Source organism: Xenopus laevis, chromosome 4L, assembly GCF_017654675.1.
Source record: "Xenopus laevis strain J_2021 chromosome 4L, Xenopus_laevis_v10.1, whole genome shotgun sequence".
Taxonomy (NCBI): Eukaryota; Metazoa; Chordata; class Amphibia; order Anura; family Pipidae; genus Xenopus; species Xenopus laevis.
In genome coordinates, this window is record NC_054377.1 from 26,523,043 (window position 1) to 26,667,221 (window position 144,179).

Sequence of the window (144,179 nt, forward strand, 5' to 3'; positions counted from 1 at the left end):
AAATCAAAGGAAACTGAGTGGACTATCAGGGATAGTCAAGCTATAACTTTTTTGGTGGTTTTTAGAGTTTTAGCAACTGCTAGGAGACATTTTGAACTTGGGGTATATTTTGCCTTTTATTATATAACTGCTGTAGCATGGTATTATTTACTTTGTTTAGGTCAGGGTCACTTTTCTGTTCTCCTGGACGGGAAGGTATAAGAATACAAAGTATGTTTGCAAACATTATTAGTCTTTTATAGCCATGTGTTTTATAATACAGGTATAAAGTCTGTTATCCCGAAACCTCCAGAAACTTACGAATTACGGAAAGGCCGTCTCCCATAGACTCCATTTTATCCAAGTAATCAAAAATTATTTTCTCTGTAATAATGACAGTGCTTTGTACTTTATCCAAACTAAGATATAATTACTCCTTATTGGCAGCAAAAACAGTCTATTGGGGTTATTCAATGTTTACATGATATGGAGATCCAAATTACTTAAAGATCCATTATCCAGAAAACCCCAGGTATCATACTTGTAGTAAGTGCTACCTGTTCATTGCCTTGGTTACCTAAACTGGTGCCACTTTGCATTGCTTCCTTCGTACTCTAGATGAGAATCTCATCCGGCGTAGCTGCTTCCAGATCTAATGCAGCATCTACCCATGTGCAGGGGCGTAACTACAGAAGAAGCAGACCCTGCTGCTGCAGGGGGCCCAGGAGGTATAGGGGCTCCATGAGGCACTAATTCATATCCAATTTCAATAAATATTGGTAAAACAGGTCAACATCTAGATATTTTGGGGGCCTTAAAAATAATTTGTGAAGAGGTGAATTTGTAGAACTGGTGAACTTGTTGTATTGTATAAGTGGGGACGATGGGATTTTTGCAGGCTCTGCAGGTGATGGTAAGCAACCTGCTGATCTGCTACATATGCTGGAGCCCGGATTCCAGCTGTGTCGCTGTGAGGGTGGGGTACATTGTGATTGGATAGCAGCTGGATTTGGATAATGTTACATTATATGGAATGGCTATGTTTTTACATAAGTTAAAATACAGTGTTATTGTAACACTTGTTATTACATTTCCTACTGCTTTCCCCTGCCCTTCTCATGTCATCACTTCTTGTGTCTAGAGGATGCCTTTTCTCCAACCACAGGGAGCTTTTAAGTCTCCAGGATGGATTCTGCCTCCTGTTGATATCTGTTTTCATTAGCAATACAGACGTGTTTTTTTGTATTCTGATTTTATGGCTTCTGTAATAAAATAATGGATAGCAGGGAAAGTAGTGGTTTATTAAAGTGAAATTGTCTTTCTTTCTTTCTTTCTTTCTTTCTTTCTTTCTTTCTTTCTTTCTTTCTTTCTTTCTTTCTTTCTTTCTTTCTTTCTTTCTTTCTTATTAGTAGTCTGCAGTAGTGAAGATTTGTTGCTGGCAGACTAATATCCATGTCAGCCACCACCCTAAGGGCAGGGGCACACTGGCAGATTCGGGGAGATTTAGTCGCCTGGCGACTAATCGCCTCTTCTGCGGGGGGGGCAATCTCCCCAAACTGCCTTCCCCCGGGTGTAATGAGAAAACGCCAGCGCCAATGCACTCACGGCGCTTCGATTTCCGAAGGGCAGTGGCTTACAGGGAGATTTGTCACCCACAAATTTTTAATCCCATTTTTCGCCCGTTTTGTCACCCGTAGGCGCTCATAAAAAATCTGGGGCGACAAATCTCCTCGTCGGCCTCTGCCCTAACAGAGTGCAGCACCTAGAAGACTATGGGGGTCATTTATTTAACCAAAGTGTGAAGTGCCAAAAAGGATTTCAGTTGTACATGGACACCATATACCTATTTTTTAGGATTCAGAATGGTTCATCTTGATCCCCTGAAATCCCGACCCAAACATCACTAGTATGCAAACTCACCAACATACCCACACATTAACCTGAGCTGGACCATTACGTCTCGCAAAAACACATAGTAGGGACATGGAAAGCAGCGAGGGCTGCCAGTACTAGAAAACAAAATAAAAATGAGAAGATAAAAATCAATTTGTTGAAAAGGCTAAAAATAATGAACTGTGAATGTCCAAAAGGTGGAGATAGCGACACTTGAGGGCCAATTAACATCATCAGTTCCCAGCATTCGCATCTGTAAAATGCAGTTGCCCATATCAAAGGTAACCTATCGCCTTAAGTTGCAAAGTTTTTTTTCTTTCTTACCAAAACATGCCTGATTAGTCAGAATCAATGTTGTCATTATGCTGAATAATGTGCATGCCAGTTCCAAACTGTATCTTTTGAAATGGGATGAAAGAGAGGGGAGAAAAGACTTGGAAAAGTTCATCGCGAATCCTCGTTATTTCTCCGTACTAATTACAAGCTGCATAAATAAAAGCAATTTGTTGTTGGCTTTGTAGTAGGGAAACACGGCTGTCTGGAACTCAAAATGGGGCTCTTGCATCAAAAGAATTCAAAGAAAAATCTGTCTCATTCTCCAAGAATCCCAGACATGTTGGAAGTTAAAGGGGTTCTAAACCCAAACAATGTATTGCTTTAAACTTACTCTGAGTGATTCTCTCTGCACATTTACATTCATTTTCTATTTATTGTGGTTCCTTCTAATACCAGGTTTTTGGCTCAACAGCTCCCTCATAAGTGAGCATGAGAACCCTATGGGTAACTGACTTTGCAGGTAGAGCAGAATCTATTAAACTAGTGGACATGGCACACAGGACATGGTTATAGGCTTTTCTTCACATGTGTTCACAAGCTAGCACCTTGCCTGTCCGTGCGCTTGTAAGAAGGAGCATATGGGAGTGCATTGGCTTTTCTCCACCTGCGTTTTCTACTCTGGTGACGGAAAGCAGATGAACCGCTTGAGTGCCACTAGCCTTAGGGTCACTAGCACTCCAACTTACTAAGAAAGCCGTTGAGCCTACAGCCTGCTATTAGCAGTCTAAAACTGCAGATATCTTAGAAACTGCCTAAAATAGAAAATAAATGTACATTGCAAAAGGGCTCACATTATTTATTTCTTGGGTTTAAATGCCCATTAATGATAAAGTCTTGCTTGAGCTGACGTATTTCTATGTTAATACATGTTGACTGGACACGCGACCCATATAAAAAGGAGAACACTATGTCCCTGCTTCTCTCAGTTAACAAACCAGAGAACAAACAGGTGCACATACTGCTGGTTCCAAGCCAGCTTGCTGAAACCAGTTAGATTCTCTTCACATTCTGCATTGTGACAGATACATACATTCCTTGGGGTTGAGGGGCTGAGGTGTAATAGGGCAGCCTATTGTAAGGATACAATGCCAAAATAATTTTTTTTTTAGGACTGCAAAAGGTATATATGCAAAAGTTTTTTCGACTCCAACAAATAGTTTAAAGGATAAGTAAACCTTTTCTAAAATTGTACAATGGCTCAGGGTGCTTTTCTAAGCACTTTTGCCATTTCTTTTTTTTTTTTCAATTTCAGAGCAATTTAAGTTTATATTAACTCCCAATATAATGAGTTCTTTAACAACAGTTAAACCTTCTGGCCAGTTCCAGTAACCAAAAAGTCAAAGAGATACATGCCTACAGATGGAAAACAGAGACGTTTTCTGATGTTGCTTTGCTACGGAAAGAGATCAGAAGCCTCAGATGCCCTTTCCCATCTATAGAGTAGAACAACACAGAACACTTCTCTGTTTTCCTTCAGAAGGTGTATTTCTTTGACTGTACAGTTACAGGAACTGACCAGCAGATGATGCTTTTGTTACACAATGCATTATATTGGCAGTTAATAAAAAGTTTAATAGAGCTAAAATTGAAAATATAATTAATGAATATTGCAAAAATGTATCAGTTTTTTTTAAAGGTTTACTTATCCTTTAATTATAAGTTGATGGTATCTTGCTGACAAGTAACTGGTTGAAGTACAGAGGCACCTGACCAGGATGTCCATAATTCCCATTTTTGTTTTTGACACACAAGCACTAATACAGTACTATAGATTTAAATATTATCCCATAGTAGCTGCTACACAAAACATACCATTTTTCTGTGTGACATGATATGAAGACTGGGGCTATATTGATAAAGGTGATGTAAAATGCAGAACAGATATATAACATTTCCAGAAATTGTGAACTGCTGCCATAACCTTGCATAAAAAGATGCATAAAAATTGACATAGCTCGTACATTTTATCACAAGATTTACGTTCACATGCAAAACCATTTTATAATGTTCCCCAAGCTAACAAGCTGAACCCTTGTAAAATGATACAATGTAAAGCAAGGATGTTACTCAGCAGCTGGAGTGCCGCAGGCTAGACATTCCAGGTGTAATTAGGTAACAGTGTTATAATAATAACTTCCTGTTTTGGTGCTGCACATCCTGCCAGCTGCTCTCATTGTACCCCTATTGCTCTCAGCTAGCCAAGGACTTAAAGGAAAACTAAACCCCCAAAATGAATACTTGAGCAACAGATAGTGTATATCATATTAAGGGGCATATTAAAGAATCTTACCAAACTAGAACATATACAGTATTTAAGTAAATATTGCCCTTTTACATCTCTTGCCTTGAACCCCCATTTCATGATGGTCTGTGTGCTGCCTCAGAGATCACCTGACAAGAAATACTGCAGCTCTAACTGTAACAGGAAGAAGTGTGGAAACAAAAGACACAACTCTGTCTGTTAAATGGCTCATGTGACCTAAGAAGTATAGTTTGTTTGTGTGCACAGTGAATTGTACGATTCCAGAGGGCAGCCCTTATTTTTTAAAATGGCAATTTTCTATTTCGTATTACCCAATGGCACATACTACTAGAAAAGTATATTATTATGAAAATGGTTTATTTACATGAAGCAGGGATTTACATATGAGCTGTTTTATGCAATAACTTTTTATAGAGACCTACATTGTTTGGGGGGGGTATAGTTTTCCTTTAATGGGAATTTTTTTAAGTAAGGCACAAGTGCAATTGACAAAAATCAACCAATCAGCAATTAGTTTTGATCAGTCTACTACCAGTTAGAACAGCGATCCCCAACCAGTGGCTCGTGAGTAACATGTTGCTCACCAATCCCTAGGATAGTGATCCCCAACCAGTGGCTCGTGAGTAACATGTAGCTCACCAATCCCTAGGATAGTGATCCCCAACCAGTAGCTCGTGAGTAACATGTTGCTCACCAATCCCTAGGATAGTGATCCCCAACCAGTAGCTCGTGAACAACATATTGCTCTCCAACCCCTTGGATGTTGCTCTCAGTGGCATAAAAGTAGGTGCTTATTTTTGAATTCCAGGCTTGGAGGCAAGTTTTGGTTGTATAAAAACCAGATGTACTGCCAAACAGAGCCTCCCGTAGTCCACATAGGGGCTACCAATAGCCAATTACAGCCCTTATTTGGCACCACCCAGGAACATTTTCCGTGCTTGTGTTGCTCCCTAACTATTTTTAAATCTGAATGTTGCTCACTGGTGAAAAGGGTTGGGGACCCCTGCCCTAGGATGTTGCTCTCAATGGCCTCAAAGCAGGTGCTTATTTTTGCGTTCCTGGCTTGGAGGCAAGTTTTGGTTGTATAACAACCAGGTGAACTGTCAGATAGAGCCACTTGTAGGCTACCAGTCCAAAAAGGGGCTACAAAATAGCCAATCACAGCCCTTATTTGGCACCCTCAGGAATTGCTTGTGTTGCTCCTCAACTCTTTTTACATTTGTTCACAGGTAAAAAAAAAAATTGTGGACCCCTGGCCCTGAGTTAGAGGATGAAAGCAAATGTCTGGTTACACTGGTGCAATTTAGCAATCATCTTGGTAAATCAGCCACAGTGTTTGTAAGGGTAATGCCACACAGGTATGAAACTTGTCCTGTTGAAAAACTTAGGACGGGAATTGGGCCCTACGCTGCAATCAGCCCCTTACCTTGTCCCCAGCTGAATTACATAATTGCATAAAAATGTGACAGGCAGTTTTAATGTGTAATTTCATGATTCAGCTAGCTTGGTGATTGCAATGCTTTTCATACAAAGGATTTTCAAAGTATTTTGTTGTCTGTGCATAGAAGTGATTTATGGTTGGATGACAAAATGCCTTGTGTGCCATTACCCTTAATTTCGTGTAACGTGGGCAGGTTGCTTATACAGGCAAAAACATGGCGCCCATAAAACTTAATGTAAAACACTGAAACTGCATTTCTATCAGTGTTATCAGTGGATAGTAGCATGGAATAATGTAGTTCCATGTTTTTCGACTACTGTTGTCTGACAAGCGCTAACACAGGTACTGTATATGTCAGGGGATTTACAGGTAAACCTTTGGCATCTTGTTTGGGTGCTTTGATGCTGTGTTTTGGGTTACGAAAAACACAGAGTGTAAAGTATGCAAAATAGTACCATATATCAGGACTAAAGGGCCACAGCACGGCTATAGTAGAGAGAGATAGTTTTCAAATGGATTTGGCACTTTTAACATGATAAGACTTTGAGGCTCTGCTCCTACTTTGAGTTATTTCATTTGATTTTTAAATTTTAAAGCTTTATAAAGGGCTGGACATGAAGGCCAAACCATTGCTTGTGGTTTGGGACTTATCAACATTCACAATTCAGTGTGCAACTGTCTCACTTTTATATAGTTATTTAGTAACCTTGGGCACTGGGGATTACAGTGTGCCCCCGAAACTACAATTAATATATATTTTGACTATGTAGCACCCTCCCAGCTATGTAGTTCATGCATAATATTGAGCTTGCAGAGGCGGAAGTTGTGAACAAAAAAAAGCCATGACAAGCCACCTTTAAGTAATTCTTACGTTTTAAGAGCAGCTAGATTTTGGACATTTAGGTGTGGGGAATGATTAGAGGAAAACAGAGGTTTAGCACTAGTTAATTTTCCTTTAGAATTAAGATTAAAAAAGCAGTGTTGGGCTGGGATGCCAGGTACCCACCAGAAAACCTTAGACCGTGGGCCCACTTTCCAAACTATTATTCCTCCTCTCCTCACTCAACCTCTTTATTCTCCTAGTCTTTTATATTTTCTTAATCTATTTTTCCATTATTACGCTTTTTTTCCCATAAAGAAATAAGGAATGACCACAAAATTGGCCACATAGTTAGAAGCAAAAGGGCCCACCGGAGTTTTCCTGGTTCCCGGTGGGCCAGTCCGACACTGAAAAAAAAGCATTTCCTATACTAATGATGAAACCTCCATTCTCCTAGTCCCAGTGGATGTCCTCATCACCTGTCTGATGGAAGAAAAGGCCATTGAACAAGTTATAATAACCTTATTTATATTACAGAACAAGGAAAGCTAAAATCACTGTTGCCAAGTTCCTCAGAGATTGTTTACTGACCCCAGCTGGCACTTCTCTTTAAGAAATGCACCAGCCTGGGGTACTGTTTGCAGAGTACTGAGTTATCATTTTTGGGGGTGATTCCAAGGTCTCCCCTACACCAATGCTAATATAGCGCACTGCCCTCTGCAAACCACATGTGACTGCTGTTACTGATGCTGTGCACTAAAATTTATGCCATTTGTACACAAATGCAATAAGAATTTCTTAAAGTGCACGTGATATACACAAAAGTCTGCACTCGTAAACTTGCACAACACGTGGTGTATACAGCTTATTGCTCATCCAAACTAATGCTGGAATTCTGGGGGGGGATGCTGCATTGTCACAAAACTTTGTATCCAAATTTTGCACATTGCACTTGCGATGTAAATGCAAACAATACATCATCTGCGATTTTTCTTCCCACTCCACCACGGTCAGACTCTAATTCCAGAACTGTAAATTTGTAAATTTGTATGGGGATGGCTATTTTGTACCTATACCGGTATTAGGTTTGGATCCTTTGTCCTCTTTGTGCTCGTATTTAACATGACCCTTCTCTGAACCACATAAAATTGTCTCCACTTTTCCCACCATAAATCCTACTCTGCAAAGCTTAAGTGAGAGTGCAGCCTGCAGATGCTGAATCATCACGTCCCTGCTGTGCAACTGGCCATTTTGGGCTGACGCCACCCTATAGAATTATTGTGAAAATGATAAAATGGAAAAAGGAAGTGGGATGTATCCAGCAACAAAGTCCATGTTGTTTTTCTTCCCAGTCAGATGATAATAGGAAGCAAATACTTCTCGCTGGCTCTTCAGTGGTGCCTGTCACTCAGCAGAACATAAGTGAGCAAGTTATGGACCTGGGGCCGGATGCACTGGCTTGGACAGTTTTGACTTGCTCCCTGGGGCTCTGTGCATAATATTTTTATTACTGTTTACTATGTAATATAGAATACTGAACACTTAAAGGAGAACTAAATAATAAAAATGAATATGGCTAATAATGCCATATTTTATATACGGAATTTATTGCACCAGCCTAAAGTTTCAGCATCTCAATAGCAGCAATGATCCAGGATTTCAAACTTGTCACAGGGGGTCACCATCTTGCAAAGTGTCTGCGACACTCACATGCTCAGTGGGCTCTGAGCAGTTGTTGAGAAGCTAAGCTTTGGGGTCGTCGCAAATTATCCAGCAGAAAATGAGGTTGGCCTGTAATATAAGCTGATGCTACAAGGATGGTTATTAAATTCTGATGCTAGTTGCACTGGTTTCTGTGCTGCCATGTAGTAATTATCTGTATTAATTGCTAATCAGCCTTATATTGTGACATTTATATTCTATCTGTATTGTAAGTGGGTCCCTAAGCTCAGTAAGTGACAGCAGCACAGAGCATGTGTAGTAAATCAGTAGAAAAGAAGATGGGGAGCTACTAGGGCATCTTTGGAGACACAGATCTCCCCTGCTAAAGGGCTGTGGTTGACTTGGGCTGGTACAGAAGCCCAAAACATAATATAGAACATTTCTAGCTACTTCTATAGTTTAGCTTTAGTTCTCCTTTAACATTACAGGCTGATAATAATTGTTGGAGTGTGTGACCCACAATGACAATGAAATTGTTGAAGTGGCCCCCAATTTCAAATGTAATTACAACAAATGGGGTAAGATGCAAGTGCAAAATGTGGACACAAAGACTCGTGTTTTTTCCACCTTGCCCCAACTAGATTTTTAATTCCTGAAATAGAACTTGGAGAGAAAAGAGTTGCACCTCATTCTGTATGCATGGCTGCCTGCCTTAATGAGCATCCCCAACAGGAAGGTAAAGAGATAGAGAACACATGGGGATCCATCGTAATGCCCCTTGATTTTGCATCAGTCATAGAGCACAAACTAAGGAGCAGCATACTGTATGACTCAAGACAATATGGAGATTGATTTTGCCTGCTTTAAAAACAGTAACACCAGAAAAGAAAACTGTTGGAAAGTAATAAAAATATAATGTACTTTTGCTGTGCATCGGTAAGAGTTATTGTTTGCTTTAGAAAGCCTACAATAGTTTATATAAACAAGCTGCTGTGTAGCCATGGGGCAGCCATTTCTAAGGAGAAAAGGCACAGGATACTCAGCAGATAACAGATAAGCACTGTAATATAATACAATGGTATTCTACAGTGAGTATGTGTTATCTACTATGTAACCTGACACTAGCAGGGTGAACAGCAGGTTTGGGCTGGCGGGGCCCACCAAGTTTTCTCCGGATGCCAATCCAGTCCGATGCTGCATGAATGGATTACTGCACCGTCTTGCACTTAAGCCAATATGGTGTCGGAGTGCATGAATGAAGACCTGTTGCAAGAGTAGAGTGATATCGCTATGTAGAGAAACTAAGGGTGCCCCAAATCCACTATTTGGGATTTGACTGAATCCCTGAATCCTTCATGAAAGATTTGGCCAAATACAGAATGAATCCTAATTTGCATATTAGGGACAGGAAGGGAACAAATGTAAAAACATTATTACTTTTTTCTGTGACAAAAAGTTACACGATCTCCCTTCCTGTCCCTGATTTGCATAATTAGGATTCTGATTCTGTTTGGCCTGGCACGAGGATTCGGCCAAATCAGAATCCTGCTGAAAAAGCAGAATTATTAACCGAATCCTGGATTCGGTGCATCCCTAAGAGAAACCAGCACTCCAGAGCCCTCTAACCCGATTTTTTTTGTGTGCTTCTGCCTACTTAATCATTGGTATTCACACTATGAACTCAAGTCTGTCAATCCACCAGCCTTATCAAGTCAAGTGTACAGTTTTCATAGTGGTATGACACATCCCATGAGAGCATAAACTGGGTTTGAGCATTCACCCCAATATCAGCAATTGACTATGAATACATCGATGCCATCATGAATTGGGTATGGGTTGGACTCCCAAATGTTCTGGTTAAACTGTTCTCTTCTTTCTTTTTTTTAACTGCTGTGTCCTGGTATCCAGAGAGTTTCCTATAGCAACTCGAAATTTGGCTTGTGTCATAATTTTTTAATCAGTCACGAGGTAAAACCACAAATTCTACATTTTATATTATATGGAACTATCGGTAAGGTGATTAAATATATGTGAAATATACATGTCTCATAAGATCCTTGATACTTCTGCAGACTAACATAAATTAGTTCAATATGACATGGAATTTCCCTCATCATAAATAAATATAAAGTAACCATTAAATATAATGTGGCTTGATACACAGCATTGTACAGTGTCAGCTCATTTATTTTAAATTTAGTTTATTTAGGCCATAAAATGACAGACAAAATTACAGACGCTTAGCTGTAATAAGTGGACACCCAGTTAACATAAGCGGTGGATTTAAAAGTTTGCATTAAGAATGACTTATTTCAGCGCCAGAAATAATGTAATCAAATGTCCTGTTGTCATCTGTGTCTTTCCTTTTTGTAAGCATTAAAATTTGTGTGTCTTGGCAGGAAAGCAATATATAATTTTTCAGTTATAGGAATGCCTGCCAAAAAAATATACAGTATTTATAGAGGAACAACTGTATATGTTATGGTATGCATTTAACTCATCAGGGATTCCTTTAACAAAAAGTTGTGTTACTGCAATGTAAACTATTAAGTTACTTCTTATACAGTGCTATTCGTTTTTTTGCATTGTAGTGCATTAATAATTCAGATAACGACGAACCCTCCTTCACCCACATATATATAGTCTAAATTGTTTGTATGATGCTGAGAGGTTCAGTGATTCAGGAATGAAAGAAGGACTCTATGGGGCCTATTTACTCACATTCGAATTTCTATTTTTGTCAGGAATCAAATTTTTTCTCTAACAATCTGTGTTTTTTTTTTTCTTTTCCTAAAAGTTCGACATTTATGATGTATAAAAACCATGAAAAACTTTAAAGGTGGCCATACACGGGCAGATAAAGCTGCCGAAAGCGGTCCTTTAGACCAATTCGGCAATTTATCAGCCTATTTATGGTGGCTTCCGACGGGTCTTCCTGATCGATATCTGGCCACGATATCAATCAGGAAGGTGTCATTTTTCCACCGACCGACCGACTTGACGGAAGCCCATTGCTCCTTGTTGTAATCCGGATATGTTCGGATTACCCCGATATAGCCCTACCGTTGGTGTGTATATCGGGGAAAGAGCTGCTCGTTTGGTGATGTCGCCAGACGAGCGGATCTCTTCATGTATGGCCAGCTTTATACAAAACTTTGACAAGTAAAAGCAGTTGAGGTCCTATAGAAGCCAATGAGGGCTACACTTATCCTATTGAATTTTTTTTAGCGCATCATTCAGAGTTTTTCTTTTCCTTCGTGCTTTTTATATTCAGATATTTTATTAAATAACATGGCATTCGTGGTTGTACAGAACATTAGTTTATTCATGGTTCCAAAAGCTTCTAAAACAAAAATGAGACTGTTAATTGGCCTCTATGAGTAACGTCATTCATAAAGCCATGAATTGCCACTGGGTGGATAGAAATTGGAAGCACTGGAATTCACTTGAGATCACTGTATGAAACAGACCAGTGAAAGTTTTTGGAGGTCTCCCAATGTTGCTTCCCATTGCTTTAGAGATTTGTCTATGGGCCTGTCTTTATTGATATTAAAAATAATAATAATTGGTTTCCATGGGCTATCATTTTGATGGTTGGCTCGTGGCCAGTAAGGTGGATAGACTGCTATGATGTCCAAATTCACAAGCCAGCTTGTATTTAAGCTGTAAGAAGTTATATGAATTTGGAACACATTCCTGAATTGGTAAAACTGTGTACCTACAGGCATTTCTATACTTGTTTGTGTTTTGTTTGTTCCAGAATTGCATATCGATATAGGGAGTATTATGAGGAAAGCTCATAAGAGTGTCACAGCTTATCATAGTGCTATGGTTTACATAGCAGGGCTGCCCTAGTTGAATTAGTTCTATTACATTCTAGTCCAGTTGACCTATTTACCTATTACCTGCCTGTTTAACTGAGAATTACAACTGACCAATCCTACATTTTCTTCCCTTGTAGGTGTATAACATGCCATATCGATGATGCTAAGCAGGCGTATTTGCAAGGGAGGGACAAGGCTCTGCACAGTAAGTGCTCAGCGCTATGCTGGGACGCAAAGCAGGTAAGAACATTCCATTTTTTTAACCATCTTTGTTTAAATTGAGTTTTGTACTGGAGCATAATTATGTTATCTGTTTATTCATGTAGAAATAAATGTTCAAAGTTTGTTGATATTTGATTTTCATGTACCGATAAAATTATACATAGGATTTCCATTGTGAGTATGGTGGCCTGACGATTCAGAATGACATCTGTGTATTACGCAGGTTTGAAATTCTTATCTGCTTGGCAATTCTTATCTGATGCACTGGCAGATGAGGAAGCTCCTATTCCCTTCCTGATGTTCCAGTCATTGTGGTTAATAGAAAGCTGGACATACTAGATATGGCCCCTCGTATGGTATCTGTCCATTACAGCCCATGGGCTGATCTGCTGGATACTGTATAACAATATCCAACATATGGCTAGCTTTACTCACTGTACTGTTAGAATTAAAGTACATGCCTCTGTACCTTATTAGCCACTTTGCTTTCTTTCTGTTTTTAACTGTTATTATCTGTTACCTATATCTATTACCTATATCCTTTTATTTATAAAGCTCCAAAAAACTCTACACTGCTTGGAAGGGGGTGATACACCTTTAAGTTTACTTTTTGTATGTTATAGAATGGCTAAGTAACTTTTTAATTGGTCTTCATTATTTATTTTTTATAGTTTTTGAATGATTCCCCTTCTTTTTCTGACTCTTTCAAGCTTTCAAATGGGGGTCACTGACCCCATCTAAAATCAAAAGCTCTGCATAGCAACAAATTTATTGTTATTGCTACTTTCTCATCTTTCTATTACTACTTACTCATCTTTCTACTCAGGTCCTCTCCTGGCAGCCGGATTGATGAAATTGCTCGAGACTGGAGAACTGCTGAATAAAAAACTAAATAACCCCAAAAACACAAATAATAAAAAATGAAAACCAATTGCAAACTGTGTCAGAATAACACTCTCTACATCAGTGATCCCCAACCATTAGCTTGTGAGCAACATGTTGCGCTTCAACAAAATTCCTTTATTACTACAACATGTTTCTGATCATCATGGATCCTTTTTCAAGTGAAAAATACAATGGCAAAAAGACCAACTTTTAACACTACACCCACATTGTTACTCCTCCCTCTGTGACATCACATATTATTCAATCAGTCCATAATCATTTCTGTTAATCCATGGTAAAAGTGCTGTTCCCATCCTCAACCTAAAATCGTGTTTGTCCACCAGAGGAAATGTGCACTTTGTAACACACTGCAACATTAAAACAATGTAACCATTAAAATTTAACCTTAATAAATAAATGCAACAATTTTTACAATAAGTAAAACTGATACAACTTCCTGTTAACTCATAACAAATTACTTGAAAAATAGGCACTACTCTTTTAAGAGTCTACCTACCATATGTATCCAAAACTGTGTCACTATTTTAGAAGCACTTTGGTTTAAACTGTCTATTAGACAGTGTTAATTATTTCTTCATAAATTACTTTTTTAAGACTTAAGCAAGTACATTTAGGATCGATAAATAAATATTTCTTACCGTACCTACACATAAATATATATGGGAGTCGGGATCAATTTGTTGATTCTTTCCTCCAACCGATAGTGACTAATATTACCAATTGTTTGATTGATACTAAAGACCTATTAAATAAACTAGCAGCCCTGCCGACTCTCCCTAATAATATAATACTATAAAGTATAGATATACAAAGTCTCTACACTTCTATACCTCAGGAAGAGGGGATTAAGTGTGTAGAAGAGGCCCTTTTGGATACAAATATAGAACACCAATTATTGTATTTTTTAATAGACTGTCTAACAGTAGCATTACAGAAAAATTATTTTATGTTCGAATCTGAGTTTTTTTGGCAGAAACAGGGGACCTCAATGGGGGCATCAGTCGCTCCATCTTTTGCGAACATTTTTGTCCACAAATTGGAATGTGAACTGTTTGAAACATAGATATTGTGAACATATTGTTCTTTATTTGAGATATGTGGATGATATTCTACTGCTATGGAATGGTACCCAAGACATGTTGTTAGAAATGATACAGGAAGCTAATCTGAGTCATAAAACAGTTAAATTTACTGTAGAGATGTCAGAAAAGGAACTAAATTTTCTAGATGTGAATTTGGCCATTGATAAAGGGAAAATTATTACGAACCTGTATAGGAAAGAAACAGAGAGAAATAGTCTACTACATGCCCAGAGTTTCCATAGTCCAAATACGATCAGAGCAATCCCTAAAGGACAATTTTTACGTACCAAACGCATTACCACTCTAGACACTGACTATGAGAAATCTAGTCAGATTGTCTTTAATCGATTTGTGGAAAGGGGTTATTCTCCAATAAAATTGGCACATACGATGAGTGAGGTGGCCACTATAAAAAGAGAGAATCTGTTAGCCACAAATAAAAACAGAAAGGTAAAGAATACTAATAATCGGATTCCCTTTATTTCCAAATATGTCAAACATAACAAAGAAATAGAGAAAGTGCTAAGAAAATATTGGACTATTTTACAAGGTGATAGTCAGTTTGGGAAATTGTTTGCAGAACCTATTTTATTTTGTTTAAAAAAGGTAAAAGTATTTGGGATGTTTTATGTCCACCAGCTCCAGTAAATGAAAATAAAAATAAACAGAGATTTCTAGGGACACCCAAGAAAGGTACATTCCCGTGTTTAAACTGTATTTGCTGTGCATCAATCATAAAAGGTGATAATATTGATCACCTGACACAAGGCACAAAGATTAAACTCAATGACTATGCGACCTGTGATTCTAAAGGGGTTATCTATATGTTGAAATGCCCATGGGGGTTAGTATATGTAGGCCAAACGATAAGAAACATCAAAACTAGAATAAAGGAACATAAAAATGATATACGTAACTTTAAATATTATACACAGACTGATACTGTGGTGGCTCGTCATTTTAACTCGGCTAAACATACACATGGACAACTGAAATGGGTTGTTTTAGAAATAGTAAAACCATTGAATAGAGGGGGTCATTTCAAACAAAATATGCTCCAAAGAGAAGCTAATTGGATCTTGAGGTTAAATGCACTGGCCCCTAAAGGGTTAAATGAAGCGTGGAGTGTAAAATGCTTCCTATGAATTGTATTAACTTGAATTATGGATTTTCTTTTTCTAGACTTCTTTGATCCCGACCCCCATATATATTTATGTGTAGGTACGGTAAGAAATATTTATTTATCGATTCTAAATCTACTTGCTTGTATCTTAAAAAAGTAATTTATGAAGAAATAATTAACAATGTCTAATAGACAGTTTAAACTAAAGTGCTTCTAAAATAGTGACACAGTTTTGGATACATATGGTAGGTAGACTCTTAAAAGAGTAGTGCCTATTATTCAAGTAATTTGTTATGAGTTAACAGGAAGTTGTATCAGTTTTACTTATTGTAACAATTGTTGCATTTATTTATTAAGGTTAAATTTTAATGGTTACATTGTTTTAATGTTGCAGTGTGTTACAAAGTGCACATTTCCTCTGGTGGACAAACACGATTTTAGGTTGAGGATGGGAACTGCACTTTTACCATGGATTAACAGAAATGATTATGGACTGATTGAATAATATGTGATGTCACAGAGGGAGGAGTAACAATGTGGGTGTAGTGTTAAAAGTTGGTCTTTTTGCCATTGTATTTTTCACTTGAAAAAGGATCCAAAACATGTTGTGGTAATAAAGGAATTTTGCAGCAAAGTTTGCGGATCGTCAGCTCCTTCCTATCCTACACTATTGCATGAGTATAAGTTTGGCCTGGCTGGTGTGGCCTTAATAGGAGAGTGAGCATCAATACGGGTGGAGATCGTTTGAACAAAACTCCATTTTTGCATGTTGCACTTCAACCCCTTGGATGTTACTCTCATTGTCCTCAAAGCAGGGGCTTATTTTTGAATTACAGGCTAGGAGGCAAGTTTTAATTGCATAAAAACTAAGTATAGTGCCAAGTAGAGTCTCCTGTAGACTGCCAGTCCACATAGGGGCTACCAAATAGCCAATCACAGTCCTTATTTGGCACCCTAAGGGACTATTTCATGATTGTGTTGCTCCTCAACTGTTTTTTACATTTGAATGTGGCTCACAGGTAAAAAAAAGGTTGGGGACCCCTTCTCTACATCATGCTAAAAGTAAATTTAAAGGTGAACAACCCCTTTAAACTATTCACATCAGTCCCTGCACCATCGGAGCTTACATTCCAAGACTCCTATAAAAGACACAAACACACACTAACAATAGAATCAGTATCATCAAGAGGCTGTTTACCTGCAGATAATGACCTGGAAATAATTGGACCCCCTTTCAGGAAGAACATGGTGCTTATTTGTGTTCTAGCTTTATTCCTCATAAAATTACTGTAGTTTAGTTCTTCTTGTGTAAGTAATTACGGGCTGTAAACACTCCAGTAAATGTAATACCAGAGCTACTCAAGGTGGCCAGAATATTCCCTTACCTGCATATCACCCATCTAGCTAGCTGAAGCATGTCTTCTTACCAATATACGTTTTGGTAAATATCACTTCTCTTATTAATCATAAAACACATACTGTGTTTTACTAGGGTCTTCTAAATACTGTAACATTTAGTGGCTGATTTAAGAGCTATGGAACACTTGATGTTGCCTATATCAATATCAGAAAACACAAGCCTTCCTTGAATTTTCTGCCATCAATTAATTTCCCTCCACAATTGTTTTTTTTTTAATTATATGTAATTATTTAGCTTTTAAGGGGTGGTTCACCTTAAAGTTGACTTTTAGTATGTTATAGCATGGCTTATTCTCCGCAACTTTCCAGTTGGCCTTCTGACACTTTCCAGCTTTCTAATGGGGGTCACTGATCCCATCTAAAAATGAATGTTCTGTAAAGCTACTAATCTATTGTTACTGCTACTTTGTATTACTCATGTTTTTATTCATCTTCTCCTATTCATATTCCAGTCTCTTATTCAAATCAATGAATGGTTGCTAGGGTAATTTGAACCGTGGTAACTTGACTGCTGGAGAGCTGCTGAATAAAAGCTAAACAACTCACAAATAATAAAAATAATTTGAAATTGCAAATAGTCTCAGAATATCACTCTCTATATCTTACGTAAAGTTCATTTAAAGGTGAACATGTTATTAGAAACAGCAGGAATATTAAGAAGATGAAGGCAGATTAAAATGTGCTAATGTGCATGCAGGGAGACTTGTCAGTTAGTAGTAGATGCTGGAGATTCAAGCCAAGGATTTAATATTTTCTCAAATTTGTGCAGACAGCCTATGGCTAAATAAGTTAATTTGTATAGTTTTAGCTAGGAGTTTATCGACTTAATCCATCCTGAGATTGATGGTAGGAAGGGACCCATCCAATGTAGGGCCACCGTTTTTTTCCGCATTGAATAGGAGTGTTCTCTAGTTGCGGTTCTGGGTACCTGGGAGTCCGCTTGTCCTAGCAGGCAGGTAGTTAGGTTGAGGTTTGGTGGGAAAGTATTATGCCACAGGAGGCCTTACAATCGGGGTTTTAAAACAAGTTTGCCAGGTTCTAGGTGGCAAGATTTTTTATTATTTTAAAAAGACTGATCGGAGACTGTTTGTAAAAGTCTGATCATGGGAGAAAAAGTCCTGCACAAAGCAAAATCAACCAATACAACTTGAGTTTTCTGACAACAATATGGCTGAATCTAATGTTCAATAGTTCTTAAATCAGGCCTTTAGATTATTTTAGATTGTCCAGTGACAGCTGTTGGGTGCGGTAACATCCAGCTCTGGCTATAGACAGTTATAGACTATTAGCAATCAGTGTTCCCTAAGAGCCAAGCAAGTGTTGTTTGAGAACTGACCTTCCCAAGCCAGTTGAAACTCAGCTATCTGAATGCAGCCACAGGTGGGCACTGCAAAGCACGTCTACAGATTCTCTTGTGAGCTAAGTGCAAAAATGGCTGCATTTGCCCTGGGCTAAACTGTACTAGGCAGTGATAAATAGCTCAAGTGCTAAGATAGCTAGAATTTCAGTCATAAAATGGGTCAGGACTGCTGAGTTTTAGGAACGGATACAGGCGCAGCACACAATTATTATTATTATGACTACTTGTTCAAAATGTAAGTTTATTTTTGTCTTCTGCTTTGTTAAACACTACACATTGTTTTCAGACACACACTCAAAATGATTATCTGTTCATAATTTTATCCCACAAAGAAATAAAAATAGGATGTATTTATTTGTCTGGTTTTCAGGTTCGACTCCCGGGATCATTACCAGCTGTTGGGCGTTGAAAGAAAGGCTACGAGTGAGGAAATTAAGAATGCTTTTTTCACAATGTCAAAGAAGGTAATGCTCTGATACACATTTTTATTGATTTTGGCTGTTTATGAACAAGGCTGGGTGTTAAAATCCTTTCCTTCAGAGATCAGATTTTTTAAAGGAGAACCAAACCCTGGAAATCAATACATCTAGAAATGTTTTATATACTGAGCTTAAAGGAGAAGGAAAGGTTAAAACTAAGTAAGCCTTATCAGAAAGGTCCATCTAAATATACCAGTAAACCCCCAACGTAATGTTGCTCTGAGTCCCCTGTCAAAAAGAAACACAGCATTTCTTTCCTTCTATTGTGTACACATGGGCTTCTGTATCAGACTTCCTGCCTTCAGCTTAAACCTCATTGCCCTGGGCAAGAGCATGCTCCGTTTGCTCCTCTTCCCCCCCCTCCCTTCTCTACTGTAATCTGAGCCCAGAGCAGGGAGAGACTCAGGCAGGAAGTGATATCACACCACATTAATACTGCAGCTCCTATCCTAAACAAACAGAGAGTTTCTAGAGCTTTTTACTCAGGTATGATAAAACATTCTACAGAATAAATATCGCATTCTAGCTTGCACTATTGCAGCTAATCTATTGGCAATAAAATGCCTCCGTAGCTTTCCTTCTCCTTTAATGCACCAGGTTGAGCTCCTCTATAACAGTAATGATCCAGGCTTACAATGTTGCGCAGCAGCGCAGGTGTTCACCATGTCGGTCAGAGACACTGCACATGCTCAGTGTGCTCTGGGCAGCTGATGGGAATCTAAGTTTTGAGGTTGTTTGTACCCAAAAAATATTTTTGGCTACTAAAAGAAAACATAAATCTAAGCAACTTTGCAATATACATACATTGGAATATTTTCTATTGTTTTTAATTTATTTGTATATGTTATGTTATTAAAAGCAGTGTATACCTGTCCCTATATATTCTCTGCATTGATGGCTCGGTCTGTTGATTCAATTTAAGACAAGGCAGCTGATTAACAGACCTGTCTTTGCTGGGGAACTAAAGTTAGCCATTGACGTTCAGATTTTTAGACCAATTTTCGTGCGATCCGTCAAATTATCTTAAGGATAGTGGGCACCATACCATCGTGCATCTAAGTATTTTCGTCCGATAATGATCAGAAAATCGGTCAGCTTTTAAAATTATCATCGATCACAGTCAAAATTTTTCCATTGTCCAATTGTTTGCGTGGTCAAGCAGGCAGCTACCCACAGTTTTCTAGATTCATCTAGACAATATCGATTGAAATGGTCGTTTTTGTTGATGGACATTTCATGCATTTAAACAATCATTTTAGGTCCTATGATAACGAACAAAATAAATCCATGGCCTCCTTTAGACTTACAAAACTAACAACCAGGAGTTAAGCAAGTGCTGCTTTCAGTAGCAATTGTTTTTACAAATAACTGTAAAAGCACTGTTTTTTTTAACAAATATATATTGGAAAGTTGCTTAGAATTAGGTTTTCTTTCATTAGGCACATTTTTATTTTGGGGTTGACTTGCCCTTTAAGCAGAAAATGAGGGTTGGCATTTCTGATGCAAATTGCACTGGTTTTGGAGCTGCCATGTAATGTGAACCTGAATTAATGACTTATCAGTCTTATATCATGACTTTCATATTCTATGTATATCGTATATTGTTGGTCCCTAAGTAAGTCCACAGCATGTTATGGGAATCAGCAGAAAAGAAGATGGGGAGCTATCGGAGTATTTTCTGAGGCACAGATCTTCCCTGCTAAAAGACTGAGGTTGCCTTGGACTGGTACACAAGCCCAAAACACAGTGTGCACCATTTAAAGGCTACTACTTTGTTAAACTTTTTTCCTTTAAAGGAGAACTAAAGCTTGACTAAAGAAGTAGAGTAGAAAATCTTTACATTATGTTTTGGACTTCTGTACCAGCCCAAGGCAACCACAGTCCTTTAGCAGGGAAGATCTGTGCAGGGCCGGAACTAGGGGAAGGCAGAAGAGGCAGGTACAAAAGTGGAGGGGTGCCAGGCACTGTACCTCTACTGCTGCCTTCCCCCTAGTTCAGACCCTTGTTTCCCTATCTGCTGCAGCAATCCCTGCTTTTGGACCCATGCACTTTTCTGTGCATGCGCACGCACGAGGGTTCGGCCTGTGCGATTGTCCACGCGCGTGCACTCACGCCTATGTGTGCGTGTGCATCAGGAGGGGGCGATGTGTTGCCTTGAGTTGACTTGGCCCGGCACTGGATCTGTGTCTCTGAAGCTGTCCCCAGTAGCTCCCCATCTTCTTTTCTGGTGATTCACTGCACATGCTCTGTGCTGCTGACACTTACTGAGCTTAGGGACCCACTCACAATATACAGTACACATAGAATATAAATGTCACAATATAAGGCCGATTACTAATTAATACAGATAATTACTACATGGCAGCACAGAAACCAGTGCAATTAGTATCAGAATTTAATAGTCAGCCCTGTAGCATCAGCTTATATTACAGGCCAACCTCATTTTCTGCTGGATAATTTGCAATGACCCCTAAGCTTAGCTTCTTAACAGCTGCTTAGAGCCCACTGAGCATGTGAGTGTCGCAGACACTTTCCAAGATGGTGACCCCCCTGGGACAAGTTTGAAGTCCTGGATCATTGCTGCTATTGACAAGCTGAAACTTTAGGCTGATGCAAAAAGTTCAGTATATAAAATATGGCATTTTTAGCCATATTCACTTAGGGTTTAGTTCTCCTTTAAATGTATCTTGTGAGTAGTTTTGGGAATAACAGTTAGCTACAAGAGTGTATGTGTGTGCGAAGGGGGGTGGTGTCACTGAAGGCTTCTGGGAGTAACTCGGCCATTTATATTTGTTCCTTCAAAAACAACGGGCATACGTTTGTAAACCTGCATATTGCTTTTGTAATGATGCATTCAACTTACTTGCTCGAAACCACTATTAGCACATCAGCAGTGGAGCAAACATTACCAGACAAATAAATAGTGACTAAAGTAGCCCCTCTTGTAAAATATAAGGATATTATAAGTTACCGAGGAGTTTCATGACCATATAAAAACACGAGGCTGAAGGGCGAGTGTTTTTATACAGGTCATGGAACTCCGAGGTAACTTCTAATATCCTCATATTTTGCAAATGGGGGTACTTTATTTATTAAAATACACAAGTTTCAGTGAGTCGTGACAGAAATGACATCAGAACTCACCGTTTATAACTGATGACATCAGAACTCACTGCTTATAAGGATATAATTTACAAGATATTCATAGCTTTTGTGTATTATATGTACATATTGATTATACTGGGCAGAGCTCTGTAGAATCACTCGCATGTTTAGCCCATAAATTCTGAGTGAAACACAGCATTTCTGTTTCAGCAAACAAGTCCAGGTCCCAGTCTACCCACGTCATTTCCCACTGTCTGTCATTAGAAAGCCACCTATGGGGATCCTGTGTTTGATCACTACTGTTCTAAAATGCCTTGTAGGCAAAGCTTTAATTGCGGCTTCTCTGTATTTTGTAACATCTGTAAGGCAGAAGGACTGTTGTGTTTGTAGTCAAACGTGCCTGCATCTCCCATGGTTAAGAGATGTGATCAGATTGGGGGCGGTGCTGATGCTTTGTTGTGCTCTTGGCTCCTTCATACCTTCCTGTGGGTAACATACATTTAAACAATATGTTTCCTATTGGGAGAAGCCATAGGATGTTTACTGTTAACCCACCTGCGTGTTTCAGGCAGAAAACAAGGCAGGAAGTAAATTCAGTTCAATTAAATTGATTGCATTCTGCCTCTGTCAAACACTCCAACGTCTATATTCCACTTGTGTTGTACAGTCTTGTGCATTAAAGGAGAAGGAAAGGCACCCTGCACATGGGGATGCCAAATGTTAGGCACGCGTTTTCCTACCCTACCCCTAATTTACATATGCAAATTAGGAATCGGGTTCGGCCGGGCAGAAGGATTCGGCCAAATCCGAATCCTGCTGAAAAAGGCAGAATTCTGGCCCAATTTCCAAACTGAATCCTGGATTAGGAACATCCTTAGTATTGACTTACCTGAAACCCCGGGCCAGTGCTCCTATCAGCAGAAAACTGCACCGGCCCGGGATAATACCAGTGGGCACAGGTCCAGACTGAGAATTAAAATAGGCCCTGGCATTTCAGATACATAGAGGCCCAATCAGCCCACATAGAGACCCAAACAGCCCACTCAATACTGACTTTTTATGGGACCTTATAGCAGCCCCTCTGGCATTTGCCAGAACCCACAGATTCCAATTTCCGGCTTCTTCTTGCTTCAAATTTCCTGTGGCAAACGCATGCGCAGTTGAACAAAACAGCCAACTTTTTAGTTTAAGTTCGGCTTTTCGTTCTACTGTGCATGCGCAGCTGCACAAAGAAAGAGTAAGACGGAAGAGGATCGCTCTGTGGTGCTCACTGGTATAATCCTGGGGTTTCAGGTAAGTAAATACAATCACTTGGGGGTGCCTAACATTTGGCAACCCAAGTGCAGGATGCTTTTCCTTCTCCTTTAAAGAGGTTATTCACATTAAAATTAACTGTTAGTATGCCATATAACAGAAAGAGCCATTGCCCAGGTCCCATAACAGATCCCATACCTGTAACGCAAAAGCATACAAAATAAATAATAATGACCAAATGCAAAGGTGCTTAGATTAGGTTAAGATACTAAAAGATGCTTCCTTTAATTTCCTTGCCCTAACATTAACTGTTATTCTCTAAGTTGCACCCTGACAGTGACCCAACAAATCCTCTCCTGCACTCTCAATTTGTACGCCTGAGTGAGGCCTACAAGATACTTAGCAGGGACACGTCCCGCAGGGAATATGATCGACTGTTGGATGCTGTACAGAGGGACCGTTTGACCTATGGGGCTCGGAGTTCTTATTACAGTCAAACCTCATCCAGGTAATAAAATAAAGGTCATAACTAGGGATGGGCGAATTTGACCTGTTTCGTTTCGGCAAAAATTCGCCGACGCCCATTAAAGTCTATGGCCGTCAAAAAATTTTTGTCGCACGGTGAAATGTTTTGACGCACGTCTTTTTATTTTGACGCAGAACGCCATACAAGTCTATGGGCATAATTTTTTCGGCGAAACAAGGCAAAAAAATTTGCCCATCCCTAGTCATAACTTGTTAAGCTCTGTATACCTTTCCTAATATACCAATATACAGAATATACATTTTCAATTGTCGTATCTTGTCCTAATTCTTTAATCTTTCTGAATTTTCTTATATTAAATATACTTTTCTACCTTCCACTTCTTCTTCCCCCCAACCCCCTCATTATACGGTCTATTTTTTTTCTTTATTTTTCTATGTCCTCCCCTCCCAACGTCTTGGTGTTTAGTATCAGGAAATTCCTCTTCTTATTGATAGACATCATAAGGGCAGAGGGAGGAATGTAATCTTTCTCATAAAAGGCCACAAGCATGTCTTAAAGGAACACATGGTTCAAATACAAACTGAACTTATGTGAGAAGTCAAGTGGTCCTCTTCCAGGAAAGTACATCAAAGGTTACAAATTTTTGTTAAATGTACATGCAGCAAAATCTATTTTCCTTCTCATGTCTTACTAAGTAGCTTGTAGCTAGTCCTCATAGAATAACATGTTCTGGCTAATAATCTGTTTTACATCTCTATCAGTTATTCGGCTGTTGTCATTTCTTTGCTTCCATCCCCTCAGTGCTGCCGCAGATGATAATGCTCGCTACTGGTCCCAGTTCTCTGTTAGGAGAGAAGAGCCTACACAGCGCCGGCAAGGCCGCAATGGGCGTTTTGTTTTGTACTGCGTTCTGATAATGGCTGGAAGTCTCACAATGCATTATGTGGGCTTTAAGTAAGTAGAGTTTTCTTACTTTGTTACACAGCATATAGCTAGGATGTCACTGAAACTCCTTCGCTCCGAAATATATACTGCAGTCACCAGTGTAGTTGCTCCCTGCAAATTTATTTCAGTAATTCTTTAGTTAGAGCAGCTATCCAGGAGAGGCTACATTTTTACTAGGGATGCACCGAATCTGTTTTCAGCAGGATTTGGATTCGGTCAAATCCTTCTGCTCGGCCAAACCGAATCCTAATTTGCATATGCAAATTAGGGGCAGGGAGGGAAATCGCATGACCTTTTGTCACAAAACAACGAAGTTATAAAAAATTTCCCCCCTTCCCACCCCTAATTTGCATATGCAAATTAGGATTTGCTTCGGTATTCGGCCTAATCTTTCGCGAAGGATTCGGGGGTTCGGCCGAATCCAAAATAGTGGATTCTCTGCATCCCTAATTTTTACACAAGTGAAATGCTGATAAGCCTTGTGTGTAGTATGAATTTATGTCCTAGTGTGGGGAAGCAAAATCTGTAATTTTACTACATTAGATGATGAAGTCAGGATTTGGGGAAAAAAATAGAAGAAAGAGATATAGGAGCAGTTGGAGTTAGGGTTGCCACCCGGCCGGTATTTTACCGGCCTAGCTGGTAAAATACCTGCCAAGGCCGGGGCAAGTTTTACAAATTTACCGGCAATGTAGCTGCTGATAAATTTGTAATACGCTTAAAAAGACTCCTCGGCCTCCCTCCAATCCCCTGGAATTTAACTTTTCTTTTGCTTCTTGAAGTGTCCGCGGCACGGCCCTGCCCATTTTGACATCACAGCCCGCCCCTTTGTGTTCCAGCCCCTTTGTGTTCCCGCCCCACACCAGCCGGTAAATAATTGTAGAAAAGGTGGCAACCATAGTTGGAGTATATTTGCATGGAACTAAGCCAGGGATTTCTGTTTTACATAAATTGTAGCTGCATTCATCAGAAATCTTTGGGCCTCATGCAACCTAGGGGCACATTTAGTATGCTGTGTAAAACGGATTTCACCAAAAAAAACAGTGTAAAAATCTGTGTAAAATAAATGGCGAATTTATCAAGGTGTGTTTTATTTTACACCATTTGAACAATAGATATGCAGCTGTTATTTTACACTGATTCAGAGTTTTGTAAATAAGTTCTGGTGGAAGCCTGGGGATGTGTGATGAAATATCCTGCAATTTTTTACACCATAAAATAAATCTGCCCCTAAGTGTAGGATGCTTTGTAAGAATCACTGGGACCCACCCAAATATGATCTTGACTGTTTGGGAGTGGATGGGTGTGAGAGGCCCTTGCTGCCATGCGAAAGGGATCTAGCCAGAACCAACATGGGGCTGGGAAATATAACCCAGATATTGCTGCAGAGAAAAAGGAAAACAGTTGATGTTGAACAATTGATTAAAGCCCTACAGAAACTGTACCCCTTTGATTGCAGCCTTGGATTTATTTAGCTGCTTAGAAAATTCCTGTGTGGTACCTGGAATTCCTCGCCATACATAGCTGCAACATACTGCTCAGTTATTTGTGGTCTGGTTCAAGGGGAGACATACAGATAACTATAGCTAACATTCCCTGTATAAAGTGGTGAAACCTTTGTTGCTGGAGCCCTCTCTGTGTCTAGACAAAGCTTCTGTGATATCTGATACACTCTTGGGCTCTAATGTCTGCTTCAGGATAACCTTGGCTAGATGCAAAGGGATGATTGTTTTTCAGCTGCTAAAGCTGTGGCTTCAGTTGCTTGTATCTCTGTAAACATTCTTAGCTCTCTAGTTTTGAGAAATGGTTTCTGTTCACAATATTGTAATTAATCGGTGCAATTGAAGGGCCAGTATACCCTGTGCTCAAAATCAGCTCAATAAATCGGGTTTCACCTACTGTATTGTTCTAATTCTGAAAAATCCATGGCATTTCTTATTTTTGCTAGCTAAACAGGGAAATTGAAGCTACTCCATGGCCAGTGCACAAATAAGCGGCATGCAAATGTGATTGTTTATTCCAGGTGGATATTTGAGAACCCAGCACATGACTTCCTTTTACCTTGCAAAAGAGTTATATTATGTTTAATCAGGCTTTTAGAATGAAGAGAATACTGCAACAATATATTGCATTAGCTTTGTCTTATCTTGAAATCAAGGAATGCCGCTTAACTAAAGCAGTATATACTGTCTCACTGTAGGAAGACAAACTATTCAGAAAAAACTGATTCAGAAATGGACAGAGCATGTGGTTATAAAAGCAACCAACATAAAGCATACAAAACATGGTGAAAGAATGTGATGGTTTTTTTGTCTTCATTCTAGAACTTTACGGGAAATCCATAATGAATTTATGGAGAAGCAACACCAGCGAATCCTAAAGATATATAATGAGGCCAAAGAAAGAGCCAGGTGAGATGAAACCTTTCATAGTTGCCATAACTTAGAAAAAGTATTTTGTATGCAAATGCAGAATCATGTTTCCAAATGGAAAGCTTGTTGGTAATGATAGCGAAGCAAAGGGTGGCTGCCCTAGTTATTAATCATGAAAAAAGTCCATTGTCCAAATATCTTATGATAGCTATCGATACAGCAATTCAGGATGTCTGTAGTTGGTGCAGCCTCCTCTGATAGTAGGTTAGACATTATCAATCAATGAAAAAAGGGGCAGCTCCCATAGTGTAAAATCCCAATAGAACATGTATTACATACACATATTAGATTTACAATTGTTGAATTAAAATCAACTTATCAATTAAAAGTCCAGTAGGATCAGCTCCATCATCAAGCCCAAGCAATTTGTCATCATGTGGAACTTCCTAAGGGGAACTTAAGAGTTTGCAGAATGAAGTAAGCAGGGTCCACCCACGAAAACAAATGCAAATTCGCAATTCACTCATTATTTTGCTTACATCATGGGTCACCCCCAACCCCGCTTATTGCCTCCCTGCTCCCACATGGAGTATATGACCTCTATAGCTACACCACTGGAAGTAAGGCCTCATTTCCTAAAGATCACCATGTTCAGCAACTTGGGACGGTACTCTCAAGGAAAAAAGGCCATATACAGACAAAAGTAACCACAGTTAGTTCAGGAAACAGCCAAACGTGTTTTGCGCCCATGGGCACTTTATCATAGGCTGAGACACACCATCTACTAATACTGATGTCTGGTATTGACACTCAGGCCCATTGGTGGGCCCCATACAGAGACCCACTGAGGGGCCCTGTGTATGGCCATTTTAAGAATATCACTCTCTATATCATAGTAAATGTACATTTTAGGGTGAACTATCTCTATAAAGTATGTATGTTTTCTTTGTGCCTTAAACTAGTGTTATATGTATTTGTCTTCCAAGATGCCAGAAATAAAAGGCTTAAAACAATCAGAATATTGGCATGGCTAACAAGCCTCAATCCAAAAACAGGGCTGTGGAGTCGGTAAATAAATCCTTAAACTGGTGTGTTTGCTTCAGAAAGACTACTATAGTTAATATAAACAAGCTGCTGTGTAGCCATGGGGGCAGCCATTCAAGCTGGAAAAAGGGCACAGGTCACAGATAACAGATAAAACACCACTGTATTGGACAGAGCTTATCTGGTATGAGCTATGTAACCTGTGCCTTTTCTCCTTTTTTTCCAACTTGAATGGCTGCCCCCATGGCTGCACAGCAGCTTGTTTATATAAACTATAGTAGTCTTTCTGAAGCAAACACACACCAGTTCATGCTAAAAGTATATTATGTGTTGTTGATGACTTTGTTAACGACTTTAAAATGCTTTTTATTTTTGTTGCTACTGTTCCTTTAATATACTAATGCATTTTCCAGGTTGATTGAAAGAAGTTAAGTGCACAACATACAAGGCATTTTATCACTGCCAAAGCTCAAAAATAGAAACCGCATCCTTTGGTAATTCTAAACCAAAATCAAAGTTATACTGCAAAAACCAATGGAAAACACAAAACCACTTATAAATTCATTGAATTTACCATATAGCTGTAGAATAGCTGTTCTTAGAAGTATTGTTCTTAGAAACAGAATTGCTTCTGTCATATACTCCTTCTAGAAGTTTTTAAATCTGATTTGATTATTTTCAATACTTGTATTTAAAGTTATCAGGAGTCGTAGCTGGTGTATTTTTGTCGACTCCGACTCCAGATACCTAAAAATGATTACAACTCCACCGACACCACAGCTCTGTCCAAAAAGAAAGATTAATTGAGGTATGAGTGGTCATGCCTTGGTATTTATTTACGCTCCATGTGGATTTTAAGATGAATATATATGATTCACTAGACTTCTTACAAGTGTATATGAAACAAGTTGCACATGGCTAAATATTTACAGATGGCTCACAAGTTTAGAGATTTTTTTTACTTTTAATGAAAGAAAAGCATATGGGTCAGATTCTCCATACACATCTACAGAATTCAGTTCCATCCAGGACACCATCTGCAAGGAGTTTGGATGTTCTCCCTGTGCTGTCTGGGTACTCTATTTCTTCCCACATGCCAAAAACATGCAGGGAGATTCATTTGCTCCTGATTAAACTGACCATAGTGTGTGTGAATGTGATTGGGACCCTAGACTGTAAAACTTACCTGGGGCAGGGGATGATGTATAATCTCTGTAAAGTGCTGCAGAATATGTTGATGCTATATGAAAAAGAAGGAACAATAATCATTAATGGAAATATACAATCTAAGGCAGGGGTCCCCAACCTTTTTTACTCGTGAGCCACATTTAAATGTAAAAAGAGTTGGAGAGCAACACAAGCATGAGAAAGTCCATGGGGATGTCAAATAAGGGCTGTGATTGGCTGTTTGGTAGCCCCTATGTGAACTGGCAGCCTACAGGAGGCTCTGTTTGGCTGTATACCTGGTTTTTATTCAACCAAAACTTGCCTCCAAGCCTGGAATTCAAAAATAAGCTCCTGCTTTGAGGCCACTGGGAGCAACATCCAAGGGGTTGGAGAGCAACATGTTGCTCGCGAGCTACTGGTTGGGGACCACTGATCTAAGGTGTCAAGCAAAGGTAATCACATGCAAAAATAAGAGTGCCTCTCTGCCCTTGTAGGCCAAACTGCATGGATTTATCATGGTAGGCAATGCTCCCTCTGAGCTGTGTGCACACAAGTTATTGTAGAGGACGCACTGGGGCTCATTTATCTCGAAGCTGGCTTTTTAAAGCCAGCTTCAAGTAGAACAAAAAATGCAGCAATTTGATTGGTTGCCATGGGTTATTGCCCATGGGCAAATTTGCCCAGTGTTGATAAATGACCCCCACTATGTTTTCTTTATGCAGGTGTAAATCAATACAGGCATGAGATCTGTTATACAGAAACCCATTATGCAGAAAGCTCCTAATTATAGAAAGCCATCTCCCATAGACTCCATTTTGATCAAATAATTCAAATTTCCAAAAATGATTTCCTTTTCTGTAATAATAATAATAATACAGAACCTTGTACTTGATTCCAACTACAACTAATTCTTAGTGGAGGCAAAAGAATCCTATCGGGATTCAGTGTTTTTTTTAGTAGACTTAAGGTATGAAGATCCAAGTTACAGAAAGATCTGTTATCAGGAGATAGTCCAGAGCATTCTGGATAACATTCTGGATAACAGGTCCCATATCTGTATTTGCACAAACCTACCCACTACCCTGTGCCAAAAAGTGTGCCAGTGATACAAATTAGGATACAGCTAATGATCCTATCATATAGGGACACTCCTGATACACTGATACATTATTTTTCTTTCCCAGGGTGAATGGGTTCAGGAAACAACAGGACATACTTCGTCAGAAACATGCAGAGTTCACAGAGAAGTACCATCCGAAAACCCAGCATGAAGAATCCAAGAAATAAGATGTTGGATACAATAACAGTATCTTCATGGACCTGCAGGAAATTCCAATCTGTGATTCACCTGCTCTTGCTGATTGAACCCCACAGCATCACAGGGGTTTGTAGTTCATCAGCAACTGCAGAAACAATGGTTGGATTTCCTCTGCAACCAATTTAGTTACAAGAGCTTTTCGCCAACGCTGCAGAGTGCAGCAGGTTGAAAGATTATCTTACCTCAAATATTTTTATCTTTGGTTATTCCCTTTTAAATAAAACAAAATACATAGATGTGTCTGTTAATAACTTTATAAACCTAATGCTTATACCGGCAGGTCTATATGAACTGCAAAAAAGTGTTATAACATATCCCACCTCTAGATTCCCATGAATGTTATATGTGAAATCTTATATTTGACCCTTTACTATCAAAGACATGCCAAATGAGCAGATCTCTCCCCGATGTTGCCCACCTTGAGGTGGGCGATATTGGGCCGATCAGATCTTGGGCCCAACGATCAGATCACAACGAGAAAAATATGGACGGGCGGTTCAAGGGCTGCATCAATGAACCAAGTCGATCCTCGATCCGACAGGATTTTCAAACCCGCCCCAATCAATCGGCCAGATATTTATCTTGGAACCCCGTCGGAGGACCCCATACACTTCCAAATAAGCTGCCGACTTAATATGTCAGCTGCTTATATCTGCCCGTGTATGGGGGCCTTAGAATGGTCTAGGAGAAATAAAGTTCTGCAGGGCACAAGACTTAAACTGTAGCACTTACTATAGCAGAGCCAAATAGTACTTATTTATTAAGGTTTAAGTTGTGTTTTCCATGAAAATTCGAATTTGTTTTTTTTGGTCAAAACTCACATTTTCGGATTTAAAAAAAAAAACAAAAGCTCGCACTTTTTTGAGATTTATTATACCCCGACCGTGGAAATAGCTTGAATCCAAAAATACACCATCTAAAAGCTGTCGAGGTCATGTAGGAGTCAATGGTCGAGGTCCCTTGAACCATTTGAAGATGTTAATAGCCTTCATGATGTTCGGGGTTTTTTCTCAGGGTTTTGCCCGAAAACTTGAGCGATTCGAGTTTTCAGGTTTCGCTGAATTGAGTTTTTTCCATTCAAGTTTTTCCTTAAATAAGAAATCATTCCAATTGTGAGTTTATTTAAGTTCATTTGAGGTATAAAGAACTTTCATCCTTTGATACATAGCCCCCTTAGAATCAAGAAGGAAGCCATTAAGCTCATTTGAAGTCCTACTGTAAACGTTACTGTACAGTAAGTGGAATGGCTATTGGTATTGGTAGCCATTAAACATTGTAAACTGGTAAATCTGTTCAAGGCAATAGTCAGACAAGATGTTCAGTTTCAAAGGAGAGTTTTTTCTGCCTGTTCATTACTCCAGTGTCTTTAAACTGCAAGAGTTCACTTGAAAATCTGGTCTGAGTGGATTCTTTGTTCCCTGTAACATGGTAACATAGTAATATAGTAAGTTAGGTTGAAAAAAGACACACGTCCATCAAGTTCAACCTTTTAACTTTTTTTAACCTGCCTAACTGCCAGGAAGGCAAAAAACCCCACCTGAAGCCTCTCCAATTTGCCTCAGAGGGGGAAAAAATTCCTTCCTGACTCCAAAATGGCAATCGGACTAGTCCCTGGATTTGCTGCTACTTTTATTTTTATAGATCCTTTTTAAAGTACCATCTACTTATGCAATTGGCTTCTGGTTTAACATTTTAACTTCTTTTGTGAAAATGTCATATTATGTTTGCAGATATCTGCAGCTTTTACAGTCATATAGAAGAGGTAAGGTAATAGGTAAAAATCCCAGACATTAGAGACTGGCATATTTATTTTATTATGTAAGTCATTCAAATTAGAACTGAATTTATTATGGTAGTGTGAATGACGCAGTAAGTGTTTATACAATGTATGATTGGGTCAAGTGCAGGATGTGATTGGACCAGTCGGAAACCGTGAGAAAACTAATTGGACCTCACCGCTTCGGGCCCCCTGCCTGCTCGAGATGGGGGGGGGATTGGTTTGTGGAACAAGTTTTTACTTGCAGAGATATGTGGTGGGGTGCAGCATGGGGGCAAGAGGTTTTCAACAGCGGTGGGAAGCCTTCAAGGCTGGGGTGGGGGCCTTGAGGTGGTGGGCCAGGACACCCCAGTCTAATAATGACTGATAAATAAGTGCCATCTATGCTAGTTTATCTGTAGAGTCACTAGTCAATATCTCCCTAGTAATTCCAGTAACATCAGTGTATTATCATGGGTGGGCTGTGTGTATATGTAAACATATATATATATATATATATATATGTAGATATATATATATATATGTGTCATTTTCATTTTTTCTGCTTAGGAACATTACAATTGTTGCTCAGACCAGACCAAACCAGCACATTTAATTTCTGGATTTTGGATGCAATGTTTATAGCATGAAATCTGCTTAGTGCTGATTCATCCGCATATCTGGACCTCTGGCCCGGTTTTCATAATAATGAGGTCTTCGATTTGCTTCACTGACTGTGCTTAATTTTTATTGTCTCAGTCCTTCTCAGCATAATTGCACCGACAGAAAGTTCATGTAGTTGTATTTGCAGTAAATCTACTTTTGCAGGCCTGACCTCAGTCTAGCAGAGAGCCCTTTCCTGGTGAAAGCACGTAGCTAAGCGAGAAAAAAGACTTACAGAGCCTTAAACAAATCTGGTTTGGGATTTTAGAGAATGGTTTATCAAGTATGGCAGTGTGCTAAAATAAGCAGGCACCAGAATTACACCAGAATGCCTGATCTAAAATGCAATGGAAAGAACCAATCAAGACATGTTATTGATTCATCGATAACACAACCCAGTGTTTCCTGATCAAGTGGCTCACACAGCTTGTGGGAAAACCAGGGCATGAAAAAGAAATAAGGACAATAACCAGGGACAGGCGTAACCCAAGTGGCTGAAAGAACAAGCTTCCCTGATTAGATCTAGCTTGATGTTCTGAACAACAGGGCATTGACCCCCAGCATACAGTACAACTACATCTCCGACTAGATGGGACAGCCAAAATTGTTAGCACCAGGGCCATTCCCAAGCTTTCCTACTTTTAACTCGTCTTTGAGAAACAGGTATGAAAAATATTCATCTGGTTTCAAAGTTGCTGTGTTGGTAGAAGGTAAATTCTCTTAAATTTGAATTTTAAAATTCTTGTAGGCAGAAGTAATGAAAGTACCATTGCTTGGGATCTGTTATCCAGAATGTTGGGGACCTGGGGCTTTCCGGATAATGGATCATTCTGTAAATTGAATCTTCATACCTTAAGTCTACTAGAAAATAATGTAAACATTAAATAAAACCAATAGGCAGATATTGCTTCCATTGAGGATTAATGATATATTAGTTTGTATCAAGTACAAGATACTATTTTATTAATACAGAGAAAAAAAATCTATTTTAAAATTTTTGATTATTTGGATAAAATGGAGGCGGCCTATCCACAATTCAGATCTTTCTTGATAACGGGTTTCTAGTTAATGAATCCTATACTTGTATTAGTATTATATCAGTATCTGTTGTTCATGGTTTGACTATTTTGATTAATACTGAGTGATCTCAATAACTGAAAAACAGTTAGCTCATTACTTAATTATCCTTTATCCTATATTTTTCAACTTAGTATGATATATTCTGTAGCTACATGGTAGCTGAGGATGAAACAACTAAACACACCTGCCAAACTTTTGCACAGGCATTTTCTGCTTTGCTTCTAGTTGACAGATTCCAGATGAAAGCAAGAAAAATGCCTCCTCCCACACCCCCAAATTTATTTTTTCGCTTGTTAAAAAGCCTGGGTCCTTTTTGGAACTGCTTCTGGAAGAGAACTCCATAACTTCAAAGTTGTGAAGCTAACAGGTCAATAAAAGCTGCAGATTCAGCTCCTCTGGACCGAGTCGGCCGGTGTGTGTGTGTGATGAACGTTCGGTTATCAGCAGGTTTGAAAATTCCATTGGACAATGATTACATTGGCATGTTGATACACTCCTTGCCAGACAGGTTCCACAGTACTTCCACAGTGTTCATTGGTCCCAAGCAGAGATTTCAGGCAGATATATGTATGGCCAGCCTGACTATAAAATCCTTATCAAGCCTTAAGGTCTAACTTCCTTTCTTCAAATCTTAGGGTACACTCTCCCATCTTCTATAAGGTTATGTTGGTAAAGAGGGCGTCTCATAGATTCATAAACATTTATCAAATATTCCAACTTACCAGTCACCACTTCTTTGTAAATAATCTCCACCTTGCCAGCTTTTCTTCTTTACTGATGTCCTCCATTCTCTTTGATCAATTTGTTGCCCATATTTTGGAATTTCTGTTTTAAATTACTGTGTAAAAGGGCCCGAACTACTGCATAGTCTGCCTCAGGCCTTATCAATACTTTATGAAGAGTGAAGAATGTCCTCCCCACCTTTAAGACTCAAAATGATCGATTCCAATGAATTTTGCTTGGGTAAGAGCACAGTCACTATAATACAATATGGCAGAGGTTCACAAAGTGTAAAGCTGGTTCTGGTGAAGGGTTCCAAAACGAAACAGTGTGAAGTATAACTATTGGATACAATTTGGGGTGAATGGAAGAATTTTAAGTATTTGTTATGAATTATAGACTGCCAAAAGATGGATGAAAGACAAAATGATTAAACTGCTGAACCACTGATAAAAAGTTCAGGAATGTGTGTACTACTGACTAGTCAGTAGTAAGCAGTATAGCAGTTTTTTGAACAAGGAGATTCCTTATCTATTAAAACAATATACCTTTCATGTTTGAAATATGAGATCCAAAAGGTTTAAAGTTGGCCAATGAACTATATATATATATATATATATATATATATATATATATATATATATATATACACAAAAATTAGACCCAGGTGCAACAAAAAATAGCTGCTTTATTCAACAAATCAAAAGAATAGGTGCACATGGAATTTATAGAAATATGTAAAATCCATATGTTATTGGTTACATTAAAAAAAAACTGGCCCGATGTGGCCAGTTCTTTTTAATGTAACCAATAAAATTTGGATATTTAATATTTCTATAAATCCCAGTGTGCACCTATTCTTTTGATTTGATATATATATATGAGCCATAAATATCTTGTAAATGATATCCTTATAAACAGTGCATAGTGATGTCATCGGTTCTGTCACATAACTCACTGAAACTTGTGTTTTATAATAAATAGTTGTTGTAAAATATGAGGATATTAAGTCACCTTGGAGTTCCATAACTTGTATTAAAGCAATCGACCTTCGGCCTCCTTGGTGACTTATCATAGCCTTGTGTTTTACAATAGGGGAATATTGTTCATTAAATATATATTATGGATCTGGTTGGTGCACCCCTAGGCTCACACACACATATACACCATGCTGCTGGCACAAACCTGCCTTACAGAACAGAGACCTTAGTGGGAGATTTGTCAAAATCTATGCCCAGTTAGCAGTGAAGACACGAGCCGTGGGCTTCGTGCCACCCCTAAAATTTTGTAACCTGGCCACAGTTCTTTGTGACCTTCCCACAACCGCATGTTGTCGGGAAGGTCACTGTAAAATCAGGCAACTGACATCATTCCAGAGCATGTTCTGTGAATCGGCAGAAAAGTACATGGGAAGCTTAGGGCAGCCATCAGGGGGGGAGAGTTGTAGGGGGCCCCGAGAGTAAGGGGGGCCCGGCCACGCCACACTTACTTGATTAGCTGGGCCCCCATCTTTGCGGTGGGCGCAGCCCAGGGGGCCCAGGAAATTTTGTCGTATGGGGCCCTGCGATTTCTGATGGCGGTCCTGGGGAAGCTACTGCGGCATCCGCTAGGCGGATGATCCAAGCTTTAAATTTTTGATGCACTGGTAGTATTTTAACTAACGTTAAAAAACGTTAACGTTAAAAAAACCCTACCCTACATCGACGCTCCTCCCCCAGCCTAAGTGTTCCCCCAGGCAAATGCCCCTAACGTTTTACTTACCCATCGGTGCAGATTCAGGCATCGGAATTCATGGGCGCCATCTTCTTTTCTTCAGAAATATTTGGAATGAGACCAGTGTGGCAGCACATGCACAGTTGGAGCAATTTTCTGTTTCGCGACAACTGCGCAAGTGCCGGTCTCATTCCGAATGGGCCTTTGGCCGGGGTCACACTTAGGGGTAGATTCATCAAAGAGTGAAGTTCCGCCACTAGAGTGAAATTCCGCAGCTCTCAATTAATTTCTATGGGAAAGTTCACCCTTTGATAAATACGCCTATAAAAATCCTATAGAAATGAATGGAGAGTGTCGGAATTTCACTCTAGTGGCGGAACTTCACTATTAACTTCACTATTAACTTCACTCTTTGATATATATACCCCTTAGGCTGGGGGAGGAGTGAGGGGGGTCTATGTATGGTGGGGGGTAGGGTTTTTTAATGTTAGAGTTCAATTCTCCTTTACACTTTTCACACTTTTCCTTTTGCTCCAGGGTTTTTACATTTTTACATGAATGACTGCCTGTGGGGAACGGGCTAAATGGGTAGCACGGAAAGGAGCATTGACGAAAAGTTACTGTGCACCCTCTATTTGGTCTTCACTCATTAATTGTACTGATGTACTTATTTATGAAATCGGTTCTGTTTTTGCACAAAAATCTTATACAGTAGAACCCCCATTTTACATTTTTCAGGGGACCGGGACAAAATTGTGTAAAATCTAGGAAAATGTGAAATTGGGCATTTTATATTGATAAGACTACAAAACAACTGTTAACTGTTATGGCAGTTAGTCAATTACAAAACCACTTCTCATCCTTCTCAGTCAATGATCCCCTTTTGGGAAATATCTATAGTAATAAGTCTATCAACTTGCAACATGATCATGACAAACTGGCAATCTGGGCAGCTAAGTGGCAAATGAGATTCAATGTTGATAAATGTAAAGTCATGCACCTGGGATGTAAAAATATCCACTTATACCCTTAATGGGACTGCACTAGGCAAATCCATTATGGAAAAGGACCTTGGAGTCCTTGTAGATGATAAACTTGGCTGTAGCAAGCAATGCCAGTCAGCAGCATCAAGGGCAAATAAGGTCTTGAGCTGTATTAAAAGGGGCATAGAGTCAAGGGAGGAGGGGGTCATTCTTCCACTGTATAGAGCACTTGTAAGGCCCCATCACTCAAACAGGACATTATTATATTAGAGAGGGTACAGAGAAGGGCAACTAAGCTGGTAAAAGGTATTGAAAATCTTAGCTATGAGGAAAGACTGGCCAAATTGGGGATGTTCACGCTGGAGAAGAGGTGCTTAAGGGGTGATATGATGACTATGTATAAATATATAAGGGGATCATATAATAATCTCTCTAATGCTTTATTTACCATTAGGTCTTTCCAGCTGACACAAGGTCACCCATTCCGATTAGAAGAAAAGAGGTTCCGCCTAAATATTCGGAAGGGGTTTTTACAGTGAGAGCCGTGAAGATGTGGAATTCTCTCCCTGAATCAGTTGTACAGGCTGATACATTAGATAGCTTTAAGAAGGGGTTGGATAGCTTTTTAGCAAGTGAGGGAATACAGGGTTATGGGAAATAGCTCATAGTCCAAGTTGATCCAGGGACTAGTCCGATTGCCATTTTGGAGTCAGGAAGGAATTTTTCCCCCTCTAAGGCAAATTGGAGAGGCTTCAGATGGGTTTTTTGCCTTCCTCTGGATCAACTGGCAGATAGGTAGTTAATTTAAAAAAATAAAATAAAAAAAAAAGGTTGAACTCGATGGACATGTGTCTTTTTTCAACCTTACTTACTATGTTACTATGGACTTGCTGTATTTTTCTTTTTCCTTGAAGGCGTTCACTGGTCATCCGACTGGCGTTCTCATTTCAGAATGTCCCTCACATATTTTTGGGAAATACTTTTCATATAGGAGCAGCGTATAATTAACTCTAGTTTTTGACTTGGGTTAAGAATCCCAGTGCAGATGTTTTGCTTTCTCATGAGCGCTTTTAACACCTATGACAGTGGGCCCCTTGTGCATTGTCTGTCTCTCTATAAGCTTCGTTGCCAGTGAAGAGGTTAAAGAGACCATGAAAGGACATTTCACAGCTGTGCTTTACATGGATCACACGTGGCACATGAAACTTAATTTGACACAAACAAGCTGTACTTGGAAGTAGACAAGTGTTGAATAACACAATTGGTCCTTCTTCCTTCCTCTGTTACACAGCCAACTTCTGCCCCTTCTTCCTCCATATCCTGGCAATGTTACAGTAAAGACAAAATTCCCCTCATCACAGTTGCATGTGAGAAATCCATCAGACTGTGACGCACACAAACATAATAGTATGGGAAGTGCACCTGATGGGCTGTCGGGGAACCTGAAGGAACCCAAACATATGGTCAGTGGGTATCTGGACAATAGTGGTCTGTTATTTACAGGATCTCCATCACCCAAGGTCCCATCGGCTCCAGGAACCAAATCACAGCTGTTTTCTATTACCACTTTAATAAAAGCAAAAAATAAATAATAATAATTACTGGTCGTTTAAAAGGGACAACAGCCTGTAAATTTGTAATTGGTCTTCGTTGGCAAAACAAAAAGTAAATGGGCCTAACAGCAAAATAATTTTAGGGCCCGTCTAATTTTTGAGAATGTAATTTTCTCTAACATATATGGAAATTGTCCATCAGTCAGTGCCCCAATGGGCCCATTGTACTTCCTGGGCCCACAGTAGTCACAGGGCCTGGTTCATCTATAGTTACATCCAGGGGCGTAACTATAGAGGAAGCAGACCCTGCGGCTGCAGGGGGGCCCAGGAGGTATAGGGGCCCCATGAGGCCCTAATTCATATACAATTTCAATAAATATTGTAGAAACAAGTCAACCTCTAAACATTTTGGGGGCCTGAAAAATAATTTGCTGTGGGGCCCAGTGATTTCTAGTTACGCCACTGGTTACATCCCTGAATACAGGGCGTTTTGCAATCCTGTGTGCTTTTGTATCTGGTGAAACCACCACAAGCAGATTGGGACAGCAGAACCTTCCATTGAGTCTTATATGTCTTCACACTAATATTTAAAGGCAAAGTTTACCTAAAACACAATGCTTAGCATCTTTTAGATACAAGTAACTGAATGTAGTCTTTTGTACCGCATATAAAACAATCTTATTTGGTTCCTTGTATGAGAGACACTGTAAACTATATTTTTTGGTTGTATTGATATTTCATTATTATTATTACTGGACATTATTTATATAACACCAGCATAGGCTCTTGCTCCTTGCTAAACACAATGGCCCTAGCAATCAAAGAACAGAGCTGCAGAATCAATAGCTAAAAAATTCAGAAACCACAAAAAATGAAAATGACTTTTGGATATCACTGTTTTTAACATGCAAAAAAGTTCATCTAAGGCTAGAGCCAGTCGATGCGGAGCTCGGCCTGCTGCTGCTCTACTGCTCCATGTGCCTGCACTCGAAAACATTGCCTCAGCTGTGGTGCAGATAGGCACTGTGGATTTGAACAGAACCAAAACACAAGATTTTGCATTTCGCAACGAAATCCTCCGCCTGTGCTCGAGCTGAGGCAATGTATTAAAGGAGAAGAAAAGTCATTTAGCACTTGGGGGGTGCCAAATGTTAGGCACCCCCAAGTGATTGTATTGACTTACCTGAAACCCCGGGTCGGTGCTCCTATCACAGAAAACTGCACCGGCCTGGGGTTCTGTTAAGTGCAGGATGACTTTCCTTCTCCTTTAAGGTGGCAGCAGAACAGCAGCAAAGGAGCGGATTCTCGGAATGCATTTCTCTGCAGGCTGAGATCTGCAACGTCTGGCCCTCCCTATGGCTATGTGCACACAGGCTGAAGGCTCCGGTTGTTGTCAGTCTGCATATTTCTGCAGGCTAAGAGAAGCAGATCTGCTCAGTGTTCCTGCTCCTTTGACTTGAATCCGATCAGCCTGTGTGTGCTCACACACAGTCAGGCCCGGATTTGTGGTGAGGCCACAAAGACCCGGGCATAGGGCAGCAGAATTTCAGGGACGGCATTCTGCCTAGCCACATGCAATTACAAGCACTGGAGACTGGGTGCGGGAGATATGATCTCCCACATGTCTCCAGTGCCAGTCCACCGGACGATTTCTGCATCTGCACGCAATCGGAAGTGGGCAGGTAGGAGACGGGGAAGATGAAGCGGAAGAAAATGGGAGGAGGAGACGGGGGAACAGGGCTGGCCTTTAGGCGCCTGAATAGTAAGTCCGGCCCTGCACACAGGGGAGCTGAAGCGGAGGTCAGCTAGTGTTGCCACCTGGCCGGTATTTTACCACCTAGCCGGCCAGCCAATAGCGCGTCACGGTCCCGCCCCCTTTATCATCACGGCCCCGCCCTTTTAACACCACCCCCTCCACCTGCCGGTATAGATTATTTTAAAAGGTGGCAACCCTAAGGTCAGCCCAAATATGCAAAAGGGCTGACCTCAGCTTCAGCTCAACTCTGTGTGAGAGCACATAGACTGATCAAATTCAAATCAATGGAGCAGGGGCACTGAGCTGATCTGCTTCTCTGAGCCTGCAAAAATACACAGGCTGACAAAAGCCATAGCCTTCAGCCTGTGTGCCCATAGCCTAAACATACATACAAACATCTGTCATACAAAGTACATTTTTGTGCAGATCTTAGTTGATTAATAACCCCCACTGTGTCCTTCAAATTATACCATAGCAGTACTCTAATAATTTATTTACATAAAATAGTACCCCCTGATTTAAGCCCCCACACACTGGTCCCCCGCAGTCACAAACCAAATTTACCGGCTCCATTGAAATGCATAGAATCGCCACCTGTAGTCCTCGGATATCAATGAAAGCAACAGATCAGGGAGTATGGCAGGGAGCATTGCTTGGGGGCAACAGGCTGGAACAGGGGTGGGGCCAGGGCATGACAGGTGTGGCCATGATGCCCCCACATCACTTTCGATCCAAGCTGGCATCTCTATATATGTGCTGCTGTATATGAAACATTTTATAGAGACAATGTTCAGGAGAGTCGTTTCCATTTGTTTTTATAGGTTACTAGACCTGGTGCTAATTTTAAATCCTTTATTACTTACCCACAATACTTACCTACTATTACTTACCCACATGTCTGTTTATCTTTTAGATAAGCAGTTCTTTGTTGGATCCTCCACAAATAAACCAAATGAAAATGTCTCAGGTATATTGGAAAATTGTTTAGATGTCATTGTTTTAAATGACATTCTCAGAGCTGTGCAAAGTACAAAAAAATGGTGTAATCTGCAAATTGCCAAACTTGCAAGTCATTTGGAAGGGCAAATTAGAGAGTGGCAGGAGGCACAGGCCACAATAGGAACCTGTACTTACTGCTTGCCCTATGACAATTGGTAAGGACAGGGCTCACCTGCACTTCTTCCTTCCTTGCACCGGATTTTCTGCTCCTCATTCAGGGCACAAGTGCTTGTGAGCACCGAGGGGTGTGCTTTTGCACCCCAAAGCACTCTAGCACTTGCTTGCTGGGGATCAGTAAATGACCCCTATTATCTATCATTATGCAAAGAGAAGTTTTTGGGTGGTGGATCAATTCCCCTATAAAATATATTTGTTTATCCTATGTGATATTTGACTGTATAAAATAACTTTCTATTTCCTAGTGATTGTTTAGTCTGCATTGTGTTTTGTCAAACTTGTGTACTGGATATGGGGCCCTGGTTGTCATAAGTAGTTAGTGGATGAGTTTTTTCATGTGCAGTGTCATGCACGGTCTCTCACACAGTGTCACGCAATGCTGCTTACAATCTCAGTCAGTGCTTGCCAACAAACAAACAAAACAGCCAAAGTCTCTGTGCCAACCAGCGGGCACGTCACTGGGCATTACTAGGCCTTCCGTACTGAGCTTTGCAGCAATAACTAAAATCCCAGAGATCATGGACTCGCCTACACAAATCAGTTTTGTTGGTCAGTCTGTATTTTAATAAACTTCACGTGTTATTTTACACAGCTTTAATCCAATCTAAATAAATCAGACCCAGACATTACTTCTGATTCTCTAATATCCAGTTGTTGTTATAGGGCTTAACAATATTTCTATTTTGCAAAACCTGAATTTACTGATACAGACTACAGGAATAGGATCTATTATGCAGAATGCATGGGACCCGGGGGTTAAAAATCATTTATACATACAGGTATGGGATTTTTTTTTACCCGGAAACATGTTATGCAGAAAGCTCCAAATTCCAAAAAGGCCATCTCCCATAGACTCCATTTTATGCAAATAAATCAAATTTTTAATGATTTCCTTTTTCTATGTAATAATAAAACAGTACCTTGTACTTGGTCCCAACTAAGATATAATTAATCCTTATTGGAAGCAAAACCAGCCTATTGGGTTTATTTAATGTTTAGATGATTGTCTAGTAGACTAAAGGTAACTTAAGATCCGAAAGCCCCAGGTCCTGACCATTCTGCATAACAATAAACCCAATAAGATTGTTTTGCCACCAATATGGATTCATTTAGATTAGTTGGGATAAAGTACAAGGAATTGATTTATTATTCCAGAGGAAAAGGGAAGGTGTTAGAATGCATTTTTACATCCTCTTCCTATAAAAAAGTTTTGTCTCTGTATAATGTTTGCAGATCCAAATTAACATTTATTATGTTTAGAAAGTGTAATGTTTAAATAAATAGTTATTATATCACTTGTGCAATGAATTAGATAATAATTATTTCTTCCCCAATGATAATTATTTCTTCCCCAATGATAATTATTTCTTCCCCAATGATATTAAAGGGGTTGTTCACCTTTAAATTAACTTTTTGTATTATGTAGATAGATAGTGATATTCTGCTTCAATTTGCAATTGGATTTAATTTTTTATTATTTATGGTTTTTGAGTTATTTAGCTTTTATTCAGTAACTCGCCATATTGCAATTTCAGCAATCTGGTTGCTAGCGTCAAATTTATCATAGCAACCATGCATTGATTTGAATAATCGCCAGGGCGACTTCGGAAATCAAAGCGCCGCGAGTGCATTAGTGCAGGCGATTCTTCATTCAAGCAGGCGGAAGGAAGATGGAAGGCAGTTTGAGGAGATTGTCACTCCCGCAGAAGGGGCAATTAGTTGCCAGGCGATTAAATCTCCCCGAATCTGCCTGTCTGCCCCAACCCTAAAGCTGGCCATAGATGTTGAGATTTTTAAAAGATCAGATCCTGATCGTGAGACCACGATCTTCTCAGAACGATCGTACGATCGTACGAATCTACCATCAACTAAAAAGACCAATTTACCAGGAAAACAAAGGGGAGCTGCCTGCTTGGCCCTGCAAACATAGAGAGATTGCACTGGGACCGACAAAGATTTTTTGACCTGGCCGATCAATTTCCCGACAGATGTCGGACGAAAAATCGTAAGATGTACGATCGTTCGAATACCACTAACTGCACGATAATTTCGAAGGATCGGCAAGAAGAATCGTCGCGTCTATGGGGACCTTTAGAGTTAACTTAATGTTGAGCCACCCTTTTAACATCAAAAAATTGAAGTTTTTGGAGTTATCATCTCAGATATAATGATGCACAATTTTCTGAGATGGCCAGGTTGTAGTTTAGCCACTAAACTAAAAGAATTCTGCATCATTTTAGTGAATTAGGATCTCTGAGGTTATGAAGCTTTTAGATGCACCTTAAAAGCCTTTGTATCATTGGGGGGGGGCATGGAGGCTATCTGGGCTATATAGGCATCCTCCGGAGCTGTGTATTAATAGTGTCCACACTCCAGTTGGCCATAACTATGGGGAGGGGGTGCCTTTTACAAGCACTATGCCTCCCATACTGGAAAAGAGCTCCTGGTTTGGGTTGCCATATTTTGTGACACACATGCACAGAATGCCAGCACATTATGTACATGATGTAGGAGCGGTGGACGCACACACGCATACACACACACACACACCCCCCTGGTGTTACATCACATGCATGTGCATAATGAGCGAGCTACCTCCCAATGCAGGTGGTTTAGAGTTCACTTTGCTCAATTGTTTCAAAATGAGATTGCTTCCCCCAGTTGGAGTGCATGCCCTATTAGCCCCCATCTCCAATGAGATGCACTTCCAGCCCTTACGTTATTGAAATGAAATGGTTATATATGGTAATATCCATTCTTTTGAGAAGGTTGCCAAAAGAGCAAATCTTCACTGTTTTGAGCACCAATGTGCTGGATCAAATTGAAATTAAATTTTTCAAAATCGGGATCATAATGGAGGCGTGGGAACCCATTGGAAGAAGATTTTACCAATGCGCTGATCCAACATGATTTCCTAATCTGCCAAATTTTTGTTCAGATATTGGCCTGGCAGGACATTGGTAAGGCTCAGGTCCAGATAGGGATGCAAAATAGGCCCTGGCATTTCAAGTATTAAAAAGCCCAAATAGCCCCTACCAGCCCTGTCTATTGCATCTTACAGCAGCCCTGCTACCATCTGTCAAAACTCCAAATCAACATATTGCCAATAAGATGCCAATTTGATCTGAAGAGGGAGAGTGGGAACTTAAAGTGGCCATACACATGATTTGGGTCCTTTAGAATGATTCGGCAACTTATCTGCAGTGTATGAGGCCCTCCAACTGGCCTCCCAGATCGATATCTGGCAAAAAATCGGGTTTAATTTTCCCACCTGATCAAGGACAGCATTTGTTGGTTGATGCAGTCCTCATCCTGCCGGTTGGTATCCCCGTCGTAAATCAATCACCTAACTTTTGGTGGTCATATTGGGGAGAAGATCAACTCGACTTGCCAAATTATTTATTTATTAACATGTAGATATAGAGCGCCAACATATTGCGCAGCACTGATATTACAGTGTATGGTCAGCATCATTATCATCACACATCAGCCTGTGTATGACCACCAGGGCTGTAACTAGGGGTAGGCAGAAGAAGCACATGCCCAGGGCACAAATTTGGAGGGACACTAGGCACAGTACCTCTTCTGCCACCTTCTCCTAGGTCGGAACCCCTGCGGTAGCAATTCCTCTATTCCTGGTTGCATGCGATCCTTGCATGTGAGCGCACGCATCTTTGACGCCCGCACTCCTCTTTACATGCATACATGAGTAAAGGGCACATGGACGGCCTGGTCACCTAGGGTGCCTAACCAACTTGGCCCTGCACTGATGACAACCTTTAGTTCACACTCAAAACCTGCATTTTGCATTTGTTTGGTTTGGGCCCACACATTGGAAGAATTTAGTTGCATGTGACCAAACTAATATCTATCTTTTGACAAAAGTGCCAGAAATGTAAATTCAATGTACCTTTTCTATTAAATTGACTAGAACTAGTGCTTTATTGTGAATCAGAGGTAACTAGAGAACACATGGCCCAGAGCAGTGCACTGCTATTGATTTTAGTATGGAATTGGCTCTGTTTTGCCCACCACATCACCCGAACTGTACTGTGTGCTTTGTTAGAAAAATAGAATTATATTATCTCTATGTGTCAGGCTGATGCAGCCACACTTGCCTTAATTTCAGTTATATAGTAATGCCCGCTCTTAGTATGGTCTGTGCAACTGGTCAGATTATGTGAAAACTGGTTGCTGGGAATAAGAGATAACCTGTGGCCCTGTCAGTTTGAGTTCCCACTATTGGCTGTTTGCTTTTGTGCATAATAGCATGCCTTCCTGGCGCTGTGGGCCCATGTGATGCATGAACCTTTGTTACAAGAGAGTATTTGTCTGTTGGGAGCCATTCACCAGAAAAGCAAATAATGTCCCAGAATCACAGCAAACTTCAAATTTCTAAATCCAGTCCTGTGGCCATGACCCATATCTCTCTCTCTGCCTGCAAATGCACAGAGGGAATGGCTATTTGTGCTGCAGGGGCCAAATTCATGAATGTTTGCAGTTATGAGCAGGGTGGGCAGAATCATTCTACTGCTCATGGCAGAATTGTATGGGTGACAATAGATCTGCAGCTGATGAGTCCACCTTCAAAGAACTTATGTGCTAAAGATCTGGAAGCCCAGAATGAAAGTCAGTTAGAATGAAATTGGGGAGTATGCCTATATACATTCCTAGACACCTCTCAAAGCTCAGCTTTTGAGGTCAGTTAGGGTAACATACCAGGGTAAACAATAGTTTACTTTCCTACATATTCGTGGAGCAATGGTTTGTATAATAGTATTGGCACCCAAGGCAAAAACGTATTGGCAGCAAGCCCTACCTTCTGCCCCGCCTAGTGTTGCCACAGTTTTTGGAAAAAAATACCGGCCTTCCTATATATTTAGATTTTTTCCCTATTAATAACATAGGGGTCAAGTATCATTTTTACCGATCGGGTCTGTAAAATACTGGCCACGTGGCAACCCTAGTCCCCCACCACTTGGTGCTCACATCAAACCACCCACCACTGCCGCAGCTTGTTCTGCAAACCCCCATCCTCCTAGACTCTAGGGCCTAGAGCTTTCTTCTGTCACTTCCCTGCTCCTGTCCACTCCCTCCCTGTCCAATTGCGCCTTACTCCCACCCTTTGTGTCCAAGTCTTTGGCTTCACGTTTCTACCCCGTACTTCCACAGCAGTGTTTTCATACATCTTGTTTGTAGTTGATTGTGCCCTCCCAACTGTGTCCAAGGCATGGACCTCATCTTACTATCCCCAGTTCCTGCCCTGGCTCACATAGCAGTGTTTTATACATCTTGTTTAGAGTTGATCATCTGCCCTACCAACTGCATCTAAGGCATGGACCTCATCTTCTTACTTGTAGTTCCAGCCCTGGCTCCCATAGCAGTGTTTTCATACATATGCACCCAACCAATTGCATCCAGAGCATTGACCTCATCTTACTACCCATAGTTCAGTCCCTGGCTCACATAGCAGTGTTTTCTAGTTGATTGTGCATCCCCCCCAAATGCGTCCAAGGCATGGACCTCATCTTACTATTCCTAATTCCAGCCCTGGCTCACATAGAAGTGTTTTTATACATCTTGTTTTGAGTTAAGGGCAATGACAGTTGGACCTTAATGGAGAACTGAAAAACTCTGAAAACCACTGCAACCACTATGAATTAGGCCATAACCAACAGACAGAGCCGGATTTGCATAGTGGACGTCCCTAGACCCCCTGGCGTTCATCGCCCCCATCCCTTTCCCATGTGCACATGCACAAATTTTCATCATCTGGTCCAGAACACTGGGCATTGGCGCACGGAAAATTTTGAAAACATTTTGCATCGCTTGCGCATCCCCAGTGCTTCCGAACCAACCAATGTGGTTACCGCCCCCTAAAATCCTTATGCCCTAGGCCCGGGCCTTTGTGGCCTTTCCACAAATCTGGGCTTGCCGACAAAAATGTTACACAAGCTTCTTGGAACAAGTTAACCATTTGCAGATGCCAACCCAATCTAAACGGAACCAGATGACTCCCAAAAATTTGGGGTGAGTTGACATGTCTTCATTTGTCTCCCTCAATGTGACATCAGAGGAGAGATTTTCATGAGAGAACCTCATATCACCACTAATTATAAGTATTACCAACAAGTCATATTTTTGTGAATGAGGCAGGTAGGCAGCCTAATGGCAGTACTAGTGTACAGTATGGCCACAGGCCCTAGTGAATGTATATCAGAGTAATGTAAACAAAGTTGCAGTTAAGACCAGGGCACAAAAAGTGTTGGCTCTGCTGCTCACAGGCTGAGAGAAGTTCCATCAATCTATACTGAAAAGTGCAGCTTACACTTGCATGCTGGCACACACAGTGGAGTGGAGGTCGGGTTGAAAATGTGAGAGCAGGCATTTTCAGACTGACCTCCGATCAAGCAGAGGCAGAAGGTGGTTTTTCAGTGCAAATGGAGCTGGAGGACAGAGCATATCTGCTTCTCTCAGCCATAGTCCTTTTACTGACAAATTATTTCCTTCTCTATTAAATCTGAAATTTACACTTTTTAAGATGGCAATTGCTCCTGCGTCTGCCCATTAGTGAATGAGCACTCCAGCCATCCATAGTGACACATTCACGAAGCGAAGCACATCTGCTCAGTGCCTCTGTTCCATTGATTTAAATTCAATCAGCCTGCATGCGGTCACACACAGGCTGCGGTAAGCCCAAATACTGTCCTCAGCTTAACCGCACACAGGCTTCAATTTAATGGAGCAGAGGCACTGAGCAGATCTGCTTCTCTCAGCTTGCAGAAATACATAGACTGACAACAGCCACTGACAACAGCCTGTGTGCCCATAGCCAGAGCCTTATACACAGACACATAATACAAACTAATATGTCTATCTCTCATGAAGCACACGTCTCCTTTATGACAATTGCTGCAAGGTGTAAAGTGCCAAAAAGGGCACAGCGCTGCATACAGAGAGGGTGACATTTGGGTGTACCCTGGAACACCCCTAGCTAGCACCTCCTTAAAATACTCAAACTAGGCAGTACAGGGGGATTCAAGGACCATTGAACTTTATAGTTGCCTTTTGCTAATGGAAGATGTGAAGTGCTGTCCTCCCTTGTGCTCCACAGTGCTGCTTTCTGCATCTACTGTGTTATGTGGGTAGTGAATGGCAATCTCATACATGTAGTCTCATAGATGGATAGATGATAGATAGATAGATAGATAGATAGATAGATAGATAGATAGATAGATAGATAGATAGATAGATAGATGCAGGGGCTTAACTACAGACGGAGCAGACCCTTCGGCTGCAGGGGGACCCAGGAGGTGTAGGGGGCCCCATGAGGTACAAATTAATGAGCAATCATAACATATTTTGGTAAAACAAGACAACTTCTGTATATGTTGGGGGCCCTAAAATTAATTTGCTGTAGGGTCCAGTAACATCTAGTTACGTCACTGGATAGATGATAGAGATAAATAGATAGATAGATAGATAGATAGACAGACAGACAGACAGACAGACAGACAGACAGACAGACAGACAGACAGATAGATAGATAGATAGATAGATTATAGATAGATGGAGAGAGGGAGGAGATAGAAATATCTAGATGAGAGAGAAACCTATAGAGAGAGAGAGAGAGAGAGAGAGAGAGAGAGAGAGAGAGAGAGAGAGAGACTAGGCACAGACAATACACCATTTCCTTCATGCAGAGGCAAAACTAAAATTCTCCTACGTGTAGTGTGTCACACTTACTCCATGTGTATGTGAATGTGACTCAGTGATTGAAAGTGCAGTGCGGTGAGTTCAGAGCACGGATTGCACATCTATCCAGCTTTCTTCTTTACTTTTATTAGTGTTCAGCTTTCTGTCAGTTCCCTCCCACCAGCAGCCCCTGCTTGCTCCCTATCTCCCCTACCTAGTAGTGCCGGGTCTCTGTCAGTGGAAGCTGAGCAGCAGTCAGAGAGTGCAGACATAGGGGGCGACTGTCAGACTGTCGGACTGTGGCACATTGCTGCCTTTGCGATCTCTCGGGCACAATCCTGTTTAATGAGCGCAGTGCTGACTGGAAGCTACACACTGGAAGCTACACTGGAAGCTACACTGGAAGCTATCTGTGTTGCGATCTCATGCACATGCACGTCCGTCTCTCTCGGATCTGAGCGCACACAGTGTGTGAGTGAGTCTTGGATGGTAGCCTTATAGGATATATAGGTTTGGCATCAGGGGACCATTGTTCGGAGCGGAGCCATTCTCCAGCAGCAGCAGCATGTCGATGGGCACAATGGGCAGAAAGCTGGCTTGCACCCTTGTGTTGCTGGCATTCTTGTTGCACTGCACCTTCCCTCAGGTAAGTCGTGCACTTAAACTTAGCACTCATCTGCCCTATAAAACTAGAAAGCTGTTAAACAGAGAAGGCATAGGGCAGTACAGGTGGAAGCCTTATATCTATTTACAATCATCCCCCAAGTTTGGGAGTTGTAGTTGAACAGCAGCCGACAGCAGTTAATCCCTGGCTAAGATTCTACTCTACACGTGCCCCTTTCCAGCTGTTGCTAAACTACAATTTAACAGCAAAGTCAAATAGGTGATGCTGGAGACTGTAGTTCAAGTTGGGTATCCATCCACACATGTACTAACAGACAGTACAGTCATCTTTATCTTCATATTTATGCCTTTATTTCAGCTTTGTGTGTTAAAAAGACTCACAATATGTGGAGAATACAGTCAAGGCTGTAGAATGAGTTAGTATACATCATAGTTACCAGCCTTTCCACAATTCGCCAGTTATAAAGATTAATGGGAAATGATCCCAAAAATAGCTTTTTTTCCCATTTACCTAATGAAATAATGGGCCAGACTGATACTTGTTTTAAATTGTAATCATGATCTTTACAATCAGTGACAGCTTGTAATTAATATGTCACTGGAAGTTCCTTAAAATTTATTTTATTCTTTTCATTACGCAAAACTTTCTTTTTTTTAATAGCAGATGAAATAGAAAGGTATTTAATAAATTCACCCGTTGCTCATGTTAACTAGGGTAGATAGCTGTAGAGGATACATTTTATCCCATAAAGTCACAGTAGATATTTCTAGGCACTAAATGCTGGGGACTCAGCAGCAGCTGGCAATTACAGGTTAACTGTCATATAACTACATTTTAAATTAGGGCAACAGGTGAAAAAGTGATGCTTGTAAATCAGTTAGTACTATTAATTTACTGTACAACTGAGAGAAAGAATGTACTGTATGTAGCTCACAGACCTTGTATCTTATTGGGGTGGTTCGCCTTTAAGTTAACTTTTAGTATGTTATTGAATGGTCATTTCTAAGCAACTTTGCAATTGGTTTTCATTGTTTATTTTTTTATAGTTTTTTAATTATTTGCCTTTTTCTTCTGACCTTTTCCAGCTTTAAAATGAGGGTCACTGACCCCATCTAAAAACAAATACTATGTAAAGCTACAAACGTATTGTTATTGTTACATTTTGTTACTCATCTTTTATCATCACTCATCAAGCCTCTCCTATTCATATTCCAGTCTCTTATTCAAACCAGTGCATAGTTGCTAGGGTAATTTGGACCATAGAAACCAGATTGCTGAAACTACAAACTGGAGAGCTGCGAAATAAAAAACTAAATAACTCAAAAAACACAAAAATATACAATTACAACCAACCACAAATTGTCTCAGAATATCACTCGCTACATCATACTAAAAGTTAACTCATAGGTGAACAACCCCTTTAATAATGGCTAAATAGATTGTATAGTACAGCTACAGATGTACTTCTGTATACCTTGTGCAGATACATATGAACTTCTGTATACCTTGTGCAGCTACAGATGTGCTTCTGTATACCTTGTGCAGATACATATGAACTTCTGTATACCTTGTGCAGCTACAGATGTGCTTCTGTATACCTTGTGCAGATACATATGAACTTCTGTATACCTTGTGCAGCTACAGATGTGCTTCTGTATACCTTGTGCAGATACAGATGTGCTTATATATATCTTGTGCAGATACAGATGTGCTTCTGTATACCTTGTGCAGATACAGATGTGCTTCTATATACCTTGTGCAGATACATATGTACTTCTGTGTACCTTGTGCAGCTACCGATGTGCTTCTGTATACCTTGTGCCGCTACAGATGTGCTTCTGTATACCTTGTTCAGCTACCGATGTGCTTCTGTATACCTTGTGCAGATACAGATGTGCTTCTGTATACCTTGTGCAGATACAGATGTGCTTCTGTATACCTTGTGCAGATACATATGTGCTTCTGTATACCTGGTGCAGCTACAGATGTACTTCTGTATACCTTGTGCAGATACATTTGTGCTTCTGTATACATTGTGCAGATACATATGTACTTCTGTATACCTTGTGCAGATACATATGTACTTCTGTATACCTTGTGCAGATACAGATGTTCTTCTGTATACCTTGTGCAGATACAGATGAGCTTCGGTATACCTTGTGCAGATACAGATGTGCTTCTGTATACCTTGTGCAGATACAGATGTGCTTATATATACCTTGTACAGATACATATGTACTTCTGTATACCTTGTGCAGATACATATGTACTTCTGTATACCTTGTGCAGATACAGATGTACTTCTGTATACCTTGTGCAGATACAGATGCGCTTCGGTATACCATGTGCAGCTACAGATGTGCTTCTGTATACCTTGTGCAGATACAGATGTGCTTCTGTATACCTTGTGCAGCTACAGATGTGCTTCTGTATACCTTGTGCAGATACAGATGTGCTTCTGTATACCTTGTGCAGCTACAGATGTGCACATCTCTAATTGCTTTGCCCTACTGAGTCGAATGTGCAATGCAGTTGTGCACCTCTGTAACCAGGGATATAATTTTGGGGACTTGGGACCCCCTTGTGAAAATAATTTCTGGGCTCCCTCAGCACAAAATCACAGGTGACTGGAACAGGAACAAAATTTCTGGTCACCTGTGACCCCCCCCGCATATAAAATTGCCAGTGACTACCAAGGAAGCGACCCCCCTGCAGCAAGGGGATCTGCTACTTCTGTAGTTATGCCACTGTCTGTAACTCTAGCACTCTGTGGAATTTACATTGCAGCTGGGACATTGTACTACTGAAACAACTGGTATGCCTTGTCTAGTTGAATGAACAGGGTGATCTCCTAGTATCCTATATGGTACTGAGAGGAATGGGACATGTTGTAAATATACAGTTGAGCCCCACAATGCACTGATCCTTTCAGCTCCTGTGAGAAAATTATTCATCTAACCCCTTCCCCCATGGTTTATTTACAGGAGGCAAATTATAAGCAATTAGGAACCAGCAACTAGCAGATTATTAACCCAAACATTGAAGTTCTGGTTTGTGTTTCTCCTAGAATAATGACGGTATCCTCAAGAGACATAGGGCGTATGGAAAGGAGACTGCAAATTTATCAGCAAATCTCATATACACAGTATAACATTATCTATGTAACTGGTAACATATTTCTATCATTTACCCCTGCTAAGAGCGTGTTAGTTCAACCACTGCTGGGGGTCTAAAGGATTGAAATCCTCACGATAATCCAATTAATTCTAATTAAAGATAACACAGAGAAGCAAGAGGATTTAGCGTGAGAATGTATTTGGGTCGGCGCTAGTTTAGGAGAATCCAGAAGGGTGGCAGACACTGGCAGTTGTGCAAATTCTGTAGTGCCTGCTGAGCATGCTGTAGTTTTGTTGTTGTAAAGTTTCTTTTCTTACAGACAGTCTGGCTACTCTGTTCAGAAGATATCAGTAATGTGGAAAGAGCCCTGGGAAGTTAGTAGAGGAAAGGCTAGAATGAGTACACAGGGACTGGCTGTGGGAGGAGACTGGCACAGGGATAAAACAGAGAACATACATATGGTTTGGAGGTAGCAAACATCAAAAACATGGGAAATGTTGGGGGAGAGGGTGTGCTGGGAAGTACAGCTCTAATTTCTACTCATTATCTATTTCTTGTTATTCAACTATATCTCATTTCTTATTTTTACAGACATCAGGGCCACATTCTCCGGAGTCCAGGAAAGTTGGAGAAGGTATGAGGGGTGTGAAAACATAAACATCTGTCACTAACCCGGAGATATTTGTTGCTGTAACACATGACTGTCAGTCTAACTACATTAAAAAAATATCAATGTCATAGGCCAAACTCTACTACAATTTGTTGTATGTATGTAGAATGGGGTAGCAACTATTGTGAAAAGGGCCATTATAAACAGATTTTTCTGCAAAAAAGCACTTAATGCAGAGGAATACTGGTATAATGCCATGTACTTGGGCTGCTAGACCAAACCCTCTTCAGTTATTTGTATTAAGGTCTTAACACAATAAAAAGCCTATGTGGCCAGCCTGCTTGAGAGACAATGGCTGCTTAGGTATAGTCAAATGGTTGTAGGGTCAAGGTAGGTGGCAAAATAGATCAAATCCCAAGAAAGCACTGTACTCCCATGTGGGCTTGGAAAAGTTGCAAAGAGTGCTCAGCCTAAAGGATAGTTGGGGTGATAATTGGGGAGAATGACCATGATAATTGGGGAGAATGACCACTTGCTCTCCTTAATATACCTAAAATCCCAGCCTGAAGGTCAGTTGGGGTGAGATTTGGGTTAAATACACATTTGTCGCCCTAGTTATTCTTAAAACTATGGCTGAATGTAAAAAGAGGCTTGAACTTAAAAAAAAAGTTTGGCAGCCATAGTCATATAATCCAATGCTCCAGGTATCCGTTTGTTGACCCAGCTGGGTCTCCTTTATTTGGGAATTCTGACTTTCCATGCACCTGCACCAGTGTATTCATTATTTACATTCCTTTGATGTGGCCTGCACTTTTTAAGCTGCATGGATGGTTGTTGAAGTTTTATGGCAGGAAATCTATTGTCCTGGCTTACACCTTCAGTGTTACCATGAGATGCCAAAGCTAAATATTTGTTAACCCATTATAAGGCTGTAGGCTCATTCTGGAATAAAGAAAATACAGTACTACGGGGGCACAAAGCAAAATACATACCGTACATAAAAACATGAATAAAAATTAATACTAGGCAAATCCATAGGAGAAATGTAAACGTTTAGGAATAGTGGCCCTGTAAAAGGATGGTATAGATTTGCAAATATGACTGTAATTATTTTTTTTGCTGCATGTTTAATTTTTTTAGTTAACTCATTTTGAAAAGATTAAACTACTTTTTCCTGGTGCAAAAGGCAATATCTATTATTGTAACCCTTTCCCCTCATTGGACTCTATCTGTAAAGCAGAAATAAGTCCTCATCACTGGTCCTAATCTAAATTACTATTGATTACTATATCGACCATTCGATATTCGAAGACGATGGATTTTAATTCCCCAGTCGAATATCGAGGGTTAATTAACCCTTGATATTCGACCCTTGATACATTTGCCCCATAATGTGAGCTCAGCTCTTTTTCTGTAAGGGCCATGTTATACAAATCAGTTTCTCCTCTGGTTGGTGTATATATGCATTGACAAGTATGGCATTCTGAGTTATTTGGGGGCAGATGGAAGCGAATTGGCGTTTTATTCCCCCGGCTTGTGTGACATGGCTCTAAGGGCAATAGAGCACAAGTCATTTGTTACTCCCTTGCGGGCACCCAAAGAAGCATTAGTATTGCCACCAATGTGAATCGCCACTTGAAACACTGTTTCTTCATGTAATCACACCAAAATGTTCCCTTCTTCATATTTATGAATGGGAAGTGGCAAGTCACATTGGTGGCAATATCTAAATTTGTGATCTGCAGGTTTCGGACTGACCCAGAATATAGCACATAGACATATTGAACAGTGATTTTCAGTTAATGGAGAAGTGTCTGAATCCGTTGCAGGAGCCTCACCCACATCTGCACCAACAGGAAGTCAATTTCCTATAAAAGGGGTTGGTTCCCCTTTACATTAACTTTTAAGGTGTTATAGAATGGCTAATTATAAGCAAGTCTTCAATTGGCCTTCATTTTTTTTCTCTTTTATTGTTTTTGAATTATTTGCCTTCTTCTTCTTCTTCTGACTCTATCCAGCTTGTCACCGACTCCATTCAAAAACAAATGCCCTGTAATGCTACACATTATATTACTCATTTTTCTATTCAGACCCTCTCCTATTCATATTCCAGTCTGTCGTTCAAATCAATGCATGGTAGCTATGGTAATTTGGATCCTAGCAACCAGATTCCTGAAATTGCAAACAGGAGAGCCGCTGATAAAAAGATAAATCACTCAAAAATCACAAATAAAAAATGAAAACCAGTTACCAATTGTCTTGGCATATCACTCACATTTGGGCAAATTCACTAAGATGCGAAGTTGCGCCAGGCGCAACTTCGCCGCACTTCGCCAGGCGTAGTTTCGCCAGCGCTTCGCAAATTCACTAAAATCCGAAGTTGCGCTCAGGGGTAGCGTAAGGTTGCGGAGTTGCGCTAGCGTTGATTCGCTATATAAAGCGAAGTTACGCTAACGAAGGCTAATTTGCATACGGCGCGAAATTCAAATTTCAATGGAGGAACACGTATCTGCACTACAAATGCCTAGAAAACCTTCAAATCAGCAAATAAAATTTTTATTTTGCCCTACACATGTGCCCACTGTCTAGGTAAGTTGCCATGAGTCAGGAAATGTAGGGGGCAGGAAGGGGAGCCCCAAAAAATTTTCGATCTTTTTCAGTCTATCAGCCATCATGTAGAAAACACGCCAGCGTTTTTTGGGACTTAGAAAAAAAATTGACTTTTTTTTTAAACAATCCCTATCTACTCTATTGCGCTTCGCCAGGTCTGAGGTGGCGAAGGAAGTCTAGCGTAAAAGGTAGCGTTCAGTACACTGCGCAAGTTAGTGAATTTGCGTAGTTTCGGCGCTAGCGAAACTTCGCCTGGCGTAAGGTTGCGAAGTAACACTAGCGAAACTACGCCAGCGTTCGTTAGTGAATTTGCGCAGTAGCGAAAATGCCAAACGCTAGCGAATTAACGCTAGCGTTCGGCGCTTCGCGGCTTAGTGAATTTGCCCCTAAAAGTTTATTATAAGGTGAACAACCCCTCCAATTAGATACTTCCTGTTTAGGGAACCCTCCTTCCCAGTGCTGTTGGCTAACAATGCTGGACTCTGGAGAAAGGATAGAACCCAGCACTGTGTTTTGACAGCTATTGTTAACTCCAAATACTGGTACCAAACAGGTCTGGACTGGGAGTGAAAATAAGCCCTGGCATTCCAAGTACACAGAGGCCCAAACAGCTCCCACCAGCACAATAAAATAGTCTTACAGGAGCCCCTTTGCCATTTGCCAAAACCCACAGATTGTCAATACCAATGCCCTGTCAGTGATCTAAGGTACATCACATTAAAGTACTTCTCTCAGACAGTGCTCCATCACTCCAGATCTCGGCTCCGAAAACTGACAACTCTGGGGGGTAAGGGAGGGCCTCTTATTCTGGTGAGAGGGACTGTCAGCAGAGGGAACTAACTCCCAAGGTTGAAAGCCTGAGAGCACTCAAAGAGGCTTTTATGATATCTGAAAATGTAAATATAATGCAAAAGAGCTCAGAGGAGCGATTTAATTTAATGAGCATCAACCAGAGCAACAAATTGCACAACTGGAAGCTGAAATTCGCTTCTTTTGAAGCCGGAGGCAATGTCTCCTTATAAAATAGTTCGATTTTTTTTATTTGATGCATTTGGACCACAGCTGCTTCATAATGCACTAAACCTTTGATCTTTGTTTGAAAGTCAGAAAGCATACAGTCTCATGGTCAGAAATGACATTCAACTTCTCTTTCAGGCAAGTGCCAGAAATCTATATTTGAACAGTTATTATGGTAGGCAGCCTGGTTGTTTTAAATTTGACATGAACCAATAGATTGCAAGATCGTCTTTGTCTGATAGATTTAATATTTAACATTATTTTCTATTAGTATAAACCAAAATATCATTTAAGGCACTGACCCCTGTCTCTGGGTACAGATTCCAGCTGTTATCCTAACGCCCACACATACACCACTCAGTGACTGTACACTTCCTGGCAGTTTGGCACAGCTGTCATTCCAGCACACTCGCACCGCCATCCCTGTTATATTTCCTCTCAATTTGGTACAGTTGTCATTCTACCACACACAAAGCTTGATGGTCTTGTAATGCTTCCTGCCAGGTTGGTACAGCTGGCATTCAGATGCATACACAGCGTGGTGTCACTTTAACACTTTATGCCAGTTTGGTGCAGCTGTCGTAATATTTGCATTGAATTGTAAATGTATTCAGCGATGTATTGCTTTATGGGCCTGTGTCTATGGCAGCAGCTTTAAAGGGGTTGTTCACATTTGAATACATTTTTAATATGATGTACAGAGTGATATTCTGAGACAAATCTTCTTATTCTGCATACTATTTGTTATCATATTGATTTTTATGGTTTATTGTGAAAACCAAATTAAATATTTCAAATCAGATATTCTGAGACAATTTGCAATTGGTTTACATTTTTTATTTGTGATTTTTGAGTTATATAGCTTTTTATTCAGCAGTTCTCCAATTTGCAATTTTTGCAATCTCGTTGCTATGGTCCAAATTACCCTAGCAACCATGCATTGATTTGAAGAAGAGACTGGAATATGAATAGGAGAGGGCCTAAATAGAAATTTCAGTAATAAAAATTAACAATAACAATACATGTGTAGCCTTAAAGAGTATTTGTTTTTTATATGGGGCCAGTGACCCCCATTTGAAAGCTGGAAAGAGTCAGAAGAAGAAGACAAATAATTCAAAACCTATAAAAAATAATTAAGACCAATTGAAAAGTTGCTTAGTGTTGGCCATACTATAACATACTAAACATTAACTTAAAGGTGAGCTTAAAGGGATCCTGTCATCAGAAAACATGTCTATCAGCCATCATGTAGAAAACACGCCAGCGTTTTTTGGGACTTAGAAAAAAAATTGACTTTTTTTTTAAACAATCCCTATCTACTCTATTGCGCTTCGCCAGGTCTGAGGTGGCGAAGGAAGTCTAGCGTAAAAGGTAGCGTTCAGTACACTGCGCAAGTTAGTGAATTTGCGTAGTTTCGTCGCTAGCGAAACTTCGCCTGGCGTAAGGTTGCGAAGTAACACTAGCGAAACTACGCCAGCGTTCGTTAGTGAATTTGCGCAGTAGCGAAAATGCCAAACGCTAGCGAATTAACGCTAGCGTTCGGCGCTTCGCGGCTTAGTGAATTTGCCCCTAAAAGTTTATTATAAGGTGAACAACCCCTCCAATTAGATACTTCCTGTTTAGGGAACCCTCCTTCCCAGTGCTGTTGGCTAACAATGCTGGACTCTGGAGAAAGGATAGAACCCAGCACTGTGTTTTGACAGCTATTGTTAACTCCAAATACTGGTACCAAACAGGTCTGGACTGGGAGTGAAAATAAGCCCTGGCATTCCAAGTACACAGAGGCCCAAACAGCTCCCACCAGCCCAATAAAATAGTCTTACAGGAGCCCCTTTGCCATTTGCCAAAACCCACAGATTGTCAATACCAATGCCCTGTCAGTGATCTAAGGTACATCACATTAAAGTACTTCTCTCAGACAGTGCTCCATCACTCCAGATCTCGGCTCCGAAAACTGACAACTCTGGGGGGTAAGGGAGGGCCTCTTATTCTGGTGAGAGGGACTGTCAGCAGAGGGAACTAACTCCCAAGGTTGAAAGCCTGAGAATATGAATAGGAGAGGGCCTAAATAGAAATTTCAGTAATAAAAATTAACAATAACAATACATGTGTAGCCTTAAAGAGTATTTGTTTTTTATATGGGGCCAGTGACCCCCATTTGAAAGCTGGAAAGAGTCAGAAGAAGAAGACAAATAATTCAAAACCTATAAAAAATAATTAAGACCAATTGAAAAGTTGCTTAGTGTTGGCCATACTATAACATACTAAATATTAACTTAAAGGTGAGCTTAAAGGGATCCTGTCATCAGAAAACATGTTTTTTTCAAAACGCATCAGTTAATAGTGCTACTACAGCAGACATCTGCACTGAAATCCATTTCTCAAAAGAGCAAACAGATTTTTTTATATTCAATTTTGAAATCTGACATGGGGCTAGACATTTTGTCAATTTCCCAGCTGCCCCTGGTCATGTGACTTGTGCCTACACTTTAGGAGAGAAATGCTTTCTGGCAGGCTGCTGTTTTTCCTTCTCAATGTAACTGAATGTGTCTCAGTTGAACATGGGTTTTTACTATTGAGTGTTGTTCTTAGATCTACCAGGCAGCTGTTATCTTGTGTTATGGTGGCCATACACGGGTAGATAAAGCTGCCGATATTGTTCGTTTGGACCGATTTGACAGCTTATCTGCCCGTGTATGGGGGCTTCCGACAGGTCTTCCCGATCGATATCTGGCCACAATATCGATCGGGAAGGTTGGATTTTTACCTGACCGACCCGTCGGAGCCGCTTGGCGCATCGTAATTCGATCGTTCGGCCATACGGCCGAACGCTAAAATTACCCCCGATATAGCCACGCAGTTTAGTGGCATATCGGGGAAAGATCCGCTCGTTTGGCGATGTCGCCAAATGAGCGGATCTTTGAGTCTATGGACACCTTAAGGGAGCTGCTATCTGGTTACCTTCCCATTGTTCTTTTGTTTGGCTGCTGGGGGGGGAAAGGGAGGGGGTGATATCACTCCAACTTGCAGTACAGCAGTAAAGAGTGATTGAAGTTTATCAGAGCACAAGTCACATGACTTGGGGGAGCTGGGAAATTGACAATATGTCTAGCCCTATGTCAGATTTCAAAATTGAATATAAAAAAATCTGTTTGCTCTTTTGAGAAATGGATTTCAGTGCAGAATTCTACTGGAGCAGCACTATTAACTGATTCATTTTGAAAAAAAAGTTTTTTTTCCCATGACAGTATCCCTTTAAAGTGGTGGTTCACTTTTTAAGTTAACTTTTAGTATGTAATAGAATGGACAATTATTTTCAGTTGATCTTCATTATTTATTTTATTTTTCTGACTCTTTCCAGTTTTTAAATGGGGATCACTGACCCCATCTAAAAACAAATGCTCTGTAATGCTACACATTTATTGTTATTGCTCCTTTACATTGCTCTTCTTTCTATTCAGACCCTCTTCTATTCATATTCCAGTCTCTTGTTCAAATCAGTGCACGGTTGCTAGGGTAAATTAGACCCTAGCAAACATAATGCTGAAATTGCAAACTGGAGAGCTGCTGAATAAACATCGAAATAACTCAAAAACCACAAATAATAAAAGAAATGAAAACCAATTGCAACTTGTCTCAGAATATCAATCTCTACGTCAGGGATCCCCAACCTTTTGAATCCGTGAGCAACATTCAGAAGTAAAAGGAGTTGGGGAGCAACACTAGCATGGAAAATATTCTTGGGGTGCCAAATAAGTGCTGTGATTGTCCATTTGGTAGCCCCCTATGTGGATTGTCAACCTACATTAAGGCTCTGTTGGCAGTGCACCTGGTTTTTATGAAACCAAAACTTGCCTCCAAGCCTGGAGCAACTGTGTAATATAAAGCAATAATAACTTAGGCACAGTTTTTGTGAAGGGCAGAATAAAATATTGTCAATGGCCATAAACATGGGGGTCAAAGGTAGGCAAATGTAAAAAGAACATATTATATTATTGTTGGCTTGCAACTCCCAGCAACCTATTAACAGCCTCTTGGAAGGTCAACAGCATGAGGGTCATTGGTTGGATATCCCAGATTTATGTAATTATTCCCTCTCCAAAGCAGAAGGCTCCAGATTTCCTACATTAAAAGGGATCCTTTCCATTACCTCCAGCTCCAGTTGCTTGCACGGAGAGATTGCGTGAGAGAAGCTGTTCTGTGTATATGAATAAGAAAAGTATGTGTGAGGGAGAGGATCACAGGAGGAGACACGTCCTCCTATCTAGTCACTTTAATTTATAGCCTTTTACCATAAGTTGAAGAATGATAATGCAATTAGATAATTAAATGCTCTGCAGATTAACGTCAGGCTGCCCTTCATTTCCTTTCATTGCACGAAAACTGCTGAAAATCTCATCTTTCCCTGGAACACACACAGAGACCATGTCTGTCTCTTTAAACTAATACAGATTCCCTTGCAAGGACCTTTGACATCAATTGAGGACGTCCACAAAATCCAGAATATAAACATATTTAAGAGTAGGAAACATTTCTGAACAAGAGGTCAAGCTTTGAGCTGGGAGAAGGAAAGGCTCAGGGAAATCTGAGAAAGTTCTACCCAGTGGAACATGTGCTAAATTCCTGCAGTGTTGATGCTATTCATCCCATACTATACAGGTGTTATGTGTTATCTTGCACATAAGCAAAGGCCAAAGATTAATTTATTTTTCCATGTCTTGCAGGCCTGTCATGGGTGGATATCTATAACCGCAGTCAGTGTCAGCCTCGCTGGATCCTTTTGAATCTTCTGAGCGAGTTCCCTCAGTTCTCTGACTTCCTTTTTATACCACCCTGTGTGTCTGTCCTGCGCTGTGCCGGGTGCTGCCTGGATGAAGCCTTAGGCTGTGCACCCTTGCAGACAAGTAACATCACAATGCAGGTGAATATTATCAAAATATCAAATAAGAAAGATTTCCTTTATTTTTTATCTCATGTGAGTTATTTTTGATCTCATGTGAGTCAAATAAAAAAAGATAGGATTTTACCCATGTTAAAGCATCAATCTATTTATAGGGGAAGTTCACCTTTAAGTTATAGTATGTCAAAGAATAACCTCTTCTTAGCAACTTGGTCTTCTTTTTTTTAATTTATATAATTTTCAAATGATTTGCTTTCCTCCTTCCTGCTGCAATTTCAATACTATCTGGTTGTCACGGACCCTGTCGAAAAGAAAAATGAGTACAATTGTATTACAGGTATGCCAGATCTTTCCATAATTTGGATCTTCATTCCTTAATTCAACTACAAAATCATGTAAACATTAAATAAACCCAACAGGCTGGTTTTGCTTCCAATAAGTATTAATAATATCTTGGACCAAGTACAAGGTACTGTTTTATTATTACAGGGAAAATGAAATCAGCTTTAAAAATTTGGATTATTTGGATAAAATGGAGTCTATGGGAGACAGCCTTTCCGTAATTCGGAGCTTTCTGGATAATGGGTTTTCAGATACGGACCCATATCTTTACTATTATTTTTTCTACTTTTCATTCCTTTTCTTTCTCCCCAGGTCTTCCTATTTATATTCCAGCCTGTCATTTAAACCACTGCTTGCTTGTTACAGTAGTGATGTGCAGGCCGGCCTGATACCCTCAGGACCCGCGGGTGGGTTGGGTTCGGGCCGACCTCACACCCCCATTTGCGCCACCTTACACTGCTGGCTTCCGACTTCTGGCTTCCCGTTTTATAGCTGCATGCCTGTTAGCTCCTCCCTTTTTGTGACATCATCGGCGGGTTGCGTGGGTCTATAAAAGGAACCCCGAAGTCGGGTGTGGGCAGGCACGAGTGGAGGGAGGGTGAGTTTGGGTAAAGCCTGACCCGCACATCACTACAGTAAATTAGGCCTTAATAAGCTGCTGGAATTTCAAACTAAAGAGCTCCTAAACAAAGTTAAATAACCCAAAAAACACAAAAAATAAAAATGACCAACTTCAAATAGTCTCAGAAAATCACTCTCTACAAAATCATAAAGGGTGATTTTAAGATGAGCAACCCTGTTTAAAGCAGGGTGCTGTCTCTCACTTTTTTTGATCCCAGTAGGGCGTAATTATTTATAACAACTAGGGCAGAGGTATTCAAACGTTTTGGGTTTAGGTTTGGAAGACTACTCCAATCTTCTTAAATATCACAAAATTTCTCCTTAAAAGGACTTTAGGTTGGGCCCATAGATAGACAAACAATAGTGAAGATTTAGGCAGGCTAATCATCCCCAAAAATAGGCTAACTTCTATATATTCATATATAAAATAACCATCCAATGGCATTCCTTATATTGGTAGTTTTTCAAACCCTCCTCCTCCCATGGGTGCCCACCATTCTCTGCTCTGGGTTATTCATGGGGCTCATCCCACAGCTTGATATATGAAAACAATGCCCAAACCACTCCATGTGATATGGCCTGTAATTTAGGGGAAAACAGGTGGTAGCTTCCACCTAAGCTATTGCGGGCAGTAAAGACAGGGTTTCCTCGCTCTTTCTGTGTTTTGCTTTGCACCTAGCATTGAATTCACAGTCTGAATTTGATGAGAATGTATTGGTACCCAGTGCAGGGATTTGCTGAGAGGTGCAGGAGAGGTGGTTTGACAGGTAACGTGGATGGATTGTAGAAAGCATATGTGAGAGGTAGGCCAGTAAAGAGGAGGTTACAACAGCCTAGGTGGGAGATGATCAATGAGTGGACTGATATTTTGCCTAAATAGGAAAGGGGCATATTCTTGCAATATGTTTAAGATGTAGTTGACACGATTTTGTAAGGGCTAGGGTGTGATTCATGAATCCAGAATCAGATATGAATCCAAGACAGCAAAGTTGCATACTGAAATTACTGATACTGTTGTTTACAGTTACCATTAGGGTGGAGTTAGGGTGTGTGTGTGGAGTGGGAATAAGATCAGCTCTGTTTTGTCCAAGTTGAGTTTTAAAAAACAAGAGGACATCCAAGAAGATGCGTCAGAGAGGACGTTGGATACTTGAGATATGATAGATGGTTGGGACAGATCAGGACATAAGAGATGGACTTGTGAGTCATTTATTGTCAAAGATGGTACTGGAAGCCAAAGCATCTGATCATTGACCAACAGAAGAAGATTAGTAGTCTTGAGGGACCTCCAAAAAAGAGTTCAAGTGGTCAGGAGGTTTTATCTAAGAAAATATAGACATAGAAAGTGACAGAGAAGGAGCAGTTAGAGCACTCCTAGGGTTGCTTGTACCCAGGGGCAATTTTGGGCCTTCCAGATGCCGTGTCAAAGCTCAGAGTGGGACTGGATTGCAGTGCAGAAAGCACAGTTACACTCTCTGCACTCTGAGGGTAAAGCCAAGGGTGATGCTAACATGAAGCAGAGTGAGAATCTTGCGTCAGGGCCTTAAAGGAGAAGCAATGGCTTGGTGCACTTGGATGTGCCAAATGTTAAGCACCCCCAAGTGATTGTACTGACTTACCTGAAACCCCGGGAAAACTGCACCGGCCCGGGATTATACCAGTGAGCACCACTTTCCTTTGTGCAGAACGAGAGACCGGACTTTAGCTAAAAAGTTGGCTATTTAGTTCAACTGCGCATGCGTTCTCCAAGGGAAATTTGAAGAAAGAAGACAACGGAAGATGATCGCTCTGTGGTGCTCACTGGTATAACCCCGGGCTGGTGCAGTTTTCTGCTGATAGGAGCACAGGCCTGAGGTTTCAGGTAAGTCAATACAATCACTTGGGGGTGCCTAACATTTGGTACCCCCAAGTGCACCAAGCCTTTCCTTCTCCTTTAACATTACTAGGGGCAGCAAAAAGTCTAACTGGTATCTTTAAGTATGATGTAGAGAGTAATATTCTGAGACAAATTGCAATTAGTTTTCATTTTTTTTTATTTGTGGTTTTTGCATTGTTTAGCTTTTTTTCAGCTGCTTTAGCTGCCGCAATATCAGCAATCTGGTGGCTAATGTATAGAGTATATAAGAGATAGGGGTCTCCAAGTTAGTAGAATGATAACTCACCACATTTAGGAAGTGGCCCAGGTGCACCGCCCTGAGCCCTCAGCATAGGGAGCGGACAACCGAAAATACTTTGAAGCAGGCACTCAGTAAGGCAAACTTCCACAAAGCAAAGTTTTTCAAAGTGAAAAGTAGTTTATTGCATCCACAGCCTTACGCGTTTCATGTTAACAAACACTTAATCTTCTGGTGGCTAATGTCCAAATTACCCTAGCAACCATGCACTGAAGAGACTGGAATATAAATAGGAGATGACCTGAATAGAAAGATGAGTAATAAAAAGTGGCAATAACAATACATTTGTAGCCTTACAGAGCATCTGTTTTCTAGATAGGGTCAGTGACACCCATTTGAAAGCAGGAAAGGTGGAGACAAATAATTAAAAAACTATAAAAAAGAAAAAATGAAGGCCAATTGAAAAGTTGCTTAGAATTAGCCATTCTATATCATACGAAACTTTAACTTCAAGGTGAACCACCCCATTAGTTTGACATTTATGTGACATACATGTAGAATCCTTATTTTTTTTTAGATCGGTATGTTGAAATACAAATATTTTTTTTACTACATTATCTGCTCGCTAGCACCTACATAGTAATATATGTGTTTTCTCATGTTTCTTATGTTTAGGTAATCAAGACAAAGTCACTTCAGTCGGACCTAACGAATTTATCCATTACTCAGCATGTGAGCTGTCAGTGCAGGTGACGTAAGGGCCATTTAATAGGGAACATATGTGGAATGGTTTGTGTTTAGGGCACATACAAGGAAGATAGTCCAGTCTGCACAGGGTCAGAAAAAAACCCAGTGGGCCCCGGCACTAGTGGGCCCTGCCGGCCCAGAACTTGTCCCTGCTGCCACAAAATGCCTCTTTCTGCCCTGTTTGCACTTTGCAAAGTTTTGAGTGAGAGAGAGACCTTTGATCATCTAATAACTACAGTATTGTCCGTGTTTACCAGTGTTGTGCAGGCAGGGTCGGACTGGGGGGCCCGGGGCCCACCGGGACTGCTGTCCAGGGCCCCCCTCTGCCCCCCCCACCCTCCTACTGTGATGCGCCAGCTTGCCGCACATGCACAACGGTGGCGCTCGGCGTGCATGCACAATGACAGAGCTCTACTGCCGCAACGGAAAAAATATTTTTTTTGCCAAATCCAAATATCTCAAGAGGGGGTCTGGCCCGACAGGGGCCCATGAGGGTCAGGCCCACCGTGTTTGTGCAGGTATGGGACCTGAGATTTTCCAGATAAGGGATCTTTCCATAATTTGGATCTCCATACCTTACTAATAAAATATTTAAAGATTAATCAAACCCAATAGAATTGTCTTTTATCCTGTTTTAGTTGGGATCCAGTACAATGTATTGTTTTTCTCATTACAGAGAAAAACAAAATCATTTTTAAACATTTTAATAATTTGTTAATAATGGAGTCTATGGGAGATGACCTTCCCCTAATTCAGAGCCATTTTCAGTGCCATCTTTTTAATCTCAGTGATATGCACAGTGCTTTACAGTAACTTAATATTTTATAAGCTAGTAGCACTGAGATGAATCTGGTGCTAAGTTCTGGAAGGTTTCCCAGAGCAATGGAACTCTTTCTGACTATGATATTTTAATGTTTTAGACCAAAGAACAATGTTCGGTTGAAAGCTCACAGGTGAGCATAAGTCTCAGTATTTTATATTTTATACTGTATAGTGTTTACTATCTTTATTGGCTTTAAAATTTGGGATTTTCAAACACTTTTGTTTCAGTTCATTTACTTTCAAATACAGAAATAATGACCTATTCAGTTGCTTTCTGTATTTTATTTTTGATAATTTTTAAAATGGTATGTTTAAAATTTAATTTTCAAACGTCCATGTTTCCTAGGAGCGGCTCAGTAAGTGCCGTTTTGATACATAAGTTGGCACATCTTAGCAGCAGCTTCAACCCCTTACAGAGCATGCTTCCTAAGCTTTATTGTATAATAAAGCATATTGATAAATGTTTCAGTTGATATATAAGTTGCTGACATTCCTGTGATGCTGTTGACAAATGTGTGAAATAAAGCAAATTCTGAAAGTATTTGGAAGGTGAACTCCCCCATAAACTGACTATGGTTCTCTGCCTTTCTCTTTTCATCCATAGCCTCTATATAGCGGGAGAGAAAAAAGTGAAGAAACGGAGACGGAAGTTAAAGAATGGAAATGGAACCCCGCAAGCAGACGGGTCTGTGTCTATTAATAAATAATATTATTAGCCTGCCCTACAGTAGAAGTGTAGATGATAATAAGTGAACTCTCCTCTTTTTGTCCCCAGATCTCCCTGTCCCCCCTGTAATAAGCACAGGACACTGAACCCCGTTACCTGTGAGTGCATTTGCAATATCACTGAAGAGAAGTGTCTTCTACAAGGACGGCAGTTTCACAAAGAGCGATGCAGGTGAGGCATATGGGAGACTCAGACACCTCAACATCCCACCTATTTAGTAAACAAATGCTTCTTCTGGGACACTATCCTCCATTTTAAACAATGTGTCTGCTATCTGGTATTTTCAGTCATATTGTGTTGTCTAGACTGTGATGCTGATTAACAAAATATTTATTATTTCCCCTATTAATTTGCAATATTTGCAGACGATGAAGCAGGATTGTGATTTTATTTGGATAATTTCCGTGACTGTCCAGCAAAAAAACTATAGATATTACAGTTTAAACAAATATATAACAAATATATAAATATATAATTATATCCTCAGTTCTGCAGTACCAGTTTCTGTGGTCACTGCATTGTGGTGTGATTGATCCAACCCTCCCTGGGCTGGTTCAGAATTCTGCTGTTACCATACAAGGGCCTATAAAAGCTACCAACAGACGGCAGCTTATTGGGCAGTGTATGGAGCCCTCTGATGGGCTTCCCCAACCAATTTCCTCCTAAAAATTGGCCACAGGCATGTTTAAAAATCCCATTAGATCAAGGTCCACATTGATGCGGTCCTTGCATCAACCATCTGCATTCATGATGTTGTGATACAATTGCTAGGTCTTAAGGCCCATGATCAGTTCAGCCCAATATCACCCACTCATATCGCAAATTGGGGCAAGATCCACTCGTTTGGCAATGAGCAAATCTTCCAAAGTATGGTCACCTTTAGAGTCCTTTCCAAAGCAATATTGCTACCACCAGGGGTGATTTTAGAAACAGCTCAGTTGGCAGCTCCCCACTGGTTACCAGGGGAGGTAAAAATGCCACTCCTGGTAACTTTAACAGACGAATTTCCGATTTTCAAACCGGAAATTCGGCTTTTTTAGTGCAGAGAGCGTAATTGCACTTCTTTGTGCTAGCATTAGGACCCCCCAAACCAAAAAGGTAATAGTGGGGAGAGTGGAGAAGCAGCAGCAAGGGCGCACAGGGTCCAGGATCGCCACTGGCTGCCACAATGATAAAAATGGAAAATAAGGGAAGAATATTGGGCACTAAGATGAAGAAGTGATTATGAGACAAATAAGCTCCTAAACTGGTATAAAACAAATAAGTAGCTGTGGCGATTTCAGCAAATCTCTACTAAGCATTTATTCTCATTGTAGCAACCCAAACAATATCTTTGTCTGACTTTGTTGTGATTACTTGAGAAAGAATGTCGGCACTTCAGCCTTCAATAAAGGGGGGTATAGCAATGTTTGTGCGAAACATTCCTCGTCTGCATATTTACTTTACACATGAGTGGGAGCTGCCATGCAGCTTGCTATTTCTAAGCAAAGACTCCCTAAGGGTCAGAGCCAGTATCTTTAGATATCAGTTGAGATGGTGATTTATTATTTACATCTCTGGAATTTCGCTACAGTTTCAAATCAAATTGTGCCCCTCTTCATTGTGCAAATAGGCCTCATTGATTTGACAGTTCTTTAACAAACAGATCCCTGGCAGCCTGATCTGCGATAGGGATCTTGAAATGTTGGCTGATCCAGAGTCCCTTTAAGACTGTGATCCCCAACCAATTGCTCATGAGCAACATGTTGCTCACAGGGGTGCTGCTCCAACGAGCTGGCAGCACTCCTGATACGAGAAGAATTTCTGTTTTTTAAACTGGAAATTCTGCTCTTCTAGTGCAAGAGAGCGCTCTCTACAATAGCATCGTGGACCACCCCTGGACCCCACCAGAAAGGTGAGTGCGTTGCAAGAAGGGTCGGCAGCATGGAAGCCACCTCAGAATGCAGGATGATGAGAATTACCCCTGGTTGCTCATCAGCCCCTTGTATGTTTCTCCCAGTGGCCTCAAAGCAGCTGGTTATTTTTGAATTCCAGGCTTGGAGGCAAGTTTTAGTTGCATAAAAAACAGGTGTACTGCCAAACAGAGCCTCCTTTAGATTGTCAATCCATATAGGACCTACCAAATAGCCAATCCCATCCCTTATTTGGCACCCCCAGGACTTTTTTTCATGCTTGTGTTGCTCCCCAACTCTTTTTACAATTGACTGTGGTGCACGAGTAGAAAAGCTTGAGGACCTCTACTTTAAGATATTGGTGGGCTCAATAGGAATGAAGAAATAAGGAAAAGGAATAAGCTAGGTGGTTCAAGGCCAATCAGTACTCTGTATTTACACTGGATGCCAGGTGGTAATAAGGCATAGAAATGGAAAACCTATAAAGAAAGTTCTCTCTTGAAAGTGTAGTGCCACTGAAAATGTATTGTGGGCTTGTATAATGCAATGGAGCCTTCATTAATAGTAAGATCCTCTGGAGGAAGTTAGTGCTGGGTATCCCCACCATGCTTTGGAGCACACTGCAGTAGAGTAGGTGAATCAATGGTAGTAGGTGAATTCAAATGGTACCTTCAAGTCAGATAACCTAGTCAGACACTGGCCGTCTTGATCACAACTACAAATATAATGGATCCATGTGCCACAGCTCTAGTTATTTACTGGTAAGAAATAACTTTACTTGTTTGTTCTGTAGATGTTATGGCAGGTCAGGGTTTCCACCTCACTCATCTTTGATACCGAGAGTAGCCAACAAGTTTGTGCCTAAATGATTTGTATTTATTTAGTGCTGATTATTCATTGACTCTTTGTTGAATGTTGGTTATATTGGATTTTTGTGGACTTTCTTATAGTATGGTCCTTTGTAATTTGATATGGAAATATTTGTCAAAGGTCCATTAAATACGTGTAACCGTCATGATCAGTGTCCCTCAACTAGTGGCTCGCGAGCAACATGATGCTTACCGACACCTTGGCTGTTGCTCCCAGTGGCCTCAAAGCAGGTGTTTATTTTTGACTCCCAGACTTGGAGGCAAGTTTTGCATAAAATTGCATAAAAACTAGGTGTACTGTCAACCACAGCCCTTATTCTTTATGCTTCTTTTTTTACATTTGAATATGGCTACCAAGTAAAAAAGGTTGGGGATCCTGGTCTTGATAATTTAATTTTTTTCTGGCTGAGGTGTCTTGTTTTCTTTCTCAAGAAAAACACTTGGCAGGTTCTTTCGGTTTGAGGGACCTGGGAAGCCAGACTTATGGCACTAGTCCAAGCAATATTAGGTAAAATGCTAAAACAAATCCAAAGACTAATTTGCTTACCTAAAGTTGAAGATATTAAGAATGTAAAAAATTCCATCATGTGAAAAAGTATGGTTTCCTTCTGCTGTTTAGTGGAAGACACCTTAGAGCTCATTTATGACCACAAGCATGGTACTTGTATCCAATCATGCTCCTGGCAACTGGCAAGGCAATGAGTGCCATGGTGCCCGTTTAGCATGCAGTAATGAATTGCATGTAATTGCACACATGGATATTAATGAACCATGGAAGTACTGCCAGCCTAAAACTGAAGGTAATACCAGGGTTTCTCAACTAATTGACCACTTATGCCGTCAATAACATTAAATGCAGGAAATAAATCAGCTAGAACGTCTGCTGCAACTTGCATGCTGCTATATTAGAGCTCTACGCTGCAACTTGTGGTTCATATGCAGTCAGGCTGCCATCAAGGGGGAACTGGGGGGACAATTTTCCAAGGCATGATGGAATCTATATGTTCAAAGGGGCCCAGCTGTGCTGCGTTTCCTGAATTAGCTGGGCCCCCCTTGAACTGCCGAAGTAGGAGCTGAGTTGCGCCGAATAGGAATCGTGTTGCGCCGAAATAGGAGCCGAGTTGAGCCGAAGTAGGAGCCGAGTTGAGCCGAAGTAGGAGCCGAGTTGTACCAAAGAAGGAGCTGAGTTGCGCTGAAATAGGAGCCGAGCCATGCCGAACACCAATTTATTTTTTAAACCTTTGGCTACTATTTTTTTCTTTTAACTCGGGGGGGGGGCTGGCCGCTGATGTTTTTAAATAACGTGGGGGAACCCTGGCCACTCATATTTTTTTTTTAACTTGGGGGCCCTGGCAGCTGTTTTTTTTTAACTTAGGGGGCCCTGTCCACAAATGTTTTTTTAACTTCGGGGGGGGGCTGGCCACCAAAGGTTTTTTTTTTCACTTGTAGGGGGGCCCAAATTTTGTTGTATGGGCCCCCGCAAATGCTGATGGTGAGAACTGCCCACAGGGTTGGACTGGGGGGCCCACTAGGGCTTCTTACTCGGGCCCCCCGTCGGCCCAGTCCATCCCTGACTGCCCAAAAAGTTTGCTTTGTAAATGAGACCTCATTTCAGTTTAATTATAGTCCATGTTATGTGACACTAGTATAGTATACAGGTTCAGTTACTGTCTAAAATAATTGTGAATAGTGTCCACAAGCAAATAATCCCATATATTATATCTCATTAGATATACAATCACTCCATGGATTTGACTCTTTTAAGTGTGTTTGTGCCTTTTTACTAGGGATGCACTGAATCCAATATTTAAGATTCGGCCAAATACCAAACTAAATCTGATTTGCATATGCAAAGAGAGCTGAGTGCACACTGCACAGCTCAAAAAAATTTCATTTACGGCCAGACACAAGGATTCAGCCTAATCCAAATCCTGCTAAAAAAGGCCAAATTCTGTCCGAATACCAAACCAAATCCTGGATTAAGTGCTTCCCTACTTCTTACCTGCCAGCCTTACAGGGTGACGTCATAAACGCTACTGTCACAGAGAAAGTGAATCTTGACATTCCAAGTGATAACCTAGAATGCTGAGTGGTAGAAGCAGAGAAGCTCATTTGATAATGTAATGCCAAGTGTCTGTATTTGTTGTGTAAGCTCCTTGTTTGCAGGCAGGGTGATAGTGGCAGTGGCTACATAAGTCTGCAAGGCTTGTGCCAGGGGCGTGTTGCATTTGGGGAGCTCCAGGGGAATTGCCTCCCCTTAAAGTTTTAGTGCACCTCAATTGACGGATTTGGAAAACTTCTTCTTTCATGTGCATGTTACAGTTTGTCAACTCACCTTGCATACTGTATATAACCCCTAGTTTTGTATAAAGCTATACTATAGGATTTGTTGAAAAAGTAATTACTCTGGAAGTTCTTGGCCTGAAAAGAACACCAAACAAATCTCTAGTTTACTCTGTATAATATCACCAAGAAGTGCAATAGCCTTCATTCCATTATCTTATACGTCTTCTATTACGTAAGACTCCCTCCACTCCTCAGAAGTGCCAATGACCCATAATCCAGCTAAGCAAGGGCTCTTGGAATTCTCCCAGCTTTCTCAATAAGCATACAGCAAAAATATGCAGAAAATGCGAGTGTAAGTAAATATCCCTGCAAAAAAATCCATACCACAATGTGTGCTGTCCTTAAACAAAGTAACCTAGTGATGTAAGTCATTTACCCCCTTACACCAGGCACCCACACACAAATATGTATACAAATATACACATGCATATACCCAGTACATACATATGTGCATATACATAACTGAAAGTGTTTAGGACAAGTGTTGATCAGTCCTGCCATACTGTTATCACTCATTACAGGTATGGGACCTGTTATTCAGAATGCTCGAGACCTTGGGTTTCCCGGATAAGGCAGGATTTGGATCTCCATATCTTAAGTCTGCTAAAAAAACTTAATTCAACCCAATATGATTGGTTTGCTTCCAGTAAGGATTAAATATATCTTATTTGGTACAAGGTATTTTTTTTTCTGATTAAAGAGAAATAGAAAATCAGGTTTAAAATTATTTGATTAAAATGGGGTCTATTGGAGATGGCCTTCCCATAATTCTGAGCTTTATGGATAACAGATACCATAGCTGTGTTAACAAAATACATCAATTTGCATAAAACTATATTTAAATGATATTTAAATAATATCCATCATTATTTGTATTATGCTTATTGTTATAATGTCATGTCATATTTTAATAATGTGATTTCATTGATGATAAAATTGAATATATATTGCCAGATAATTAATGAATACAGTCTTAATATAGAAATAACATTGTAGCTCTAATATGGGATATGTAAAATGAATAAGGTAATTAGAATTTCTCAATCTTTTAGGGGCACATTTACTTAGCTCGAGTGAAGGATTAGAATAAAAAATACTGCGAATTTTAAAGTTTTTTTTTGGCTACTTCGACCTTCGACTACGAATCGAACGATTCTAACTAAAAATCGTTCGACTATTCGACCATTCGATAGTCTAAGTACTTTCTCTTTAAAAAAAACTTCGACCACCTACTTCGCCACCTAAAACCTACCGAGCACCAATGTTAGCCTATGGGGAAGGTCCCCATAAGCTTTCTAAGTATTTTTTTATCGAAGGAAAATCGTTCGATCGATGAATTAAAATCCTTCGAATCGTTCGATTCTAAGGATTTAATTGTTCGATCTAACGGTTTTTCCTTTGATTGTTCGATCGAACGAATTGCGGTATTTTACTTCGACGGTCGAATATCAAGGGTTAATTAACCCTCGACCAATAGTAAATGTGCCCCTTAGTGTCACCTGTGAATAATAATGGTGCTGATTTTATTAGTCCCCTCCTTATGACCTATGCGTCTTTATATGTACAGGTATGGGACCTGTTATCCAGAATGCTTAATGTTAACCTTAAGTCTACTAGAAAATCATATACGGTAAACATTAAATACACCCAATAGGCTGGTTTTGTTCCAATAAGGATTAATTATATCTTAGTTTGGATCATATACAAGGTGCTGTTTTATTATTACAGAGAAAAAAAGAAAATCATTTTTAAAAATTTGGATTATTTGGATAAAATGGAGTCTATGGGAGACAGCCTTTTCATAATTTGGAGCATTCTGGATAATGGGTTTCTGGATAACAGATCTTTCCATTATTTGGATATTCATACCTGTACTATCATGTAAACATTAAATAAACCCAATAGGCTGGTTTTGCTTCCAATGAGGATTATTAGATTTTATTTTGGATCATATACAAATTACAGTTACAAAGGATTATTTGGATAAAATGGCGTCTATTTCCATAATTCTGAGCTTTCTGGATAACAGATTTTTTATACCTGTACATTTAAGGTAAAAATTGGACTGTGTACCCGCACACACACAAGTTTGTTGTGGTTACATAATCTACATAATGCATAAGGGGGCACATGTTTTTTATTACCTATAGATGGGGGATGTGGCAGGGAGGTCAATGCTAGCACCCTAATGTTACTGACTCCAATTCCCTTGGCTAAGACGTAGGGGTTAATGGGTTAAGTGTTAACCTGTTCCATGACCTTGCCTCGGGTTGATTTTTTACAGGGTGGCAAAAAACTGCTCATGGGAGACATTATAAATGGTCCTACCGAGCAATTGTAACTCTTAGATCCAAGCTTCCTGTTCTCTTCCTATTGTAGGAGAGTGAGATTTGTTCTTTCACAAGAATAGTTGCCTCTCTCCTAGCCTAGATGGTTGAGCTCTGACCCATTAGGAGTTTGAGCAACATAATGTAAATGAGCTGAAGGAGGTCTGTACAGGAGCCATATGGTTAATGTTTGGCATTCAATTGAAAGGAGGTTCCTCAATGAACATATAGGGGCAAATTTACTAAAGGGCGAAGTGACGTCATTTTGGAACTTGCCGACTTATTAACAAGCGTAAATTCGCTAGTGAAGGAGATAGACTCTAGCAGTACTTCGCACTCTAACGCCAGGCGAATTTTCGCTCTGGCGAATGGACGTAACTACGCAAATTCACTAAGATTCGGATTTTACTGAACGTTACCTCTTGCGCCAGACATGCCTTCGCCACCTCAGACCAGGTGAAGTGCAATAGAGTAGACAAGAGTTGAAAAAGATCGTAATTTTTTTTTAGGGTACCCAGCTTCCCCTCTACATTTCCTAACATATGGCACATAAACTATACACTGGGCTCATGTGTAGGGCAATATAACAACTTTATTTTATTTTATTAAGGTTACCTGGGTTTGTGTAGTGTAATGTATTTGCTGCAACATATATTTCCATTGAAATTTAACTTCCCACCGTATGCAAATTAGCCAACGCTAGCGCAACTTCACTTTGCTTGCCGAACTAATGCTATTCGGCACCCTGGAAGAAACTTTGCATTTTAGTCAATTAGCGTTAAACTGGCGAATTTTCACCTGGCGAAGTGTGGCGATGTGAGCAAAGCCGTTGCTGGCGAATTTCCGCTGGTTAGTGAATTTGCCCCATTGTAGTTTTCTTGGTCACTATATTTTCTTAGAGAACCACATGCAGCCTCCAAGCCTTTTGGGATATATGATACAGTACAGCTATTTCTCTCTTATTTTCTTTCAGATGTGAGAGGCTTAGGCGGTAGAGTCATACAGGTAACAGCCGGACTCTCTTAGTTACAGAAGTAACATACAATACCAGGCGATGCTCCACTGATTCAATCGTTGACCCCCCCAGCCTTGGGGAAGAACTAAGATGGTGATCCTGAAACACCAGCTTTACGTGCAATATTTTGGAATTCTTCATGCAATCCCGCTGCAAAATATGCTCACCAACATTTCAAGGGCAAGAAAACCTCTTCTTCTTTTTTTTACGAGAAGCAGCAAAAAGCTACTGCAGAAATCGAGCTAATCATTGGTATGGGGCCTGTTATCCAGAATGCTCAGGACCTGGGGTTTCCCAGACCTTTCCATTCTTTAAGTTTACTAAAAAATCATTTAAACATGAAATAAACCCAATAGAATTGCTTTGCATTCAATAATCTTAGTTGGGATCAAGGTATTGTTTAATACTACAGAGAAAAAGAACAGTTTTTAAAAATGTGAATTATTGGCTTAATTCAGAGCTTTCTGGGTAACAGGTTTCTGGATAATGGATAATATACCTGTATTTGAATTCAATGTACTATACTACACCAGCATAACAGGGAAATCTGTTGATGGCGTTGTTATAAGACTGATTGTTACAGCAGGGCGTGTAGTAGAGAGAGCAATATTATCAAGTGTTGTCTTGTGTTATTTATCCATCTGTATTATTTATCTACTAGTCTGTCCATATATCTTTTGCTGCAACCTTAGAGCTATATGTATGTGTATATATCCAATAATTTGTTTTTTTTACTATTTTGAAAAATGTTGTATATACATTTTTAAATGCATATTGTGCCACTAATTTGTTTTATCATTTTATCACATTTTATCTTTTCACAAGATATAGGAAATGTAACTTTAAAGGTCATTTTAATACATGTCATGTTTAGAAATAGGGCTTATCTTCTCTGTATAAGTAAGTGGCTATAGTTTATTATATGCAGATCTCATTCCCTTTCTATGTTAGTGAGTGCTGCCAAATTACTTGCAAGACTGGAAAAATCTCCCAGAGAAGGCAAAATAATAAATGTATTACCAATAGAGGCACACACACACTAGGGGGCAGATTTATCAAGGGTCGAATTTCGTGGAAAATACTCGAAATTCGACCATCAAATAGAATCCTCCGACATTCGAATTCTGAGGATTTTATTCATCGTATGATCGTATTCCAATCGTAGTACGATCATACAATCATACTTCGAAACGTACGATTCGAACAATTTTATCGTATGATCGTACGATTTTCCTTCGAATTCCAAAAACTTACAAATACGCTCTGGCAGGTCCCCATAGCACTTCGGCAGGTTTAAGTTGGCGAAGTATTAAAGTCGAAGTCTTTTTAAAGAGACAGTACTTCGACTATCGAATGGTCGAATGATTTTTACTTCGAATCGAAGTCGAAGTAAATTCGAAGTTGTAGTATCCTATTCAATGGTCGAAGTATCCAAAAAATTACTTTGAAATTCGAACTTTTTGTACTTAGAAAATTCACTCGAACTTAGTAAATCTGCCCCTAGGTGTCTATAAATGAAGCCATTCGTTTGTATACAAATGCAAATATGCAAACTAAGCTGCCTGTATCCTCACCATACACTCTCTATCTGCCTTGTGGGTTATAGTTAGGGTTGCCACCTGGCCTGTATTTTACCGGGCCTGGCCGGTAAAAATGATGGTTGATCCCAATGTTATTAATAGGGAAAAAATATATAGGAAAGGCCGGTATTTTTCTTCCGGAAAAGGTGGCAACCCTAGTTATAGTTACTACATAAAATTGTAAGTACCTGCTAATTTCGGCCCCACGAAAAGAAAATTGGGTCACTGGTCAGCCCATTTTTCAATTTTAACTTAAAGGGATTCTGTCATAGGAAAACATGTTTTTACAAAATGCATCATTTAATAGTGCTCAGCAGAATACTGCATTGAAATCCGTTTTTCAAAAGATTGTTTTTATATTTAATTTTGAAATCTGACATGGGGCATGTTGTAGACGTTACTTTTCCAGGTGCCTTCAGTCATGTGACTTTTTACTCTTTACGGCTGTGCTGCAAGTTATTATTATTACAACCATGTATTTTTAGAACACCAACATATTGCGCAGTGCTGTCAAATAAATGCATTTATACAAAGAAATCACATGCATTACATACATAGAACATACCGAGTTACATACATAATGACCAGTAGCGGAACAAAAGGTAAGGAAGGCCCTGTGCAAAAGAGCTAACAACTAAAAGGAGAAGTTAATGAGACACAAGGTTTTGGAAGTTTGCAAGATCAGAAATAAGCAAGTGAGAGATGTTGGCTGCATGTCATTCCCATGTTTGCCTAGACAAGATCAAGTAGGTCATTGCCATTGCTTAATATTTAATGGCTAAAACCTTGCACTGATTGGTCGAATAACTGCTCCTCATCAGATTTTTGTATTTGGGCCAACTGAATTCTTTACAATATTTTCCTTATCTCCATTTAATAATTCTTGGGGCCAAGCACTAGCTGACATTGTCACCTTGGCTGGCAACAGTTGCCCGTGTGTGTTATTCACATCTCAACTGCAATTACACTGTAACTTCTGAAATATTTGAAGTATGAATATGAGCAAACAATGAATATGAGCAAACAATGACACTGCTGCCTTGTGATGGCAGTCTCCCCAGACAGACCTAACACACCAAAGAATGTACAGAATGCACAGAATTCTAAGAACAACATCATAGTCAACAACATTTTTTCCCTTTTTCATAATCAGCTGTTGTTGTTAAAAAATAAAAAAAAATAAAAAAATTTAGAGACATCTTGCTGGTACTGTTCTGTTTTTTTTAAGTACCCATAAACACAACAAACACTGTAGTGAGGATTACTAATTCATCACAATTCTTGGGTACAACTGTTCCAGGTGGCTTCCAGTGTCTGTTCCTACCCCTGTGTTTTAAGGGTTAGGCCACAGTGGGCGTTTTGGGGAGATTTGGTCGCCTGGCGACTAATCTCCTCATTTTTGCGAGAACCAATCTCCCCAAATGCCTTCCCTCACTCTGCGCCGGCTAAAATGGAAAAAACACTAATCACATGCGGCAATTCGTTTTTCCGAAGTCACCCGAAGTTTCCTCCTGAGGCAACTTCGGGCGACTATGGAAAATGATCCACCGCGTGTGATTAGTGCCAGCGTTTTTTTCATTTTAAGCCGGCGCAGAGTCAGGGAAGGCGCTTGGGGAGATTGGTCGCTGCAAAAACGAGGCGATTACTCGCCAGGTGACCAAATCTCCCCAAAACGCCCAGTGTGGACTTACCCTAATACTCATAGCACACAAGGATTTTGTGAATGAAGTGGTTTTGTTCAGGGGCATAAAAAGGGAAGCAGACCCTGCAGCTGTTGGGGGACCAGGAGCTATAAGGGGGCCAGTGGAGCACTAACTGAAAATGAGTTTCAGTATATGTTTATGAAAAATGTTCCAAAGTTTATGTGGGTCCCAATAACTTCTTGCATTTTAAAATGTCCATCTGTACTGGAATCTGACTCCCATTGACCTGAATGGGAATTACATTGTTCATGACAGACTCTAAGCTCACAAATCAGTGTTTTTTTTAAAAAAAAAATACAGTAAATACGGTACCTAACAGGTGTTCCGGGCTGACATGTTTTGCATAGAAAAGCAGGACATTCTTGGACTTGCTACAAAACCAAGACATTTTAGCATCCTAACACAAGCCTGAAATAGACTACAATCCAAGATGTACAGCTGCCCTATATGTATATGTCATACATCATTGTAATGCTGGCCAATGAAGCTGTTGTTTAAGTAAATAATAACAAGAACTTATATTTAATTTCTGACTATAAGACCACTGAAATACTGGCAGGCCCTGATTTCAGTCTAGCGCGCCGTGCCCCAAGGCCGCTTTGCGCCGCAGGGTCCTAGTGCCCGGCTTCTATGCACTGCAGGGTCCTAGTGCCAGCCAAATTCTCATGCAATCCCCTGCCCCCTAGAGTGCGGCTGGGTGGCACGCCACCCCTACAGACTTGCCACCCTAGGTCCTGGCCTTTGCGGCCTCGCCACAAATCCGGGCCTGAACACTGGTTTTTAAAAACCATGGTTTTAAAACAAATTTGCTAGGTACTAAGGGGGAATGTAGTTAAAGGCCACGTTGTTTAAAATGGTGTCTTTGCGAATGTTTAGCACTGCTCGCAATGTAAAATAAGTCACTGGCGAATATTACATTGCGCATTTTCGCTAAGCAAAGGTTTAGCATTAACACCTGCTCTGGAGATTCAGTAAATATTCTGGCGCAAAAACAATTTTGCGATTGCGAAATTTTATTACATCCACTGAGATTCAAAATAGGCCCTGGCATTTCAGATACAAAGAGGCCCAAACAGGCCACACAGCCCCCCGGCCAGCCCAAAAAATAGTGACTATCTATGGCAATTTACATCAACCCTTCTGGCATTTGCCATAACCCACAGATTGCCAGTCCAAGCCTGTTTCTAGGGCCTGAGTGAAAACCGTGGACATTTCTAGGGATTGAGAGAGAGTGAAAACCAGGGACATTTCTAGGGACAGAGAAGGAAAACCATTGAAATGTCTAGGGACTGAGAGTGAAAACCAGGGACATTTTTTAGGGACCGAGAAAGAAAATGATGTAGTCTGGACATTTCTAGGGACTGAGAATGAAAACCATGACAATCTCCATGGACATTTCTAGGGACTGAGAATGAAAACCAGGCAACATTTTTAGGGACTGAGAGAGAGTGAAAACCAGGGACATTTTTTAGGGACCGAGAAAGAAAACCAGGGATATTTCTAGGGACTGAGAATGAAAACCAGGGATATTTCTAGGGACTTAGAGAGAGAGAGTGAAAACCAGGGACATTTTTTAGGGACCAAGAAAGAAAACCGTGGACATTTCTAGAGACTGAGAATGAAAACCAGGGATATTTCTAGGGACTGATAGAGTCTGAAAACCAGGGACATTTCTAAGGATGGAGAAGGAAAACCATGGACATTTCTAGGTACTGAGAGTGAAAACCAGGGACATTTTTTAGGGACCGAGAAAGAAAACAATGGAGTCTGGACATTTCTAGGGACCGAGAATGAAAACCATGACAATCATTTCTAGGCACTGAGAGAGATTGAAAACCATGGGCATTTCTATGGACTGAGAGTGAAAACAAGGGATATTTTTTAGGGACCGAGAAAGAAAATGGTGGAGTCTGGACATTTCTAGGGAATAAAAACTAGGGACATTTCTAGGGACTGAGAGAGAGTGAAAACCAGGTACATTTCTAGGAACTGAGAGTGAAAACCAGGGACATTTTCTAGGGACCAAGAAAGAAAATGATAGAGTCTGGACATTTCTAGGGACCGAGAATGAAAACCATGACAATCTCCATGGACATTTCTAGGGACAGAGAAGGAAACCCATGGACATTTCTAGGGACTGAGAGTGAAAACCAGGGACATTTTTTAGGGACTGAGAAAGAAAACGATGGAGTCTGGAACATTACTAGGGACCGAGAATGAAAACCATCACAATCTCCATGGACATTTCTAGGGACTGACACTGAAAACCAGGGACATTTCTAGGGACTGAGAATAAAAACCATGACAATCTCTAGGGACCGAGAAAGAAAACCAGAGATATCCCATAAGTCCCTGACCATATGAATTAGAAACAGTTGGATCTCCATGAGGAATGCACAGCTTTAAGCCGGCTGGGCAAGATATGTGTACACTCCAAAACCGGCACGTTCTCCTTGTTGTCCCTCCCCCATGTGGGGCCCCTGGGAGTGATGGGACCGTGACATTGTGCTTAGCTAAGACATTCCAATGCCAGGGCACCGGCTGTCACACCGCGGCCACTGCTATGACTCCATAATATCACACACCCTCCCACTCTGTGACTCACACTTTAGCCTACAGAGCGGAAGGAGATGAACTTGAAACTCTAGAATGGAAACTACATTTCCCAGCATGCACCGCTCTGGTTACCAGGAAGAACAACAAAGATTCGAGGTAACCGGTAAAGTGCCTGGTGTTCTGAGTCAGGTTTTTTTCCTGTGGGGTTTAAAGCTTGCTGAGAATTCTGCTTTAGTTCATTAGTATCCAGATAGCTTTAACGAAATAACAGTGAAATGGAATAACAGTGGTTTAGTTGACTTGTCATTTTGAGCAATGGTCTATGGGAAAGTGCCAGATGTATTTATGGTTTCCTTACTGAAATGGGAAACCATTTTAATATTTCCATTGATACATGTGCAGGAGCTGCCATAATGTACTACTGGCTTCCCAATCCCAATAGAGAAACAGCTACACCTTTGTTTTCTTCAAGAGATTGCGCACACATGCTACCCTTTCCTTTTTAGATTAAATCTTTGACCAACTCTGTTTTTTTTTTTTTTGTTGCAAAGTTATATTCTGAGACAATTTGCAATTTCTTTTCATTTTTTATTATTTGTGGTTTTTGAGTTATTTAACTTTTTATTCGGCAGCATTCCAGTTTGCAATTTCAGCGTTCTGATTGCTAGGGTCCAAATAACCCTAGCAACCATGCATTGATTTGAATTAGACACTGGAAAATGAATAGGAGAGAGTCTGAATAGAAATAGAAATAATAAAAAGTAGCAATAACTATAAATGTGCAGCCTTACAGAGCATTTGTTTTTAGAAGGGGTCAGTGACCCTTATTTGAAAGCTGGAACAGAAGGTAAATAATTCAACAACTATAAAAAAAGAAGGTCAATTGACAAGTAGCGTATAATTCTAAAACATATAAAAGTTCTTTTAAAGGTGATCCACCCCTTTACTACAGACCAGTGAGGCCTGCCCAACTGGGTCTGTACCCACTAAAACAGACATGAATTCTGAACATAGAAAATAAACTGAATGCTGTAGTTGCACTATATGATGGGGCATTACTCAATGCAGAGGTGTCTTTGGCAGGGTGCAAACAATAGTGACTGCTCTGGCCTTTGGACATAATGAGGTCCAGCAGTGCAGCAGTTTTTAAGGACCAGTAACATCAAAAAAAATTAAAAAAAAATTCAAACTTAAAATCGCAAAGTCTTTATTAAGAGATAACTTACCGAAAATCAGACGATCCATAGTGTGGCGCTCGATTTCTCCTCCTTGCCTTCCTTATAGGAGATAGCCAGGGGGAGAAATCAAGTGCCGCACGATGGATCGACGCAGTGTTGCCTTTTCTACAGAAGAGCGGAAAGGCGGTAAGTTATTTCTTTATGAAGGCTTTACGATTTTAAAGTTTAATTTGTCTTTGTGGTTTTTTTCGATGTATACTAAAGAATTTTCAAAAAAAAATTTTTTGTTGTTACTGGTCTTTTGAAAAGGAAATGAATAGCAAAGCCCAAGAATCCAAAAGTAACATAATAACAAATGTTGCCTGACTTGCTTTATACTCACCCTGTGCTGCCATACCTTTAGGTCCAGGGCTGGTATCATTTTAATGTTGGTCAGAAAGGTAATTTGCTGCCCTCATAGGGGCATTAAGGGGGAAAGGTGCTGAGAATTTCACATATTATGTTTGTTACATTAGGGATATCCAACCTGTGGCCCTCCATCCTACTAACAGTGTTCCTACAGAGCCTGATATCAGTAACTGCAGCTGTGTTTATGTCTCTTAGTAAACTTTCAGAATGGACAGGTCAAACCCTAGCTCTAGAAGAAGAGGTGCTCGTGGGAAAAATCAGGTGAGAAATGTGACACAATGGTAAATCGTAATAATTATAAGAACTAATCATGACTATCGTGATAGTGATGGACACATTTTTGTAGGATCCAGATGTGCGTTTATCAAAGCTTCTATCATACACATTGAGACATGGCGCGGTTAATCTAGGACTTCCCATAGGATCAGGTAATTATATGTATCCATGAGCAACCTGTTGCTCTCCAACCCCTTTGACATACCTCCCAACTGTCCCGTTTTTAGAGGGACAGTCTGTCTTTTGACAGCTCAACCTGCAGTCCCTCATTTGTACTGGAAAGTCCCGTTTTTCTCTGCACTGAACAGCCAGAAAAAGAAACAATGTTTCTAACTTAATTGGCTTTTGGTAGAGAGCCCAGAACAGCCCAGAGCAGCCACCAGGTGCAAATGAGTAATTTTAACAATATAAGGTAACAGGTCCCTTGGGAAATGTTACTCACAGCAATTCACCTTCATTAGCAAAACTGTAATAACTGGGAAAAAAACCCAGAAATGTGTTCAAACTTTCATAACCTGCCAAATTTTGTAAAATGAACATGGTAATTAGAGGGTGTGGGCGTGGTCAAAAAAAATTTGCCCCGCTACGCTCTGCAACTTTTGTGTCCCTCTTTTTATTTCCAAAATGTTTGGAGGAATGCCTTTGATATTGCTCCCAGTGGCCTTAAAACAGGAGCTTAATTTTGAATTCCTGGCTTGGAGGCAAGTTTTGGTTTTATAAAAAACAGGTGTATGGCCAAACAGAGCCTCCTGCAGGCTGCCAGTCTACAGAGGGGCTATCAAATAGCCAGTTACAGCCCTTATTTGCCCCCCAGGAACCCTTTTCATGCTTGTGTTGCTCCCCAACTCTTTTTACATTTGAATGTGGCCCGCAGGTAAAAAAAGTTTGGGGACCCCAGGTGCTACAGAATGTACTTACATGCTTATGGTCAGTTTAGGCCATCCATACAGACCAGGGTCTCAGAGAGTTTGTTTAGTGAGAGGTGAGGGTCTGGCCAAATAACTTAAGTGTCAAGGAAACAAAAGGCTAGAGGACCCTACCCCATAGGGCTTACAGTCTAAATGGGAGGGTAACATACAGACACAATTCAGAGGGGAATTAAGGTGCTGCAGGTTACAGTTTGTTACACTGTTGTATAAGTGCCAGTTCCCAGTTCAGGTGTTATCCAGGTGCTCCCAGAGGTAGGTATTAGGGCACTGGTATAATTAATATTGTCAGTATGTTTTTAGTGGCTCATGTCAGCCTTTGCATTCTCAAACAATATTTATTCTGTAAGCAGAATGCTTCCTATTGACCAAACAGGGAAATGATTGACCCTTATTGAGGTTTTGTGGTAGGCCCATGTCCCATAGCGATATCCGTTTTGTGTATCTGCACACAGGTCAGCAACGTGCCTATCAGTGTAGAGATATCGGCAGAGGAGAGCACCTCAGCTTCTCTCTGGTACATACCCTCTGGAGCGTTAAACTGCATTTGACATGAGTTGGATGTCAAATACAAACAGGCTATGTTGCTGTTTGTCAGGCCAGCACTGTACTGCTAATCCCAACCCGCTCCAGTTTCTACATTAACAGGCACTATATTTGCCTATGTGAAGACACACAAACCTGGTTTCAGAGTTTTAATGCATACTTGTGTGTTTCTGTGGCAAAATTCTCTCTGTGTCACACATCCCGGCACAGTGTCTGTTAATCCAGACCAGTAAGGCGTTAGCTGCTCACTCAGTCTGTACCCTTGATAGCAGACATTAATGCTGAACATAAAAATAAACTGATGCACAAGGAATGCGTATAACTGTTTGTTTTTATATGAGTAGGAGCTGCGTTCTGACATTATTCATCCACTGTTCTTCCATCCACTGTCTCTCTCCCCTCACCTCTCTCCCTGTATATCTTTACTGCACCCTTCCTCAGATGGATTTGTCCCTGTCTCCTCCCTTCTCCTTCTCCCTCAGTTTCGTTCCTTTTCCCAGATTGACATTGAGAGGGTGGTAAGCTGCAATGATAAACAGCGCTTTACATTACGCCATTCTGATGCTGAAGGTGCCCTGGAAATTCGTGCCAATCAAGGGCACTCCTTACAGGTATTATGAACTGAAAGGCCCATCTTTCAGGGCAGTGGGTAAAATTCTGTTTATGGTTTAGGGGCAATACTATGAAATACAGAATAAAATAAATAATCTTGTTTTTGAGTTAATTACTTGCAAATCACTATATTTCCATTACAGTTCCCTGGCATTTATGATTACTTGCTGATTGTGCCAGCAAGCCCCAGTTAAAAAAAGCATGCATGGCCACATCTTCTCTGCTACACATACACATCTTGTTAAAAATGTTCTCAGCATTTGTTGATTGTGAACCACATAGTCATACAGATAGCTTAGTTTCTTGGTAAGCAAATCCTATTTATAAATATGGTGTGTTATTTCTTTAAAAATAAATTAACCACAATGCATGAGTTTACTTGCACTTTGTCTAAGGTGTGTATATATATATATATATATATATATATATATATATATATATATATATATATATATATATATATATATATATATATATATTAGCTATGTCTTGTCATGTTAGAGTTGCTTGTAGTTTTCTGTCCCATCAGCTTTTTCTCAGGAATGTTTTTTGCCACAAAATGAGAGGAATGATAGGAATTCTTGTGAATCTCTCCCATCATAGACAATGGCAGTTGCCATGGGATTAGAAACAGTTTGGTTGCTTATCCCTTGGTCGAAGGCAAGACTGTCTATATTTTTGGATGTGGCACTTCCCACTGACTGCAATATCAAGTTATTGTCAACAATATTTTGTCACAGCAGCAAAAACATGTTTGCTACACAAAGCTGTCTTACAATATATAATAATGTATAAATACAAACAGAAAATTATATCAGATTTCTTAAAATGGGAGACTCATTTGCAATACTGGTGATGGCATTATAGCAGAACGTGCTGCTTTCTGTTGTTAATTCTGTACAGAGCCTAAACTGCTCTTTCACTGCACTGCAATATTGTATAGTGGGGGTCATTTGTATTAATTTGTACTTCTTATATAAACATTGCATTCCAGTTATTATGGGTATTCATTTTTGGTGGGGTGCATGTAAGTTTTCAGATGTGCTTTACTCTGATAATAATGTGACCTTGGTGAATATGCTAATATAATTTGTTATTGTTCCTACTCTGATAATGAATTTCAGGTGGAGGTTGAACTGACACCACTAGGGGAAGAGCTTCCCAATCAAGCCATTCATGGTACTTACCTCCGTTACTGGCCTTCAATCCAGCAGCGTGGCCTTTCTCGGATGAATCGTACTCATATCCACCTTTGTACTGAGCTCCCAGGAGAAGGCCGAGAGTGTATCAGTGGTAAGTTCCTACTAACTATTAATCGGGGGCCTTTATTAGCAGTTAAAGGAAAACTATACCCCCAAAGTGAATACTTGAGCAACAGATAGTTTATATCAAATTAAGTGGCTTAATAAAGAATCTTATCAAACTGGAATATATATTTAAGTAAAAATGACCCTTTTACATCTCTTGCCTTGAACCACCATTTCCTGATGATCTCTGTGCTGCCTCAGAGATCACCTGACCATAAATACTGTAACAGAAAGAAGTGTGGAAGCAAAAGACACAACTCTGTCTGTTAATTGGCTCATGTGACCTAACAAGTAGTGTTTGTTTGGTATGTTTGTGTGCACCGTGAATCATAAGATCACAGGGGGCGGCCCTTATTTTTTAAAATGGCAGTCTTCTATTTATGATTTCCCAATGGCACTTACGACTAAAAGCATATATTATTATGAAAATGGTATATTAACATGAAGCAGGGTTTTACATATGAGCTGTTTTATGCAATACATTTTTATAGAGACCTACATTGTTTGAGGGGTATAGTTTTCCTTTAAGAGTGGAGCATCTAAAGGTGGCCATAGGCACACCGATAATATCGAACAATATTTGGTGTGTGTACAGTGGGAGACGAGCCAACATCGGCAGAAGACTTGGATATCGGCTCATCGATCAGGCTTGCTGGAAAGTTTCGATTGGGCGCCTTAAAGGCACCTGAACAGCCATTGCTAGTGCTGTATTGTCAGATACAGGTAGAAATCTATTGTTTCTACCTGTATATCGGATGATTCAGCTTTACTCGTGTGTATTGAAATGAATGAACATTCCTGGAAAGATTTTTTCCAGGAAAGATCATAATTGTGACGTCTATGGCCACCTTAAGGAGCATTTGTAAGAGCAGCCGAGCAGCAAGTGTCGTTGGCACACAATTTTCTGTGGTCCTCTCTATGAATAACTGGTTCTCTTACTATTGTCACTTGAACATGAAGTGCAACTTCACATCATCTATGAGATCCTCTTTGGCAAGAATTAAAAAATTGTTTTCTATAAGCAATAACCAGGCATATTTTCAGGCAGAAATGAAGGGTCCTAAATTACGTGTTGCACTTTCTATTCTGCCATATAGCAAGCAATTGATGGTGAGCCCCAGGTTTGCCCATTGTATGCTATAGCCCTTAGTCTTTATTATACTGCGCAATTCATTAATAATCATCCCAAAATATAGCTCTGGTGGATGGACAAACAGTAGGACAGTCACATCCCCAGTCATTTCTCTGAATATTAATGTATTTCTGGTTTGACAAATGTGCTTCCCATTTAACAGTAACTATTTTTTTCATTCTCTTTTTAAAGTTTAGTGATCTACTGTAAGCAGTAATTTTCATCTGGGTGCTGCATTTTTAATTTTATTCTTTATGTATTTATACAGGAATGCGCAGGGACTGTGAAGTGGCCATATTTATAGACCTTCCAAGAGCTTTGGAAGGTGAGATTCCCTGGGGCTAATTATTAGGCTAATTTATTATTAGATTAAAATTTGCATCAGTGGAGGTGCTATTCGCAACTAGCAGCAATTACATTTGATCAATGAAAGAAAGATCTGATTGGTTGCTATGAGCAACCGCAGTGGTGCAACTGTGCATCTATGTTAGTAAATTAGTCATTCTGCATCATAGTTCTTCCACCTCCTGCAACACACCAACATTCAAGATCTTCTATTTTCTCTGGTTAGATGGACTTCTTTTCTTTTGGTCTTCAAACCGTGTCCTCCTCACACCAGGGAATGCAGATGGTCTTCTTCTTCCTAAATATTTCCTGCAAGCCCTGCAGCTTCGACCTCAAAGTAAGTTTTTTGTCCAAAAGTTGACAACAACTAACTGGAAATACTTATTGGGGTTCCTTGTTGACATACTTCCATTTGTAACACTTTAAGATGATCTTTACTGTTTTTTCCCAAATATAAGTCCATATAATGGAATTACTTAGTGCTGCATTGGGTCTGTTCACAAAATTGGGCAGCTAACTATCAGGCAGATGAGGAGCACGACGTGTTGATTCAATCCTCTCATGCTGGCTCTCCACAGGCCCACAGTATGATCCAATAATGTTGTATGAATCCAATATGACCCTGTGTGTTGTGGCCAAATCAGTCACAGATCCACTTGTTTAGTGACTTTGCCTCACCCTTTCCCCTGTTTTTATGGGATGCGATTAAGTGTTCCTGTTATAGTATGAAACATAACAATATCCCTGCTTAGCAAGTAATGCTAAAATAAACTAGATTTTTTTTTATCTTTGTTTAACTTATATGTAAACAAATTTCATAAATAAACAAAAATAAGCAATGTGACGTCTTGTACCGGACCGTATCAACATCTTGATGTTTCATAACAGACACAAATATATAATTTCACTTATAATCAAATGTTTTTTAGCCTTATCGTCCACTAAGATAAGAGTATCATGCTTTGTATATATTCCACTCCAGAGGAAAGCCATATCCCATCTCCAGTCTGCTAGGAACGTGTATAAGGAATGCATTTTGAGCCCTAGTAAAGTATAGTAAAACTAGCTTTGAACCTTGGGCAATCTGAGAATAACCTTAAAGGAGAAGGAAAGCTACGGAGGCATTTTATTGCCAATAGATTGGCTGCAATAGTGCAAGCTAGAATGCTATATTTATTCTGTAGAATATTTTACCATACCTGAGTAAAAAGCTCTAGAAACTCTCTGTTTGTTTAGAATAGGAGCTGCAGTATTAATGTGGTGTGACATCACTTCCTGCCTGAGTCTCTCCCTGCTCTGGGCTCAGATTACAGTAGAGAAGGGAGGGGTGGGGGGAGAGGAGCAAACTGAGCATGCTCTTGCCCAGGGCAATGAGGTTTAAACTGAAGGCAGGAAGTCTGATACAGAAGCCCATGTGTACACAATAGAAGGAAAGAAATGCAGTGTTTCTTTTGACAGGGGACTCAGAGCAACATTACTTTGGGGGTTTACTGGTATATTTAGATGGACCTTTCTGATAAGGCTTACTTAGTTTTAACCTTTCCTTCTCCTTTAAAGGAGAACTACGGCTTAACTAAAGAAGCAGGCTTGAAATGTTATGAATTATGTTTTTGGCTTTTTTACCAGCCCAAGGAAACCACAGAAGACCTATAAGCTCAGTAAGTGACAGCAGCATAGAGCATGTGCAGTGGATCAGTAGAAATAAAAGATAGGGGGCTACTGGGGCATCTTTGGAGACACAGATCTTCCCTGCTAAAGAGCTGTGGCTGCCATGGGCTCTAAACACAATGTACAACATTTCTAGCTACTTCTTTAGTTAGGCTTTAGTTCTTCTTTAACAGTGAGTGTGATAACATGGGTATGGTTTAACGTTATTAGCCCTACACCATTTAGACTAGAAAAATTCCAGTCCTTGGACAGAAGATGGACAGCACTTCTTTAGATCAATTACAAACACAAATGGGCAAATAAGTATTGGCATCCAAGGCAATACTAGTTGGCCAAGCGCTCTAAAACACAACCCATCCCCTTGCCCCCTGGTCTGCATGATAACCTTTCCACACTCAATCCTCTCCTGCCTACCTCTAATTGGGACCATAACTACAGGTTAGGTAGTTTTTGCAGAAGCAAAAGTTTTAACTTGATGTATTATTTTCCACTTCAGCCACTATGTAACCATTCAACCTTACCTAAAGAAGTAAAATATATTTAGCTTTAAGAATGCCATGGTTGCTTGCATCAGTGACCATAGCAAGCATGTTTTAGTTGCCTAGACCTTAAATTTCCACTGCTGTCTGTTATTGCCAAGAATCTTATATACAGTATCTGAATTCTTTGATTCCCCCATTTCCCCTGCTTTGTGTTTGAAGGACATGCCCACCCAAAAAACATTTTTTCTCCCATAATGAAAGAAAATGTAATTCGAAGCAAGATCCCAATATGCATGAATTATAACGTTTCTGTGGTTCTCATGTTTTTTGTAAATGTAATTGCTATTGAAATCGGTATTTGCTTATCCTTGTCTGTCCTCTGGATCTGAATCTTGAAATACAGCAGAAGCCAGCTGGCTTCTGATATACTGTGTCGGAACCAGCAGAGCAGAAAAGATAAACAGCCAGACAGACTCTGATTTCAGCAGCAGTTGAATTTGCAAATCATTTTAAAACCACTGAAAATGTGTTATTTTTGTGTATGGGAAAGCTGCTTCGACTTATTAACATCATGCAAAACAGTTTTTGGATGAAGTTAGTGCAATACAAGCACTTTCCTCAACAGGTGTGAGGTTTACATTCAAGACTCAACATCTCAAGCAGGAGACAGTTCTGCATGGTTCCCAGACCAGGAATTCAGGGCAAGTGCAAACATCATAAGGTAGCGCTGTCCAATGTGACTGGGCAACTTGTGTCTTGGCCATGAATTCCGCTATCCTGCAGTTCTCTCTCCTGCTTTGGCTGAGTTTACTTTAAGTTGCTGGGAACCTTTACATGTGCTGGGGAATGTGTTTAAATTGAACATAATTATGAATTGAGCGAGGAGGTCAAAGAGCCTGGGAATTTGAAGTCTTAGGCAATAAAATAATTGATGCTTGAGTATGGTGCTGACACCAGCAACCATCAGTGCTTTAGAGAAGAACTTAAAGGGATACTGTCATGGGAAAAAACATTTTTTTCAAAATGAATCAGTTAATAGTGCTGCTCCCGCAGAATTCTGCACTGAAATACATTTCTCAAAAGAGCAAACAGATTTTTTTATATTCAATTTGGAAATCTGTCATGGGGCTAGACATATTGTCAATTTCCCATCTCCCCCAAGTCATGTGACTTGTTCTGATAAACTTCAATCACTTTTTACTGCTGTACTGCAAGTTGGAGTGATATCACCCCCCTCCCTTTTCCCCCCCAGCAGCCAAACAAAAGAACAATGGGAAGGTAACCAGATAGCAGCTCCCTAACACAAGATAACAGCTGCCTGGTAGTTCTAAGAACATCACTCAATAGTAAAAACCCATGTCCCACTGAGACACATTCAGTTACATTGAGAAGGAAAAACAGCAGCCTGCCAGAAAGCTCTCTCCTAAAGTGCAGGAACAAGTCACATGACCAGGGGCAGCTGGGAAACTGACAATTCTTAGCCCCATGTCAGATTTCAAAATTGAATATAAAAAAATCTGTTTGCTCTTTTGAGAAATGGATTTCAGTGCAGAATTCTGCTGGAGCAGCACTATTAACTGATTCATTTTGAAAAAAAAATGTTTTCCCATGACAGTATCCCTTTAAATAAACGATATTCACAAAGGTTAAAAAGGGCTCATTACTTCAAAATTAACAGAAAAGATATAAGATCTTATTTATAACTGTTAGATACAGATGAAGCTGTACGTGTCAGTAGAATAGGGGGCTGCCATTTTCCTTTGTATGGTTTCAAGTTTTCCACTTAGTTCAGTATATGCTTTGCCTCTCACTTTAGCATATCTCTGAGCACCGTGAATACATTCTCTTTATAAAGTGTTCTCCCAAGTGCAGTATAAATGACCTTCAGCCTGGGCCCACATCTACTGCTTTGAGTGGGACAGCCCCAGAGTTAGGGAACAAATGACTTAGAGAACATTTTTGACAGTTTTTTAGTTTAAGAGCATAAGATACCGTCCAAGTTAAATTAATTAAGTTCAGAGCAAAGGTCCTCTGTGTTGTCTACTTCCCCTTTAAAGTTCTGTGTAAAGAATATTTTCAACACTACACTGTTTTACTAGAAGAAGAAAATAATTTGTGTTCATGAACATTGTCTATTTGGCTCATACCTTAACCGTTATATTATTCCTACATAAATAACTGGTGGTCCCTTAAGGCCCCCCCCCCATACACGGGCCGACAGACCAAGTCGGCAGTGTGTGGGGCCCTCCAACGGCTTCCCTGATCGATATCTGCCCGAAAGTCGGGCAGATGTCGATCGGGCAGGGTAAAAAATCCCGTCGGATCGCGGCCACATCTGTTCATTGATGTGGTCCTACGATCAGACCGCCAATAATGCTTAGGGCCCACGATCGGATCAGCCCAATATCGCCCACCTCAATGTGGGCATATCGGGGAGAGAGAGACATCGCCAAATGAGCGGATCTCACTGTGGATGGCCACCTTTAGAATATTACAGCTTTGTGTTGCTATACATATCATCAGCTATGCTATACAAGAGTGACATTGTGTTTTCTCTTTCATTCTCTCACAGGACAAGTTATTCCATTGGAGTATTCAAGAAGCAAAGACTTCTAATATGGGTGTATTGGTTATGTAAAGTGGTTGTTTACCTTCCTAAACTGTTTTCAATTCAGCTGATTTTAGATAGTTCACCAGAAATAATATTTACATCACTTTCTATTTGTGATTTTTTTCCAATATTGAAGTTTAAAGTTTCATTTGTCACCTTAAATGATACATTAGTTGATATATTTTTTAACTTTGGCCCTGAGTTTCATTAAAGGCAGCTGTTATAATTGTTACAATAGTTGTTAATAGTCCACAGTTGCTGCTGAGAAATCAACTAATGTAGCAAATTGTAACACAGGGATCCCCCCAAACAGGCAACGTGTTGTTGTTTATTGTTTAATTGGCTTGGAGGCAAGTGATGGTTGCATAAAAACCAGGTGTACTGCCTGTCAGCTGACTTTCCACACATGGGCAACAGAATGGCCAATCACAGCACTTATTTTGCACCACCCAGGAACATTTTTCATGCTTGCGTCCCTCCCCAACTCTTTTTACATCTTATTATTGCTCATGGGTAAAAAAAAGTTGGGGACCTCTGTTGTAACAGTTAAGAATCTGCACCTGGATTACTGAGCTGCAAGCCAAAAAACTTTAAACTTACATTTTGGAAAAATGATAAAAAAAAAAGAAATGGAAAGCAATTGAAAAAAAGTGTTTATTTTTGGTAAATAATTTGACAGCAAATGAACTGGAAAAAGTGTTTAAAAAGGTTAACAACCCCTTTAATTATACAAGCTACCATGTGTATGTATAATATATAAATGTAATGGAATAGTCTTATTTATAGCCTTTCTGGTGTTTCCTTTGGTCTTAGAAAAGAAACATTACCATTGCACAAATGAATTGAACAAAATTATGATTTTGCATAAAGAATACAAGGAGATGTTTTTGAAGTCCTGGCCATATATGGATTTCTTCTAGTGAAACAAAGCCAAATATGATAAAGAACCGGCTCTCTATATATGCTGTTCGGTAACACAGTAAAGTAAATAGCCGTACAGTATTTTCAATTGCCAAGAATAATTCTGTGCACAGGCAGAGACATGGAAGCTGCTCCATGGCTTCAATGGGAGCATTTTCATCAACCTTAAATTCTTCCTCTGCGTCCTGCAATGTTTCTTCTGTGGTAACTCATTGGATATATGTATATATAAACACAGAAACTCACATTGTATTTTGCAATTTTTGTGCATAGATATATTTTGGTGAGAACATTAGAAGATTAAAATGATAAATGTCCTTTTGATTTGATTGATCCATGAAGATTGCATACTGTACTTATCTGTACATGATGTAAAAGCTATATATGGTATGGGATCTGTTATCCAGAATGCTCGGGACCTGGGTTTTTTACAGATAACTGATCTAAGATGGTTTTGTTTCCAATAAGGTTTAATCATATCTTAGTTTGGATGAAGTACAAGATACTGTTTTATTACTACAGAGAAAATTATTTGGATTATTTAGATAAAATGGAGTCTATGGGAGACGGTCTTTGCGTAATTCAAAGCTTTCTGGATAACGGATCCTATACTTGTATTAATCGAATTAATTTGCACAGCTTTTCCTATGAATATATATTAACTATCATTGGTAGATGTAAGTGTAATTGTGATTTAGACCTCTACTTTTTGAAGATCTCTAGATGCTGCCAGACTGTACTTCCAGAATCACAAAACAAAATGGTCCAAAATCACCAGTAGGTAGAAGATCAATGATTTGTCATAAAGAACTATTTTAGTGCTACCTGTTTGATCATGATCATCTGCAATGTATGAGGGATGTAGAGGGTTTCTGAACTTTTTTTACCGTTGAACCTATGGACAAAAATGATCCACGTCAGACACACTGCTGATATGGTCACCTACAAGTCAGACAACAGCGTGACATGGAATGATAGCTGGAACAGTGTGGTCCATAGCCTAACAGGATTACAAGACCATTTTATCTTCTCAGAAAAAAAAAAGTGGTATAAGAGACCGCATAAAATAATTTGTGCAGAAATTCAAAGGGCCTCATGCCCGCCAGTCAGCTTATGGAACAGCTCCTCGTTTAGAGTTTTGGACCCTCCATCCTTGCCTCGTGTTGACATGAAGATGTAGCCCCCAATATACTCATGTACGACTTTGCAAGGAGCAGAGACACAAGTAAAAGCCACATTTATGTGCTCTGTGAATTCAATGGAAACCTGGAAAGAAAGGAGTGATAAAATTGGTTTCCATATATTTATTAAAAAATCCCCTTTTTCTCTCTTCACACAATGGGCTCACTATTTCAGTTTCCCCCCTTCTATTTTACCTGCCCACTTCCTTTATTTGCCCCTAATTTAACCTGCTTCTATGCCCTTCCTTCCATCACATTGTTGTAATCTCAGTCCCACCTGTCGTATGTCCCAGTTGACGTTCCACTGTTTCATATTGCTGTACATCCAAGTTTTCACAATGTCTCCAACACTAAGATCTATGCGAATTAGGCGGTTACAGGCAATTCCAAGTATCTCATCCCTCCGAGAACCCTTAAATCTTTCAGTTGTGCAAAAAAAAAAAAAAGGAAACAAATGCTTACCAAAGTTGACAAACTTAGTAAAAGACTAAAACAGAAAAAGTGTATATAGTATATAAATAATACTGGAGGATAACCACAGAGTGCAGCATGAAACTGGGAATGAGATTGGACACTCCACAGTTAATTATAGATAAATTTAGGTGCATAATGAAGACAAACAAGAAAGTTTAGGGGGGGGCACTGACCTTACAAGAAAGTAAGAAATCCCAAAGTCAGGCAGGGACTGCCAGGCTTGAATGAAGCGCTGCTTGGCATCTATAAGAGACAGTTGTGCTATGTTCTGATATGCTTCCAAGATACGTGGCGTCAACTGTTTGAAAATAATTTCAGTTACTCAACATGACTCCAGTTTATTATTATTCATTGTGGTGCTGAATACCGCTGATTTGATTACCTGCTTGGGTTTTAATTTCTTCTGGAATCGTGGAGACACTAAGGCATGAACATTGATGGAGTCTGGTGCTGTTGTATTAGATGCGGTGGCGGTGGATTTCTGTAAGTTCAAGAAAGAGAGGACACTCTGCACCTCACCCTCATAGGACGTGTCACCCATGGAGCGCCCTTTAGCTGCTAAGCGACAACCAGACATCCAACGGGCATACTGTTGCTCCTGCAAGAAAATATAACACAATGGAGGTCCAAGCCTTCTCCTGTCTATAAGAAGCCACAGAGTATATGAGTGCATTCCATCAGCCCCAATAGAATTCAAAGGAGGCCAATAGACTTACATCATCGCAACGCAGATACACTTCATTCATTCCTTCTGGGGATGGGACTAAGAGCCTGATACAGAACTTTTGAGAAGATATGTTGACCTCTGGTATAACTTCACACCCTGCAATGCAAAACATAGTCAAACAGGTATTGAAATGTGACTGAGGAACGGATTATCTTCAAACATTACTGAATGTGCACTACCTTAGAAATTTTGCATGTGTCCTTACAAAAAACATGAATTTGCTTACATTTTTTTTTTGGTACAGAATGCAAAACTGCTTCACTACTTTTATTCAGTTTCTTTTATTTAACAAAGAAAAGTTTGTAAGAGTACTATTGGCAAAAATTCTGCCTGGAATTTCCTGGAAGGACCACCTTAACCAGACTTCAGAATGCAAGACATGACTTTAGTACCTGGAAGAACATAAGCCCAAGAGACCCTTTTAGTAATACAACTTGGTCAAGTAACTGCGCACCATTTTTTATCTGTGGTTTCACTACCCCTCAGCCTTGATGGTTCTTCAAGCTCTGCTGCTGTTTTGGCTCATATCAAGCCATGATACCATAATCACTACACCATGCTTTCAAGAAAGATCCTCCTGTGCTATATGCAGGCCTCAAAGGGATTTTGTGACCCCTAGGGTCTGGCCACACGAGCAGATTTGGGGAGATTAGTCACCCCAGCAACAAATCTCCTCTTCTTTGGCGGCAATCTCCACAAACTGCCTTCCCCCTGCCCTCCGCCGGCTAAAATGAACTTGCACCAGAGGAAGGACCTTTGAGGTCCGAAACATGTAGTGCGTCAATAAAAAACTAAATTTTTTTGCACATTTGAAGACTCTCCAGTTTTCTTCATGATATCTAAAATGAAAATCACCTGCGGTATTGCACAAGCGGCTCTTCGTTTTCCGAAGTTGCCTCACAAGGAAACTTTGGGCGTTTCTTCCTCCGAAGAAGAGGAGATTTGTCGCTGGGGTAAGTAATCTCCCCGAATCTGCTCGTGTGGCCAGACCCTGCGCTCCGCCGGCTAAAATGAAAATCGCCTGTGGCAATGCACACGCAGCGCTTCGTTTTCCGAAGTTGCCTCACGAGAAAACTTCAGGTGATTTCGGAAAACGAAGTGCCGCGTGTGCATTGCCGCAGGCGATTTTCATTTTAGCCAGCGAGGGCAGGGGGAAGGCAGTTTGGGAGATTGTCGCCCCGAAGAAGAGGAGATTTTTCGCTGGGGCGACTAATCTCCCCGAATCTGCTTGTGTAGCCAGACCCTTAAGGTGGCCATACACCTTGAGGTGGGCAATATCGGGCTGATCCAATCGTGGGCCCTAGGGCCCAACGATCGGATCCTAACGAACAGGAACGGGCGGTCGGATCGCTGGACCGCATCAACGAACAGATGCGGCTGCGATCCAATGGGATTTTTTGTCCCATCCGATCAAGATCTGGCTGACTTTCGGCCAGATCTCGATCAGGGAAGCCCGTCGGGGGGCCCCATACACGAGCCAATAAGCTGCTGTCTTGGTCTGTCGGCAGCTTTTATCTGCCCGTGTATGGCCACCTTTAGAGTCCTTAGCCGCTCCATCAACTTCTTTGTGTGACATCATAAAATTAATATAATCTGGTAATTAATGCTGAAGAAAGGAAAGGTGGAGAACTCTAATCTAAAAAATATATCAGCCAATTATAAAAGCACCGTTATCTCTCTGTATCTGATTTACCACAGCTGGATAAACAAATCCTTTTTTTAAACCCACAAGCTGCTGCAGGGGTACCAAGTTTCTTTCATCACATAATCCATAAGGTTTACAGGGATGAGCATTTAAACCAGATCTTACCTTTCAGACCAAGCATGATCAGTGGCTCCCCTCTGGCCTCTTCTTTGCTCTTATAACATGACAAATTAGTATCTTTCAGCAGCACCCAGTTCTGTTTATAACCCTTCAGTGTCATTTTCTTTGGCCTAAGGAAAGAGAGTGATGTAAAGACAACAGAAAGGAACTGGACCATATCAGAATATTTCTTGGCAAGTGGGTTACCTAAACACCCGGAGATATTCTTGAAGTCCTGGTTCTAACTGGATACCTTCCTGCAAAAGATAAACACATATTATAGAGAACCAAAACTGTTCTGTAACAAATGGTCACTCAATGGAATTGCGGCAGTCTTTTCAATTTGTGGATAGATTATGTGCATAAGCATTTGCATAGAAACTGCTCTGCTCACCAGGGCCTCACTGGGAGTATTTGCTTCCATTTTAACCTCCAGATTAGACAATGCTTCCTCAAGATCTTGCAGTGCTGCATCCTGTGGCATATCCATTGGATTAGAGGTAACTGACAATTTATTGACGTGGTACTGGGGAGAGAATACACAAACGGTAAACAGAAAAGTGAAGCCAATCATATTGCTTCCTGATTAAAATGTCCTTGTCAAAAGCATGCATAGTGTGCAAGAGTTGTACAGCAAATATTAAATAAGATATTGCAGCTACACAAGTGTTGGGATGTTGTGAGCATGTTGTCATCTGGATTGGAGATAGTCAGAGTAAATGTTAAGCTTTATTGTTATTTTTATTATTCACTTATATTCTAGGGCAGCCAGTTCACCTTTAAATTAACTTTCAGTATGTTGTCGACCATGATGTTCTGAGACAATTTGTAATTGATCTTCATTTTTTTTATGGTGTTTCATTTATTAAGCTTCTTGTTCAGCAACTCTCCATGTTGGTATTTCAGCAACTAGCTTGTTGCTAGAATCTTATTTACCCTAGCAACTAACCAGTGGTTTGGATGAGATAGATCTCATCTTATCTTTCTATTCAGGCCCTCTCCTTTTCATATTCCAGTCTCTTATTCAGATCAGTGCATGGTTGCTAGGGTAATTTGGAACCACGTTGCTGAAATTGCAAACTGGAGAGATGGTGGATAAAAAGCTAAATAATTAAAAAACACAAGTAATAAAACAGGCAAACTGATTGCAAATTGTCTAATAATATCGACTCTCTACATCATACTAAAAGTAAGCTCAAAGTTAACATTTAGTATAAAAGGTGAACCACCTCAACTGCACTTAAACTTCTAGGTTACAGTTTGTTTGCTGTCAACTACATTTCTGGAACTGTGACTAAATGACCAATGTTTTTCTACTGTATATCTGTACCGTTGATATGAAGTAGGGGGGCCCTTATAATAGTAAGGAACTTCAAGGGAGCCCAATAGCCACTGTCCTAGTGTGTCAAACATTAGCCATTGTTGCTTCTAAGTATTTTATTCTACCTGAGTTACTGAATATACAGCATCTTTGGTACCTGAAGAGCAGCAAACACCATCATCTCTTCTTCTGTGCACTCAGTCTCTTCTAGTAGCACTGCCCATCGTGCCTGCTCAAAGAGAAGATTGATCCGGACAACATCCAGCTGAAAAACACAGAAGGTCAGAACGTGCTTTTTTGGTTTATTGTATGTACATACAGGGATTTCTTATAGTGCTTCAGGCAAGATATATCAACATTTATATGTTTCTGATGCAGTCCAAACATTTCAACCTGACTGGTGTGTTGGTTGTAGCTGATGTAAAATGCTTTTTGTTCATTAAATAGCAATTTTGCCTGCAAAAGAGAGACAGATACAAAACAGCACCCTTTTTGCAAGAGATTATTGTTTTAAGTGTGCCTCTTCCCCTTTACGTAATGCCAAATAGTTTTAAAGTAGAAGGAAAGCTACCAAAGCAGTTTATTGCCAAAAGGTTATCCACAATAGTGCAAGCCATAACACTATATTTATTCCTGTGTAAACAGCTCTAGAATCTCTCTCTGTTAGTTTAGTTGCCATATTAGCTTGGTGTGACATCACTTCCTGCCTGAGCCTCTCCCTGCTCACTCATAGCTCTGGACTCAGATTACAGCAGGGAAGGAAGGAAGGAGGGAGAGAGGAGCAAACTGAGCATGCTCAAGCCCTAGCCCTGGAGGTTTAAGATGAAAACAGGAAGTCTGATACAGAAGCCCATGTGTACACAATAGAAGGAAAGAAATGCTGTGTTTCTTATGACAGAGGACTGGTGTATTTATATAGACCTTTCTGATAAAGCTTACTTATTAGTCTTGCCTTCTCCTTTAAAGCAGGTTCTCAATTGCAGCTGCACAGGCTGCAAAAATATTACGTCTGTTCCTGACTGCTGAGACAGATAATAAGCAGTTGGCCTTCATTTTCTAGGGGCAGATTTAGCGGAACATCAATGGGTCTGTATGCCTACTTTTTTAAATTTTCTATTAAATAAAAATATTGATTTTTAACTTTGAATAGAACTCTCTGGAGTATAATTTTTGAAACTCGATATTTGGGCCCTTGTGGACTGGGGGCTATATTCCAAGAGACTTTGGCCCGTGAGACTGGCTTTATAGATTGCAGCTCTTGAGTGTTATTACTATCAGATTTATTAAGGGTCGAATTTCGAATTTTAAAAAATTCAAATTCAAAAAGACCAACTGAAATTAAATCAAAGGTTTTTGCCCAAATAGGTCAGTTTTCAATTGAATAGATCCGTTTTCGATCGAATTCAAATTGTACGAATTCTAGGAGGTCACCCATAGGCTAAAACTTCAATTCGACAGGTTTTAGATGGCGAATGGTCGAAGTCGAATTTTTAAAGAGACAGGACATGATAAATTTCGATATTTGAATTTTCAAATTTTTTTAAAAAGAATTTGGACTATTCCCTAGTCGAAATACAGAAACATTAGCTCGAAATTTGAATTTCTTAAATTTGAATTTTCACTTTGACCTTTGATAAATCTGCCCCCTAGTGTTCTTTGATTTTTTTTTTTTAACTATTTTATTTTTAATTTAAACAGTAGATTGAATGTAGGGAAGTGAGCAGGAGAGGGCCCAAACAAGGTAAAACAAAGGTTAACAGAAAAGAGCTAGCTTTACAATCTGCTTCTTGGGTCCTAATGTTATTAACCATGGATAACACATAGCATGTAATAGTCTGGGCTGGAGGCACAATGAAAGGCAAATACTCTATAAAGACCACTTGCAAACTGCTTACATTACATGCATCTACAAGTTCCAAAAATTTAATCTTTTGGTTAACGTCTCTTTAAAATAAATAAGATAAATTAACACTTATTGTATATATGTGGTTATACTTTTCTTACTTTTAAATATAATTCCAGTGTTGTTTTCACAATCTATTGCAAATATGACCCCCTTTTGGCCATAATTTAGATGCATTGGTACTTGGATACACTCTAAATAGAAACAAGCAAAAGGGAATGGCCTGAGTTTCTACTATTGCCGTCTGTACTTCTATCTCACCTTTGGGTCTAAGTCATGAAAAGTGTAATATTTGAAATGCAGCCAGAGTCTGTCTCCTTCTTGAACTCCCTGTTGCAAGAGAGATTTGGAGGAGTTCAGCCATCTGCAGAAAAACATTAAGATGGGAACAAGGTGATAATAAATTAAGGTCAGACTACAAATATACTTATATTTAGTCCCTGATTTCCACATAGACCTCAGCACAGTTTGACTATGATAATTCAACAGTATGGCAATTTAAAAGTTGGCGGCCCTAAATTTAAACGGGAGGGAGGGGATTGTGTTCTTTGAATAAAAATCACAATGTTCTGTAGGGATCCCATAATCCCACCCTGTAATGCTCAGCAATATCGGAGGGAGTCTAGTCTGTTTCAGTTGCGGAAGGAGGTAATAATTAAAACCCGCTCTATCTCTTTGGGGAACAACAGTCAGTAGAATTGGGGTTCATTTGATGATTTTGCATTTCCACATACTATTATGCATTAGTAGCCAGAGTTCTTTTGTCCATTAGTTTTCTGGCTTCAGGACTGTAAACTAAATAATATAAGTCAAGGCTTAAAGGGAAACTAACCCTCCCCACTTTACTGTTAACAAGATGAAATTAGAGCAACCTAGCTGTGTCTGTAACTAAATATGCTCTGTTTCCAGCCTGGATTGGTGAGTAGGTTTATGAGTAAAGGTAAATAAGTGGTCCTGGTTGAGTACACATTATGCTGATTGGTGATATGTGTAGTCCAGGCTGGAAATTAGATGAAATCATGGTGGCAGGCAAGTCCACTGCGTTGCTTTGTGTTCAGCTAGGTAAAACATGAGCGGAATTACACTTAGGAAGGGAACCAGGGATTCTTTATACCTATAATCCCCAACCGTTGGATGTTGCTCTCACTGGCCTCAAAGCAGGAGCTTATTTTTGAATTCCAGTTTTAAATGCAAGTTTTAATTGTAAGTGTACTGCCATGTAGAGCCTCCTGTAGGCTGCCAGTCCACATAGGGGTTACCAATAGTCAATCACATCCCTTATTTGGCACCCCCAGGGACTTTTTTCAGGTTTGTGTTGCTCCCCAATTCTTTTCACGTTTAAATGTGGCTAATGGGTAAAAAAAAAAAAAGGTTGGGCACCTGTGTGTAGTTGTGACTTTGGTTGTAAAGTGCTCCATACCTGCCATGGATTGAGGCTTTGTCAGTCACTGTAATTGGTTTATATCTTTTCTGGATATCTTCTGGGGTTAATCCGGTTTGACAGACTGAAAGAGCTCGGTAACCTTCTTGTGCCTCAGGACTGGCAAGGAAATGGGCTGGGATTCCCCCCTGCAGCATCATCACTGCAGAGCCTCCTGGGGGGACGTGAGAATAATTATATAAAACCCAAAATGGTATTTATTTGTTTTTTATAATTAAAGACATATGATCCCTGGTGCAAAAGCATTTGTTGCCAACACAATCCCAACTGTATTTTTATTGTGAACTTTATAACCATGTTTATTTCTGTACCCCTGCAGATAGTTTCCTCGTCAGGCAACTTCGGAAAACAAAGTACTCCGTGTGCCATCCGGCCGGCAATTTAGATTATAGCCGGTGGGAAGGCTTTTAGGGGAGATTAGTCACCCGAAGAAGAAGCGATTAGTCACTGGGCAACTTAATCTCCCCGAATCTTCCCCTGTGTTTCTGCCCTTAGACTGCAAATCATTTGATTCAGAGGAAAGTCCTATATTGTTATGCTCATGTAGCCCTGTAATTTCCTTACAACTGCCATTGCTTTCATTTGCAACATTACCATCAGAGGGCTGTAGGGAGGTAAGGTCAAAGATCTCTTGAGTGACTGGGTCTTTCTTTTTCTTCTTTTTCTCTTTATCTTCTGGTGCCTTTAGAAAAGAAAGCTCTTCTGGGTATCTAATACCTGATGGAGAAAGATTTATTTAGATGTCTCTATTGTTGCATGCAAGTTATGTAATGCTTTGAAGGAATTGGTGGGGGAATAGATACACAGTGCTCTGTGATATACATCCAATATCCAGAGTACTAGTCCCACTTCAAGTGCTCTGGTTGCATTGTATATGGAAAAGCCCACTGCATCCCATTTGGTATATTCCAGCAGATGTATAACTTTATACTTGCAACACAACTCAATCCTAAACCCACTGTCTAAAAGAGATTGAGTTTAGTTGGTTTGGTTACTACAATCTTTCCAACATTCTTCTACGTTCACACATATGCCAATTTAAAGAAGATTGTTGGAAACGATACCCTAAATACAGGTTACACCCATTGAAATTCTATTCTTTTTTGGAGCATGGCACAGGTTTATGTATGACTGCTGGCATGTAAAGAACTATCCATGGCCTTTGCTGCCAGTGGGTAAACTGTTGAACCCACCTAGAACTTTGCAGACTTCGGCACAAGCACTGAAAGTGGTGCTAGAGAAGCAGACCCTGATGCGCAGTGAGCGCTGGTTAGGTAGAGACAGGATGACAGGCTTGTGCTGAGCAGTGAAGATGAGGTGGGCATCAGCCAGAATACCATATTTGTCAAGAGTCCAGCTGGTCTTTAGCAGCCACTGGCGCTTCTGTTGCCACCATATGGCATGGTCTGACCAGTTCCGAGATAGACCTGCAAGGAAAAATTAGACAAGAATCAAACTGTAAATAAATATAATGAGCAGAAAATATATGTGTTTAAATGGCAACCTGTATTGGCCCTTGGTGCCATTTGTTATTTAGATTATGCTACTGTATGATTGATCTGGCATCCCAGCCACAGTCCATTAATGGGTAAAGCTAAGAATGATCCTTCCTGCTGGATTAAGTGTCTCCCTAGACTGTGGAAGATTTAATTTCACGTAGTTCATTCAATTGGAGCATTAAGGCACCCTAAGAGAAAACCAGAACCACCCCCAAGTGTATGTAATGGAGTGCACTCACTTTTGGAGGAAAGTTGATATGTGTGCAAAACTAGGCTGCAAATGAAAATGAAGCAGGACGTGGATGCCCACTGAAGTAAAGGCTTATACTTGTAAACATAGATATTAAGCTTAGCAAGCGATGCAGTGTGGGTGTGTTAGAATGCTGGAGGATCAGACATTTACACTGCCAGCATATTGACTGTATGGCTGTTGAGTTGTTTTGGTTTATGTTAGGTGGGCTGGTAGCATTACAGCGTTTTACAGGGCTCCAGTCAAGTGCTGTCCACTTTAAAAAAAAAACCTAAAATCCAGAACATCCATGCTTAAAGGAGAACTAAACCCTAAAAATGAATATGGCTAAAAACGCCATATTTTATATAATGAACTTATTGCACCAGCCTAAAGTTTCAGCTTCTCAATAGCAGCAATGATCACGGACTTCAAACTTGTCACAGGGGGTCACCATCTTGGAAAGTGTCTGCGACACTCACATGCTCAGTGGGCTCTGAGCAGCTGTTGAGAAGCTAAGCTTAGGGGGTCGTCACTAATTATCAAGCAGAAAATGAGGTTGGTCTGTAATATAAGCTGATGCTACAGGGCTGATTATTAAATTCTCATGATAATTGCACTCTTTTCTCTGCTGCCATGTAATAATTATCTGTATTAATTACTAATCAGCCTCATACTGTGACATTATATTCTATGTGTACTGTATATTGTGAGTGGGTCCTTAAGCTCAGTAAGCGACAGCAGCACAGAGCATGTGCAGTGAATCAGCAGAAAAGAAGATGGGGAGCTACTGGGGCATCTTTGGAGACACATCTTCCCTGCTAAAGGGCAGTGGTTGCCTTGGGCTGGTACAGAAACCCAAAACATAATGTACGTGAGTGAGTGCCTGTATGCTGATAGATTGTGCATATCAGATGGTTGTGCAGGTTGGTGCATCTGAAAGCTGGTTACTGAGGTAGTATTATGAGAGCCACCCCCCGCAATTAGCCAGGTAATACCCTGATAACCAAGGCTGATCTGCAAAGTGGGACTATGCTACTAATTATAGAACAAAATCACACCAAAGATCCCTTTGTTTATTGTAAGGTTTTTATCCTTATGATTCAAGCAGAGGTCTGACCTCAGTCAGTACTTAGTAAAACACAATATAAGAAAAGAAAGAAAAGTACCCCGCTTAATCAATGAAACTAGAACAGTCACAATATAGTCACAATGTAGCCCTCTTCAATTGCCTATAACTTACAAATTAAAATATATACACTCAAGTGAAATCCCCTCGATTGTCCTCTAAATTTGAACAATCACAGGAAAATTAGAATAAATAGTAAAGTGCAGTGCAATAAATTAAGTTCGTCCCACTATATCAAAAATATAAGTTAACACAATTGATTGGGTTAAAAAAGCAATAAAGTGCAGTGCAATATTCATGATATTGCATTCATGATATTGCACTGCACAGCAATTGTGCACAATTGTGCTCTCTGCACTAGAAGAGTCAAATTTCCGGGTTGAAAAACACACATTCGGCTCTTATTTACCAGGAGGGGCTCTGTTTCATAACTCTCCTCATTGGCGGAGCGCCCCTGTTGTTTATTTCTTAGCAGCAACTGTGGAATATTAGCAAATTTTGTCACAATTATGCTGCCTTTAATGAAACACAGGGATTCTGCTCAAAAAGGCCAAAGTTAAGAAATATATCAACTAATGTATAATTTAGGATGTGCAACCTGCGGCCCAAGTGAATGTGGCCCAGCTTGAAGGGGAGAGAAAAGGAAGAGAAGGGAAAAAAAGAAAGAAATTAAGAAATAAATGTATAGAAATACAGAGAAAATGAGAGTGAAATAATTAGGGATGCACTGAATCCAGGATTCGGTTCAGGATTCGGACAGGATTCAGCCTTTTTCAGCAGGATTCGGCCGAATCCATCTGGCCGGTAGAACCGAATCCGAATCCTGGGGGGAGGGAAATTGCGTGACTTTTTGTCACAAAACAAGGAAGTAAAAAAGGTTTTCCCCTTCCCTTCCCTTATTTTCACATGCAAATTAGGATTCGGATTCAGTTCGGTATTCGGCCGAATCTTTCACGAAGGATTCGGCTGAATCCAAAATAGTGGATTTGGTGCATCCGTAGATATAACACTTTGTGCTCTCTAAGTCCAGACACATTAACCACCTCAGTCTGTCGTCTTGTTAGGAACAGGCTTACTATGCAAGGTTGTAACAATGTGGCGACCTATGGAGTAGGGGGACTCATGGCCCATTGGCCAGTTAGTAATAACAATATAATAATAAGTCTGTTTAATATCCAGGCGTCCTATATTCCAATGTATAGCTCCATCTGCTTATCCAACTGGTATTGTAGTTCTTTTCTGTGTATTTTCTTTAATTTTACAAATCAAAAGTGTTTTTGTATTTCATGTGTGGCCCCAGACAATTTTTCTTTTTCCGATGTGGCCCAGAGAAGCCAAAAGGTTGGACACCCCTGATTTACAGAGTCTGTGACACCCCCACCCCTGAGCTGCTTTCAGTAGCGTAACTAGATGTTGCTGGGCCCCACAGCAAATTAATTTTAGGGCCCCCAACATATCCAGTGTTTGTCCTGTTTTACCAATATATGTTCAAATTGCTCATCAATGAGAGCCTCATGGGGCCCCCTGTACCTCCTGGGCCCCCCTGCAGCCGCAGGGTCTGCTTCCTGTAGTTACGCCCCTGGCTGCTTTAGAAAGACATAAAAAGGCAGGGTTGGACTGGGAGGCCCGGGGCCCACCGGGACTGCTGTCCAGGGGCCCCCCGCCGGCCCCCGCCCCCCTACTAAAACCTGTCGGCCCAGCCGTTCGGCGCGCATGCGCAACAGCGCTGTTCAGCGCGCATGCGCAACAACGCTGTTCGGCGCATGCCGGAAATAAAAAAATATTTAGCTATTGGAAATATCGGGAGAGGGGTTCTGGCCCGGCGGGGGCCCACAAAGTTCTGTTAGTGAATCTGGGTATTGTACTAGTTTGTGACCCTTATAAACAAGGCTCCACATAATCTGCACTGTTAGGATATGGTGCTGATATTAAAGATGGTGTTGGAATGGGCTCTCAAGTGGGCATGTACTTTAAGGTTAAATGGGTTTTTTCAGTTTAGTTGGTTTTCAGATTAATTTCACCAGAAATAAAGATTTTATTTCAATTCTTTTCTATTTTCCGCATATTGCGGTTTAAATCTTTATTTTTCACCTTCTTATGTCTTTCTGTAGCAGAAAATGGATACAGGAGTTGATAAATGTCTTATCTTTGTTCCTGCTGCGTTTCATTAAAGGGGTTAACTTTTAAGGGCAAAGTTACTAAAAGGCGAAGTGACTAAAGCTGGCGAAAATTCGGGAGCGTTACGTCATTTCTGTACTTCGCCAATTTACTAACGGGCGCTGGCGCAAATTCGCTAGCAAAGGAGATAGACTATAGTGATTCTTCTCACGCTAATGCCAAGAGAATGGACGTAACTACGCAAATTCATTAAGATGTGGATTTTACTGAACGTTACCTCGTGCGCCAGAAGAAGTGCAATAGCGTAGATAGAAGTTCCTCAAAAAAAAGTTCCCAAAAAAACACTGGCAACTTTTCAGTTTTTCAGGGTTGCAAAAGAGCGTAATTTTTTTATTTTTTAGCTCCCCCCTACATTTCCTAACATAAGGCACATAAACTATACACTGGGCTCATGTGTAGGGAAATATAACAACTCTATTTTCTTTTATCAAGGTTCCCTGGGCTTGTGTAATGTAATGTATTTGCTGCAACATATACATCCATTTAAATGTAACTTCCCGCCATATGCAAATTAGCCAACGCTAGCGCAATTTTGCTTTGCTTGCCGAATTAACGCTAGTTAAAATTCGCCATCATTCGGCGCCGTGGACACAAGCATTTTAGTGAATAAGCGTTGTCCTAGCAAATTTTCGCCTGGCGAAGTGTTGCGATGTGAGCAAAGCCGTCGCTGGCACATTTTCGGAGGTTAGTGAATTTTCCCCTATGTTATAGAATGGACAATTCTAAGCAACTTTTCAATTGGTCTTCAGTATTTATTTTCTATAGTTTTTGAATTATTTTCCTTCTTCTTCTGAATTCGTCTAGCTTTCAAATGACTCACTGACCCCATCTAAAAGACAAATGATATGTAAGGCTTGTTATTGCTACTTTTTATTGTTTACCCTCTACAGCCCCTCTCCTATTCATATTCCAGTCTCAATGCATGATTACTAGGGTAATTTGGACCCTAGCAACCAGATTGATGAAATTGCAAACTGGAGATCTACTGAATAAAAAGCTAAATAACTCAAACCCCACAAATAAAAAATGAAAACCAGTTGCAAATTGTCTCTCATCATCATACTAAAATCAAAATGTAAACCACCCCTTTAAAGGCAGCTGTTACAATTGATACAATAGTAATATGTAAGATGTTAACCATGATATACCACAACAATTTAAGTACAACGTCTTTACTATGTTGGTTTTTGTCTTTCTGTAATTGATACCCTAAGTCAATAAATAAAGGAAATAATTCTAAGTAAAAAAAAAAGATCTCCAAACATCAATGAAACAGGTCTGGGGCACCATTCTCATTCTTATATATGTTTCCCTATGCAATACCATCGCTTTGATTATTAGGGGGGGAGGGGCTTAACAAGTGATACACTGCCATCTCGTGACCAAATATAGCAATTACAATAAAATGAACTTAAAGGAAAACTATACCCTCAAAATGAATACATAAGCAACAGATAGTTTATATGTCATATAAGTGACATATTAAAAAATCTGAGCAAACTGGAATATATATTTAAGTAAATATTACCCTTTTACATCTCTTGCCTTGAGCTACCATTTTGTGATGGTCTATCTAATATAGGCAGAGCCGGGCCACACCGGGCAGGTGCCCTAAGCAACCTGGGCCGACGCGGCGCAGGCTGAGTGTGCGCATGCACAAATTGACGCCAGCGCGCATGTGTAAGTTGACGCTGGGGGGCATGCGCGTATTAACGCTGGCGTGCATGCACAGAAGCGTCAATCGGCGTGCAGGAAGACGGGAGTGAGGGGGCCGGACATGGGGTAGGCGACAGTGCAGGTAAGTGTCTGGTGCCCCCCCAGCTTTGTGCCTTAGGCACGTGCCTACTCTGCCTACCCCTAGTTCCGGCCCTGAGTATAGGTAAATCTAAAAAAACAGATGGTCTGTGTGCTGCCTCAGAGATCACCTGACCAGAAATCCTACAACTCTAAGGGGCAGATTTACTAAGGGTCGAAGTGAATTCGAGGGAATTTTCGAAGTAAAAAAATTCTAAATTCTAAGTAATTTTTTGGATACCTCGACCATCGAATAGGATACTACGACTTCGAATTTACTTCGACTTCGATTCGAAGTAAAAATCGTTTGAATATTCAACCATTCGATAATCGAAGTACTGTCTCTTTAAAAAAAACTTCGACTTCAATACTTCGCCAATTTAAACCTGCGAAAGTGCAATGTTAGCCTATGGGGACCTTCTACAACATTTTTCTAAGTCTTTACACACAGTGGCGGAACTACCGGGCCAGTGCCTGCACCCCCTCATTTCCCCCCGGCAGCTGCGCACGTCACTGAAATCCCCCTGGCAGCGACATGCGCCACTGCAATTCGGGCTGTACGGAGGGGGGCGGGGGCCCGGCTGAGCGTCACACACCAGGGCCCGCCCCGCTCTAGTTACGGTACTGTTTACACATCGAATAAAAATCCTTTGATCGAACGCTAAAATCGTTCGTATCGTTCGAACGATTTTTATTCGACCGCAGGATTGCCAAATTTGTTGAAAAAACTTCAAATTCGATGTTCGAATTCAAAGTTTTTTAATTCGATGGTCGAATTTTGAAGTTTTTTTGTACTTCGAAATTCGAACCTTGATAAATCTGCCCCTATCTGTAACAGGAAGAAGTGTTGAAGCAAAAGACAGAACTCTGTATGCTAATTGGCTCATGCAACCTAAGAAGTAAAGTTTGTTTCATTTGTTTGTGTGCACAGTGAATAATACGATCCCATGGGGTGACCCTTATTTTTTTTAAATGGCAATTTTCTATTTAGGATTACCCAATGGCACATACTTCTAAAAACGTATATTTTTATGAAAATGGTTTATTTATATGAAGCAGGGTTTTACATATGAGCTGTTTTATGCAATATCTTTTTATAGAGACCTACATTGTTCGGGGGGGGGGGGGGGTAACGTTTTCCTAACAGGCTAATGTCATACAAAGCAGTCCGCCCCCTGTGTATTTCCACCATGGGAAAACGGCTGATTCATTCTGCTTTATGTGTGTGTGCATTTATAGGACTGGAATCCACATGCCACAGTGCACACAGGACGTATCAAAAATGCTTGTGAAGGCAATTTTGGTTGGAAATCCACCTCATGGGCATACTGGCAGGTAGACTACAAGTTTAAGGAGGTTATATGTAACCTATTGGCATAGTTTAGGCTTGAGTAGGTTATGTACTTGCCCCAATAAGTTTCCTGTAAGATCCCTTACGCTGTATGAGTGTAATGTGTAGCGTGTGTTCTACCTACATAACTAGGGTCGGACTAGGCCAGCGGTGGGCCCCAGCCCTCGTGGATACTGCTGGACAAGACCTGCTCCTCAATCCGCTCCATGAACTCCCCTCCTGGCCCCAATCACCTCTCGTTGTACACGCAAGGAGGTGGCTGTTGGAGGAGGGTTGCACATGGAGAATGGGGCCAGGGGGGTTTGGGGTCCCTGAGATGGCAACCCCATGGGCCCCCTGACCACTAATCCAACGTTGAACATAGCCTTGGCTGAGTTTTCCTATAACATGACTATTGCTAGGCATGTACACTTAGAATGATAATATTTGTTGCTGCTGACTTTGTGTGTGTCCTGCTTTGTGTTCCAGTGGCAGTCACTGTGTCTCCTCCTTGCCTCATGTCTCCTGGAACTGACAGAATCACCTTCCTCTTTTCTCTATCTTCTTGGTTATTTTTGACCCAAAAGCCACAGACATTGACAGGGACAGCAGGATGTGTCAAACCACAGTCAGGCCTGGAACATGCTGATTATTCACTAGTGCTGCAGAGGAATTCCAGTTTATTTCTTTTGGGTTAGTTCATTTTTTTTTACCACTTACCTATTTTTTCTACTGCCTGTAATATCACACCCCCGATATGAGTTTCGCCTGTCACTCTGAATGTTACTGGATCTGCATTTGGCCCCAAATCTTCGACATAGATTTTGAGCTCCCAGGAGGAGTCAATGTATTCTCCACTGGATGTCTTGATTCCAGCCATCCTTAGATCATCGGCACTGATGGGATAAGAGTATACAGTAAAAAGATATTAATGAAATGTTAAAGAATATTCCTCACACAGATCAATGGTTTTCTTCTTCTGACTACCCTGCTGTTGCTAGACTGTAATTCCCAACTTTGTCTATCTCCGTGGTCTTAGAAGATGCTGGGAATTGTAGTCTATAAACAACTGTAAAGTAGGCAAGATTGTTTTTAAACATGAGATACAAATTCCTTTCTCAAATGAGAATGTAAGGACAGCCACACCAAATAACATAGCTTACTCCAGAAGTTCCAAAATCGTGAGGTTGCCCCCCCCCGCGTAGGGCTCAACCTGAATTACTTTAAATTTTAAAGGAATAATTTAAAAGTGACGTTTTTTGGGGGCGATGTTTGGTCTCTACACAATTAACTGTCAAATCTCCTCTTCTTCGGGGCGACTAATCTCCCCGAACTGCCTTCCAATGGCTAGAATGTAAATCGCCGGGGGGGGTGGCAATCGGTGCGCTTTGTTTTCTGTCACCCGAAGTTGCCTCGTAACGAAGTGCTCTGAGTGCCATCCAGCCTTCGATTTACATTCTAGCAGGCGGGAGGCAGTTCTGGAAGATTTTTCCCCCCGAAGCAACAAAATCTCCCCGAATCTGAGTGTGAGTCTCTGCCCTTAAGGGGGTCCTGAACCAAAAAAGTAAGAAAACCACTGCTATAATTATTGTGTGTACATTCAGAGCTGGGTCATGTAGTATTTGAGCTTGAGACTATACTATACTGGCACACTGCTCCCACTCTCTCTATCTTCCACTCCCCGCTGGCTATAGGCTAGAACCCCCCAATTTTTAATTTGTAGTGTAAAGAACCTCCCTGCTCTTTTCCCCCTGCCACCACAGAAGCCTCACCAGAACTTGTAACCTCAGTTAAATCCCCACACACTGATTGTACGTTCCCCTTGGTCCCCCTCCTGCACCCTACTACTCGTTATCCCTGCTTCTGACCCTGGGTACACTGCAGAGTAACCAAGGAGATTTTATCTTGGCAGTTCTAGGAACACCATCTTTGGCACTCTCTCTCCATAGACTATGGAGAATCTCGTTCATCCAAGTCATGATATTCAGTAGCTAGTAGAGTTAAATCTAAATATTCTTGCAACTATTGCTGGACGATTGATGTAATGATGTACTCTTATAACTGTAGCCTTGCTATAAGCCAAGAGGTTCCATGACCACAGGATATTCATGGCTCTTGTGTATTATAAAATATATATATAGTGAATAAAGTACCCCCTCTTGTAGAATATAAGGATATTATAAGTTACCGAGGAATTTGTGTTTTTATACAGGTCATGGAACTCTGAGGTAACTTCTAATATCCCCATATTTTGCAACTGGTGGTACTTTATTTATTATAATAATTCAGTGAGTCATGTGACAGAAATGACATCAGAACTCACCGTTTATAAGGATAAAATTTACAAGATATTCATGGCTTTTGTGTATTATACTGTACATTTATTAAGGTCAGCTAAGTCTAGCTCATAAAGACTATAACTTTCCTTAAATGGGTTGTTCACCTTTAAAGGACAAGGAAAGTTAAACTAAATAAGTAGGTTAAAAATGTTGTACAAGACGTTTTGTGCTTCTGTACCAGCCCAAGGCAACCACAGTCCTTTAGCAGGAAATATCTGTGTCTCCAAAGATGCCCCAGTAGCTCCCCATCTTCTTGTCTGCTGATTCACTGCACATGCTCTGTGCTGCTGTCACTTACTGAGCTTAGGGACCCACTCACAATATACAGTACACATAGAATAGAAATGTCACAATATAAGGCTGATTAGTAATTAATACAGATAATTACTACATGGCAGCACAGAAACCAGTGCAATTAGCATCAGAATTTAATAATCAGCCCTGTAGCATCAGCTTATATTACAGACCAACCTAATCTTCTGCTTGATAATTAGTGACGACCCCTAAGCTTAGCTTCTCAACAGCTGCTCAGAGCCCACTGAGCATGTGAGTGTCACAGACACTTTCCAAGATGGTGACCCCCTGTGACAAGTTTGAAGTCCTGGATCATTGCTGCTATTGACAAGCTGAAACTTTAGGCTGGGGCAAAAAGTTCAGTATTTAAAACATGGCATGTTTAGCCCTATTCATTTAGGGTTTAGTTCTCCTTTAAGTTATCTGTATAGTATGGTGTAGAGCAGTGATCCCCAACCAGTGGCTCGTGAGCAACATGTTACTCACCAACCCCTTGGATGTTGCTCTCAGTGTCTTCAAAGTAGGTGCTTATTTTTTAATTCCAGGCTTGGAGGCAAGTTTTGGTTGAATAAAAAACAGGTGTACTGCCAAACAAAGTCTTGTGTAGGCTGCCAGTCCACATAGGAGCTACCGAATAATCACAATCCTTGTTTGGCATCCCAGGGATTTTTATGATTGTTTTGCTCCCCAACTCATTTTACATTTGAATGTGGCTCAGGGGTAAAAAAAGGTTGGGGACCCCTGATGTAGAGAGTAATATTCTGACCATTGCAGTTGGTTTTCATTTATTTATTTGTGGTTTTTGAGTTAATTGCTTTTTATTCAGCAGCTCTCCAGTTTGCAGTTTCAGCAAATTACCCTAGCAACCATGCATTGGTTTGAATAAGAGACTGGACACATTTTGGACATATCTATTCTTTCCCTTATGTTTCCAGTCATACGTCACAGTGGGATAACTCCTTGATTACATTATATAAATGGTCATGAGCTTTGATCTGGCATAAAAGAGGGTTTCAGACAGTGGGCAATGGTTTTAGTTTCTTAAGAAGGAATGTGTGAGAGCAATAGGTCAAAGCTACTTGACCTTTTTCATTTTTTTTAATTAGGGTAGACAATTTGGAACTGACCTAAGATCATTTACTTCTCCCTGGGGTACAAGTGGTCATCTGCCAAACATTTGCACCCGGGGGGGGGGGGGGAATGCTGTACTCTGCTCCTTGTACCAAATTGAAAATCCGGTTTGAGGAAGAGACCACTCCAGACTCCTGCCACTTCCTAATGGGTAGTATGTTATTTGTAAGGTCACAATAATCAGTAGAACAGAACAGTTGTGCCATTGTGTCTGATTTTGGTTCCAACACAGCCCAAGTTCTAAACAGTAAAACAACAGAAGCACTGAACTATTAACAGAAGCCCTCCAGGGAGGGAGTCACAGGGGGACACCTACATGCTTCCCCCTCCCACCCATTATTGGTAATCGTTGAGGGTGGCACACATTTTATTTTTTGCATGTTTAGCAGGTCATTTGGCTGGTTGGCTTGGCCTTTAATGGCTCAGGAAGCAGGAACAGGAGCAATTGTGAAAGAGGGGGGATGTTCTGTCATCATTTCTGTTTTTTTGCAACATACACTACACCAGAGATCCCCAACCTTTTGACCCGTGAGCAACATTCAGAAGAAAAAGGAGTTGGGAAGCAACACAAGCATGAAAAATTTTCTTGGGGTGCAACCAAAACTTGCCTCCGAGCCTGGAATCCAAATAAGCAGCTGCTTTGAGGCCACTGGGAGCAACGTCCAAGGGGTTGGAGAGCAACATGTTGCTCACGAGCTACTGGTTAGGGATCACTGCACTACACAAATCTCTTTGCCCTGATCTGGGGCAGTGTGTGATGTGACATCTTGGGGAGGGGTAGGGTTGCCACCTGGCTGGTATTTACCTGCCTGGCCGGTAAAAATGATGAGGTGCAGGCAGGAGAGGAGGCTAATGCCCATGTAGGGGCTGATCTTTAGTCTTTATTTCAGCAGGCCAATTTCAGCCCCTGTGTGGCTCTAACCTTTCTGTTTGGGGATGCTGCTGTGCTGTGACTGGGGTGGGGTGAAAAATGTTGCCGTGACTGCATGCAGGGTCAGACTGGGCTGGCGGGACACCAGGAAAAAACTTGGTGGGCCTTGACCCTTGTGGGCCCAGTCAAGATTTGCCTTGGGTGCCAGAATACCTTGGCCTGGCCCTAGGGTTGCCAACTGGCCGGTATTTTACCGGCCTGGCCGGTAAAAATGATGCTTGATGACAATGTTATTAAAAGGAAAAAATGTGTTTCTTTCTTGGTTTATAATTATAAGTACAATTGGAATCGATGATCTAGATTGGCTGCTATTATCATATTGTAATATTGTATAATATGCTTTCTGCTGGGCTGCCTTTATCTTGATTGTCTTCTATGTTATTGGCATGTGATCACTGTACTGAAAAATTTGTTGATAAAAAAGAAAAAAAAAGGAAAAAACGGCAAGAATATAGGAAGGCCGGTATTTTTTTCCAGAAAAGGTGGCAACCGTACCTGGCCCTGGTGTTGACTAAATAAATTCTCTGTGCTCTGAAATGGATTGCAGAGACTGCAGAGTGCTCCCATTTTTTTGCACTTTAAACACTGTCTGCAAAGTCATAAATTACTCCATAAGTGTCCAGATTCAATGTTGATAGAATTTTACGTAGTAGCAGCGTGAGACTGCGTTTATCAACCCTCTTTCCTTTATGAGAACAAATTGAATAAAAGACTAGATAGTAGGTAAAGAGAAAATACTAGGTTAATAAGGGAGCTGGATAAGGATAAGAGAAAAAATATACGGTAGGCTTATAGTCTGAAGGTGGCCATACACAAAACATGTAAAAAGGGCCAACTCTCGGCCAGATATCGGGGAAGCCCGTCGGAGGGCCCCACACAGGGGCCAATAAGCTGCCAACTCAGTCTGTCGGCAGCTTTTATTGATCCATGCATGGCCACCTTAAGGCAGTGATCTCCAACAAGTGGCTTGCGAGCAGCATGTTGCTCTCAGTGGCTTTAAAGCTGGTGCTTGTATATATATATATATATATATATATATATATATATATATATATATATATTGATTATTACATTGTCCCAGAACTGGACAAGCATATGAATAAAAAACATTAACCTTTTAACCCATATCTTGTACTTCTTTCCTCCCTCTCTGGATATATTTTCACCAATATGTATGCTGGTGAAAAAATGCTATCAGTTTGTTTTTAGACCTTCATACATTGATTTGGTAACTGCCTCCCAGGCTCCCTATTTCAATGCATGTACTACTTCCATCCATTTGCAATCATGTAAAAAGAGGCATCTTGGACAAATACAACTTTTTCAAATAACTTCTTACCATCACCACTATGCAGTGTCAGACTGGGTTGCACAGAACACCACAAATCCTTAGATTGGGGGTCCCCAACCAGGGTCAGACTGAGCCAGCGGGACATCGGGAGAAAATCTGGTGGGCCCCCTGTCTTGTGGGCAAAAACACAGTGTGCATGCGTACACAAGCCGCGGTGGGGGCGGAGTTGAGCCCTGAGGCAGCAGCCCCGTGGGCCCCAGGCACATCAGTCCGACCCTGTCTCCAATCTTTTTACCCGTACTCCACATTCAAATGTAAAATGAGATGGGGAGCAACACAAACACAAATAAAATTCCTGGGTTGCCAAATAAGAGCTGTGATTGGCTATTTGAAGGCCCCTATGTTGTTTGGCAGTACACCTGGTTTTTATACAACCAAAACTTGCCTCCTAGACTGTAATTCAAAAATACGGATCTCCTAGAGCAGTGCTGTTCAGTTTCTGTGGTATCAAGGGCTGGAATTGTTCTGCCCATCGTAGTGAAGGGCCAATAATGGAAGCCAGTGTTGACCACTCCCTGTTTTTAAACCACACCCATGTTACCACAACTTGTAAGACTATATTACTGGTGGTAACACACCAAAAAACCAAATGATTGGTGCTCACTGCAGGGATATCACTCATATGTGAAAAATGTTAAAAAAAAGTTATATTTAAACATACCCTTAAATCTATATGCTTCCTCCTCCCCTGTGGATAACACAGTGCCCCCAGCACACGATTAAACACTTTAGGAGCCCCTAACAATAATTTCCAAATGCTTACAAACCTCCAGAAGGGAACATAGGGCAGGCAGAGAATGGCACATACAAATTGCAGACTGGAGAGCTGCTGAATAAAAAAAGCTAAATAATAATAATAAACCACAAATAACAAAAAATTTAAAATTATTGCAAATTGTCTCCGAATATCATTCTCTACATCATACTAAAAGTTAATTTAAAGGTGCACAACTGCTTTAACAGTTTAGTTTAACTAATCTCCCCAAACTGTCTTCCCGTCGGCTAGAATGTAAATCGCCGGCGGGATGGCACTCGGAATGCTTCGTTTTCTGCAGTCGCCCAAAGTTGCCTTACGAGGAAACTTCAGGCGACTTCGGAAAGCCAAAGCGACCTGAGTGCCCTCACGCCGGCGATTTACATTCTAGCCGGCGGGAAGGCAGTTCGGGGAGATTAGTCGCCCGAAGAAGAATCGATTTATCGCTGGGTGACTAATCTCCCGAAATAGCAGGGTGTGTCTCTGCCCTAGAAAGCTGGAAAGAGTCAGAATTAGAAGGCAAGTAATTAAAAAACTATAAAAGATAAATAAAGAAGACCAATTGAAAAGTTATTTGAACTGCCCATAGTAAAAGTTTAAGAGTGAACCACCCCTTTAAATCAAAGTTCTATAGCGTTTTATACTGTAGATATACTAGTGCTTGTTTGGGAAGTATCGCCACACCCATAACGGGTGATTCCCAATAACTCACTGGGTGACAGCAACCTTTTCTAACGGTTTGCAGATCATGCAATGTGATACTGAATTTCCGGAGGAACAGGAAACGATCTCTCTCTCCCCTACACACCCTATTTAAGCTGTCAGACTATATTCATCAGCCTTAGTATGTACAGTATAGAACGTTTCAAAGAAATCTCCATTATGACATTAAATACATGAGCAGAAGTGCACACTTGCAGTTCATGTCATTTTAAAATGCCTAAATGCTAACGATCAGCGAACATTCCTTCTAAATGTGTCTATAAACAGACAAAGCAGCTGGGGTGCTCAGTGCAGAAGAATAGGTATTACCTATAGAGAAATAATGAAGTAGGTTTTAATAAGGGGCTTTTTTTTTTTTCAACTAGAGAAAAGGTACAATCTCTTCTTTGGAATTGTTTCCATCAATATAACCAATTTTATGGAGTTGTTCACCTTAAAGTTAACTTGATGATGTATGTATGTTGTAGAGAGTAATATTCTGAGACAATCTGCAATTGGTTTTCATTTTTTATTGTTTGCGGTTTTTGAGTTATTTTGCTTTTTATTCAGCTGCTCTCCAGTTTGCAATTTCAGCAATGTGGTTGCAAGAGTCCAAATTCCCCTAGCAACCATGCATTGATTTGAATAAGAGACTGGAATATGAATAGGAAAGGGCCTGAATAGAAAGATGTGTAATAAAAAGTAGCAATAATAATACAATAAAACCCCCATTTTACGTTTTTTCAGGGGACCAGAAAAAAATGGTGTAAAATCCAGGAAAATGTAAACTCAGGGAAATGTATTATGCATAATATATAGGTGGGACCAAAAAACAACAATGTAAAATGTGGGAAAACTTAAAATCGGGGGATGAAAAATTGAGGTTTCACTGTACATTTGTAGCCTTACAGAGCATTTGTTTTCAGATGGAGTCAGTGACCCTCATTTTAAAACTGGAAAGCGTCAGAAGAAAAAGGCATATAATTAAAAAAAACTATATAGAAATAAATAACTAAATAATAAATAAATAATAAGACCAATTGAAAAGTTACTTAGAATTGGCCACTCTGTAACACACTAAAAGTTAACTTAAAGGTGAATCACCCATTTAACCAATGAAAATGAGCCAACTTGGCTTTTCTTCTATACTGTATAACTCAGGTGCATGTATAAAAACACAAGACCCCAAACCCGCCCTTCCAATAACAGACGGCTACTTAGTTGGTGCAAGAGAGACTAAAGGATTCCAGTAATAGATAGTGGTATACCGTATAACAAGTGGAATAAGATAAAGCAGCAGCTAAGAGAAGCAAGAGCTAAACTTGAGCAAGGGGACCAGCCCAAATGGCGTAAATTCAGGGAAGCCATGGGGAAGTAGGATTTGCTGAAAGGTCATTGCATTTATGAAATAGTTCCCACCCAATGCAAAAGTAGTCAAATCCAAAAATAGCAAGTATTTAGGCGTATTAAATGTTAGCATGTACAGTAATGGGACTGGCCATTTAGTAAGTGTATTCTATTATTGTCCTACTGCATATAACCCAGGCTCCTAAACTGAGCTGACCACACAGCAAGCATGGGTTTTAGACATATCTCAGTTATGAACATCAGAGATATCAGCTTTTTTGCTTCTGGGAAATTCCATAGAAGGTGCATGGCTGCAGGATTGATCCGCCTAACCAATGTCAATTTTAAACTGAAAGTGGGACAAGTCTGAAGGTACTGAGGAGAAGAGAACTGAAGCTTCCCCAGGGTGTACATAGACAGTGTCACTGGGATACCAGGAAAACTCCCGGTGGGCCCAGGTGTCAGTGGGTCTCTTGCTTCTAACCATTTGGCCTATTTCTTGGTCATTCCCTATTTCTTTATGGGAACAAAGAGGCTTAATAATGGAAGAATAGAGTATAGTATGTAGTGAAAAGAGATTAGGAGAATAAAGAGGTAGACTGAGGAGAGGAGGTATAATAGCTTGGTAAGTGGGCCATCAGCCTAAGGGTTTCTGGTGGGCCCCTGGCATCCCAGTCCGACACTGTACATAGATGATTCTGTTGTGGACTTACCTCAGTCTCTTCTTTCAGTTGTTTGAGTTTTTGTTTTTTTATGTTTGAGTGTTGCTTTGCCCTCCGTGTGCTTTTCTCATGCCCTCACACCTCTGCTCTCTCTTTATTCCTTGCAGTCTCTTGCTCTCGTCCTTCTGCACAATCATGCACTCCTCTTTTGTCTTCTGAGCTTGTGGTCTTGTGTACGCCACTCCCCTATCTCTGTGGTTCATGTACATTTCCCCTTTTTGCTGGTTCTTTCACAGTATACTTCCTGGGTCCATTCAGCATGTACACTTCTCATTTTCTCTCCAACTCAGTTTAATGCCTCCCAGGCATTTTTAATGCCGTTCTCTCTTTCTCCTGTGAGATTTGTTTATTTATTTATTTATTACAATTTACAGTGTTAACATGACCCCTCCGTGTATGGTTCCTTCTTGCCGTGATTTCTTCTTTAGACTGACTAGACAGTCCCATCAGTACTCAAAGCATAATCTTGGTGCCAAGTCTGGACTGAGATTCAGAATAAGTCCTGGCATTTCAAGTACATAGAGGACCAAAATGCCCCCACCAGCCCACAAAATAGTGACTGTCTATGGCAACTTACAGCAGCCCCATTTGTCAGAATCCACAGATTGTCAGTCCGGCCCTGCTTGGTGTCCATTATTTGTGCCATGAATCAAAATGAATCACTAGGAACTAGGGATGCACCGAATCCACTATCCTTCGTGAAAGATTCGGGCAAATACCAAACCGACTCCGAACCCTAATTTGCATATACAAATTAGGGGTGGGAGGGGGATTTTTTTTTTACTTACCTTATTTTCTGACAAAAAGTCACGTTATTTCCCCCTAATTTGCATATGCAAATTAGGATTAAGATTTGGTTCGGCCTGGCAGAAGGATTTGGCCGAATCCGAAATCCTGCTGAAAAAGGCCGAATCCCAAACCGAATCATGGATTCTGTGCATCCCTACTAGGAACCCTGAATGGTGAATGATAAACCAAAGACTCAATCTGCATACTTCATTTCATATCCAGCTCTAACATGAATCTTATATCTAACAAAACCATTTATTCTTTGATGCTTGAGCTTTAGTCATCCCATGCAGGGCCAGACCTTCAAGAGTACCAGAGGGATCACCCAGGGGTCTCAGCAAGGACAGTTTTCATCAGTCATTTTTTTATTTCTGCCATCGGTTTACAGTATATTGTACCTATTACCTAGCACTGGCAACATGTAATTGTTGTGGGAGTGGGCCCTCAATGTCAGGGCATACCAGATAAACTAGGAGGCCCGGTCCTAAACAGATTCCCACAAGAGTCAACATGCACAAGGAAACTCAATAGAGCACATTTCATGACACACGGTACAAGTGAAAAGGAGTTTAAATGACACACTGGTGCAGAGGGGAAATTAAAAAAGACAATAGCTCATGCTAAGGAGGTTTATCTATACAGTGATCACCAACCAGAAGCTCAGGGCATGTTGCTCACCAACCCCTTGGATGTTGCTCCCAGTGGCCTCAAAGCAGTTGCCTATTTTGAATTGCTGGTTTGAAGGCAAGCTTTAGTTGTATAAAAACCAAGTGTACTGCCAAACAGAGCCTCCTGCAGTCTGCCAGTCCCTATGGTGCTACCGACCAGAACCCATATTTGGCACTCCCAGGACCTTTTCGAATGTTTGTGTTGATCTCTTTTTTTACATTTGAATGTGATTCATGATAAAAAAAAGATTGGGGCCCCTGATCTACACATTGATATTGGTAATGAAATGATCTACCTTGCAATATCCACACATGGAGTAGCTTCAGTTTCCCATATTTGCCCTGTTTAGCTTAGGATGTAACAAAAACCATAGGCAAACCAATAGGTCAAAAGTATGTTCAGTCCTATTCATTGTACTTATGTTGAACAAGGGGGTATACTGTCCCTTTGAACTCTGCTATTCCTGGAAAGTATTAAATACTTATGTATTGGCAAAACCCTCCTCCCAACGGCCCAGGTGACTAAAACGCTTATAATTGGGGCACTCTTGGGGGGATGAGCCCCACTAAAACAATAGTATGGGGCCCCCATGATTCATAATGGCAGTCTTGACTGTATGTGTTCATTGGAGATTCCTATAATAGATAGGGCCATGTCAGTCACAGTAGCCTAAAGAAGGATCATGTAAGGGGGTGTACAGTGAGCTAATGAAAGACTGCTATCATGATACCAAACACAGCATGATGGGAATGTGATGTTGCTCCTATTGTTGAATTGCTGTCCCCTTGCGATTTATTTGCTGTCCATGGATGTGTTTTGTTTCTAAAGTTTATCCCAGTAAGGGTATTTATCCTGGAGGAAGAGGATGAGCTTGGGCCATTCTGACTGTAGGTAGTGTGAGGAGAGCTGTGTGAGTTGCAGGTAGGACCAAGGAGACATGGTTCCAGGGGAGGAGGGTGATAGGCCTGGCTGGGTGTATATACATTGTGGCACAGTGACTGCAAGAATCCTAGAGGCAGGTCTGTCTCTTCTAGAATGTTCTATGGGACACAGTATAGAGAATTTGCACAGGTGCTGACATTAAAGAGTTACCACTTTGGAAAAGGGGAGTGGCTCCGGGGTGCTTCTGCCCAGGAAGTAGGAAGCAAGATGTTAGGTAGAGTTAAAGGGATACTGTCATCAGGTTGCTCAACAAGCACCTAATGAAGGATACCTGTATCTGAAACAGGTTGGGTGAGAAATAAAAACACACTGAATTTGCTGTGGGTCTCCAGAGTTTATGTTTAAGCTGATTTACGTAGTGGGTATATTATTCCTTCCTTGTATAGGAATTAAGGGGGTACAGATTTCCTGGCATGGTGAATTTCTACGTACAAGGGAGCCTGGCTGTACTGCACTTCACATTTCATTCATGTAATTCATAGGTGGGCAGGGCGCAATCGAAGTAGAAAAATCCGTTATGAAGAAGCCAGTAGAGGGGGTTAGAAAGAAGACCACCTGCTGAATTTTAAAGGTAAATTCCACTGAATACAAATGTCCCCGGGTTACCAATGTCTTCACTTCAGTATAGGCCCTACTACAAGTATGGGACCCTGGCCACCACTTTTTCTAACTTGTAGGGGGGCCCTGCCCTGTTTACCAATGAACCTTTGTAAGATAGGGACTCCTTGCCAACAATGTTTTTTTTTTATTTGTAGGGGGGCCCTGTCCACTAATGATCTTTAGTTAAGTAGGGGGCCCTGGACATCGATGTGTTTTTTTTTACTGTAGGGGGCCCTGTTTCATGTCCTCAAGCAATCTTTGGTTTAGTAGGGGGTCCTGTCCAAAAATGTTTTTTTTTTTGTTTTTTTTAATCTGTTAGGAATCTCTTGGTCACCAACTGTGCCACTTAATGTGGTGGCAGGCTTAATAATCCTTTGTGTTCATGGCTGTCTGGCCTTTGTACTATAGGGATGGGGACCCTAGAAAATTGTATCTTACAGGACCCAGTGATTTTTTTATGGCGGCCCTGCCTGCATTGAGGTACAACATACACAATTTCCAACTAGACTGTGTGGTCAAAGGAGATGCTTTCTTAAACTGAACTTTTCCTGTAGCTCACACTTCCAGAATGCTATAAATAGGGAAAAAATATCCACCCACAGGCTACACTGGATTCAAAGTCAAGAGTGTTAACCATCACACCATGAAAGCTTATTATGTCTGGTATGGAACCTGTTATCCAGAATGCTCAGGATCTCTTCATTTTTCTGATAAGGGATCTTTCTTAAGTTGACCTTAAAGGGATACTGACATCAGAAAATAACATTTTTATTATCAATCATAACATTGTCTTTGAATGCTATTTATAATTTTGCCATAAAAGTATTTGCCTGATGCTTTTGCATTACCTTTCTTACTACCCGTTTCCTCTATAATATGGGCTGCCATCTTTGTGCAGAAGTAGTCCATTAGCATTAGAAACTGTAACTGACAGGTTAAGAAGAGACAGTCAGGGTTGGCAAAAGTCAGGTTTAGGAATTTCAAGTGAAAATTACTTAAAATCAGTATTCAAGCGGAATAAAATTCAGTGAAAAACAATCAACATGACCTATAGGTAACTTTTAATGTAGATTAATATTTTGAAAATAATTTTTTAGTGTCAGTATCACTTTAAGTCTAATAATAAATCATCAAACAGGATTGTTTTGCCTGCAACAAGGATAAATGATATTTTAGTTGGGATCAGGTAAAGGGTACTGTTTTATTCTTGCAGAGAAAGGGGGATTTATTTTTTCATAATTTGAATTATTTAATTAAAATTGAGTCTATGGGAGATGGCCTTCCCGTAATTCCGAGCTTTTTGGGTAACAGGTTACTTTTAAAGGTGTACTATGCAAAAATATCCAAGAATAAGGAATCCCGCTCTCTCTGCGCTGTGCTGCAAATCCACTTGGGGACACGGACTACATCTTTCTTTTGCACGTTTTTGGAGCTCTAGTGGGTGTGCTAGATGGATAATAAATAAAAATAAACATATAATTAATGAAATTTGGCAGTAATACAAGAAATAGAATAATTACAGTAATATAATACATTAGATAAATCAATGGGATTTACCAAGGGAATATATTTAATAAAGAGATGTGAGAAAATACTTCATCAGTTCAGGTGATTTTAAATAGACAGATTGCAACAGTAATTGATTTTTAGCATCATTTTCACATATCTTAATATATTCTAAATTTAGATACATAGTATGCCAAATAACATCAATAATTTCACAGATTGCTATTGTTACACTATAGAATAAAGATAAAAGATTCTGAGAATTATATAACCCTTTATATTTTGAATGTATTTTTTTGTTTAATTTATTATTTGGATGGTCCCCTTTTTTCACACATATTGAATTTTAAATGGATTATAATTAATTGATTGATACATGTCCTAGAGTGTCCTAGTTTAAATTTAAATATAATGGATTATAATTGATTTAATAGACAGCTGCACAGTGGATTATGTTGTATCAATATATATATATATTTATAATTATACTAACTATGTGAGTTGTAGTTGCACAATATTAAGGGGCTGATTCACTAAGGGTCGAATATCAAGGGTTAATTAACCCTCGATATTCGACTAGGAATTAAAATCCTTCGACTTCGAATATCGAAGTCGAAGGATTTAGCGCAGATAGTTCGATCGAACGATCGAAGGATAATTCCTTCAATCGAACGATAAAATCCTTCGAATCGAACGATTCAAAGGATTTTAATCCAACGATCGAAGGAATATCCTTCGATCAAAAAAAGTTAGGCAAGCCTATGGGGACCTTCCCCATAGGCTAACATTGACTTCGGTAGCTTTTAGATGTCGAACTAGGGGGTCGAAGTTTTTTTTAAAGAGACAGTACTTCGACTATCGAATGGTCGAATACGATTTTTACTACGAATCCTTCGATTCAAAGTCATAGTCGAAGGTCGAAGTAGCCCATTCGAGGGTGTAAGTAGCCCAAAAAAACTTCGAAATTCGAAGTTTTTTACCTTTGAATCCTTCACTCGAAGTTAGTGAATCAGCCCCTAAGTGTTTAATATAGAGGGACGGACACATAGGGAAACATTGACATACACACTTGTAATGAGTAATTGACTAATGAGTGTAACACGTTATTTAAATCTTTGCACCACGTGATTTTAATTGACTCTGACGAAGTGCAGAGTGCGGCAAGAAACACGTAAGTCCCAGACACTCACCGATTTTTACATTGTACCACTTGAATGCGCGTAATAAAGCCGAAGTTTTAAAAAGAAAGATGTAGTCTGTTTTCCCAAGTGGTTTTGCAGCACAGCGCCGAGAGAGCGGGATTGCTTATTCTTGGATAGACTCACTGGCAAGGAGTTGCCGGCGTCCTGCTTGAGGCAGCGTCTGTACGGACAACACTGCTAGGTGAGCTCTGCTGCGGTTTGCATCTTTTTTTTTACGTAGAGTACTATGCAAAAACCCTGCTGTGAATACAGGCATATATTTGCATAAAAAATATATGTACAGCAGCCAATCAATAATATCTATTTGCTCAGTTTAAAAACATCAGAGCCTTATTACCGTACGCATTTCAGGTGCTGCCACCCTATTAGGCTCTCCCCATGAATGATGTATAATAATGTATTATGAAGTGATGTCAGCACCATATGAATAATGACCCAAACCACAGTGCAGGTATGGGACCAGAATGTTCGGGACTGAATAACGGATCTTCATACCTTAAGTCTACTGTAAAATCCTATGAAGATTAAATAAACCCAATAGTCTGGTTTTGCTTCCAATAAGGATTAATTATATCTTAGTTGGGATCAAGTACAAGCGACTGTTTTATTATTACAGAGAAAAAGGTAATCAGTTTTAAAAATTTGGATTATTTGTATAAAATGTAGTCTATGGGAGGTGACCATACCATAATGCGGATCTTTCTGGATAATGGATTTCCGGATAACGGATCCCATACCTGTATTAGTAAATTATTGATGTGCAGGTTGCCAAACTATTTACCTGAACCACTGTGATTTATAACTCCGTGCCTGGCATTTATGAATCAGAGTATTGGCCAGTCATCAGAAGGGGCTAGGCCGTATATAGGATTGCTGGAGTGGGTTGGGACATGGAGAACCAGACCCACAACCCTATGGAGGAATAATTTGTTGTCCCAACACCATAAGACTGTTTGGCCTAGACCAAACAACAATATACAGTAGCAAATGATATAGCAGATGCAAACCAGAGACTCCCAGTTTATGTCCCTTGCTCTGCCATACCACAGGTATAAATAAGTAACACCTGTAAAATTTGGGAGGGTTGACAGGTCTGCTATATCCAACTATTACTGCAGCAATATCAACAACCTACCCCCCCCCCCTTGGGTGATAATGAGCCTTTCTTCACTCTAAATGGTAAAATTAAGTTGTGCAGTGCAGCTCCCTCTGGTGGCACCTGGAAAAATAGGCACTAACATAACCAGAGATGGCCTCCTGTTTCATCTAGGTATGTCTATAATCCAGGGATGTATATACATGTATAATTTGCTGGGTTCAGATGGAGAATGAATACTCTTTATACTTTATATATAAATGTGCACAAATAAATAAATGAGCTCAACAAACAACCCGTCAAAAATTTCTGTAAGCAGAAAGTTTTTACATTTGTTTCTAAAATTTTGCCTCCATCAGTGTGTGCGATCTGGTTGCAAATCCTGACTGACACAAAACTGTCACACCTCTTCCCTTTGTGGAACTTTTAGCTCCAACTGTGTTAGAGAATATACAGTCTAAGGCAGTGATCCCCAACCAGTGACTCGTGAGCAACATTTTGCTCATCAACCCCTTGGATGTTGCTCCCAGTGGCCTCAGAACAGGTGATTATTTTTACATTCCTTTCTCGGAGGCAAGTTTTGGTTGTGTAAAAACCAGGTGTATTGCCAAACAGTCTCCTATAGGTTGCCAGTCCTCATAGGGGCTACCAATAGCCAATTATAGCACTTATTTTGCACCTCCTGCTTGGGTTGCTCCCCAATTCTTTTTACATTTGAATGTGACTCATGGGTAAAAAAGGTTGGGCATCTCTGGTCTAAGGCAGGGCTGGCCAACTGGCGGCCCGTGGGCTGCATGTGGCCCGCAACCCCCTTGTATGGCCCCCCATGAAAGTCTGTCTGCTGTGTCTGTTTACCATGTGTAAACTTTAAAAGGTATCACTACAGAGATTAACTGGCCGCTGCATTGTTTAAACCTCAAACACTGTAATCCCCTGTATTGTTCACACATGTAATCCCCCTGCACTCTTTACACTTGTGGCACCTCTATTGTTCACATTATAAAGCCCTGTACTGTTCACACTTTATTCAAAATGCTAATGGGGTACCAGCACTGTGTCACTGTATGTAGTACATCTTGGAGTGGTCCAGATCAGTGGAAACTGTCTCCTGCTCTGTTCTGCCCTATGCTCCCTGTGTGTGCCATAATTTTTGCCTGTCCTACTCTCCCTGTGTGTGCCATACTCTGCCTGCCCTATGCTCAGGGTCGGACTTGCCTGCTGGGGCTCCAGGTAAAAACCCGGTGGACCCCAGCCTTGAGGGGCCCCATGTTCTCTAGTAATATTGATGTGATTCTGTGACACAATTGAGTGATCAGGCAGTGGGCCCACCAGTAGATAAGTGCAGGAAGTTGTAGGTCAGCCAGCAGGTCTGACAGGCCCTGTCCAGACAGTACTTACTGAGTGAGGCAACGGACCAGGCCAGGGTGGACCTAGAATGAAACGCCTCATCTCTCATTGAAACTGACGGCTGACCTGGGAGTCTGCACCTAACGCACCTTCCCCCAGCGCATGCGGACCAATAACGCTGCGGCTGCGCATCTCTGTGGAAAGCGTGCTGGCAGCAGGATACACCACACGCAAGTTGGGGCAGCCTACTTGACTACTATCCCTCCCTCTTTGACACACATTTGAATCTAAAATGAATGATCTCCAAAGCCCCATGCTTGAAGTCTCTTTTAATAGACTAAGGTAGGCTGACTGGCCAACTCAGTGACTGGGATAGGGGGCCCCTGAGGTGGGAGCCCCGGGGGGCCCTGGACACTCCAGTCTGACACTGCCTATGCTCCCTGTGTGTGCCATATTCTGCCTGCCCTATGCTCCCTGTGTGTGCCTTACTCTGCCTGCCCTATGCTCCCTGTGTGTGCCATATTCTGCCTGCCTTATGCTCCCTGTGTGTGCCATACTCTGCCTGCCCCATGCTCCATGTGTGTGCCTTACTCTGCCTGCCCTATGCTCCCTGTGTGTGCCATAATCTTTGCCTGTGGGTGCCCTGCTCTGCCTGTGGAACATAAGCCTGGTATTTTTTGGGGGGTTTGTTGGCATTTGAAAATTAATGGTAGGGGCCCCTAAAGTGTTTAATCATGTGCTGGGGCTGCTGTGTTATCCACAGGGGAGGAGGCATATGGATTTAAGGTTAGGTCTTAAAGGAATAAAAATAGAGTAGAAAAATGGGTAAATAGATAGGTTGTGCAAAATAAAAAAAATGTTTCTAATATTAGTTAGCCACAAATGTAATCTATAAAGGCTGGAGTGAGCGGATAGCTAACAAAATAGAACAGAACACTACTTCCTGCTTTTCAGTTCTCCAACTCTGAGTTAGTTAACGACTTGAAGGAGGGCCACATGGGACATAACTGTTCCGTGAGTTTGAAATTAATCTTACGCATGCAGCTCAGACTCCAAAGCAACAGTTATGACCCATGTGGCCCCCATCAAGTCACTGATTGGTTGCTGCCTGATAACCAGTGGAAACCAAGAGAGCTGCAAAGCAGGAAGTAGTGTTCTGGCTATTATGTTAGACATCCAGTCACTCCAGCCTTTATACATTACATTTTTGGCTAACTAACTATATCAGAAACATTTTTTATTTTGCACAGCCTATTTACCCAGTTTTTACAATTCCATTAATATGACAACTTTTTTCACAAATGAGTGATAAATGATATCCCTACAGTGTGCACCACTCATTTGGTCTTTTGGTGTACATGGTCTTGTGGTAACATGGGTGTGGTTTAAAAACAGGGTGCGGTCAACACTGGCTTCCATTATGGGCCCTCCACCATGTAGGCCAAAAAAATTCTGGCCCTCGGTACCACCGAAGTTGGACAGCACTGGTCTAAGGTATAGGGCATCCATCAGTGGTGACAGTCCGTTCTGCTGTAGAAGACAATGGGGCAGATTTACTACAGGGCGAATTAGCCGTCGCTAATTCTCAGGGATATCGCCAATTTACTAACAGGCATACAGGACAATTCACTAGAGAAAGAGACTGTCGCTAGTGCAGTTTTGTGCCCTATCGCCAGGTGAATTTTTGCGCAGATGAACAATTGTTACTCTGCAAATTCACTTAAGTGGGAATTTTACAGAACGTTACCTCTTTCTCCAGAGTCTCCTTTGCCACCTTAGACTTGGCGAGCTGATAAGATGAAGCTACATCCTCCTCAATCTTATGTCAGTGACATCATATCCTCTATGCCAGAAACTCATAAGTTGTAAAAAAAAAAAAAAAACACTGGCGTGGGGTTGCCTTCAAAAGTCCTAACTATTAAAAGTGTGTTCATTTTTTTTTAACCAATTTGAGGGGCATGCCACATGTGTTTTAGGGTGGCATTAGAGGATCTCTTTATTTAGCTTCCTTGGAAATTTGTAATAATAAGCGGCCACTTCAACCAACACCTCTAATAAAGATGTACATACGACTTAAATGTACCCTCCCTTTTCAAATTGACCAAAGTGTACTAACGAAATTAGCGTAGTGGTATAGAATTTACGGCTGGTGAAGTGGCACGAAGTGTGGCGGAGCGTTCGCTGATAAAAATTCGCCCTGTAGTGAATTTGCCCCATGAATTGATTATTAACAGAATAATATTGGGTCTTCCCACTCCAGTGCCGGTCAGGCCCAAATGGTGCTTATCCCAGGTCAGGGGGCAAACCATTTAGTTGTATGGGACCCCAACTTACTCACTAGTGTATGCACAGGCAGGGTTGTTTGGTAATAACACAGATATTAAATACTTCTGCACAGTTGGGGGAAAATCTAGAGGGGCAGAAATGTATGAAATATAAGGGGTTGTTGCTGGACATTAACCCTAGTTGCCACCAGGCAATAAAGTAAAAGATAGTCCTGACAGCTAATTGGATCTGTAATAGGGATTCGATTGAAGAGCTCGCACTAATGGCAATCTTCCTTCCAGCATTTAGAACATTCCCAGTTAGAAAACCACCAGTTTCATGATTCATCTAAACCATATCCAGTTTCTCACTATTTTGGTGAGTGAATACAAACTGCCCCACCTAATAACAATACAATCTCACAAAGCTATTTGCTAAAAGCTGTATTTTGTTTTCAAGGTTATGATCCGGCCCAGCTTAAGGGGTAGATTTAACAAAGAGTGAAGTTAGAGATCTCCACAGTCCCCAGAGTGAAATACCGCCTCTCTCCATTGATTTCTATGGGATTTTAAAGGCGAATTTATCAAAGGGTGATCGTGAAAGTTCACCCTTTGATAAATACGCCTTTACAAATCCCATAGAAATGAATGGAGAGAGGCAGTATTTCACTCTGGGGACTGTGGAGATCTCTAACTTCACTCTTTTATAAATCTACCCCAGTGTCTGTTGTCAGTTATATGGGATATAACTGACTCCAGGTGATCTTTTACCACTTACTTAGCCCTTGTGATTGCATTATTTACATAGCTATCAAACTTATGGGTCTCTGAAGTGTGATAAGTGTGTGATAGGTTACAGGTGCCATCTTGTCTGTTATCCCATAAGATACGCTCATGGGCAGGCCAGCCTTGGGGGACCCAAACCAGTGAGAATTGGGAAACAGTCTGATATAAAGCTTGAGAACACTGAAACTAAAGTATGAACAAGTGTAACATTGTTATCAGATAAATAAATGGTCTGAGCAAATGCTGGAATGTAAATAATAGTGATGTACGGGCTGGCCTGATACTCGCGGGTCGGGCCGACCTCGCACCCCACTTTCCGGGTCACAGGTCGATGCGGGTTGAACTTTTCTGACTGCTCTCCCCGCCCGCAAATCTTCCAAATGCCAGTTTCCGACTTACAGGTTGAACTTTTATAGACTCACGCCTCTCGCCCCCACCCCTTTTCTGATGTGGGGCGGCGTGGGTATATAAAAGGAACTCGGAAATCTGGCTTGGGCAGGTGGTGTGGTTCGGGAAAAGCCTGACCCGCACATCACTAGTAAATAAGTCTCAGAGTGTAAACCTCTACAATCTTCAGGAATTGATGCCAAGTGAGACCATTCATTCTGTCTCTCTATTTTGAGGCACAAGCACACGACTGTGGGATGACGGGTGACTGGCACTTCAAGAAATAAACTGCCATGAATTCGGCACTACTGTGGCGTGCTGATCTTTATTAACAATATGACAGGCTGATAAACATGAACAGAGATCGACAGAACAAGAAAGAAGGGCAAGTCTGGCTCTCGTCCCCCTGCAAGTCCTTCCCAAGAGAAACTGCACAACTTTAGAGCCTCTCAGTAAGGAATGAGCGGGTTAAGGAGACGCCATGGAGGCTGACTTAACAAGTAGGAAAGAACCAATAGTGGAATTTATCACCGGATGGCGATCAACCCAACATCCATTAACTTCTGTATTTTCTGGGCGATAACTGGGTTTTTAAGATGACTGCAAAAGAAAAGGGGGAAAAAAGTTTTAATTGACATGCACTTGTCTGTACGAGGCAACACAATATAAAGATGGTGGTGAAGCGGAGGTGGGCTTCAATAAAAGCAATATGACTGGAATGTCCCCACTGGAGAGGTCTGGAGTAGAGGCAGGGGGAACTACGGCAGAAATTGGGGATATTTGCTCTCCTAAATACATCTGAAACCCAGTTTAATGGTCAGTTAGGGTGAGTCTTAAAGGGTTTCTGTCATTATTATTATGGTGTCGTTTTTATTTCTAAATTACACTGTTTGCACTGCATAGAATTCATACTTAATTCCTGAAACAAGGTATTTTTTTTTTATTTGTAATATTGGTGCATAGGCAGCCATCTCAGGTCATTTTGCCTGGTCATGTGCTTTCAGAAAGAGCCAGCCACACTAGGATGGAACTGCTTTCTGGCAGGCTGTTGTTTCTCCTACTCAATGTAACTGAATGTGTCACAGTGGGACCTGGATTTTACTATTGAGTGCTGTTCTTAGATCTACCAGGCAGCTGTTATCTTGTGTCAGGGAGCTGTTATCTGGTTACCTTCCCATTGTTCTGTTGTTAGGCTGCTGGGGGAGGAAAGGGATGGGGGGGGGGGGTGATACAACTTCCAGTACAGCAGTAAAGAGTGACTGAAGTTTATTAGAGCACAAGTCACATGACTGGGGGCAGCTGGGAAACTGACAATATGTCTAGCCCCATGTCAGATTTCAAAATTAAATATAAAAAAAATCTGTTTGCTCTTTTGAGAAACTGATTACAGTGCAGAAATCTGCTGGAACAGCACTATTAACTTAGTGTTTTGAAAAAAACAGTATCCTTTTAAGAATAAAAACGTATTTGCTGTCAAAGATATATTCTTGCATTTATGGCTGAAAGACTGATGCATAAATAGGTTTTCCTGTAACCTTGTGATGTGCTAAGGAGGGCCCTGAAAGTTATACCTGCAAGGAGTCCAGGATTGGGGGCTGCCAAGAGAATGCTAATGAAAACTTTATGGCAACAGTTTGGAGAAAGCTCTTTGCGGTTTCATCCCCCAGTTATAAGTTATAATACTCACTCGCTTAGTGCTTGCGGGTCCTTCTGCATCTGCTCGAGGATAAGCCTCATGGCTGGATCACTCATAATTTGCTGCACCTCTGGATCCGCCATAGCTCTGCGCTTCACATCCTCAGGATTGTCATTGCGGTTATACTGTGACATCATGCAGCGTTGGTATCCATCTGTTGCCTCCTGCAAGAATAGGAACGTGCCAATTTCTGCTAATTTGCTAAGTACCCAATAAAGGCCCACTGCAATCCTTTGTAAAACGTACCTTACTAGTGGAGTCCAGCTCCATAGCTTTCTGATATGCATCCATAGCTTTGGTGAAATCTTTCATGGCCTCCAGGGCTGCAGCTTTACGTGTGTAACCTTTTACTGAAATAAGATAGATAAAAGTGAGTAAGAAGAGCTTTTGCTTGACTGTGCTTTCAAATTGAACTGACGAAACCCAAGAAAAAAAAATAAAAAAAAATGATGAGATACAATTGTTTGGCAATGTCAGCGGTCATATAGTGGGATTACAGAGTGTTGGCCAAATGCCATAACACACTGATGAGTCCTTGTCCACTGGAATTTTCAAATTTGTCCGATATCTGCCTCATTTTCAATCAAATGGCAGTCTGTCCCAAGGGCACCATACTCGAGGATATAATCTGGCAGTTTTAGTCTGGAGGGGCCTATTGAGCATCTTTTATTGGCCCCTGTATGGCCAGTTTTAAAATTTATATCCCCATATGCAATATAAGGCACTACGTTTGCCCAGGAGCAGTAACCAATAAGGTGATCAGTATATGCCAACTGCTAATTGGTTGTAATTGGTCTCTGCACCTGGGCAAACATAGTGCATTTTATTACAGAATGCATCGAATCCAGGATTTGGGCTTTTTCAGCAGGATTCAGATTCCTTCTGTTTGGCCGAACCAAATCCTAATTTGTATTTGCAAATTAGGGGCAGGGAGGGAAATCGTGTAAAAAATGTTTTCCCCTTTCCACCCCTAATTTGCATATGCAAATCAGGTTTTGGATTCAGTATTCGCCCCAATCTTTCGTGAAGGAGTCGGGGGTTCGGCGCATCCCTATTACATAACCCCAATAACCTTAATTGATTATATTTATGTTCCCTTAAAGCACACAAATAACTTAAGACTTACTGAAAGAGGGTTCCAGCCTTATGCACTCCTCACAGTCCTAGGAAGAGAAGACAAAGAAAGATAAAGTGTGTGTGGTTTGTTAGAGCACTGCTGCAAAGACCAGCTAAGTGCTGATCGTCCTCAGCTTTACCATATAATAAACACATCCGTTTAGAAATCACCCTAGAGGCCTGCAGAACCTTATTCAATTCCAAACTAACCACTGAAATATATACATATATAGTATAAATATATAATACACAAAAGCCATGAATATCCTGTAAATTATATCCTTATAAACGGTGAGTTCTGATGTCATTTCTGTCACACGACTCACTGAAATTTGTGTATTATAATAAATAAAGTACCCCCAGTTGCAAAATATGAGGATATTAAAAATTACCTTGGAGTTCCATGACCTGTATAAAAACCACTCGGCCTTGTCTTTTTATATGGTCATGAAACTTCTCGGTAACTTATAATATCTATATATCTATATATCTATATATCTATATATATATACATACATACATACATACACACATACACACACACATACACACACACACACAAGATTCCTCTGCACTCAACCCATTATCAATATATTTAAGACAGAGACATTTTGTGCATACTGCTACTGAAAAATGCCTTACCCTTTAAACAAAACAGGGATTGTTTGTCCATATATTGCAATATATTTAAGCTGGCCAACTACGTCAAAGTCATCCCATATCTGGCCAGTCCTATGCTCAATTTTCATCTGATTCATTAAGAATTCTATGGTTTAATTATACATTTTATAAAGGGGACGAATACGTTTTACCTGCAACTTACTAGCTGCTTTCAAAGTAAAACTCCCAAACTTGGCTGCCCTTTTTATTAGACACCAGTGGGATCACCTGACTATAGTTGGAGAGGGTGGGAGCTACAACATGGAGCTGGTCCCACCCTCTCCAACTATAGTCAGGTGATCCCACTGGTGTCTAATAAAAAGGGCAGCCAAGTTTGGGAGTTTTACTTTGAAAGCAGCTAGTAAGTTGCAGGTAAAACGTATTCGTCCCTTTTATAAAATGTATAATTAAACCATAGAATTCTTAATGAATCAGATGAAAATTGAGCATAGGACTGGCCAGATATGGGATGACTTTGACGTAGTTGGCCAGCTTAAATATATTGCAATATATGGACAAACAATCCCTGTTTTGTTTAAAGGGTAAGGCATTTTTCAGTAGCAGTATGCACAAAATGTCTCTGTCTTAAATATATTGATAATGGGTTGAGTGCAGAGGAATCTTGTGTGTGTGTATTATTATATATATATATATATATATATATATATATATATATATATATATATATATATATATATATATATATATATATATATATATATATATATATATATATATATATATATATATATATATATATATATATATATATATATATATATATATATATATAAGGATATTATAAGTTACCGAGAAGTTTCATGACCATATAAAAAGACAAGGCCGAGTGGTTTTTATACAGGTCATGGAACTCCAAGGTAATTTCTAATATCCTCATATTTTGCAACTGGGGGTACTTTATTTATTATAATACACAAATTTCAGTGAGCATAGGACTGGCCAGATATGGGATGACTTTGACGTAGTTGGCCAGCTTAAATATATTGCAATATATGGACAAACAATCCCTGTTTTGTTTAAAGGGTAAGGCATTTTTCAGTAGCAGTATGCACAAAATGTCTGTCTTAAATATATTGATAATGGGTTGAGTGCAGAGGAATCTTGTATGTCTATATCTATATCTATATCTCTCTCTATATCTCTCTCTATATCTCTCTCTATATCTCTCTCTATATCTATATATATCTATATCTATATATATATATATATATATATATATATATATATATATATATATATATATATATATATATATATATATATATATATATAGATATTATAAGTTACCGAGAAGTTTCATGACCATATAAAAAGACAAGGCCTCTGTGGATGCTACCTAAATACAGTGGGAAACGTGTGCAGTAAGTGCAAGTGCCGACATATGCAACATGCTCTTGAAAAATTCTGCACTGTATAGAATTTGAATTTAATAGGACAAAGAAAATTGTCCTTATACAACTTTTTCTGTTGAACAAGCAGTAGGTTGTGTGTATGTGTTCAAGATTGCACAGAATAGATAGAGAACAGCAAATTTCTTGCAGTAATTAGCAGGTTCTTGTTGTATCTTCCCTCCTGTCTGTTAACACTTCACAGAAACATATTTGAACTCTTTTTTTACAGTTTTTTCCCCCGATACACTATTGCCAGAAGTAGGCCTAACTGAAGGTCTGTTATATACAAGGTATATCTGTGCCTTAGGATGGTGTGGTGCAGAAGAGAAATGTGAAGGAGATGACAACCATCTCCAGATAGATGCTGCCTCAAGCACTTGTCTGCTCTTCAATGGATTCTTTGGCACACCAGACATTTGACTTCAAAGTGTCCTTTAGGTTTTAAAACACTCCTCACCTTCACAGCCAGCAGAAACTCCAGTAGTTTGGTGTAGCAAGCTGCTCTATTGCTGTACAGTTTAGCATCATTTGGATTCCTTTTGATGGCCTCCGAGTAATGTTTCATGGCTTGCGGGTAGTCTCCTGCAACAGTTCAGCATGCAAAATGTCAGTTAACTCTACTAAAAGTTTTTAATGGTTACAGTGTTTATTAAGGGTCCTTCTACCATGGAAATTCAATAGCTATTTGCACAGCTGATTTCCCATGGGCTAATAATAATATACCAAGGTATAAAAAAACAGTGGTGTCCGGAAAGAATGTTTGCATGTAAGAACAGGGTCTGTGTCATTAAAAGAACACACAATGTGCAGGAAGAACGGTTTCTTTCAAACAATAAAAAGGAAGTTGTGACAGATGGGAATTAGAGCATAGACAGACCTCATATTAAATAGGTAAATGATTTTAGTAATGGCACAATGACAGGAGGTCTACTTAGGGAAGGCCTTACCTTTTTGGAAACTTTCATTCCCTTTATTTTTCGCTTCTAAGGCCAAGTCTGGGTTAATGTATGCAACGCGTTCCTGTTCCTTTAAAATCTTTTCTGCCTAAAAAAAAAAAAAAAAAAAAAAGAAGGTTGTGCAATATATTCCATTTCTTAATAATGGAAGGATATAAACTTATGCAAAAAGACAATATATAAAACATTAAAGGGATAGTTTAACCAACATTTAAATTTTGGTTTTGGCTTCTGTAATATAAAAATGTGCCAATTCTATGACCGACAATAGAAACTGGGATATTAGACAAGGAAAGCCATGAAAGGAGAGATACATGTAAGGAACCACACACACACACACTATCGGTTATATTCCTACTTTAGCTAAATTGTCTTTTCTCATGTAGTCGTCTATACCTGTTGACATTTCTTTAGAACCTCTGGTGTCCTGTGCTCTGCTAAAGACTTGTTGAAGAACTGAATGGCCTCTTTGTTTTTCTCCTCCTTAAAATAAGAATTGCCGATGCGAGCATAGGCTCTGAAAGGAAAAAAGGAAGAAATCAGCATTCCCAAATGGATTAGAATACAATAAATTAGCTACAGAATTACAAATATGTAATACTACTTTGTTTACTTCATGCTTTAGGTAAGTTGAAACTCTAAAATGGTAACTTTTTTGCCCTTAATAGCAAGCAAGCACCTGCAAAACAATGTGCATTGGTTTTATTGTTGTCATTGAGTGTTTTCAATAGCATAAGCCACTACACCAAAAGCAGCATTTATAATGTGAAAAGCTGCAACAAATGGAGCACAAATCATCAGAGCAAACCGAATAGGCTTACCAACGCCAAGCACACACTACAGGAAATGTTTACTAGTACAGCTATCTGTGATTGAAGCATGCACAATTTTTAGCTCTGCAAGTCCAACCTAAGGAGTGATCCCACCTGGGTACTCAGTACCCAGGTGGGAATCACTCCTTAGGTTGGACTTTCATTCTTGCATGCTTTTATTTTAAACAACGAAAAAATTGTGAAAATGTATCTGCCGGCACTTCGTGAAATTGGTGAAGCAGTGTAAGATCATAAAAAAGATGTGGAGGTTGCATTCTGCTGTGGAGCACATGCACTATAACAGACTGTGTGCCATCTTGGACCCTAGTGAAAAGGACATCTGCAGAGAGGTGAATTTGTGAAACAGGCTGAAGGCTGCTAAGAGTTCAAATCCCAGCTGTGCCCTTGAGGAATTCCGGAACTTAGAATCTGGTGAGACCATTCCAATCAATTTTTGGGGGGCTTCTACAGCTGGCAAGGAGGAGGGAGTGGGGGACGCCCCAATACATCCCCTATACAATTTGCTCTCTACATTTAGCCATTCATTGATCTACCTGCTTATCCACTCAGTAAAGCACTCTGTATTGCTTCACCTTATCTCTAAACACCAGCCAGTGTTTGAGAGATGTTTGTATAACTAATAAATTGTACATTTTAACTTACTGGTTTCCTAATCCATCTTCTATCTATTGTTTGTTAAGTGGGGGTTCCTCTCTATTGTTATTAAGCTCCTCTAGGTCACACCAGGGGCCCCAGACCTTATCAAATTTAGTATACAATCCCCCGTTTTCATGTTAGTTTGTACAGAGTGGTCACTTTGTCGACTAGTCGTTTCCAGGCCTTTAACGTAGGTGGTGTGGTGGCCATCCAGTACATGGCTACTATTTTCTTGGTGTAGAAAAGTAGTAGTCTAAATAAGAGGGATCGAGCGGGATTATGTTATTCAGAACACCCAGGAGGCGTGTTGCTGGAGCGACCGCTCTAGGAAAGGCTAAATTGTTTGCCAGGTGTTTTATCACTTTGGACCAAAATCTGTAGGTTTGGGGGCAGGACCAAATCATGTGAAAAGTCAACTGAGACAAAGCCACATCTAGGGCAGGAATCAGTAGGTTTTCTTGCCATCTGATGGAGTTTCCTAGGTGTTACATACAAGTGATGGGAAGTTTTGTATTGAATAAGCCCGTCTCTTATCATAGCACATTGTCCATGATGGCACTGCAGATGTCCCCTGTCCTTACATAACCCTTCCTTAGGCTGCACTCATACAACCAGCCTAGCCAGACCAAAAAGTTGCTTGAATAGAAAATGTAAAGGATTTTCAGGACCGCAAAGGAATGCCAGACTATGCCAAATTATAATGTAAAAATCCAGCAAGCACTACCAAAATCCCCATCATCTCTAGTGTGTCACTATAAAAACTGTAGTCTAAATTATTCTGTTTGACCTCTCTTCCCAAAAATCATATAGACTTCATCCAACCCTAATTAAAGAGTCAGATGGGCCTCCATCTTGCAGCAACATAGATCCGATCTCACTTGTGGCATAAGGAAACACATCCCCACAGTTCTCTTTGGAGACTCATGGAAATTATATGCAAATGAATATTCATACAACAAGATAGATTTTACCTATGACAATAATGTAATTCCAGTATAAATGACTGATAGAAGAACAATATCAAGATCAATATCAAGATATAAAAAAAATATTTTTCAAACAAATGAATGGTTTTCCCACACATCAGTTTTGTCTTAAGGGGTTCCTTGCTGCAACCAGAAGTAGTAAAATTGGTGTTTGATTTATAATGTTGCATTGCAGAATCAGCTGGTTTGTATACTTTGACTGCAAGCTCTATGGGGCAGGGAATTCCTTCCTACTGTCTCTTACCACAAGGGGAACTATCGAGAAAATGAAGCGATGTACACTCTTAAAATATATGAGTACCAATAGCATAATTTATACAAAAAATATATAAGTACACAGAGCTTAAACGGGAACTATCGTGAAAATGAAAATTTAATATAAGCTTCAGCATACTGAAATAAGACACTTTCCAAATACAATCAATTAGAAATTGATTAGTCATTTCTGAAATAATCAAGTTATTCTTCACTATCCTCTCTTCATTCTTTCTTCATGCAGGAGTTAGGTGTCAGATATTCAATGACAGTTACAACCAATATATATCTTTTAGGGGAGGCTCCCTTTCCTAGCAGATGAATTAGAGCTCACTCAAATAACCGATTGCAGTACAATCAAAATAACTGCCTTTTGCACAAAAACTGCCTGTAGTGAGAGACATGATATCTGGTGAGCTCTAATACATCTTCTGGGCAAAAGGAGCCCCCCTATCAGATATAGACAAATAAAGTGGATTCGGCCAGACTGTTCAATCACTGTGCTTACGTCCAATGAAGCTAAGAGCACATAGGAAAAGAAGTGATGAACTTTAGTCAAACGCAGTGGGTTGCTGCAAAATAAGTGCTTTTATTGAACACTACATGTTTCGAGTGTAGCTTTGTCAAATGTAATCACTGATTACACTTGACAAAGAGCTACCCCCTATAAGATATGTTGGATCTAACTGTCAATGACTTCTGATACCCAACTCCTGCATGAAGAGAGACATATCCCGAGAGAGGAATAGTGAAGATGAACTTGATTATTTCAGAAACAGTACAGAATGTTTAATTGATTGTATTTAGAAAAACATCTTATTTCAGTATGCTGAAGCTTATATTAAATTTTTCACGATAGTTCCCATTTAAGCTCTGTGTACTTATATATTTATTATTCAACGGGTCCTCCCTGTGTGTAATCATATATTTTAAGAGTGTACATCGCTACATATCCTTACAGTGCTTTATAAATAAAATTATACATACATGCTATAACGGCTTTATTTTCAAAACTCTTTAAGCCTTTACTTACTTGGCAATTAGTCGGTAGTCCTCACGATTCTCTCTTCCTACTTCAATTGCCTTTTCACACAGCTCTCTGCATTTACTGTAATCTCCCATCTCAAAATATACAGCTGGAGGAGGGGAACAGGGTAACAGTCAGAAAAGTCCTAAATACATCTAATTGGATGACTGAAAAAAGAAAGTAATTAGGTGTTACATTACTAACCTGCTTGATTAGTTATGTAGGTCATATTGGCTGGATCCAGCTCTCTAGCTTGGCCATAATGTTTCAGTGCTGTCTCAAAGTCCTTCTTCTTGTAAGCCTCATTGCCCAACTCTTTTTCCTTCTGGGCCTGGAGAAAAAGATAAGAATATGTAAAAGGCTGGATTTTTTTTCATAAGGACTTAAGCTATTGTTTTTCTATATTCAGATTTTAATTCTCAGAAGACTGCAATAAAATGAATTAAAGAGAATAAACCAAATAATAATAATTATGGAATTGGGGGTAGAGGCCATCAGTACTGAGCACATGATGTAGAATAACCAAGAATCAAAGGCCTGATGCTTACCTGCTTTTTGTTTTCAGGCAAATCTTCCTCCATTGGCTCAGGTTTGGTCTCTTTTTTAGGTTGGGGAGGTGGCGGTGGAGGTGTATCCTCCTCCTCTTCATCAACATTACCTAGCTCTACCCCAAGCAGAACACTAAGGGTCGTCATCACCCTTGGGTCTTGCAGCTTCCTAAAAAGCAAGAAGGCAATGCTAAAATCATTTCAAATCAGTACCCCCTGGGGCCATAACGATTGAACCTTGCAATTAGAGTGAGAAACTGATTATTTACTGGGGATGGTCAGATTTAAAATGGATAAAAGTCAAAATGCTTTATTGTATATCTTTAGAAATGTACAAACCCTAGCTGTAATGTCACTAGCCGTAATTTAAGTGGATTAGGTCTGCTGGACATAATAAAAAAAGGTCTCGATGGCATAGGAATGAGATATGCTCGTCTAACTTTCACTAGAATGGTCAAAGCTAATTGGCTGATTTGGTTATTGCACTGGTGCAGCTGAGAATCAATGTTAGCCCTAAAATGTCCAACAACAGTGGTTAAATCGAAGGTTCCACACAGGGCTGAAAAAAGGGGTAGGCAGAATAGGCACGTGCCTAGGGTGCAAAGCTGAGGGGGCGCCAGGCAAGTACCTTCTCTGTTGCCTACCCCATATACAGTCCCTTCTCTCCCCAAAAGTCGCTATTTGTTTATTGTGCATGTGCTCAGTTTCGCGCCCACAACCACTAATCCGCTCATATGCTCAGCCGGCGTCTGCCCGGCTCTGGTTCCACAAAAAAAAAAAAAAAAAATAATAATTCAGTTCGGACTGTTCTCAACTTACGTTCCAAGATCAGATGGTTTGTTCCTCAACTGTTCAATCAGCTCTTTGTAGCTGGGGTCACTGAGCAATGCACGGGTACGAGGATCAGACTCCAGTTTTTGGAACAAGTTTGGAGAGTTGAAAGGATTCATGAATTTTTTCTCTAAATAGGAGTGGGGTACAAAGCAGAGGGATCAGTTGACAGGTCCGTGTCTAGTTATTTCTCTTATGGAAGACAAAGAAGAAAATGTTATGGTACCTGCCAACCTGGCCTCCATGTTTTGCAGCCCCTCTTTCAGCTGTGCATTTGTTGGCTCGTGCCTCAGCCCCTCTTCATAGGTTTTCTTTGCTTCTTCAAAACGATTTAGGAACTCTAAAGCTGCTGCTTTTCTTGAGTAACCCTGAAAGCAAAAACAAGCAAGAAAAACAGTAAGACATTTACAGAAATAAGCGAACTACTTGCACAAAAACTGAGCTTGACCCATTTTTGTTATAATGCTCCTATCCAAAACACTACATATGCTTAGCTCTGCGGCTCC

The 144,179-nt window shown here is 40.3% G+C and overlaps 5 protein-coding genes across 7 annotated transcripts in view; 3 read left to right on the forward strand and 2 right to left on the reverse strand.

Moving 5' to 3' along the window:
- Positions 1–12,353: 12,353 nt before the first annotated feature.
- Positions 12,354–30,757, forward strand: dnajc4.L (DnaJ heat shock protein family (Hsp40) member C4 L homeolog; the record flags this gene model as incomplete). Its single annotated transcript, NM_001086367.1, is given in 6 exon segments — positions 12,354–12,458; positions 18,701–18,794; positions 23,492–23,676; positions 24,457–24,609; positions 26,925–27,011; positions 30,368–30,757. Coding segments are annotated over 6 exon segments (702 nt in total). The 3' UTR covers positions 30,471–30,757.
- Positions 30,758–49,584: 18,827 nt separating this feature from the next.
- vegfb.L (vascular endothelial growth factor B L homeolog) lies at positions 49,585–76,673 on the forward strand. Of its 2 annotated transcripts, XM_018257622.2 has the most exons (8): positions 49,589–50,242; positions 53,930–53,972; positions 62,300–62,496; positions 66,228–66,301; positions 67,220–67,252; positions 67,726–67,806; positions 67,897–68,019; positions 76,256–76,672. In XM_018257622.2, exons 1-8 carry the CDS (start codon positions 50,162–50,164, stop codon positions 76,275–76,277), a joined length of 654 nt encoding a protein of 217 aa, XP_018113111.1. In that variant the 5' UTR covers positions 49,589–50,161; the 3' UTR covers positions 76,278–76,672. The 2 variants fall into 2 exon arrangements, with proteins under 2 accessions (XP_018113112.1, XP_018113111.1); XM_018257623.2 differs by lacking the exon at positions 67,220–67,252 and having other exon boundaries at positions 49,585–50,242; positions 76,256–76,673.
- Positions 76,674–81,252: 4,579 nt separating this feature from the next.
- On the forward strand, positions 81,253–94,155 carry trpt1.L (tRNA phosphotransferase 1 L homeolog). Its single transcript, XM_018257624.2, has 8 exons — positions 81,253–82,292; positions 83,918–83,983; positions 84,069–84,150; positions 85,912–86,081; positions 87,207–87,375; positions 88,790–88,846; positions 89,093–89,203; positions 93,589–94,155. The coding sequence occupies exons 2-8, from the start codon at positions 83,930–83,932 to the stop codon at positions 93,630–93,632; spliced, it is 687 nt and encodes a 228-aa protein (XP_018113113.1). The 5' UTR covers positions 81,253–82,292; positions 83,918–83,929; the 3' UTR covers positions 93,633–94,155.
- A 310-nt stretch (positions 94,156–94,465) lies between these two features.
- LOC108713911 (fermitin family homolog 3) lies at positions 94,466–121,280 on the reverse strand. 2 transcript variants are annotated; one of them, XM_018257626.2, is made up of 15 exons: positions 121,121–121,280; positions 112,279–112,454; positions 104,593–104,826; positions 103,994–104,116; positions 103,379–103,550; positions 102,220–102,322; positions 100,213–100,320; positions 99,129–99,260; positions 98,942–98,991; positions 98,741–98,865; positions 96,920–97,026; positions 96,586–96,801; positions 96,377–96,501; positions 96,007–96,148; positions 94,466–95,814 (listed from the first exon to the last, which is right to left on the reverse strand). In XM_018257626.2, the coding sequence occupies exons 2-15, from the start codon at positions 112,436–112,438 to the stop codon at positions 95,632–95,634; spliced, it is 1,980 nt and encodes a 659-aa protein (XP_018113115.1). In that variant the 5' UTR covers positions 112,439–112,454; positions 121,121–121,280; the 3' UTR covers positions 94,466–95,631. The 2 variants fall into 2 exon arrangements, with proteins under 2 accessions (XP_018113115.1, XP_018113114.1); XM_018257625.2 differs by having other exon boundaries at positions 103,379–103,553.
- Positions 121,281–133,023: 11,743 nt separating this feature from the next.
- stip1.L (stress induced phosphoprotein 1 L homeolog) overlaps positions 133,024–144,179 on the reverse strand; it is a 15,470-nt gene continuing 4,314 nt past the window's right edge. The window contains 12 exon segments of the mRNA NM_001086794.2: positions 133,024–133,317; positions 134,405–134,577; positions 134,660–134,763; positions 135,540–135,576; positions 138,059–138,183; positions 138,549–138,645; positions 138,954–139,074; positions 142,301–142,403; positions 142,499–142,625; positions 142,843–143,011; positions 143,662–143,803; positions 143,900–144,041. Of these exon segments, the coding sequence (NP_001080263.1) occupies positions 133,245–133,317; positions 134,405–134,577; positions 134,660–134,763; positions 135,540–135,576; positions 138,059–138,183; positions 138,549–138,645; positions 138,954–139,074; positions 142,301–142,403; positions 142,499–142,625; positions 142,843–143,011; positions 143,662–143,803; positions 143,900–144,041 (1,413 nt within the window). The 3' untranslated portion in view covers positions 133,024–133,244.

What these genes read in the sequence shown, in the direction of transcription:
- vegfb.L (XM_018257622.2), top strand. Translation starts at nt 50,162, where the DNA reads ATGTCGATGGGCACAATGGGCAGAAAGCTGGCTTGCACCCTTGTGTTG. An exon ending in GTCCAGGAAAGTTGGAGAAG is followed by an intron (nt 53,973 to 62,299) that starts GTATGAGGGGTG and finishes CATGTCTTGCAG; the next exon opens with GCCTGTCATGGGTGGATATC. An exon ending in CATGTGAGCTGTCAGTGCAG is followed by an intron (nt 66,302 to 67,219) that starts GTGACGTAAGGG and finishes TTAATGTTTTAG; the next exon opens with ACCAAAGAACAATGTTCGGT.
- trpt1.L (XM_018257624.2), top strand. Translation starts at nt 83,930, where the DNA reads ATGGACAGGTCAAACCCTAGCTCTAGAAGAAGAGGTGCTCGTGGGAAA. An exon ending in GTGCTCGTGGGAAAAATCAG is followed by an intron (nt 83,984 to 84,068) that starts GTGAGAAATGTG and finishes ACATTTTTGTAG; the next exon opens with GATCCAGATGTGCGTTTATC. An exon ending in ATCAAGGGCACTCCTTACAG is followed by an intron (nt 86,082 to 87,206) that starts GTATTATGAACT and finishes AATGAATTTCAG; the next exon opens with GTGGAGGTTGAACTGACACC.
- LOC108713911 (XM_018257625.2), bottom strand. Translation starts at nt 112,438, where the DNA reads ATGGCTGGAATCAAGACATCCAGTGGAGAATACATTGACTCCTCCTGG. An exon ending in GAATATCTCCGGGTGTTTAG is followed by an intron (nt 98,866 to 98,941) that starts GTAACCCACTTG and finishes CTCTTTCCTTAG; the next exon opens with GCCAAAGAAAATGACACTGA. An exon ending in AGAAATTAAAACCCAAGCAG is followed by an intron (nt 96,502 to 96,585) that starts GTAATCAAATCA and finishes ATTTTCAAACAG; the next exon opens with TTGACGCCACGTATCTTGGA.